The sequence below is a fragment of the Cyprinus carpio genome, chromosome B5, assembly GCF_018340385.1.
Source record: "Cyprinus carpio isolate SPL01 chromosome B5, ASM1834038v1, whole genome shotgun sequence".
NCBI classification, from domain to species: Eukaryota; Metazoa; Chordata; class Actinopteri; order Cypriniformes; family Cyprinidae; genus Cyprinus; species Cyprinus carpio.
The window spans coordinates 2946358-3090536 of record NC_056601.1 but is presented as its reverse complement, the minus strand read 5'-3'; the positions used below and the strand labels follow the sequence as shown (position 1 = coordinate 3090536).

Here is a 144179-nt window from a genome sequence, read left to right as displayed (position 1 = left end):
CCGCAACAAAGTATTATAGAACTGCTAATGAAAGTCAGGACACAAGCAAGTATCCTTGACTCTGCTGGAGGAAGAAGCTACCAGGGAAAGATCCCTGACAAAAACAAAAGAAGCACACCCAACTGAGAGAGAGAGAGAGAGAGAGAGAGAGAGAGAGAAAACAGGGTCATAAGGTTGTCTAGTAGTACCAGCAGGATAAAATGCCTTATTTCTGGTATGCATCTTCATTTTTCTTGTTCATTCAGGAATAAACTGTTCGCTTGATTTTTTTTATTTATGGAATGCATCTCTCCTGCAGAGTTTTCAGTGTTTAGCTCACGTTTAGGTTGTTCAAGCTGAAGTGGATTTGTTGAAGGTTAAAACAGAGACAGAATCTCAAGTCACTTTTATTTCTATAGTGCTACAATATGGATTGTGTCAGAGCAGCTTTACAGGGAATTGAGCAGAATCAGTTATGGAAACAACTATGGAGACAATTCTTATTCTGCTGTAAAGCAGCTTTATGAGGAGAAAACAAGTTCATCAGTTTGAAACTAGTTTAGTTCAGCCATAAGTGGTTCTCACCACAAGGGCATGTCATTATTCAGTTTGAGTCAGCTCAGTGTTGACGCGAGTCAGTGTTGACGTTGCAAGATGCAAATCAGCTGTAAAGCCACTCTAAAGACATTAAGACAAGTTAATTATTTTCAGACCCCAGCAGAGCAAGCCAGAAGGCAAAAGTGGCAACGCAAAATAACATTCATAGGAACAATCACAGAACACTTCCTGGAAGCAGCAATGCTATTTCTCCTGCTGTATAATTTATATAATTAGACCAGAAGAGCAAATGATCAAGTTTCAAGAATACTAATTAAACAGCCTACAGTTGGGAAAATGAACTTTGACCACTTTAAGTAACTGTATATTTTTAGATGGTTTTCAAAGCCCTGTACAAGTTCCATTAAGCAAGCATCAAATTAAGTCTTCCATATTGGTTGAGATAGTTGCCTAGCTGCAATTTTAATTACTTTCTATTTAAATGATTAACTTTTGAAGTCTAGAGCACATTCCAGTGTAATTGTTTTTCTTGCATTTAAGGTCCACTCAATCCATTTTTGATTTTCCAGCAGGGTTTTTCCCCTTCTACTCTACTAAAGCGTTATCGTCTGGCCATGACAGAGTCCAACTCAGTCTCCTCACCATCCGGGACTGCTGCTGAGGACCCATCAGAGGGTAAGGACATTTCAGCAGACGGGGATCCCAACTTCCCCATGTCTTCACTGGCAGAACTTCTGGACATTGATGATGGATCACAGCCAGCTCAGGATTCAGCTCGACCTGGACAACAGAATGATAACAAGCAGAACTCGCGAATAAGGTTCGCAGGGGCCTTTAAAAAGGGAGTTCCTAACCCCATGGACCTTCTTGAGTCCACCATGTCTGAGTATCCAGTGGCACCTGGGCCGAAGAAAGCACCTATGGACTCCCTGTTTGACTACGGCTCATGTAGGGAGGTCAACAACCATAAAAAACGCAGGAAGAAACTTCCGCGAGGGTGAGACACATAGCTTCTCATGTGATTTTGTTTTATATTTGGGCCACTTTTATTGATCCAGTAGTGGAAAGGGTACAGGAAATGATGAAAGAGGGGAATGAGATGAGGAAAATGTCAGAATCAAACTTGCATTGCCCAAACACATGCACTAACCGCTAAACCACATCCAAAATGCTTTTTAGTTGGTAAATAACCTCTTGCCCTCTCAGATAAGTTGCACCTTCTGCTGGTCATTTATATGATTAATACTCTTTAAACTTTTTAAAAGTTGCTGTTTTCCATATAATAAATCATGTTGATTGCTGGCTCCAGTTCAGTTTAGTGTGTTGAAAAATAAATAAATATAATAATTTTGGTATATTTGTAATACACTAAATGACATAATATAATATGTATTTCTAATATAACATACCATCTTTCTTTTACACTTCAAGAAATACAAGTTGTTAAAAGTTTCATTAACTAGGACAGCAAGTGAGCCAGGACTGCCACCGCCAAAACCAAAAAAATCATTCAAGTGTATACAGTTACCTTCTGGAATCTTAAAACAGAGAGGGACACATTGTTTACTGGGTGACAGAGTGCAGACTGTGGTTTGAGGACTGCTTATTATGAAATATACACTTGTTGTATCAGTTGAGAAATGTTTTACAACATTGCAATGTTTGAGGGTTGTTAATAGTCATAAATATTTATTTGTATAGCACCTTTCATACTGTACTTAAAATGCAGCTTAAAGTTCTTAAAAGGTCAGAATATAAAAAAGAATTGCTTTAATTGTGGTGAGACTGGTCAGATCTCCTCTGAATGCTTCACAGATAATGAAGTGTCACTTTTGCATGTATTATGCTCCATGCTAAGGACAGTCTACTCATGATTTTGCACTCTTGATCATGCACAGTGGGGCAAATGAATGTCTGTTGTTGTTTCCATGAAAGCTTTTGGGGTAATGTGTATGTTGAGGTCTGTAAGGCAGTCAGTTTTTCCCTTAGTACATAGACTTATTTGTGGAAGCTTTTTCATAGTCTATTAGGACTTGTCCAGGTAGGGTGGTTCCATTACACCTCAACATTTTTGTGAATGCCCTGAACAATTTTATATTTGTTAAATGTGCAACAAGTGTTGCAACAAGTATTGTTTCTTCAAAAAAAGTTTAATAGTGCTTTTTAGGGTGAAAATACTCATATGAGATGAAGACTCCTGTAAGTTAGGATAAGCCAGTCCCCTCATTAAGGAAGCAGATTTGCATCACAACCAGCCGTGTCTTGCAATTCAGTCAATGTCAGTTTGGGACAGTGAAACATAAAGATACTTGGTGCACTTTTAAATGGAGTCGTAATCTTTAAAGTTCCTCTAAAAGTGTTTGTTTCTCCTTGCAGGAAGGCTGAGATTGAGATGTCATGTGACGAGGGATCCCCGGACCCCCCTGTTCTTAAAGTCTTCAACCGCTGGCTGTTGTTTGAAGCCGTATCTCGAGCAGATAAAAGAGCTCTGGATGGTCTCCTGCAGTATCTTCAGTCAAATGAAAAGAGGCTGACAGATGAGGAGTTCAAAGGTGCATTCTGGGAATGGTTTAGTCTATGAACAAAAAGCACTGAGTGTAAATAGAAAATGATTGATCTACGATCTTCTTGACCGTTTTACTAGAGTAAAGACTATTATTATGACATTTTGCTTTCCTTAATAATGATCCCACTTTCTTATTAAAAAGACAAAGCAATATTACACATGAGAAATCAATAGGGTTGTGTCCCTAAATATCCCATATTATCACAACCCTAGGCTTTTGTTGTTGTGCCTTTTTCGCCTTGTGTGAAATTCTATTATATTAGCTGATGTTATCCTGCAAGCTGGGGTCGTATTTCGGCTTCCTGACCCTCAAAGGGTCAAGCAAACTTTTAACAGAGAGCAGTAAGAAATCACAGCAAACTGTCACAAATGGAATGTAGGATTCTATTTGAGGGGTTCAAACAGAAAACCCTGGCTAAAAATAAATAATGGAAAAAAAAAAATCAGGATTTAGGGGAAAATGTAATACCTTTATGAAAGAAAGGCAGCAAGCATTGCTATTACTTTCATACTTCAGATTAATTATTAAACTTTGATGTGTACATTTTTCTCTCTTGCTTTTCTAAGTAATCAGACCCAAAATTTGCACTTGCAGGATGTTAAAAAACAAACAAAACCACAAAGAAATCTGGTGAGCCTATATGTGACCCTGGACCACTTGTCTTAAGTCGCTGGGGTGTATTTGTAACAATAGCCAAAAATACATTGCATGGGTCAAAATTATGGATTTTTATTGTATGCCAAAAATCATTAGAATATTAAGTAAAGATCATGTTCTATGAAGATATTTTGTAAAATTCATACTGTAAATATATTAAAACTTAATTTTTGATTAGTGATATGCATTGCTAAGAACTTCATTTGGACAACTTTAAAGGCGATTTTCTCAATGTTTAGATTTTTTGCACCCTCAGATTCCAGATTGTAAATTAGTTGTATCTGTTCCGAATATTGTCCTATCCTAGCAAACCATGCATCAATGGAAAGCTTATTTATTAAGCTTTCAGATAAAACAAAAAACTAATGAAAACAAATAAAACACAAACTAAAAAATGTGCTATGAAAAATACACTTGCCTTGCCTTGCCTTTCATTGAAAGATGGAGACAAGCCATATCTAGGAGCCAAAATATCATACCGACTTGGGACAGACTCAAATTTTCTTAATAAAAAGTAAAACTCTAGTTGATAACAGATGTTCTTTCCTGTACTTTCTCTAGAACCTTCTACAGGGAAGACTTGCCTACCAAAAGCACTTCTGAACCTGCACAGTGGTCACAACGACACCATCCCCATGTTGATGGACATTGCCGAACAGACAGGAAACCTCAGAGAGTTCATTAACACGCCCTTCAGAGATGTGTATTATAGGGGTGAGTCCTCCAACCACTAAAGACTGACCAGATTCAACACAAAAATGTCAGACGTCAGAACCAGTTTTCAAGCATCATTTGTCTAAAATGTTTCCAAAATCTGTGGCGTGAGCTAACATTTGCTCTCAGAAGCTTCCAGGGCGGCCCTGAGCAGGTTCGTGAAATATGAGCAGGAAGGTGGAGTTTCATGTGTGCTTCTGACTGAGCTCAATGTTAGAGAAGTTACCCCAGAGTTAGCGTTGGGTTTCCTGAAGTCCCCACCCTGTTCAGTACAAAGAGTCCTCACAAGCACTGCTGAATTTAATGCTGTTCCTCTGTGCCCTGTTTAGGTTATTTGAATTTGCCAGTGCCACACCCGCTGCACTTCATAACTTTCCTTTCCCTCTGATACAAAAAAAGCATGAATGTTTTACATCACAGTTTTCAGTGCTGAAGCCTAGCAGCTAAAACACACTGAGGGTGACAAATTCAAATCCGGCTCATGTTATCTCTTCTTTTTCCTTTTCTTCCATGCCAATTAAAGTGTTAAATGGCCAAAATCTAAAAAATAATCAAATATATTAAAATATTTATATACACTGCTTTTCAAAAGTTTGTGGTTTTAAATAAATTGATTCTTTTGTTCAGTAAGTACACATGACAGCAAAGTCTTTTACATTGATTTACAAAAGATTTTTATTAGTGCTGTCAAACGATTCATCACGATTGCATCAAAATAATCGCATGCAAAATAAAAGTTTTTGTTTACATAATATATGTGTGTGTACTGTGTATATATTTATTATATAATAATTATGTATATATTTTGTATATATAAATACACATGCATGTGTATATCTAAGAAAAATGTTACATTTATTTATTAAATATTTTTATATATGATATAATTTATATAAATATATACATGTAAATATTTTCAAAATATATGTATATGTTGTATGTGTGTGTCTATATATATACACTGCACATAATAAATGTTCACAGTACACACACATATATTATGTAAACAAAAACTTTTATTTCGGATGCGATAAATCGCGATTAATTGTTTGACAGCACTAATTTATATATTTTAATATAAATGCAGTTTCCTTGAACTTTCTAACCACCAAAAATAAATAAATAAATAAATGAATAATTTCAGTTTTGCTTATTAGTATCAATGTTGAAAACTGCTGAATTTTAAAAAAATGTTTCTTGAGGACCAAAGTGATTTCTGAAGGATCATTTTACACTGGAGTAATGGCTGCTGAAAATTTAGCTTTGCCATCACAGAAATAAATGACATTTTAAAATATATTCAAATAGAAAGCAGTTATGTTAAATTGTAATAATATTTCACAATATGACTGTTTTTACTGTAGTTTTGATCAAATAAATGTGGCCTTGGTGAGCATAAGAGACTTCTTTCAGAAATGTTTGAAATTCTTACAGACTCCAAACTTTTGCATGGCAGCATATTATTAATATATTACATTAATTTCATTTGTATTTATGTGTTCTGGCAGTAGACTCCTATTTAAACCTAATTTTTATTTTCATTCTGTTGTAGCCTAATCTTTGACTTGTTGTACATCCCAGGTTTTTAATAGCAGCATTATTTATACTGGGAAGTTATAGTTCTCCAAATACATAATAATGTATTCACTGCAGACGTTGTGTAGTCTGCCTTTCATTTCCTCAGGAAACAATCACTCACACATTGGTTCGGTTTGTTTACTAGTGTTGGTCCCAGGCCTCCAGGCAGTAAAGTATATATGTCAGATAGGCTAATTCTGTCAGTCTGCAGATTTCAGTGCCAAAAAGCATACAAATACACTGAACTACTAACAGCAAGTCATCAAAGATGATTCCTTTCTTCTTAGTTCAGCCAAGTATGTGATAAAATGCTTCCTTAAACTTAGACTTTAAGTTTAGGCATCCTTTATTATTCTGTTAAATCTGTGGACAATAAAAAGAAATAAAGTTAATACGAGAGTTTTAGTCACAGACACTAGGATGAATGTTACTACCATGCACTCACTGGTGATGTATTCATTGTTGTTCATGCACACATTAAGATAGGAAACCTAATTGTTTTGTAAATATGGACACAGGGTGGCGGTCAATTCAAACTGATGACACATGGGTCACTGCTAAACATGGATGTTAATAGCTAAAGCAAATCAGAAGCTGAACAACAAAACAGGCAACCCAAATATTCTTAGTGTTTTCGTTAATCTAAAATAAATCTAAGAACAAAAGTAGTAGACGACATTAGCAGAGAGAGAAGAAGAAAACGTGTTTGTTATGTTCTTAGAGCTCTCACACAAACACTCGTTACAAAACTACAGGCTGTAGACAAAACGTGAGCCGGATTGCCTAATTTTCATACTGCAGTAGTTCCTCTTGTGTAAGATAAGTTGATAGTATCTAATAATATCATGCCAGTTCCTGCTGCTCTGTCTGATAAGATGTATCATAGATATCAGTTTTCCTGTAACGTTACAGTGCGCTATGGTTTGGATATTAAGGTTAGTTCATTATCATGTGGTTGATTCTTTACTGGCTTCTTCATTTGTAATATAAATGTGGTGTGTCCGTAGGTCAGACAGCACTGCATATTGCCATTGAACGACGATGCAAACAGTACGTGGAGCTTCTGGTGGAGAAGGGGGCTGATGTTCATGCTCAGGCCAGGGGCCGATTCTTCCAGCCCAGAGAGGAGGGTGGATACTTCTACTTTGGTGAGTTTGGTGATGCTAGTTTTGTAAAGGTTTAAACAATCTTTATTATGATGGATAAGGAATCCAACCTGTTCTTAATGTTTAATGTATTGAGAATATGAGTGGATTTTTTAGTGTATTGTGTAGGATATGAATCTGCTACGGTTGCAGTCATAAATCTTCATTCATATATTGAATGCTTTAATGCCTCATTACAACATGCCGGAGCATTTAACTCCCAAAGTTATGTGTGGGAAGCTCCATTTCCTGTTTTATCAGTCACTTTGGGGTCAGTAATTTTTTTTAAAGAAATAAATAATAATATTCTTTTATTTAGCAAGCATTAAATTGATCAAAAGTGACGAGTGTAAATACATGCATAATGTAAAAATATTATTTTTTCTTTTTTTTTTACTTTATTTATCAAAAGTTCTTTTAGAAAAAAGTATCACCGTTTCCATAAAAATTGTAAACAGTACAAGCATTTTTAACATTGATGATAGAAAATATTTCCTGAGAATCAAATTAGCATATTATCATGATTTCTCAAGGATCGAAAAAAAACAATGTCTGCTGAAAATTCAGCATTGACATTACTAAAATAATAAAATAGACAAAATATATTCAAACGAAAATATTATTTTAAATTGTAATAATATTGTAACTATATAATTTATAATAATATTGCTTTTGATTAGTTAGCATCCGCCATCTAACCTTTATTACTTTGCCAATGAATAAGCAATACATTTTAGCCCAGTGTTTACCATAGTAACATCAGGTGATTTTCCTTCATTTTTCCTAAAACCCTCTCTTTAGTTGGCAAATGTGAGGAGCATTACACAGTTTACATTCATTAAATGTTTAGCTGTGAGTAAAAAGGGTTCTGTAGCTTAGAGGAAAACCAGCAAGACATTATGTCACAAATGAAACAAGTGTTGGATGGAAGAGAGTGAATAGAGCCTTTGTGTTTGCAACGGAAAATACAGTAAAAGGGTCTTATATTTGGAGGCCTGATGATGGTCTGAAGTATTCTAGAATAGTTTCCTCTCATCTGCCTAAACACATTCTGCCCCCTGTTGACGAGAGTGTGTTACTACAGCTGTGCGAAAATTGGCTTTATTAAAGGGATAGTCCACCTTAAAATTGCTCACCCTCATGTTGTTGCAAACCCATATGCATTTCTTTCTTCTGTGGAACACAAAAACAGATATTCTGAAGACTGTTGGAAACTATACTGTTTTGTTTCCCTGTTGACTTCTGTTGTATTGACAAAAAAATACAATGGAAGTCAGTGAGTTTGGGTGAGTAAATAATGACATGGTTTTCTTTTTTGGGTGGACTATCCCTTGGATTCATGCTTCTACACGCTATAGTGCATGATTCGTTAGTGCAAGTTATTCCAAAGAAAAGTCTGTTTGTTTTTGTAATTTTTCATCAAAATGTAAGCTTTCCTTCTGAAGTGTCATCTTTGGATAATATGTGTAAGACCTGCCCCTACATTTTTTTTTTTGTCTTGTGAGATATTCTGATTAGTTTATCCCCACAGGACGTTAGCGCTTACAAAGCCGTGATTTTAAAATCAAGCTGAGAATTTGAATTCCCTATTCATGAGCCTCATTTACATCTCACAAATTTTAAACCCCAAAACAAGACGTCTGCTTTGGAACTGATTGAAAGATGCAAAACTATTTTAAAATAATCCAAGGATGACAGAATAGGATTATCTTTTCTGGTGCCCTGCCAGGAGTCTCCATCTCTCTTTTATTCACCTGTAAATTAGTTTCATTTGTATTAGACACGGCTGTCAGTGTTTAATCCCTCCTGATCTGAGCACGAAGGGAGTCATTCGCCGCGGAGCTTCCCGTGAACCTGTGAGCACTGACAGCTAATGTGATTTAGCAGTCACGCTAACCGCTCTCTGAGCGCGTGCAAATCAATGAGAGCGAAGCGTTTCTATAAGAAGTGACATGAAAATAATCTGTCACCCCTGGCAACAGCTCACTCTCAAGCCTCTCTGTTCGGTTTTCCTGTTTGAGATGGTTCTCGTGAGACGAGCACTAATTGAGTACTGGATACAAATAGTGACATTTAGATCAAAGCACATTTGTCATGAGAGCCCTGCAAAGGACTGATTGACTTTTAGTGGCTAATTGTGTTTCTTCAACGTGGTGTTTAGTAAAGGAAAATGATAGATAAAAGGGACATCTGGAGGATGGAGTCTAATGGCTGGGCAGAAATCCTACTGAAGATGGCAGGTGGTTGCAGTTTTTGTGTTTTGCATGCTGGTCCTCCTCAAGCTTTTTAACTAGCTTAACCAGAAAGACTGCCTTTCGCAACCAGAGTTATTGGACTATGATGGTCAATCAACAGCTGAACCTGCTCCAAACCAGCATAAACCACAATGATGGTCTAGATTTTTTTAAATTAAGATGTCACTGTCACTGTAGCTGTTTTCTATCTAAATATTTTTTAATTTCTTCCTTTGCTGGCAATGCTGACTTTTTAAAAGCCATTACTCCAGTCCTCAGTGTCACATGATCCTTTAGAAATCGTTTTAATATGCTGATTTGATGCTCAAGAAACATTTCTGATTAGTATCAATTTCTTATTAATATATAACATTATAACCACAAACAATATAAATACCTTAACTATCACTTTATTAATAAAAAAAATAAAATAAAACCACTAACACTAAAAAGAAATCTTTTGTAACATTCTAAATCCATTTACTGACACTTTTGATCAATTTATTGCGTCCTTGCTGATTTTAAGTAAATATTTTTTTAAACCCCAAACTTTTAAACGGTAGTGTATGTAAAAAAAAAAAATACTAAGGTGTCTTTGTTCCGCTAAGCCAAACCCTAACCATATAGTAAGTACACATAGTTAATTAATATTACTCAGTACTTAAATGTATAATTACACTGTAAAAATGACACCTTAAAATAAAGTGTAACCAAATGTTTGAATGATTTTTAATTTTTTTTACAATTTAAAAGTCTCTTTCTCATTGCACAGGTGAGCTGCCTCTCTCACTTGCAGCTTGTACCAACCAACCAGACATGGTGCATTACCTGACCGAGAACAGCCACAAGGCGGCAGATCTGCGGAGGCAGGACTCGAGGGGAAACACAGTCCTGCACGCCCTGGTCCGTATCGCTGACAACACTCGGGACAACACGCGTTTCGTCACTAAGATGTACGACTTGCTGCTCATTAAATGTGCCAAACTCTACCCAGACTGCAACTTGGAGAATGTACTCAACAATGATGGCATGTCCCCTCTCATGATGGCCGCCAAGCTGGGCAAAATCGGGGTAGGAGATTGCCTTATGTCAGCTTTAGAAACATGCATTGGGAAAGTGTGATAGGAAATGACGAAGCAAACTAGAATGAAATGTTTTTTTTTTTTATAGGTGTTCCAGCACATCATCCGGAGAGAGATAAAAGATGAGGAAGCTCGACATCTTTCCCGGAAATTTAAGGACTGGGCTTATGGACCCGTATACTCCAGCCTGTATGATCTGTCTTCACTGGAAACCTGCGGAGAGGAAGTCTCTGTTCTGGAGATACTCGTCTACAACAGCAGGATCGAGGTGAACTTGTGGATAGACAAAAGAAAGTGAGGGAGATAGACTGTGTACTGTATGGCACTCCATATTTTGTCAAATGAGATTAGAGGCCTTGCAGACCTGAACAGCGCAGGGTGAATGATTGAATGAATAAGCTGTTGTGAATGTATAGAAAAGCATTTATGGAAATGGTATTAAAAATACAGCCAAGAAACTCTCTTCATTATGTTGATGGTAGTTTCAGTGATTCTGACGTGTTTTATCATTGATGCCCTCAGAATCGCCATGAGATGCTGGCGGTGGAACCCATAAACGAGCTGCTGAGGGCCAAGTGGCAAAAGTTTGCCGCTGTGACCTTCTACATCAGTGTGTTTTCCTACCTTGCCACCATGATCATCTTCACCCTTGTGGCCTACTATCGCCCATCCACGGGTACAGTGAGTACAGTCTAAATCCCTTTAAGGCAAGTCAGTTTGCTCAGCAGCCATCTTTGCCTTGCCCCATAGTTTCCATTCAGACTAGTGCATCTTCCATCTGCTTGAATGGGGAGAGACTGAACTCTCTAAAACGGTTGGTGAAGATTTGGCGTTTGGCAGTATGTGTCAGTTCACCAATCAAATGACAAAAACAATGGTATTAGAATTCAATTCAGCTTCTTTAGCTCAAATCAGGCTAAAACATGCTACATATTTGTCCAGCGAGTACATCGAGCTTTCTCCTATTTATTTTTCAATGAAAAGTTTATGTTCTCCTTATATTGTTTCTGATGCAGTTCTGGTCAAAGGTTTTGGGTCAGTAAGATTTTTTTATACTACATACTGCACTGTATCTTACGTATTCACTGTATTTTACATAAAATCATTTTCTATTTTAACTGTTTTAAATTCATTTTAAATAAGTCAATTTTTAAATCATTTTCAAAGTTTTAAAATTGCTTGTTTTTTTTGTTTTTTAATTATTTTTCTTCATTATTATTTTACTTTCTTTTATGTAAAGCACTTTTTTCTATTTCAAATAAATGAGCAAGCGACACAATTGATGTAAATATTTCTTATTATCAGTGTTTCTTGAGCAGCAAATCAGCATATTAGAATAATTTCTGAAGGATCATGTGACACTGAAGACTGAAGTAATGATGCTAAAAATCCAGCTGCTTAATAAATTGCATTTAAAAAACAATAAAATAGATTTTTTTTTAATTGTAATATTATTTTACAATATTACTGTCTTATTTTATTTTTGATGGAATAAATGCAACCTTGGTGAGCATGAGACACTTTAAAAAGTCTTACAGACCCCAAACATTTGAACGATAGGGTACATGTGGGTGCTCATGTTTTTTGTTTTAAAACACAGAGTAATAGTTCCTCCTGCGTGAAAGAGAGGTCATGTGGTAGTAGAGATGCTTTCTGGGAATGAACAGGTCTGTAGTTGATTCCTAAATCTTATACCTCCACAGCCCCCTTACACCTACAACTCTACACAGGACAAGGTACGTTTGGCAGGCGAGATCATAACCGTGGCTTCTGGAGTCTTCTTCTTCACAACAAATGTAAGCTTTAATCATTTTGAATACTTTTTGAATGTGTAAGATTACACTTCCATCTCAGCTTGTCGAAAGACTGTATGTTTTGGTACACAAAATCACTCTTTCTTTCTCCTTAGCTGTCACTAAAAGCCTTTAGCAGCATTTTTTGCTTTTCCCCCTGATTTAGATTAAGGACCTTTTCCTGAAGAAGTGCCCGGGGGTGAATTCTTTATTTATTGATGGATCCTTTCAGCTTCTCTAGTAAGACACTCGGTCCCATTCTTTGTGTCTTCCTTTACTCTCCATCTCTTTCCCTAAGGCACATTTCTCCCTCTTTTTTAATTGAGCTGTCTAATTAATTCCAGAACCCTTTCTTGGCATGTTTTAATAGTTAATCTCCTTGCATAAAAACAGCCTGATCTAAGCAAAGATGACTGCGCTTCACCGATATGTTTATGTTAATTATAATTAATATATATGGCATTTCTAAACCAGTGAGGCATTTTGCATTTGAAAAGCAAATCTTACATATTGAAACTCGAAAGACGTTCTGTAACCTTCACAAGTACAAAATATGAAAATAGCCAGAGGCCACAGCATGTTAGGTTATCAATTTTGAGCTGACAATTAGTTGCCAGTAACCTAAAGCAAATGGGAACCTTAATAGTTGAAGTACGTTGATGACGAGTACATTACCTGTTGACCCATCCCTTGTGTTTCCATAGCTTCATCTACTCTGTGTTGGTGCTGGTGAGTGCAGCGCTGTATCTGTCAGGGATCGAGGCCTACGTGTCTGTGATGGTGTTTGCTCTAGCATTAGGTTGGATGAACACCCTCTATTTTACCAGAGGCCTTAAACTCACGGGGACTTACAGCATCATGATTCAGAAGGTATGAACAGAGCAGATTGAGGACCACGTGCAGCACATTCACTTTGATAGTGATATTGTTTTCTTTACTTTTTCTTCTCTTCACCTGCCTTTATGAATGATTTTACTGACTGTCTTGTCTCAGTGAAACAAATCATAGTTTAGTTAGCCCTTTTCCCCAAACGTGTAAAATAAAATATTACATATGCCACTGTTTTTAATGTTTTTGAGTCTTTTATGCTCACCAAGGCTTGATCAAAATTGTCTGTAAAATTGCAGTAATATTGTTTTTTATTACAAAACTGTTTTCTATTTTTAAATGTCATTTATTCCTGTGATGCAGAGCTGAATTTTCAACATCATTACTCCAGTCTTCAGTGTCACGTGATCCTTCAGAAATCATTTTAATGATTTAAAGTTGTTTCTGCTTAATATTTTAATAAAAACAGTCATAGGTTTTTTTAGGATTCTTTGATGAATAGAAAGTTCAAAAGAACATATACATACATAAACACACACACATACACTATATACTGTAAATAATGTGTTTATAATATATATAAGTGTATTTTAATGTTTAGTAAGGTCCATGTGTGGTTTTCTTTTTCTGGTCTAAATGTAGTAAAAAGTACAGACGGTGTAATACATTGATGAAACATTTACACATTTGTATATAGTTAATGCTTTATTATCATCCAACAATATTTTATTCAAGATGTAAATCCTGTTCTCTTGATTGTCCTGCTTGTTAAACAGCATGTCTTCATAGTTAAGTGTATAACAAGCTGCTGTTTCCACTTTCCAGTAATGACTACAATCCTAACAGTGTACACTGCTGCTAGAAACGACATAAAACCCTTCAAATAATTAGCATCCTTGCCGGTCTGCTTTCTTCTTATATTATCACTGTAATTAAGAGACCATTCCGTTTACCCATTGTGTCTTCAATTTGGATATTTCTTTCAGATCCTCATCAAAGATTTGTTCCGGTTCCTGCTGGTCTACGTGCTCTTCATGATCGGCTATGCATCAGGTATTCTAGTAATAATCATTCAATTATTGGTATTTTATGGAAACATTTGCCGGAATGAATGTCTCTGACTATTTCGTTTTTGTATTCTACACCAGCGTTAGTCTCACTGCTGAAAATCTGCCCTGAAAAGAATATATGTAATGGTACCTGCCCCAAATACCCAGAATGCCGAGATACAAACACCTTCAGCGAATTCCTGTTGGACTTGTTTAAGCTGACCATAGGCATTGGAGAGCTGGACGAGATGTTAAAAGGCGCACAGTATCCCGTCGTCTTCCTCATCCTCCTAGTCACCTACATTATTCTCACCTTCGTCCTGTTACTCAACATGTTAATTGCTTTGATGGGAGAGACAGTGGGACAGGTGTCCAAAGAGAGCAAGCAGATCTGGAAACTGCAGGTGAGGGGTATACAAAAGGTCAAATGTGGCAGTCTGTTATATAGAGATATAGTCTAAAGGTTAAGGTCATTTGACCAAAAAATTGAATTTCTTCTCATCATTTACTTTTCATGTCATTTCTGTGAAGCACGAGATGTAACGCAGAATGACAGAGATTTTATTTTCCATGTAGCAACAGTAAATGGCAATTCATACGGACATAAAAGTATCAACGCACCATAAAAGCACCATACGACTTTGTATTTTGTATCCTTAGTGTTGGGGAGTAACTAGTTACATGTAATGGAATTGCGTAAATTATTTACAAAATAAGTATAACTGTAATCTGTTACAGTTACTGAGAAAAATGTTATTTTAAGGTGTCCTTGTTACATGTACTTACTAATATAATAACAATGAATTATGCATAATTACATGCATGCAACCCTAAGACAAACCCTAAACCTAACCTTAACCGTATAGTAAAGAACATATAGTTAATTAATATTACTCAGTACTTAAATGTATAGTTACACTGTAACAAGGACACCTTAAAATAAAGTGCAACCAAATGTGAAATTAAATTACAGTTACTTATGAAAATGTTAAAGCTTACAAACGGGGTTACATCTGAATATTTTCACACATAAACAGATTTGATTGATTTCTTTCCTGAATTGCATTGACTGCTCTAGACACAAATGTTTCAGGAGTTTAGGATACAGAATATGACTTGCTTATTCGAGTTTTATTTCTTGCAAAGATTTGATTTCAAAAACAGCATCATAGCTAGTAAACTATATCTTGTTATGAGTTTAAATCTGTATTTAAGCTCAGAACGATCTCAAAGTAAAAAGAGGTGATAAGGTCTGATTTTGAATTTTTATAATCTTAATTCATAATGAAGGATTTGGAAAGTCTTGACAGTAATCAGTGTTGAGTAAAACCCTGCCTGCTTTAAATGTTTCAAACTGATTAACAGTTGAGAACATGTGTTAGAAATTTAGAAAAGTAATCAAATGTAATCAGCTAATAAAGCAATGGAAATAGTCGCACTGCTTATTACATTTTAAATAGGGTAACTTGTAATCTATAACACATTACATTTACAAAGTAATTTTATTCCAACACTTATGTTCATACATATTAGTTATGGAAGAATCTCCTTTTGTGTTTTCTTGGGGGGAAAAAAGGAGAGAAAAAACAGTTTGACAGTTTTTGGTTGAACCATTCCTTTACGTTTTTGTTTCAGTGGTTTATTTTGGTGCACATCAGACAGCAATCACTTCTAAATCACTGTCTAAAGCTTTTACCTCAGTATGTACTGGTTCCTCTCTAACATGTCATTTTCCTTTTGTTTGCATCAGTGGGCAACTACTATCCTGGACATCGAGCGGTCCTTCCCCGTGTGTCTGCGGAAGTCTTTCCGTGTTGGAGAGATGGTTACTGTGGGCAAGGGCTTGGATGGAACGCCAGACAAACGCTGGTGCTTCAGGTAGAACTACAAGATATCCACTACTCATTTATTCAGTTACAGCCTACCCCTTCAAATCTTTTACAACAGTTCTGGCCTTTCATTCTCTGCGTTATAGAGTGGACGAGGTCAAGTGGTCCCACTGGAATCAAAATCTAGGGATCATAAATGAGGATCCAGGCCAGAAGGACCTTTACGAGCAGACACAGGGCGGACGAGGACTTCGAAGAGGTTGGTAAATGAGCAGACATGATTTTTCACCGCCGCTGTGCTGCATAGATAAACCCCTAAACAAATCTTTTTTTTAGAATTAAAAAATGCTTTATGACTGTTGGGCATAAATTTTCCAAAATTACACTGAAAAAATTTGGTGCAACAACAATTATCACTATTCATAATTAATTTTGAAGAAATGGAAGGTCATGCATTAGATTAAACACAACATTTTGAAGAAGTAAGACTAAAATAGTATTTTCTTGTGAAACGTTCTCGAATAGTCTTTTTGTTTGCACAGTACTAGGACAAAATACTTACACATTAGGTATTTGCATCGGCATAAAAGTTAACGATGCGATGCATCGTTTTAAAAAAATCTCCATTGGGTACAAGTTGGCATTTGTATCGCAATGCATCGTTTCTAACATATTTGCGTAGGTTAAAAACCAATTTATTTATATATAATTATTAGTAGATGCACTACTAGTAGATGCATTGGCTATGCATTGAGATGCTTATAGCATCAGCCCCAGTTATGGAGATGCACATCCCTAATACACAGAAATGTATGTTTGAAAAATTGACTAACTAATATAATTTCCAACAGATCGCTGGTCCACTGTCGTCCCAAGAGCGGTTGAGCTGAACAGGGGCTCCAGAGACCATATGGTAGAGATGGAGCCTCTCACAAGCAGACACAGACACAAGTCTGAAAGCTAAAGCTGAACTCTAAGGACTTAAAAGAGGGTCAAGCCCTTGAAACTTTCATTACTGGGCAGACAGTTATGCATTTTATAAAAGCTGACAATAGTTGTAGAGTATTGGGAGAACAGCTTCATATATTATGACTTTTAAATGTATCTTGATTGTGTTTTACATGCATATTTGTACCCATGAGACACTCAGGAACATATTTGATGTGTAATATTGTAGTGTTTTTTCATGGAGTGTGCAATAGATTTTATGAACAAAAAAAAAATTTGTTCATTATTATTTTGAAAAAAAAAAAACACTCCACAAGGACTTGGATTTGAGTATCAGCGTCTGTCTGCTCTATTGATTCCTTCTGACATTTTTGTGGATTATGTGGAAAAGGTTATATTTTAATCAATAATCATGTCAGAGTACCTCAGTGTTTAATTAAGTACAGTCCTTTTTTTAATGAAAAATCATATTGTTATTCTTTTGTTATATTGCCAACCCATAATGGAAAGACGAAAAATGCTGCTCTGATTTGGCTTTTGGCTTTGTTTTGTAATAAAGGTCATGTAGAAAACAGATGTGGCACCCACACCAGGAGTGTGCACAACGCCAGACAGCAGCAGTTTGCTATTTTCACCTCAGTATGCTAGCAATAGTGTGACACTGAACTTAATTGGTGTGATAGTGGTAATGATTTTAAGCGATCCTTTCAGTTTAGAGCCGTCTAAACCCATGCCAAAAGACACAATGGCACATATTGTAGGGGAACTGTTTTATGCATTTTTTATATATTTTATATATGTTTTTAAAACAGAGTACAAAAGGCATTGTCTGTATGCTGTAGTACGTTTTTTTTTTTTTTTTTTGTAGTCCATGAAGTGTGATGTAGAGGACTGGAATAGGGGAACTGTGTTTTTGTTTACAGGCCTGATTTCCACACACTAGTCATTTCAAGTATCCTTTGTATTTTATTAGACACTAAGTATAGTTTATGTATCAAAGGAATGAACAGAAATAGATAGTAATATATTCTTGGTGGCAGATATTATCCTGCCAGTATGTTATGTTTGATGCTGCTGTCAATAAGCCTTATTTTATGCTCTGAACTGGATGACTATTCAGACAATCAGAGAGATTTGTTCCATCAATAATAAAGAGATTCTGGATCGCCCACTCTTGTGTTTTAATTTGTATGCTACTTATTGTACTCTGTTTCTTAATCACTGATCTGATTGCCTGAAGCATGTAAAGGAAAGAACTGAAATTGATTACCTTTCTTAAAGAATCTTCAGCAGTCCTATTTAACTTGCCATTATAAAAAAAAAATTGTTTCAGCAATTCTTTCACATCGTGGTGTAATGGCTATAAAACGCTCCAATAAAACTCATAAAACATATTGCTTTGTTTTAATAAGTATGATTGTAATTTCATGTGTCTCATTTCAGCTAATAAAAAAGTGATTTTAAACCTAGCCCTAAATATAATTTGCATTTATAGTGCTAAAATCATTCGTAACTCTTGTCTGAAAAAGTTTGTGCACTAATAAATAGCTATTTTAACTTTTTATTTTTATTTTGTATTTTGTATTTTTTTTTTTTAAACGCATGTGTTTATAAAACTGCCCATATAATAAAGTCATAAATATTTCCAGCTCATGCAGTTCCAGACGTACTCGGTTCATCTGCTTCTTGGCCCACTAACAAGTCCAAACGAGACTGTTCTTGGTTTAGTGAGTCAAAAAACCGTTCGAACTGAGTTCATTGCACAGATTCAAAGAACGACTCGTTCACCAATCTCAGAACGTTAGATAATGAACGAATTTTTAAGAAATTTATTTGTCATTACTGAGATAATCTTCTATGGAATGAGACCATTCAAAAACACATTTTTTGTAAAAAATTAAAAAAAAAAAAAAAATAGCATTTAATTTCATACAGGTTTAATTCTCCGTTCTATGTCGAGCTTCTGCAAAAGTCTTCAACTCAAGACTAGCCGACTGCTTCAAAGGCGTTTTTAGCGTTTGTTTTTCTGTTGACCACTAGATGGCCATAAAGTGCCGTATGTTTACTACTGCTGTCCCAACACACATCAACTGCAGCTTACAAAATTTACCTGTGTACACACAGATAATCAATACTGTATTTTAAGGTTTTATTTTTATGTGTATTTTAACTATTAATTGGTCATGTCTGAATAAAGCAATACAGAAATATGTATGCAACCATGCTGTCAAAAAATGCAAGCACCATAGTACTTTTTTTTACACCATTAGGGGAAACAGAATAAAAATGACACCTTCAGACCAGACCAGTAAAGTCACAATAGAAACAACACAGAATATACAACCGCCATGCACAAATATTCCCTTGAACCGAGACCATGCATGAACAGCCACGACTCCATGACACCTGCTAAAGATGCTCCAGTGCACCGTCCACTGAAAATCAAATCACTGCTGGAGTCACGATTTGCAAGAACACCTGCTACACCGCCCTCGTCTTCGCCATCATTTTCCACCACCTTGGTGACAGGCGACATTTTGACCTTGTGTCAACCTGCAAGATGTGACTTTTTTTTTTGTTGCATGCTCAGTAGCAATCTAGGAGCTCCCCCTCTCTCCCCTTCATCCTCTTCTGCCTCCACCGCTGAAGGACATGCTGGATCTATTGCCACCACTCCGAGGAGGCTAATCCTCTTTAGCTCCAACTTTAACTAGGCCATTAATCCCACAGGAGTTTATCTAAGCACTGAGCACCTCGCTCTGCTGACACTTTAGCCTACCCACCCTCCTTCTCTCTCTCACTCTCTGTAAGTAGGGCACGGTTTGGGCCGGCAAGTGTCACCGTCAGCACCTCTGTTACCGCAGCAGAACCTAAGCAGCTCAGCACCGACCGCACACTCATAACGACAGACCACAGGTGAGAGCTGCAGGAAGGAGAAAATGCGATAGAAAGACGCAGGAAGGAAATGAATAAGAAAAGAGATGGATGATATGAAGAAGAAAGATGAATGTTTGGCCTCAGAATCGAGAGGCAATAGCTCTGCATTGTTTGCCAGTGCTGGACTAACGTTGATTTAACGCTGCCCTCCAGGCCCGAGCAGATGGCTTATTTGCCAGAGCACTGATACTGTGAACACGAGTGTGAGTTTGTGCTCAGAACCCAAAGAAAATGGCCATTTTTCATCTGTGTGGGATAATGAACACTGAAAAAAAAGAAGAAAAAAAAAAGATTTTTTTTTTTTTGTCTTGGATTCCAGTAAAAATATATAAACATCCATCAGTTTATTGAGGTTTATGCTAATACCATTTTCTTTTTCAAGTGAAAAAAGGGCAAAATTATATTCAAGTCAAATTCCCCGAAAATTTTGGAATACATATAATGCATTTATAATCAGTTTTTCTGCATATTAAATTCTAACTTTAATCTTGTTTTAACCATCATGTTGTGCTGACTTTAGTGAGCTGACTTGGGTTTCAGATACGAAACGCAAGAAAACAAGACTTCCAGGAATGGTAACATAATGTTCATTCAAAGTTATCTGTTCTTTAATTATGTTCTGGAAACATTAGCACAATGTTCTTTTCTGTAAGCTTTTAGTTGGATGTTCATCTAAATGTTACTTCCAATAATGTTTGCAAAATGATAACATGAAACATTCCCTCAACATTTGCATAACCAAGGAAAAATGTTTTTTAACAAACAAACAAAAAAGTTCAAATAACAGTCAAAGATAACATTTCATAATGTAACAGGGATGTTAACAAAATGTTCTTAGATCATCAGAACACAGATAACCTCTGTGTTCACTTGTAAAACTTTTGTGATGGAAATGATAAGAAAAAATATGTATTTCAGTGCTTTTGCAAATGAAAAGTTTCTCGGGGGAATGTAATACTTTTATGAAAGAATACAAAACTTTTACAAGTGAACACAAAAGCATTGAAATATAATTTTCCTCATATTTTTCTCATCTCATTTTTTTCCACTACTGTACTCGCAGGCCCCAATGATCTACAGTGGAAAAAATATTCAAATTATTTTCCCTTCAAATTTTTTTCACAATTTCCTTGGACTAAACTGTGCGATTATAGGAGCCTTAAAGTTTTGCCATAAGCATAACATATTTTTTTCAGTGTTCATTCTGGGAAACAAAAAATTGCAGAATACTCCAATAAAAAGAATAAAAAAAAAAAAATGCATAAATTTGCAGAGTATATACCAGATGGAGAATGTTATGATCTGTAGCTGGTTGCATAAACTGCTTTGACTGGTCTTAAAAGTTAGTCAAATTTTTTTTTTTTTTTTCAAGACTGGTCATAACTTTTTAAGTCAGCTCCATAAAAACATAAATTGGTTTAATTTAACTCTGAACAGTAAGACTGACCACCACTGGGTTACCTGCTAGTTAGTCAAACTAGTTTTTAAGACAGTTTTAACAAGGTGACTATGATTATGCAACTGGCCCCAGCTGAAAATTCAGTGCATTTATCATATTTTATAGCTTCAAACCGATGTAGCATTTGGTAGCATACTGATTAAAAAGAGAATATTTTGCAATGAATGTGTGGGTTGCATTATAAAACACTGCACATTGGGATCTTTTTCCATCAAAATGAGCCATACAGTATCAGTCCAATTTAAAAGTCAAATCTAACTGCCCATGGGTGTATTATCGAATCCATGACGGCTCCAGCATATGGGCATATGGTTGTACTAATGGCTAACATCGGCTGGAGCCGGCCCTGCTGACCTAAAGCCGGCAGATAAATGAGGTTATGGTATTGACACTGTTTAACCCCTCTCTGTTCTTTATTGGTTCAGACATTCCTCTTCTCCCAAGTAAATTTGTCCTTACTTTGAAGAAGGAGGAAGGCATAGCTTTCAGACACAGCAGTGAGATTCATCGCCAACATGAGACATTGCTGAATGAATGAGATTTGCAATATGGGACAACAGAGGAGGGGGAGAAGTGGGATTTTCCTTGTTTGGAAGCAGATTTTTGTGTTCTTACATCATCTCACTGAAAACACTGATGCTTTCAAAGTCTTAATCTGCTTAATGCAAAATAAACTTTGTGTGTACTGGTTCAAAATCAACAATAAGGTTCACACAGCAATATCTATCATTTTATCATATTCTTTATTTCTTTTCTTTTCTTTTCTTTTCTTTTCTTTTCTAATTTAATTTCCATTCACCTATTCCATAAACCTATTCAATTTAATTTTAACCTTTCATCAACCATTTTTGACCAGAATTAAACCGGTTATTTTCAGCTAATGTTAACACATTTTTTTTCCTCCGCAACATAGATTTTAATGCAAAATAACTATCCAAAGTGACAACTGGGTGGCAATCATATTAAAGTCATTTGTCAATGTGGTAAAAACTAAACAAAAAATATCTGGATGACCCCCATGGAGCCATGGATGAGGCATTATCATATTTGTAAATGACAGAAAACAATACCATGTCAAATTTAACATATGGGTAGGTTAATATGACCAGACTGTACTCATATCAAACACATTTGATGCTTACAGAATGTGCTTTATTAAAGGTTAAGCTTTATTAAATGCATTACATACTCTGACAGTATGAAATTTCATACAGTGAATGGAGCTGAATTCGGAAACTTTTTATGCAATGTGCAGTTTTCTAAATTTAGTGTCATTTTCTTTCTTTATACCTTGGAAGAACTTTGTTTTCTATTAGTTAATTTTCATAGGACAATGGACAAGTTATTCTAAGAAAAATGTGACTCCTCATGATGCTTTTAAAACAACTAATATATGCCTACTAATACACCACATGAGACCAAGAAGTATTTATTTCATGTAGTAAATCTAACAAATACACATTTATTTAGTGTGCCAGTTTAGCCTTCATCTTGGAAATGTAGTTCAATTATTCATTTCTGACAGCCGTCGGTTTGCTAATTTGCTGCTGACTAAAAGGCAGGAAGATGCAGGTGAGTGAGTCTGGCTGATAAAAGGCTTCCTGCTCACTGAATTTGTTCTTCTGACTGATTAAGTCAGAAATCACTGCAGAGTTAATCAAACACACTCATGTGCAGCTGCACCTTCGCTCGCGAGCCTTAATGAAGTCAGACGCTGCTCGGTTTATGGGTGGAGTGCTGATGGCACAATTTTGGGTGCTTGAAGTTTGATTTGTGAGAAATTTCTGCACAGTTGAATTTTCATGCTGTTATTTTGCCACATTCATGGTTATTTGCATTTCTCTCTCCAAACCACACACACATACCCTCCTCCATCCCCCAAAAGCTTTTTCGCTCTCTCTCTCTTTTAATAGTCTTTTCACACACAGACTGATAAAACCCATTTATCTGTACACCCACCAGCACCAGGGAAGCTACTTTGAAACTGTAGCTAGCTAGTCTTAATTATAAGTATATTCTGATCAATATTTTAGCATGTAAGCATATTTACACTAAACACAACCAATAAACCTAGAAAAAAAAACTGTGATGAACTGTATTATTTAACAATACATAATTTTTAGAACTGTAGAATAAGTAGAACTGTCCAAACAGCTGATAAAAATAGCTGATCAAGCCATTGACAAGACTCCAGTCCATAAATCAACATCTTATGAAGTGAAAAGCTGCGTGTTTGTAAAAACAAATCCAGTTTTAACTTTGCTTCCGGCTAAAATATGTCAAATATGCACCAATCAAGCGTCATTTACAGTCCAAAACAGTTTCAATCAAATATGGCTGTTTTCACTTCGCAAAACATTAATTGGAGTGGTGTGGATCACTTGAGGATTATTGTGATGTTTTTATCAGCTGTTTGGACTCTCATTCTAACAGCGGCACCCATTCACTGCAGAGGATCCATTGGTGAGCAAGTGATGTAAAGAAAGCTATCTGTTTCGATGAAGAAACAGTCATCTACATTTTCGATGTCCTGAGATTAAGTAAATATTCAGCTAATTTTCATTTTTGGATGATTTATTCCTTTAAGTTAAGAGATTCACAAGCAAGAAAGCTTGTTTGTTTGTTTCTTGCTTGCTTGCAAAGAAAAAGCAAAATGATTTGACCTTCAGCTGATCAGAGCTAAAACTGGACCAGATTAGTCTGGAAGGATCTTTATACTGTTACTGTGACTCCATAACTGATTTAAATGGGATAATGCCTTTTACAAGCGCACAAAATGTAAAGGCCATCTCCATCTTTATTCTTCTCTTCCACCCACTCCATCCTCAACGTCCTTCACTATGATGCTGAATATGATGTTGAATCAGATCAGATGTTGAAGCTCTGAGGAGCTTTCTTAACTAGAAGCTCACAACGAATCATCCATAAGACCAACAGAATTCAGATAAAATGCTTGAGACACTCAAATGAAAACCTGACATATTACAGTTATGGCATTAGCCAGACACTTCCAGAGGAGAGTAAGCAATCAGCACAAGCATATCGTTCATGTTTACAAAAACTCTGGTACATCTCTTTCAAAAGATTTGTCAAGCATTAACTGCATTTCCAGATTCATTGTCTGAATTTCCAGATTCATTGTCTAAGCTTGAGATTGGTTCTCTCTCGCTGAAAACATTGCGGAACTGCTTCTGCTCAGTCACAGATGTATCCTCAGTGTGAGCCCGACAGAACAATACAGCAATTAATGGGAAATAAAACTGCTGAACTAATCTCCAGAATGTCTAGCGCTCTTCGTACATTAGACAGCAAGAGAAACAGCAGCGTTTTGAAATTTTTTCAAAGGGTGGGAAATTTGCCAAAAGTGCAGTGAAGTGTAGTTATGGTAACATTAAAAGGAAACTGCTCATCCCGTGGAGATTGTGTTCAGCGCGGCTGAATGCACTTTGTTCGGTTTCAGTATTAAAGCTCTTTGAGTGAGAGAGGCTTCTGAGCAGCGTTTAACTCCGCATACATTACTACAAATGATGCCAGCTAAATCTTTAATCCAATTTAGCGACAAATACAAAGCTCTTTCACCCTCTCTCTCGCTCTCTTTTCGGTGTCTCTTTCATCTGTGGCTCAGCTATCTTCAGTTTCACTGCAATTCCTCCGAGGAAAGGCCAGTGAAGTCCATGCAGAAATCTTCTGGCTTGCAACTTCTGTTCTTTTTGTCTTTTAGTTTTGCTGACTGTCTGACTAAAAAGAGATTGCGCCTTTCAGTGGCATTCCGTTAAAAAGATAGCAGTACAAGAAGGAAAAAGAGAGACTTTCATTGAACTTCATGACCGTCTGTAGGTGTAAATACATTCCTGCACGTACTGTATCTGCCATGTTGACATTGTCCTTTGACCCATGTGTTCAGAAATTTACAGTTTAACCACAAGGAACATCTTTCTTGATCCTCAGAATTACTGGGTGTTCATTCATACGACATTCGGCATACTTATGCGGGAAGAATGAACAAACAGCAGATATGATTATAATTAAAATGTGGCGACATGCACAACATGAGGGTAGGTAAACAAGCCTCTTCCGCAGCTCATACAGTACTTTCCTCTCACCAGTGAAGTGCATACTTCCAGTGCATACTATAAGTAGGCGTATTGGGATGCAGCCCAGTGAACTCCTGACAGAACATTAAAACATCGAAAAATGTTATACCATCAAAGGAGCGTTAGGTTCGGGTGGGCTGCGTTACCCGGGATGCATCGATCGGTTGGATGAACGTCAGGCTTGTATCTCTCTTTTATATGCGTAGTATGTGTGCTGGAGTGCAGCCAGATCAGAACTGAGTACATACATTCTGCACTAGAGGCAACGCTCCTTTAAAAGCAATGTTTTGGTTTACATGCACCTCACTGAGTTCGAATCACAATAGGGGCAAGACCTACAGTTTGTGTGCGTGCCATGCTCGAGACGCAGTGCCAGAGATCTGCGATGAGAGCAGCTGCCCTTATTTTTATTTCTGTTTTCTGAGCGAGATGGATAAGGAGGAAGCGAGAGGGATGGCTTTTATCAGCACGCCTTGTCTTTTGGCCTCGTATGGGCACGCACACCGCAGGGTTAGACCCTGCCATCAAGTGCACAGGGGAGAGACTCTCACTTGTGGTTTGAACCAGAGGGATTATGGGCTTTAGCTCTCGATCAAGCTCACTGTGTTGCCATATCTCTCCTCTGTTACTGGCTCCTGTCTCTCTCCCACAGGGCCTGTGCCCTTCAAATACTTGGCTGTGTAACAATGGCCTGCTGTGCACAACGCCACCAGTGTTGCCTAGATGTAGACAGGAATCTAGATCTAGATAACGTTGATATAGACAGACGGAGCAGAAATGCCACTCAATTCATTCCGATGAAAGAGAATTCTTTTGACACGTAGTTGTTAGCCATGCACATATGATTTCAACCGAGTCCCATTCACTGATAATATAAAGTAGAGGCCTTCAATTAAAGTTCCTGGAGGTCCAATCTCTACATCTCCTTCCCAGCAGGGACGCTCCAAACAATTGTAACTTGCATCGTTTCAGGAGCCAATATGGAGTATGACTACAAATGTAAACCAATTATAACTTGCAATTAATAAACTAAAAGTGGCCGTCAAGACATTTATAGTGTTGATGTGACACTGAAGACTGGAGTAATGATGTTGAAAATGCTGCTCTGCCATTACAGGAATAATTTACACATTCAATATATTACAATAGAAATGAGTTATTTGAAACTATAATAATATATTTCACAATATTACTGTATTTTTTATTAAATTAATGCAGCTTTGGTGAAAATTTAAAAATTTGTGCACATGGAATAGCGTGCAGGATTGTGGCTCATTGTAACACGGAGTCTGTGGTGGTTTATGTGGTTACTAATCTCTAAATTTAACAGAAATTATCTTAAATAAATTGTCCTCTTACAGGGACACTATGCATAACAGGCAAGGCTGAGAAAAAAAGATGATTCTGTCCAGGACCAGGATGCAATGGCACGCTAATCATCATGTGCAGGAAGTATTAAGGATACTTACATTTTTCTGCTACCAGGAATTTATTTTAAATATTTTTACACAGTGTGGAATTAGAAGAATGACAGCCTTGTTAAAAAGGTTAAAAAACTTGTTAAAAAAAAATCACTGTATTTGTGCACAGTTGCTATACTCACTAAAAAAATCACTAATTAATAATATTTTCTGACGAGTTTTGGTACCCTAATTGCACAGAATAGCCTTGAGGCAACAAAATAATTAACAAATATATTGATATGGAACTAAAATGTTTCTATAATGAGATGTGAGAAGAAAAAAAAAGAGAAATAAGAAAAATTAGATTTCATGTGAAAAATGATTAATGGCCCAGGTGGAACACAAACTGGGTTCAAATGTAGACTGCGGTACACTAATTGGATGTATAGAATGTATTTACTGGCCATACATCCTCTGAAATCATGTTTAGCTTATAAAGGCAGAGAGGAAGAGATCCATATGGTAAAGCCAGAGCGCTGAACCCAGAGCTTTTCCATCTGACAGCTGAACAGAACCAAAGATGAACTAATTAATGACTGTAGCACTGAACCAGCAGAGAAGAACAGGAGTGCTGCTTTAGCTATTTAAATTACAATGAGAGGGTGAGAGAGACCGAAAGAGAGTGACAGTGAGAGAGAATAAAGACCCCTAGAGAGAGAGAGAGGGTATTGAATGAAAGCCCACATATGGATCTGTTAATGGGATGCTCTGACCCGCTCCACCATTTCAACGGTTAAGTGACAACAAAATCCGCTCAAAGTAGCCGAGCATGTCAAGGTATGTGGGCATAAGAAGAAGCAGGAAAGACAAAAACTTCTACAGTGAATCCAAATGAAGCCAGAATGCAAAATCTGCCTCTCCAGTGAAGCCACCTCAATGTCAGCATAAAAAACGGCCTTCACAGCCCATTTTACTTTCGTAATGCCATGCACTTCATAGTATATTTCTGAATATTTATAAAAGTAGGCCAGGACTTGATTTTATTCATCTGGAATTGACTGGATCATGAAAATTGGGCCTTCCACACCAGAACCCACTTTTGAAGATGAAATGTGAAGGTTAAAGGTCAAGTTCACTCTCCAGAGCATCTCAGTGGTAGCGCTTCATTTGCATTTACAGTACATTCATGCATTTGGCAGACACTTTTATCCAAAGCGCCTGACAGTGTCTTTATGAGATCATGCAATCAAACTCATGAACTTAGCGTTGCATTACATGTTATTTGCAATTATCCCATGATCTTTATTATATTAACGTTAATTAAATGACTAAATGTTGATTATTGGCAAAAAAAAAAAAATAATAAAAATAAAAATAAACAAAAATAAACATAAATAAAATTATATAAATTAAAAATAAGAAGTAATAATAATAATTCTACAACAGGAGCCCAAAATGCTAAGATGCCTAAATAGCTATTTGGCTACTGGTTAAGACAAAGTTAATAATTTTTCCACTGAAGAAAGCAATATTATGAAAAGAGGACTTATTTTCACCAGAAGAAATAGCTTGACGTTAAAAACGTCTTAATGCATTTGGTTATTACAAAAATACCACTTTTCACAAGTCGTTAATTGATGGACTGGAGTCCTTTACATTATTTGTGGATTATTGTGAGGTTTTTATCAGCTGTTTGGACTCTCATTCTGACGGCACCCATTCACTGCAGAAGATCCATTGGTTAGCAAGTGATGTGATGCTAATATTCTCCAAATCTGTTCAAACTCACCTACATCTTGGATGGCCTAAGGGTGAGTACAGTTTAATTTTTGGGTGAACTATTCCTTTAAGAGCGTAAATAGGCTCTAATTTTGATTTCATGTCAACTTGAATAATGTCACAATGGTGTATTTTTATCAGTTTTATGATCCTCATTAAATGAATCTGATAAGTATGTCTAATAAGACAGGCCGGAGGTAGAGCTGTCTCACTCTCTCTCTTTGCAGAAGGGAATTGCAGTGGCCCGGTTCACGGCGCCTGAGGGGCCAATCTGCACACAGGGCCACAGAGGCCCACACTCAGAGACTGGAGACTAGAGCACTAGCAACGCTGCAATTATCCTGATTACCAACCAGGACGACTTCACGCTCCAGGGCTGCTCTGAACCCCCGCCTGCTCGGTCTCGGTTTCTTTCTCCAAAGCCTGCCTCCCTGTAACTCTGCGACAGCACATCTGAGCGCCAGTCAGTGCAAAGACTAATCCCTCAGAAAACAAGTGATCACTCAAAGAGATGGTGCTTCAAAGGACAGGTGCAGCTGCTGATGGTCCATATGTCTTCTTAAAGCCAAAGAAGATGAGAGGACTCGACTCGCCGAGATTCTATACGGGGTCTAATGCTATTATTCGTATGGACGCTAAGAGGCCTATTGTTCCTGACACCAATCTGTCTCTCTGTTTGCATTAGTGCTTGGGCCAGTTCAGCAAGATGCTAAGTAGAACTGGGTTACACCAAAACATGAATTCATTCACATTACATAATGCTTAATGGATCAGTAATTCATACTGTACATTCAAATACAAATGTAAATTCAAAACATATTTTGGTTGAAAAATGCAGAAATAACTATAAGCTTTTGTAGGTTGAGTTCCTGTCTCTCTGTGGAGCTTTCAAAACATTGTTCTGCTTGAGTGGTCCGACAGGTCAACATATGGCATGAGTTTGAGGCAGGACAAAGTATTTGTCCAGACAATGGAGCGGCTGGAAAACCTGTTTATTTTTGCTATTTTTATATTTAGTGCCACTAATTATGTCTGACACTAAAGTAATCTGTTTCATGACATTTCGACTATTGAACTACTGAATGTAGACTACATGAACTTTAAGCAAAACATAAAAGTAAACAAATTAAATAATTTTAATACAAGTCAGTTTATTTTACAGTTTAAAAAAAAGGCTGCCAGAATGTTGTTGGTAGCAACATTAAATTTTACAGATTAAAATTAAATTTACTGTTAAAAAAAAAAGAAAAAAAGCGAGACGTGAATAACCAAATAATGCAAACAATGTTAATAAATCAAATTACAAAAATACTTTTTGCTTTTATAATTTAATATATAATAATAACCACACGATGTTCATCACAAGTAGTTTTCACACAAAATAAGGTAAATATTAATACAGAAAACCCTAATGTATATAATTAATAAGAAAAATTATAAATTTAGTTAAGAAAACCCATCAAATGTGAGCTGTCACACAGAGAATGTGAATTTACATTTTTTCATTGTAAATCATAAGGTGATTTTTTCTTTTACTTCCAAACCCTGTACATTTAACACAATTTTACTGTAAACTTGAAAAAGTCCCATTAGATATTTCAGCATTTTTCACAGTATAGAGTAAGGGAACTTATGGTTAACAAATTAAAAGGTTTTTAGGATTTTTGTCTTTTACTATTCAAATTACAATATATATATACACAATTGACCAATCAGGATCAAGTATTCCAGAGCGTGGTGTGATGAACTACTGTTTTAAAAGTGTTCAAAAGGTCTGTTGGATGGCTCCAAAGGTTCTTGGCAATACATAATATCTAAGTCTTTCTGTACACCATTACGTAAAGAGAGAATGATGTAGTAGTTGCATAGCACCATCAGCATCCATTCTATTTCTAAATAAAACTAAAGGCTGCACTCTGAATTGTAGAGGGCAGAAGACGAGAAAAAGAAAGATTGAAAGAGAGCCCTTTGCTGCAGCGGACTCCTCAAATCCATTAACACCGCAGAGATAGAACATAAAGGATGACAGCAGCAGGGAGGCAGAGAGGAAAGCCCCCAGGGATGTGATCAGACGCACATCTTTCAAGCTGACAAAAACTACACACGGAAAAAAGACAGCATGCACTCCGAGATGCTTATAGACTGTTACAACTCTGGTTTCTCTAAACCAACATGAGCTCACATACTTCTGAGCGCATTTTATCTAGGATATCACCCCCTTATCTAGCACAAACACGGCACTGATGGACGGAAAAAGTTAAAAATCTGCTTGAAGACTAGCGTTGTGAAAGCAGAGTGTTGGCATGGCTGTCTTCAGGTGTGCTTCCTGTATTCCCTGCAGGTCCCCTTGTTTGTCTTCAAAGCAAGCGGTGCGCTATTATGAGCTCATCTACAGCAGATCAATACGGCACACTCCAAGCATGCTCAGCCTGACTAACACAATCACTTCTTACATGGCTTCTCTGCAGAGACACAGTGGATCTCTGTGGACATGCACTGTAGTGCTTTTGCTGTTTTCTGAGGAGAAACGTTGTAGCAAAGTATTTCAGCTACTCATGATGTCTTCGCTTTTGTGATTCAAACTGATAAAACATGGGAAGCTACATTTCTGACGTTATCAGTTGAAATACTTTTTGAGGACCGTGTTTTGGAACGTAATTACAGTCAGATGAACCACTGAGACAAGGTGAAGGATCGTCCATGCCATAAATACAAGACACAGGACATAAAACCCTTATGTGTTTAGTCAAGAAAAAACTAGGAAGAAATAGCTATTTCAGTGTGAGCTGTGACAGAGAATTTGGGGAATGTGAATTGAACTAAATTATAAGATGACTTGTTCTTTTCACTCAAAAACTGTGCATTTGATGGTATTTTAAAATGAACTACTGTAAATCTATTAACTAATTGATTTTATTCCAGCATTATCATAAATTCTCGAGAAAAATGAATAAAATAAAATACAAAATAAACAATAAATAAAAAATAAATAAATAAGACTGAACAGAACAGATTGTACACTTGTGCATTTACTTGTCATTTACTTACCCTCCTGTTCTTTCTTTTGTCTGTGAAACAAAAAGCAGATTATTTTGAAAAACATTGGGGTCCAAATAACAAAGTCATACAAGTGACATGAGGGTGAGTAAATGAGGAAAGTTTCCATTATTTTGGTCAACTATCTTTTTGTTTCACAAATATGTGGTTAGGATCACTTTTAGCTTTGTATCATCATCGTTATTATTATTATTATTATTGATTGCTGTGCCAAAAGATGTACACCATGAAACAATATGGTTCTAAAATGTCCCAGTAAGTGGTTTAGCAACAAACAATGATAATCCACGCTGCTTATCTTAAATATTCATGAACAAAACTCTCACATTTTGCATTTCCTATCAGTATTTGACAGATTTTTTTTTTTTACAGTGACAGCAAACTTGGAGTGATCGACAAGTAATTATTAAAACACATTGCATGCTGTACTTGTCAAATTATTGTTGTTAACCTCGTAATATGCAAATAACAACCTGCAAGGGTTTGCAGGGTGACGTCTCAAAACCTGACTACTCAAGACTGATTACTAACCCAGGGGAAAGTATAAGTTGTTGACTAGGATCAAGTCAAAAATGACTTTGGGTTAACCATTTCAAGTGTGAAAAACTCAGTTGTGCCTGTTTAGTAATTAGTATATCTCGGCAAGAACTCAGAAGAAATGAATTTTCCATCAGCCAAACAGCATCAGTGTGTGCATGAAAAATTTCGCTTTAGTAATGCAGACAAGGTCAAAGCAAAGACATGGATTTCTCAATAAATTCTTGAAATCATTTTATTTGAACCTCAAAACAAGACGGGAATGAGTATGTGGTACATTGGGAATGTAGACACAGCTGTACTTTTACATTTTTTTTTTTTTGGTGTAAGCTCAGAGAAAACAAAATTGTTAATACAGTCATAATAATTGCACTTCATAAATCTAGACTGTAGCCAGCTTTTTGCCTCCGCCAGAAACCCCCCGTCGACTCTCTCGAGTTTCTAAATTCAATTTACCGGTGAAATTTGACTGACAAAAGAAATGCTAATTTAATGCCAGGGACCGCTGTGCCCATCCAATTTTTCTTTATTTCCCTCTCTCTGTCCCACAAGGCATTAGTCTTCTCAGTAATCTAAGTGCAGTACATTCACAGGAAAGTCACAGTCGGAATAAATATTTCAGTGTTGAGACAAAGCTTACTAGCGGCCTCAACCCGGCTCGAAACCGCTAGCAAAGAGCTGAGAAAACCGCTCGGCCCCTCTCCTTCCACCTCCGTTTGAGAGAGGCAATGATTGTTTTTATCATTTCAAAAAGAGGAATGGTAAAGTGACACCTCTCTGGTCCTCCTTTAATGGAGTCACGTGCCTTCGAAGCTTTCGAAGCCGTGAGGGAAGAGTCGTTTGATCCCTAACCAATCGAGAACAAGATTTCCAACAACAGACGGCTCATTTTCAGAATTCATTTCGGCTGAATGTGTTTCTATGACTGAAACAGATCTGCTCGGCCTAATCTTGCTAATGAGGGCAGTCTCATTTCAGAGCTTTCCAACAACCAGTTACTTTAACATTTGCTTATGTGGAGATTTGATTCCAGTGTAGGTAAATAAATGAGCGTTCTGTTGTTTAGCTCTCGGTGGTGGTTACACCGTGAGAACAGCAGAAACTTATACTGCAGCCAAAGGAGAATAAAATCAAAATTAGAGACCCTTAACGAAACATTAAAAAACCTAAGCATTTTACACTCTTACTCCCTTAGCAGCCAATGCATATTATATACTACAAATATATATATATATATATAAAAAAAACAACAAAAATAGGTTCAAGTCTTCAAGTTCTTTAAATACATTATATTCGAATGTCTAATTTTCCTCAGACCTCCCAAGACTTTCACACATTTTTACAACCCAAGCAGTGCAATTTCTCTATAAAACAACTACCGCTAAGGTTTTCCATTTTATCCATTAGCGTCACCTAAAAGCACTGCTCTAGTTGCCTTTTTGGTCTTTGAAATGTTGTAATGCGTGCATACCGTTACCTCTTACAGTGTTTTGTGAGCACAGGTTCAACTGTATCTTTTACAGACAAGCGTGGTGCTTTAAGACCATCATCTTCATCGCGTTAATCCAAATGGTTACTTGGGGAGGAGAGGAGGCCATTTTTACTTCATTTAAACCATTGACTCTCACCAAAAATCAAAATATTAGTCTGATAAAATAATTCAAAAGGAAAAAAAGAGAAACAATTGGAAAACGACAACAAAAAAAAATCCCTCTTGGTAAAAAGAGAGAAAAGAATCACAGAATCCACATTTAGGAACATTCCAATTCCCAGCCAGCAATTCTCTCCCAGCTCTGAGCCGAGAGGCACCGATTGGCTTTCTAGCATTCACCCAGTCGTGTTCCGATCCAGATCTCCCCAGTCTGCTTTGAGCAGGATCACCAAACTCCACTGCAAATCTAGGCAATGGCAATAACTGCAGTTTGTGATTAAAGATTTTCCAGTCGCTCTTTATATCAGTCAGGCCTGTCTCTTCTTATCTGTAAACAGGGAGGCGGATGTGTGCATGCTGGTGGTCCAATAGTCTCGGCACAGACACAGTCTCGTATCCCTTCCCCAACATCTGCTCCTTGATGCAGGGAGGATGGATGTCACTGATCAGGTATTCCAGTGACTGCAGACTGCTGCTCAACACTGACGTATTACATAGACTCTTACTGGGCAAACTGCAGCACAGACCACCCGTGCTGTCTATGGGCGGGTGATGATGATGATGATGATGTTGATGGTGGTGGTGATTATGATGAGGGTGCTGGTGAGGGTGGGGGAATCCCAGCTCCCTGTGTCCCGTCACCGGTCCAGCTGTGGTCGTAGCTCCTGGAAGCTCCTGTGGGTTGTAGCAGTCGCTGTCCGGCGTCACCAGAATGCTGTTCCACGGCGGTGCAAAGTACTGACCGACAGAAAAGTTCCCATGCATCCCCACACAGTTCAAAGGGGAGGAGCTGACCTTGTCCAGCCCACCCCCACCACTCGTACTGGCCGTCATCGGGTAACCTCTGGAGGAGGACACCTGCGCCCCTCCGAGCATGATGGACCCTCCTGGGGCGCAGGTTTCGGGCGACTTGCTTACGGCGCCTCCGCCTCCGCTCCCTTCGCTGTACATCCTTAAAACAGCTTGCTGCTGCTGCTGCTGTTTCTGCCACAGGAGGTAGTCCATACCTTCGGAATACACCCCGGCCTTCAACACCTCTCCATTTTGCCCTGTCAGCACCGTCCCTGAATAGGCCATGTTTCCCTGTGGAGCCACACTAGTGACGAAGGTCCCCCCTGAGGAGATAGCGGTGCCCGGTTTGGACGGGCTGGGGTTCAGAGGTCCCGTTGACACCCCGTTCTGACACACCTGCTGCAGAGCCTGGGCCTGGCAGTGCTGGTTGATCTGGTAAATGATGCTCTGGATGGAGGGAAGATTCGACTGGGGAGGGAGGTTCAATCCTCGGCCCCCCGCAACAGGGATCACAGGGCCAGCCACAGTGACGTTAGGGGGGACCGCCAGAGCGGTGGCCTCTGGCGGTTTGGGAGGCCCTGTGTGGTACACAATCTGTCCGTGGCAATGACCTAAAGTGCTGCTGTTTGGAGGCGGATAAGGAGCCACTGCTATCTGCGCCGGAGACAACTTAGTCCTCCTGCCCTCTGAGTTTTTGAGGACGCCCTTTGTGGAGGGTATGAAACATGACGAGGAAGATGAGGATGATGATGATGAGAGCTTGACGATCGCTAACAGACCCTGGTAGCCCCCTGTGTGGAGGTGTGGGTAGGGGCTGTAGCGCTGTCCGGTGGTGTCGTATCCGTTCACAGTCCGGTTAAGGTGCTTGTGTTGGGGGACCCTGATGTTGGTGGGGAAGATCTTGATGGACAGAGGGCTGTTGGCAGTCTTCTGCGCGTAGGCATCCAGCTCTGCTGCGCTGGGGTAGCGCGGGGAAGGCATAGGGACAGTCAGCTCACCTGCAAGACAAAAAAATATGTAAGAATCAGAGTTACAGCCCACAACCTATTTGTCATTTGGAGCTTAAAGCTAGCGGTCACCATCTAATTAATCAGCGGCCAGCACATTCTTCTAAATAGACACTATTCTACATACAGTACTTGTGTGGACATCCCCATGCATTTTAACAGAGACAAGTGTGCTAAGCCTCAATGAGTCAGTCTGAATGACTAAGAAAATGTCTGCTAAGAATAAAAATTGAATGGCACAAACCATAGACACGTAATTCACAAATAATGTGAATATTGAAAGTTTTAAATTCACCATGTCTATAGAAACTCTATTTTATTCCTCACCCATTCCTCTCTCTCTCACTCTATATTCCAGTGGAGGTTTATCCCTGGATAAATAGCTCTGTTTTAACTCGAAATCAGGCACCTAAGGCATTATTAAACCAGCGCTTTGTGAAATTAATTTGGCCTCGCTATTGTTCAAAATTGGGTTACCCTTGGAGACGGAAAGGAGAGTGAGCAGGAAGTAAGGAGGATAAAAGACTTGTTTAATTGCACTGACACATTTGAGATTTATAAGTAGCACCAGTAGGTCTTAGCCTTGGCCAGGCCAATTTCTCAATTATTCAATCAGACCATCTCCAAATGAGGAGACAGACCTACATTACCCCTCCCATGAACCCCTGAAAACTCCGCCCACTGGGAATCCGTAACCGGGTTTTTCAGCCTGTACAGAGAAACTGTGAGACAAAACGTACTGCAAGAGCTTTGTCATAAAACATGATTGAGACATCCATTAAAAACTGCACTGCGAAACTGACTCACTCCTATTAAAACGCAAAGACCCACATGTTGGGCAGGGCAGGAAATGATAAAAAACCCAATAAGCCTTAATGTCTCCGACAGAAAGACAAAGTGTCCTTGTAGTTGGACTCTGTTTTGGCTTAATCAGGGTTTCGAATCAGGCCTTTTCAGAGAAACCCGGGGCTTTTGGGATTCTGAGAAAAACGAAATGGGGAAACAAGGAGAAAGAGCTGCGAGAGACAGCACAGAGGATGAGCGGAGGTGAAGGGCCGTGGTGAGATTGGATTTAAACGACATTATTCAGGCAATTTCATGGCTACTTAGTTCAGTGCTACAAAAAGGCAGAGGGGGAGCGGGCAAAGCACTCAATTTACAAGTGATAAATCAACTGCCACAAATGACTACCAACCCTCACAAAAATGATATTTTAAGGAAAGTGCGCATATTTTCTGCTTGTTTTTATCATTCAGACTAAAATTAAACTGCCTCAAATGACAGTGTCAGCAAATGTCAGAGTGGTTTTCCAGAACTCTGGGATCCAGCTGTGAGGAAGTTGTCACATTTCTGATTGTCACACATCCTTTCCTCTCTAGCTTCCATTAAGCTGACACAGGTCAATCACTCGAGCAGCTAAATCTACATCATCCATTGCTCTAAGCCTTTAAAGTCTAATAGCTCATGGTGAAAAAGATGTGATTGAAACGTTTAGCAATTAAACTTTTAGAAAAAAACACAACTTATAAATTCAAAACTAAAAAATCAAAATATAAATAATTAAACTTATAAATTAAAAAAATTTTCAAAAAAAATAAAATTCAAAAAAAAAAAAATCAAATAAGAAAACTGTTTCATTAAGATGAGGCACTATAAAATACTGTTTTTTACATTATAGTGTTTATCTTGAACAATTAAGCTTAAGGAAAAAGGATCTTAAAAGAAATGGGAAACAGAATGTCAAATAAACAATTTCTTTAGCTGCTGCACAACTTTTCCAGTGGATAGGACATATCTGACCCATTCCGCTATCCAAAACGGTTTCATTTCATGTATATTTATAGGATGTCTTGCTTGAGTGGCCTGCCTCAGACCACAGCATTTCAAATGGAATTGGAACCAGGACTCCAGAGAAGACCAAAAAATACAAAATTGCATCCGATTGTGCTGCTGCTGCTCCTGTTGTTGTTGATATACACCTCTGTTTGGGATCACTGTCATGTGGTGTGACCCCACATCTTTTGAGTTTTAGATCAGACAAGACTCTCTATAAATGTGTTCACAATACAACATAAAATATTTTTTGTTGCTTTTATTTGAGTGTCACTGTCTGAACTGATTGGCACTTGTTTTATTTAATTTATGACCACCTTTTTATGGATACAGATTTTTTTTTTTTTTGCATGTATCATCATTTTCCAGCTGTTTATTTCAGAATAAAAGTCAGGTCATATTTTAGGCCACATTCGTGCAGAAATCTAAACAAACCCCAAACATTCACAGTCTCAGACTAGCTCTTTTATGTCTAATAAGTCTTTTTAAAGCATTCCTGAGGCTACAGAGGTCTGCAGAGTGTTTAAGGCGCGTATGTTAGCTGGCATCTTCTTGGGCAGCGGATGAAAGGATGCTCGTCTCCGCACTGTCACAGTCTAATTGGAGGTGTTCTAAATGGGTCAGATGAAATGGGGGCTGTCGAGCATCTGTCCAGCCCATGCAGGGCCAGTGCAGGGGCTGACACTTTCAACCCCCTCGGTGACAGCAGCGCCACGGCGCTTTGATGTTTCCCCGACAGCCAGCACAGAAGGGTGGGTAGGGAGGGTGTGTGCCCCAGTATGTGTGTGTGTGTGTGATACAACTAAACTGACAGTTTCCTCACTGGGGTGGGGGGGGAGACAGTGGATTTCAAAGAGGCATCACTGGTCCGTATGCAAATAGACGTGCCAATTTTCTGATCTCCTTTATGTAAGGAGGGGGGTCGGATTGGGTGACTATCTTTGATCATCACATGGTTTAATTAAGGAGCCATGCTTTTCCATGTCACTCTCCCTTAGCCTTCTATCTCTCTCCTCCCTTCACCTCATCTCGCTTCACCAAAACGTGCTAATTATCATTAAAGCTCAGCTAATGCTGTTGCTGCCATGTGTTTTTGGGTGACAGGTCCATATTTTCCATTCCTAAACTGCTCTGTTGAATCCTTTCGTACAAAGGATAAAGCCGCTGTTGCAGACTTTCTCTCTGTGGCCTGCTCTTGTTTGTCAACAGGCAAAAGCCTCCAGCACCCGACCTGCCATCAAAGGGTTTCACACTTCACAGGCCACGGGGATTAGAGGCCTTTCAGACCCATAGAGAGCTGCTCCAACCCACATAGGCCTCTGGCTATTACAGCAGCTATGAGCACAACGGTGGAGAGAGAAAGAGAGGCGGACAAACAAGTTTGAGTTTGCAGCCATCACTGATTTTCTCTAATGATTCTTTACTAAACATTTCTAAATGATAATTAATACCATGTCAAGGTTATAAACAGGCACACACGGAATCTGCGCACACTGAATGGGAACATCTATCATTTACAGAAGTTATGCACATGCTACTTAGGTGTTTGTTTAATAAACCGTTTGGTCTATTAATTACTCTTGTAGCTAACCCATAAGTGTCTAGTACCCTTAGTTCCATTTAAAATCGGAAAATCAGAAAACAGAAAATCAGAAAAAGGCTGTAAATTCAGTCAGTGCTGGTTATAAGCATCAAATGTGAGTAAAATGACTCACTAGGCTGCAACTGCCACATTTTATCATTTAAACTGTATTTTAATTGATTTAACTGCGCAAAAGGAAGTGTGGCCCTCACTAACGTAAAGTGGTGATTCAAATCAAAAGAAATACAAACCATCTACTAAAGAAATTATCTGTTGCAACTAGCATGTTCTCTATATTTTTCCTGCATGTGGTGACACATCAAAATGAAAATGAGGATCAATGAGGAAAATCACAACACGCTTTTAAATGTATATATATATAAACGATCTGTCTGTCACCGACTGCGTGACTTCGCCTGTGGATTCCTTTATAAAATATTTCTGTGACTAATAAATTTTTGGTCGACCAAGCCTCTTCTGGTCGACTAACGATTAGTCAACTATTAGAGGGCAGCCCTAGAGATTTATTCATCATACAGTGTAGACAGCTTCATTGATTATAACGGGAGTGTTTTTTTTAAGTGCAGAGATTATGTTTGATAATGTAAATGTCCTTTGCTTGTTTTCTGTAGCTGCTGTTTGAATAACTGAGGAATCGTAAGCATTTTAATCAATAACTTACAATGTTTGTATTAAATTGTTATGTTAAATACAAATTCAGTAATATCAAAAATATTTTATGACATGACATCCATATACTAATTGACTTAAATGTGTAGTTTATAGATTACATTAACATTAGGCTGCTTTTAGAAATACTCTGGAGTAAATTCACTCTCAGACTATGAAACTAGTCTGAAACTATGAAATATATATATGCTTAGTTTCGGCAGATGGGTAGATGCTGAACTTTCAAACATTACTTGTTTGACTTGTTTCCTCACACTTCCCCCTGCCCAGATATTACACTAACATTATCTGTCACCTAGGCCATCTCCCGTGTGAGACAGAGTGTGAGATCTTTCATCAGCTCAGACCTGCGTGACTTATTGGTGCTCAATGTCTCTGATCACGCTTGCGAGCACAGCGCAGATGGTGTCCTGTGACAAACACAGATACTCACACCTAAACACACATGCACCCACACGATAAACTCAATAACAGATCCACACAAGAGACATGTTTGCAGCGTGAACACGGCACATACACAAACAAACCATACTCCAGTAAATAGGCAGACGTGAAACCACATACACTATCACACACACTGGCTCAGTGGAGTGAAGCATGTTGTGGTTGTTCCTGTTTGCAATATGTATGTGTGTGTTGTGTAAGCTAATGTGGGGCAGGAGTTCTAACAGGTGTCTGCATGGGCGACAGTCTGCAATGCCTCCTGGGCAAAATGCTTCACACTTGCTACATCTCGACATGCGACAGCCTTGTACGGATTAATTATTTCCCTTGAGGAAGGCAGCAATCCATTCCTCGCTCGCTCACAGAACAGGAGCTACCATGTGTGTGTGTGTGTGTGTGTGTGTGTGTGTGCGCTCAATCCCACAAACAGTGAGAGCAGGCAAACCAAATTACACCAGCCCTGTCCTGTCCATTTATTGCAGATTATTCCTCTTCGCTTTACAGAAATGATTCATCACATTCGCTGGCCGTTTTGATGCTGCACGTTTACCAGCAATCTAATATCCGTGCTGTCCTCAGCGAGCCTATTCAGTCATGCATTGTGCCTTTTTCCTCTTCTGGCATAAGGACAAATGATCCCGTCCTGCCAGGCACAAAGCGCTCACGGAGGACGGGAGGGGAAGATTGCGGGAAGCGGGATGGCAGGGGGATAATTAGCGGAATGACCTCTGTCCTTAATCACTCGCGGCTGGCACCAAGTGCCCGTGTGTCAGAGCGGCAGTTCTCTAAATGCCATCTTTCATTACCACCGACGCACACCAACCAGAGAGGCTCTGCGCACACACAAAAACACAAAAAGACAACAGGACCTGATCTCCGCAATCTCCCTGCCATCCTGCAGCAGTCTCGAATGGCAAACAGACACCTGCGGGCTGGAGTGGGTGGGTTGGGGCAAGCAGGGCTTGGAAAGGCCTGGGTCAGCCTGGGCTCAGGGTGCAGCGGAAGCCATACGGAGAGTGTGCGTCCTTCACGCTGCCTGGACCGCCCTTGAGCGAGCAGGCAGTGTGGAGGAGGCATAATCCTAAATACTCAATTAACACTACTATAATTAGCAGCAATGGCTTTGGGGGGGGGGCATCAGAGGGATGTGAGTGAATGCGAGTGGGAAGAAAATTGTAATTGGAGGTCCTAAAAAATGAGAATTGTCTGTGTAGGCCGTTTATTCACTCTTTAAAGCAATGCATCGAGGTAGAGAACGAGAGAAAAAGAGAGAGCGAGGGGCCAGATGTGTGCAAGCATCCTCAGGGAGGCGTCTGCAGGAAATGATGCAGAGATGAAAGAAAAATTTTGACACAAAATAACTGAATATTTTCAGCGTCGCATTTACAATTAACACTCTCAAAATATCAACTTCCCATGAAGAGTAGCTCTCTACAGAAGTACACACTTCAGCCCTGTGATGGTTGAGAGGTGACAGGATTAAAAAAAAAAACCTTTGAAATGTCCAGCAGCGTCGATCACGCCTGCTGAAGCGGGAGAGAAGGAGTTTAACAGCCGCTGAGTTTCAACAGAACAACAAACACACACAAAACCACATCAGACTTGGCTCAACAAATATGGGTTGTGGCAAGGCACAGATAAACAGGAACTGATTCTGAGAAAAACACACACATACGCTGTCACAAGCAATGCAACATCCAGCAGGTTCACAGCGTTTCCCCCCTCCTCTCAAAGCCTGACCTGTTAAAGCATATGAGCGGTCAGTACAAACGCTTAGACAAGAACAGCCATCATCTTTATGTGCCTGTGTGTGTGAGACATCTGAACCTGCCAGTTTTGGGCCAAGTCCAGTTTATTTTCCACTGTAGGTGCCTGGGCTTCTCATTGTGATTTTAGATAAACTGCACAGTTGAGCAACAGATGGGCTGAATTCAAATTTGCATACTTATGAGTGTAAAAAATATGTACTACAACAGAGATGTGACAGTATCTGTTTGAGTATGTAGCAAGAAGAAGGTATGTTAATACTAGGACAGACTGTAATTTCATAAAACTGCATTTCCACAATATATCAGAACTCTGAATTTGTATACTACTCCTAAATGCAACAATAACGTAATAGGTTTGTGGGAGTGAAAATATTTCAGATGCATCAACAGACTCAAGTTTATTGAACTTTTAACAAGCAAATTAGCTGTATTTATCAATATAAATCTACTTGATTTGGAAGTGACTTCTAAGTAAGCAATGGATCTAATTTCCCTGGAAAATTTTGCAGAATCCCAAAGGATTGTGGGCAACATCACCATAATGCATCGAAACCAGTCAATCAAAGGCAAATTTCGGTGGACTAGAATGCACTAATCCAAATATTGCATACCGTGTAGGAGAGATAATATGCAAAAGGGATTCAGATTTGGCCTGGTTAAACATACACAAAACAGTCAAAACACAACTCATGCATGCACTCCCCAACACAAGCAGGGTTTTATTTCACTCTGGCAGCAGAATGGTTTCATAAAAGTAAGACGGGGAGAGAGAGACATGAGGGGCTTCTGGTGTCGTTGTATTCTAAACAATACCTGCCTGTTGCTAATGGACGTGTCATCTGCTCTTCTCTCACACTGATTACTCAGCGATTACTAACCCAGGCCCCCAGTCACCGTAACAACCGTTGCCGACACAATGGAACCCTGAATGTGGCAGCTGTTTGAAGCTCTTCAATTAACCCAGCATGCCTCTGTGTGCCTCTCTGGCTCTAATTGAGTGGAGAGCTAAAAGAACGCGGCTGTCCTCCCCCAGACCTCCTGCACCGCAGGCTCGGGTTCAGATCTCGGCCCCTCTCAAACACACACTAATGACAATAATAGAGCAGGACTGTGGACCTGTCTGTCCAGACCAGGAGTCCTACAGAGAGACATCTGAATATGCATAGACTGGTAAAAATAGGTATGCTAATGATTCACAGTAATTGCTAAACAGATCGCACAAGTACGTTGGGAAAAACAAACAATACAAAGGTGGGATGAAGAGAAATTTGGACAATACTTTTATTATGGGCAACATATATGGGCAGATATAATCTGTCTGTCAATCAATCAGTTAATTAAAAAAATAAAAACCTGCCGCCTACTCGAGCTGTCCTCTATGCAATGACATAAAGAGGTACTAATACACCTACACTTATAAAAATAAATGTTCCAAAAGGGGGGTTTCGGAGTGATGTCATAGAAGAACCATTTTTAGTTCCCTAAAAAACCCTTTAGTCAAAAATTTTCTAAAATAATAATTTTTCTTAGCATGTAGAACATAATAATCTAAAAAACCTTTTTCCATTATAAAAACCTTTTTGCAATGGAAGGGTTTCAAGGATGTTAAAGGGATAGTTAATCCAAAAATGAAAATTCTGTCATTGATTACTCACCCTTATGTCGTTCCAAACCCATAAGACCTTCATTCATCTTTGGAACACAAATTGAGATATTTTCGAAACGAAATCCGAGAGCTTTCTGACCCTCCGTAGACAGCAACATAACTGACACATTCAAGGCCCAGAAAGGTAGTAAGGACGTCGTTAAAATAGTCCATGTGACATCAGTGCTTCAACCTTAATGTTATAAAGCTACAAGAATACTTTTTATGTGCAAAAAAAAAATCTTAATTTGTGTTCCGAAGGTGCAAGACACAATTTTCACTTTTGGGTGAACTAACCCTTTAAAGGTTCTTTATTGAAATATAGATGCCAATAAAAAAAAACTCATTACATTTCAGGATGTCCACAATGAACAGGCACGCATCCATGTCATAGAATGACAGAAATATGACTAGTCTGTTGACGTTAGGGATATAAACAATAAAAAGCAAGAAAAGCAAGTGTTAAGCAGACTGAAATGGAAAAACGGCCCAAAATTTAATCTAATATTTAGTTAAGGCCACACTTGGCTCCGAGCTTAATCGATTCATTTCCTGCTCCGCTCGGGGTGAACTGGCAAAACATATTCTGGTTACTTAGCTAATTCCCCACAGATACCAGTGAGTACCCAATCAAAGGTGAATCTCAGAGCTAATAAGCGCAGGGGCTCCGAGTCAAATTAAAATGCACATGAATAATACGCGTGATACTTGAGACCTTCTCAGAGGAAACAACATTTAAGGCAATATCCACCCGAAGACAGCGCATGTAGTTTTCATTTGCATTACTCTTCAGCGGGACACCATTTAAAAGCCAATTCCAACATTTTAATTCAATGAAATTACACACATTGGAGATACTCTCTGCTTGGTCTCTGTTTGGTTTCACTCTTACACAAACACACAATCCATGTCATTTGAAATGTCTGGAAATCTCTTTACTCACTCACCGCTATATAATCTCACTATGCCTTCCTTTACATTGTCCTTCCTCTCCTCTGCTCCTGCACTCTCATCTATCTCTCCATCTCTCTCTTTGAGTAAGCGAGTTTCATTGGGGGTGCTTGCTGACTGGAATCACCTCAGGGCGAACACTTTATTATCTGCGGTCAAAGCGTCACTACAAATACCATTCTACACACACAAGTGTCACTTTGCATTTGTCTGCTCTCTGCCTGCATAGGGCCAGCAGGACCAGGCTGCCTTTACACACACACACACACACACACACACACACACACACACACACACACAGAGCGTGAGAAAACAGCTTGTATACGCTCGTACACAGAAATAGAAAATATATAAATTTTCTATATATGTAATACAAAGTGCATATATATGTAATGTAAAGTGTTTGTGTGTGTTTATCTCTGTTTTTAACTATTTTCAAAAATCATGTTTTTTTCATTGTGTACATTAATTAATCTAAAACAAACTGCAGTTGGGTTATTTTTATATAAAGTAAAAATAACTAAAAAATACAGCTAACACAATACGCAAAAGCATTATAACATAATTAAAAATAGGTGACATCTGTTTTTGCAAATAAACTTCAGATACATACATACATACAAAAATATAAAATTAATATTTTAGGATATAATAGTGTTTACAACTGTACAAATGCAATGTTTAAACATGGATCTTTTTATTACATGTACAAGTTTTTTACTCTTTGTGTGTTTTTGTGGTGCTTGTGAGCTTTTTGTGTTGCTGTTTTTGTTATTCAGCACAGAACAGCTTTTCTCTGCCCTCCATACCGTGGCGGAGAGCATGAGGTACGAGAGATTATAAAGAAAGATGAATAAGAAATTCTCTGAGCTTGTAGCAGCGAGGGGAAGATAACAATTGCTCCACTCCCAGAGGAGAACCCCACACACCCCATCCACACACTCTCCTCCTAACGCCTCCAAGAGCCTCTCTTCATCATCCGCAACAGCAGTGACAGCATGCAGTGAGCGCTGTCCTCTCCGTGCCTGTGTGGAATGCTAACCGTCAGCAGACATGTCAGGGGCTTTGTGGGACGAGAACTGGGCGACTTTGTTTTCTCTCACACTTCATGCCACATGGCTCGCCGGTCGAATGAAAACGACACAGACAGAAACAGAGCTAACTGCAATGGAAAAGCTTGTACTGCACTTTTGCATTGTTTTAGTGTTTGTCAAAACCAAAGAAGTTATAATATAAACAGCTTCAGAAAGGAAAACTCGATAATCCACAAAACGTTTATACTTTATCATTTTCTCACTGCAAAATAAGCTCACATTATGAACTAGTGGTCAACCGATATTGGTTTTTTAACAGCCGATACCGATAACTTGGAAAGCAGGGTGGCCGATGGCCGATATAAAGCCGATATAATTTTATTTAATGTCACTGAAAAAAATTACACTACATTTTTTAAAGGTAAGTGGTTGCAAAGAATTTATTTTAGCTACATTTAATAATATTTTTTTTTTAAGTTAGTCAACTAAATGTGTTTATTTAAATGTAGCTAAAATAATCGCTTACCTTAAAAAAATAGTAAATTCAATGAATAATTTTTATTCATTGTATTTAAGACATTTGAAATCATTTGAAATGGGTAAAAAAAATGTGTAAAATAAAAATGCTTATACTTTAAGTGACAAAAGTATTTTTCACAAATAAACAAATATTTTATAAAAATATAAATAAAAAGTAAGTAAACACAGTAACCAACAGGGCACTCAGTATTCTGGGAAGTTTGTGTGCACTGGGAATCACATTTTTTTCAAATAAAGCCAAGGTAACACTCATTTTACATACAGCATACAGTGAAAATGACATGAATATGACATTGGGCAAAAGCATGAAGTTGGCAATAAGCAGTAACTTAATGAGTAGTTAATTTTGGTATTCTATATAATTTCTGATTTAATTATTCCATTTGCAATGCATCATGGGATGAATTTCTTCATTCAATCAAGGATAATAATATGATTTAAAAAACCACCATTACATCATTCAAAAAATATTATTTTTGCTACAAAATATAAATATATTGTAATTCATTCAGATTAAAATGACTATGAGAAAAAAAAATTGAACCAGTGCCATTTAAAAAATAATAGTGATTGCAGATCTATTCGTGATTTGTTTTGCAGGTATTTGTGTTAACATGTTTTATCTATGTGGCGAGACCTGGCTCAAGACAAATTCCTTGTATTTCAAACATCTTATGAAGTTCTTTTTTCCCATAGTCCTCCCTTTTCTCATGTCCTTATCCTGCCCGCCAACACACAACATGCCCCACTCCTCTCAGGATCTTCAAATGCAGTTTTGTAGGGGTTTCTCTATGCTGAGGTCTGATAGCCACCCACGAAGAAACAAAACATGAAGCGGCCCATTTCACTTTTATACAACAGACTCGTCTGACTTGAATAAATCCCTCATGTGCGTTAGCATTTCTGGGGTCACAAAGTCGACAGTGAGGACAAGCCACTGCTCGATCCAAACATCTTCCTGGGAGAACGAGAACGAAAGGAGAGTCACAGCAATTTGTAACGACAAGCGCCAAATAAAATATCCAGCTTCAGTGGTATTTCGACAAAATCATTTTGACGTACCTCATTTTTGTAAAAACAAACCAAATATGTACAATAATACACTAACACAAGAAGTCTAAGGATCAACTGATGTACAACTTGTATTTAATCCAGAATATTCTTTTCTTATTCATGCCGGCCGATATAAATGTTCTTTGGTTGAATTAAAAAGAACTGAAAGAACTGAGGAACATACACTAATAAAATCAAATAAAATCTTGGACAACATCACAAGCTGCTTGATAGAGCTAAAGATAATGAAGAGATAACTCATAATGTGAGCAAGGAAATGAAGAAAAAAAAGGTTCAATTTCGCTCGTCTCTGATAAGATGACCTCTTTTCGACTGCAAGATTCATATCAGGAAAACTTTTAGAAACAATCATTCATGCACACACACACACACACACACACACACACACACACACACACACACACACACACACACAAGATATGCTCACATATGCGCAATGTGTGATAGAGAGACAAATCAGAAAATTAGGCTGAGATTAGGAAGACGAACAAGATCTCAGAGGAACAGATAACAGAAAGACAGAACTAAGTGTGTACAGTATATGTGTGTGTGTGTGTGTGTGTGTGTGTGTGTGTGTCCCGACAGGCCGAGGGAGATCTCACAGTGCAAGTCTGCAGGTAAATAGAAAAAGAGGGCTGCCTGCAGCTAGCCTGGAGCAAGTCTCAACCCTTCTGCTCTCTCATTTAGGAAACAAGGTCTCCACTGCTTCAAAATGAATATTAAACACCCTACACACACAAGCGCTGGTAAAACCACATTAAGCCACTCACCACTGAACCATAAGTCAGCATGCTAGTAAAAATTTCACTAGATGGCCAAATAACTAAAGGGATTGCATTTGCACAAACAAGATGCAAACAAGATCTATTTTCAATTCCAACACTTGTTTATTTATATCTAAACATGTCTTTGTTTGCTTTTTGACAATGTGTCTGAGAATATTAGACCACAGAGACATGTAAGGACAGGAAACAAGAAACCCAATCAAGCACGCAGAGTCTTTCATACTAATGCTTCTGATACTAATTTGCAAGAGAGGCTGTTAGCGCACACACTCTCTTTACCCAGAGGACAGTGAGTGTGTCAGGCAGGCTATTCTAATTGATGTTAAAGGTCCCAAAGGAGCAACAATGTTAGTTTAGCACGTCATGTACTGTCTATCTTTCTCTCTCACACACACACGAACCATGTGAATATGATCTGTCCGTCTTTCTTCACTAATGTCCTCTTTCAGAACACATTCAATAAGAGATACAGATAAATGGATGGAGAGACAGACAGAGAAATGGACAAAATGCAGGGAGTCAGACAATGAGAAACATATAGAAAAGAGAGTTAGATGGTGGAAATATTTATAGAAAAGATAGAGGACATACATATATATATATACATATATATATACATACATATATATACATATATACACATATATATATATATACATATATATATATATATCTATATATATATATATATATATATATATAGATAGAGAGAGAGAGAGAGAGAGAGAGAGAGAGAGAGAGAGAGAGAGAGAAGAGAGAGAGAGAGAGAGAGAGAGAGAGAGAGAAATGCATATACAAAAGACAAACAGACGATAGATAGATAGACAGACAGACAGACAGACAGACAGACAGACAGACAAAGCTTGACAGACATAGATAGACAGAAAGATAGACATATGCCTATAGACAGAGAGTTACAGAGATACAGACAGACAGATATATATATATAGACAGATACAGACAGATGGAAAGAAAGATTGATAGAGATCAAGATATATAGAAAAATAGACAAACAGAAGGTCAGTCAGCCAGACAGAGAGTGATCGGACATACGGATGAATAAATATGAGATGGAGACAGGCAGATATCACAGTGTGTGCGCTCATGTTCTACATCTTCTAACCTGTCTCCCGGCCCCCAATGGAAGGTCAGTCTCCGAGTGTGATCTCATTTCCTCAGCTGCTCTAGGAGCCCTGGATCCCCTCCACCTTTTCCTCCTCCTCTCCTGCCCTCCCTCTGTACCTCCTTCCAACCTGTACATACACCTGGGAGGCCCACGCGCCAGCTTAAAGGGCATCTCGCTTACGTCTGCCAAAGCCACGGCAACAGCCGCTAGCATACCAGGCCCCCTTCCCCACCCTGCTCTGCCCTCTATGCCAGTGGCACCCAAAGCCCCAGGATGGGCACAGAATGAATGGAAAGGTTGCTGGGTTCCCAGCAGTGCCCGGAAATGAGCCTCTGGGTGTGTCTGCAGGCTGCTGGCAGGGTGATCGGACAATTGTAACCTTGGATAGCAAAGAATACTGCGGAATTGGATACAAACAACAATAATAAAAAAAAAAACTTTGATTGTCACTGCCTAGTCACTTACTGATATTAATATGAATGCTCATTGTGCATCTTGGGCAATGTAAAATAAACTAACATGCCTCAGACTCATGACACGGAGGAAAAATCTAAATCCTCACAGACACAGGGCCTGAGTGCAGCTGTCAATCAATGTAAAAAGGTGAAAAAGGGCAGAGTAGAAACTAAGGCTAAAGGATACCTTTTAGTTATGTTTAAATATCTTGTGGCAAATATGATTTGTTTTCTGTTTGGTGACCCCTGCTGAACTGGAGGAGCACTGCACTGCTGAAACAAAGACATTCTGGCAGGCATCAACATTTCATGACCCATCCACAAACCTTAGCCATTAATGTGAGAACTAAAGCTCAGTCCAATTCTGACGGCTTGTCAGTATGATACGGACTTCTGCTTCTCACATGGTTAAAATCTTTTCCATCAGGCCTTCAGAGGTGATAATCTGTCTCTACCGGATTGGATGTTGTGACCCTGGAAATGATGTCACAGTGCCATATGTGAACCTGATTGGCTGCCAATGCCTGCTGTGGCTCAGGGTAGAAGGAGAAGAGCGTTGTGATTGGACCTGAAGCACCTTACAGAGGTGAGTGTGTGTAACGCATCATGTGTAACATTAGCATGCAATCTACATGAAGGAGAAAAGGAAGAAATGAGGGAAGGAACAATTAAAATGCAAGAAAAAGAGGAAAAAATAAACTGGAGCAAAAGCGTGAAAAAGAGCAAGATTAGAAAGAGTAAAGAGAAAGCAAGAGATAAAAATGAAATAAGCAAAACAGTGAACAAAAAATTAAAGAGAGAGAAGAGAAAGAAAACAAAGAAAAGCAAAAGAGAAAGAACTAGAGTGAACAAGAGGGAAATTATGAAAAAGGAGAGAGTGAGAGAAAAGAAACTGAGCAAAAGAATGAAGTACAGAATTAGAAGATGAGAGTGTGAATGAAAAAACAAGGAAAAAAGAGTGGAAGAGAGAAAGAGTAAACAGAAAGAAAGAAAGAAAGAAAGAAAGAAAGAAAGAAAGAAAGAAAGAAAGAAAGAAAGAAAGAAAGAAAGAGAAAGACCAAAACAGCAACATAATTAAACAGCAGAAAATATACAAAATAAATTGAGTGTGAAAAAAGTGAAATAAAATGGAAGAAAAGAAAGTAAACAAAGCAAAAAAAGAAAGAAAGAAATTAAACAGCAGGAAAAATATGCTAAATAAATTGAAAGTGTGAAAAAAAGTTAAACAAAACAGAAGAAAAGAAAGTGAACAAAGTGAAAGAAAGAAAAAGAGAAAAAGAAAGAAAGGGCAGGAATTAATAAAGGAGGAGGAAATATTTAAAAGAACGTGAAAAAGAGAATGAAAGAGCAAAAGAAGGAGTGAAGGAAAGAACGAGCTACGAAAGCAAGAAATGCAAAAAAAAGCACCCAGAATGCATAGCAGAGGTCAGCATCGGAGCGGCTGTGATGTGTCCGGCCCCGGTGCTCCTGTCCCCAGGGTGCTCAGTGATGAAGGGGGATCTGCCCTCCGCTCAGACTTTCATGTCGCCATCTAAGCTACTGGCAGACAGACGCTGGCGGGGGCTGGACGACAGCTACAAATGTCACCCGACCAGGGAGATTTAATTAGGAACGACAAGCCCTGACGCGCAAGAGTGCCACCACATACTCCGAGAATTTAGGCATGCTGAAAGCGAGCGGCTGTGATTTATAATTTAACTAATGCCTGGCGTTTCTTTTTCATTTCTTGGCTAGAAGGGGGAAAACTCAAAAGGCCTCCTCACTGAAGCAAATCTAATACGATATTTTTAAGGGCAGGCGGTCAACGGCTTTTTAAAAAGCACGTCGCTCGCTCTCTTTCTCGGTTTCTCGCTACCTCCACTTTGCAACTCGCCTGATTTTCTCTCTCATTTTTTGAGCTCTCTTTCTGCTCAGACAGGGAAAGAGGTGTGATAATGAAAACAACCTCCTTTCCTATCTCCCGCCTCTCTCTCTTGCCCGCTAAGCTCCATGCACTCTGGGGAAATTGATTGTCTGGCGGGGCGATCTGAGCACTCGCAGCTGATGCTGGAGCCAGTTAAGTCCCTTTTTTTATTGAGGGTATGAGGCATTTTTTAATGGGAGTCGCATCAATGAACTGTGCAGGCACTCGGCATCTGCATGCAGAAGGGGACTTTTACTTTATAGTTATTTGAATACCCTCCCAAATCCTCTCTCTACTCATGCCAGATCTGAGGAGGCCAGGAAGCAGAAACCCGTCCACCTCCATCATCTCCAGACAAACTGGCCTCTCTCTTCGTCCAAAGCCTGACACCTGTCTGCAGCTCCAGACCAGACGGTGCGGTCCATATATACTGAAACCACAGCGCAGACACAGATACTCTATTCAATGACACGCACAAAGGTCTTTTACTTATTGTTATGAGCTTGTGCTCTACTGAGGCGATCTCTCAATCAAAAGCAAACGGACGCCAGGAAGAGTGAGTGAGTGAGTATGTGAGACAGATAGAAAAAGAAACTGTTCTTTTGCTATTGATTTCAGTCTCAGACCCCTACTGACTGCTTCTCAATAAGAAGTCTAGAAAGGAAGCGGCTAAATCCTGCTGAAATTGGAGGGAGGGAATCAATTTAAATCAAGCATGGCGGTCTCCATCTCTTTTCTCTTTTTTTTCTTTTCCATGCAAAATCATTGATCGTTGAAACTTCTTTATCCATACAACATTTATACCTCCACTTGGATTGCCCATTCATCCAGCCACCCCTTCTTCCATCCATTTGCAGCTTTGTTCAATCATCCATTCATTTATCTATTCACCTGCTCATTCTTTTATTCATTCATTCATTCATTTATTTTTTCACTTCTTCGCCCATCCATCCCATTTGTCTGATCATTCATTTTTAATCCATCCTTCATTCTGGCCCTTCAACTATTCATTCATCCATCTATTTTCTTCATCCATCCATCTATTCATCCATCTGCTCATTTCATTCATGCATTTATTATACATCTTATCCATCCATCCATCCATCCATCTATTCATTCATTCATTAATTCATTCATTCACTATTTTATGTATTCATGCATTGTCTGCTACGTATCCATCCATCCATCCATCCATCCATCCACTTATTCGATCTTTCAATCATCTATCCATCCACTCACTAATTCATTCAGTCATCCATTCTGCTCCTTCATGCATTCATTCAACTATCTATCCATCCATCCATCCATATGCTTATTCATCCATCTATCCACTCAATAACTCATCTATCTATCCATCCATCCATTTCTTCATCCATCCATCCATCCATTTCTTCATCCATCCATCCATCCATCCATCCATCCACTCATTCATTTATTCTGCTCCTTCATGTATTCATTCATCCATCAATATGCTTATTCATCCATCTATCTACTCATCCATCCATCTATCCATCCACTTATTCAATGATACATTTATTCATCCATCCTTTTGCGTCTCCATCCATCCATCCGGCTGTCCATACATGTAGGAATTCCCTCACTCATTTATTCATTTAGGTTGCGCCAGTCAAGTTCTTTCACTTCCTGTTCTCAAAATTCACTCTTTTACAAAACATACACGCACGCATTCTTAAAACCTCACAACAGAAACATCCCAGACAACGGCAGCAGGTGCCCATGGATGTCTTTTCCCAAAAAAGCTGTCCCTTTGACCTTTTCCTGTCTGTCAAGGTGAAAGCAGAACGATGCCACGCTGATCAGAGAGCAGCAGGAGGACGATGCCATCCTATTACCTTTAAGCTGCTCTGAGCTTAGAGCTGAACCTGAGGGATAGTGGTTAGAAGTTCCTCAGCTCTTCTGTCTGTCCTCATCATAATCAGCTTGTGCATGTGGAATACTGCCACGCCAACAAAACAGAACCGAAAACATATGGAATGTTCTAAAAGAAGGACATCCCCCTCTTCCTCTCTATTCTTTCCTTTCTTCTCTCCTCATTACAGGAAGAGCTTCCTCAGTTTAAGTCTAATCTGAAGCTTAAAGAAGAACCCTGGGATCTTCGGTCAAAAAAAAAAAACATTTCTTTAATCTCAGAGCCTGCCAGAAGGAGATTTGTCAGTCTGTAAAATTCCTACAAACCCTGAACAAACATGTACGTACACATGAAAATATACACAAATATACACTGTGGCGACTAGAGGACCTGTTCTACATGGGTTTCTCGTGCATATGTGTGAAACCAGCTTATGGAAAATGAGCAGATTTGTTTCAGCATGTGTTTATTTGCATACAGGTAAGTCGGTAAGGACATACACCAGTGCAAATGTTTAGCTAACCTTGAGCTAGAAGCCTTGAAGCCTTGGCAGGGAACCTCAGCAGTAAAGTCTTTAATTCTTGCTGATTCAATGGTTATTGAACAACTGATAATTGTTGATATTTTATTCTATTAAGAGCAAAAGCAACAGCAAAAAAGAAAAATCGGCATTTGAGAAGTAAATATTTTTCAGCTAATATTTGAACAATCTGTTTAGTACAATAAGAATATAAAAGCCAATTCTTCAATTATTCAAGGGGACGATTGTATTTTTGGATCCTTGGCATCAAAAACCCTTGCAGCAGAGTACACTACAGTAGGGTGGAGTATAAAATACTATAGAAGGGGAGAACAGATTCAAGCAAAAGGACAAAAGCCAGCAGCACTCCAATCAAGGCTGCGAAAAACAAGATGTTAACTACTTTTGTCTAAACAATGCCACTGTGAGTGGAGTGAAGCTTCTTGGGGCATGAAATGAATGTGATGTGAACATTTCAGGGGTCATGAATGTGCTTCATCACGCTGACATAAAAAAGCTTTGTTAATAGAACAGTGTGAAAGAAGAGTCTATTGTCAAAGTTCATTTAACTCATCCTCAATGCCGTCAGTGCCTAACTACACAGTCACATTTAATTATTCAGTCTGAGTGTTCGGTCCCATCAGAAGGAAGTTAATCTAATATGCTGTGCCAGCAATCAGCAAGACAGACCAGTTTGCTGTTGACCGTTTGTATTTGTCATTTATGATAAAATTTGTCTAAAACCAGAAATAAACAAGAAATCTAAACTCTGCTCACATTTGCGGTTGATGTGTTGCGTTGGCTCAAGACTCTTGCTGCTGCTGCTGCTGCAGACGGCCGTGGCGTGCTGGTGTGCAGGGTTCTGCCTCCTCTGCAGACAGGCCAGCATGACTGCGCAGACGCAGGTATGATTCTACAGACACTGGTTTGCCGAGGCCGACCTGCAAAATGAAGAAAAATGTAATTGTTAGTGATGTAGTCAGAATAAGCAAAACGTGCAGGAATTACACTGATTTAGATGGAAAAACAGTGTGATAAAAAGTCATTTGGGAACTGGAGGTTATAGCACATAAAATAATTTTTAAATTATAAAAAAAAATGTACAAAAAAAATATATTGAAAAGTATTAATAAAATTATAAATATTTATGCTTTTGAAATAAAAAAAAAGTGTAAATAAAAGTATTAATACAATTACAAATATTTATTTTTAAAAACAATTAAAAAATGTAATAAAAATATCTAAAAGTTCCTTTATCTCTCTGTATTTGTTTGCGAAATAAAAAAATAAATAAAGCAACAATAAAATTATATTTATATTTTAAACAGCATAAAAATAAAAGCATTAATAAATTTTAAATTACAAATAAAAAATATGTGTAAATAATAAAAGTAAAATTACACTTGTTTAAAAGCATAAATAAAAATTAAAGTTTAAATATTAAAACTAATCAATAACATTATAATAAAAAAGTATAAATAAAATAATAAATATTAAAAGTATTAATAAAATAATTATTTTCAAAAGTATAAATAAAAATAATTAAATAAAAGTGTAAAATAAAACTAAACTTAAATACGAAAAGGATCAGGACATGCCAGATTCAAACTTGCATGTGTCAGAGCACAAGAGCCAACCACTAGGCCACGGCTCCAATGTATTTTTTTATTCAGTTCTTCAACTCACACCTGTGAAGCACAGGAGGAGGACACACACACAGGGAAGTGTGTGAGGTGGAGGTTTAATGCTGCTCCAGCTGCCTCTCGGCTCCGTGGGCTGAATTACAAACACACACCTGCTGCATCACATGGAAATCCAGCAGCCCCGTCCTTCCTGGCCATTCCACAGCACCCATCCATCAACAGCCTATCACTTCCTTCAGTCACAAGAGGAATAAAGCACCCATCACTGCTCACAACACACACGGTAAAAACAAAACTCTGCGTTGACCTGCTGAAACACTTCCGAGGTGTTGTTTCTTTAAATGATGCAGATGTCAAAAGAGAAAAAGAGAGCCTGTCTCCAGTTCAGATGGTGACTGGGATGGTGCTTTGCCCAAAAAGGTCTGGAGGCAGTTTCCAGGAGTTTCTGCTTGGAGTGTAAATGTCCATATTGTGTGTGGGTGTATGTGTAACATGCTGATGAGTCGGGTGGGGGGGCAAATGCCAAGCACACATCAGGGCCAGTGACGGGCGTAATCAATCTCCCCCCGGGCCATAAATCTCTGGCTGCATTCCTGCTCTGCCTCCCTCCATCTTCAGCTCTTTCGCTCCAGAGGAAGAGGAGAAAACAGGGAGCACTGCCAGACAGTCGACACAGGAAACAGCAGCTCTCTTGGAGAACGCGTTATAGGACCATCTGACTGCCGCCCACCAGCCGACTCTCAGACTAGCAAAGACAGTCTAATGGGAAGTTAAAGGAACAATCTTGCTGGAGTAACTTAAGGAGAAGTGCCTTGTTCAAGGGCTCAATGGAGGGTTCAATCTTGCAACCTTTTGGGTACAAGCCCAGATGGAACTAGATCACGACTTTGATTTCAGCACAAATGTGCAAACGTATTGTACTTTGTTTTACAGCACATCTGATTGTCAATCGTTAAGCATTTACAATGATGTCCTAAACTTAACATAGACATCAAGGTTAATTTTATTATATATGTGATATTACAGCTAATGTTGTGTTTGCTCCTACATGACTTACTGTGTCCCAGGAAATGAAACTAAACTAAACTAAACTAAACTAAATAAAACCGAAAAAAAAAAAAAAAAAAAAAAAAAAAAAAAAAAAAACATTTCCTACAAAAACTAAATGAAAGCCATTTTTTCCTAAAATGGGGGGAACTGAAACTAAATTAATAAAATGGTTTCAGTACTCCAAAAAATAGCTAAGAAAGGCGACTATTTTAGGTTTAGTTTTTCTAAAACATGCTATATTACAAAACGTGAAAACTTCATGCAAAAATTGTAATTGAAACATTTAGTGCATTAACTTTGGCAGCCCTAAAATTCTAAAACCAAAATAAAAACTAAAACTTAATCTAGAAAACTATTAAAGAAAAAAACTACACTAAAACCATCAGTGACTGAGTGAAAACTAAGTAAAATAAAGACAGATAAAATGGAAATAAAATAGAAATGGACATTTCAAACTATAATAACCTCGGTGAAATGTTTAATATGGCTTGGCTAAGTAGGTAGGACATGTTCCTGGATCAATATCCTTGTTGTTCTGGAACAGCATTTCTTATCAACCAATCAGGTTTTAGGATTAGGCTTACAGTTGGGGTTAAGGGCTTGTACAACATTCTTACCCCATCATCTCCCTGATTGGTTGGGTTCTGGGTTCAACTAGGGCTATAATTTACAGCTATGTTATCCAGCACCAACAATAGATCTAGGAACATGTACTACTTGGCTAAATCAAGTCGTGCCAGAGGGCAACTGTGTAAATTACAGCTCTTCAGGTGGCGATGTGATTAAACTGAAGCAGAAACATCTTGAAGCTCAGCAAGAACGTCTGACAACCCTTTACCACCCATCTTGTCAGTCAGACTTTCAGAGGGAACAAATCCTAAACTGCAAACAACAACCGAAAACATGCAATCCAAGAGTGTGCTGAATCGCTCCGTTTTATTGACGTGAAATCTGTGTTATTTAAAGATCGCAGCTCATCGGTAAACACCTCTCTCTCGTTCTCCTCAATGGCTATCTGTCACAGCGGGGAAATGGATTAGCCCTTCCTGAGACTCTGTTTCCAAAAATCTGCATGTGAATGCAAGCAGATGATGAGGGACTGAGCAGAGAATGGGAGCGAGATCGACAAGCGACTCAGGTCTGTGTGTCTGCCTGTCGATATTTATTTATAGCAAACAGGCATGCGCTTTGAAATTGTGCAGCCATGTCAGCTAACATGTGCTTATCAATGCATTTGAATAAATCAACTGCAAAACCAATAAAATCTCCACCACTATATGTGCAATCCTCATCGTTCTCTGCCTTCTGCCAACAGCAAATGCTGGAAGATTTCCGCAATAGCGTGTGTGCTTCCTGATATATGAGCCACATTACATATTTGCAAATTCTCGGATCGCTGTTATTTCATAAAACTAGAGGCTTTATAAGCCATTCATAGGGAATGAACCTCACGCAAACAGTGCGACTGAACTCTTGCATGGCTAAAACCATGACAGCACGGATTTAGTTGGATGTTATTTAGCATATGATTTTCATCTTAAGCCTAATAGCCACACCGACTTCATAGACATCCCTCCTGAACATCCTGGAGTTAAATCCGTTGGTTAGGGTAAAGGCTCAGGTTGCACAATATGTGTTTAGAGAATTCCGACCTACTAACACAGAGCAGAAGGGCTCAGTGCAACATGATTTTAAAACTAAATACATCTCTATGAACCACATTACCTTTCACACAGTGGAATTTGTTTTAAACAGTGTTAAAAGATTTTAAAGTTTTATTTGGCACTAAAATCACATGTAGAGATGCATACATTATATCTTGTCGTAAAAAATTATAACTGAATTTAAAATGCATAGCGTAACAATGAATTGGTAAGTGTTATAATGCATTAACTGGTTACAATTATTGTACAATGCATTACAAGGCATAATTAATGGATTAAAACTACTTTTAGAATGTGTTATACATAAAAGCTTTAAGTAAAGTGTTACCATTACTTTTAACAGTGTTATTCATTTTATTGTACAAATCTATAAAAATTCAGATCTTTAAAAAAGTTTAGATCTTTGTGCTTAACTATTAAGTGAGTGTAAAGGTAATCTAAATGCAAAAATTGGATGAATAAGCATCTGCATTTAAAATATCCTATTAAAATATTACATGTTAAAATTAAGCACTATTGTGTCTAAAATTAAAATTAAAACCTTAAAAACGAGTCAATTATTTTAAATTTTAAAAGTTACTTAAGGCATGTATAGTGTGTAAAATGGATATTAATTTTAAGACCCTAAGACCATAAGACCCTAATAAATCTTTAAAAACCAATACAAAAATGATACCTGATATGGTACCAACAAACATGGCTAGATTCACAATGCACTTGCTGCAATGTTTTTCTTGTGGGGCTAACATCTTGTTTTACACAAATGCAAGTGTTCTGACTGACTGCGATTGGGTGGCTTTCACACTTTCAGTGTGAAGTGACAAAGTACAATACAACTTTTTAGGACAAAGACACTCTAAAAACTCTCCGACTGGGACATGCAGCTTAAGTCAATGTACCCTGTGCATAAATCAGCTTCCGTAATGAAAGTGCTTTTGAACCTGTAACAATATACAGTTTCAGGTAGACACGCACTTAGTTTGTCAGATGCATGCCGAGATCTCTGGCGAGCGAATTAACCTCACGCTGGCCTGAGCCCCCTGAATTCTCTGAAGTGCACTTCTGTGGGAGAGCTGAAAAGATCGATAGGCTGGAAAGTAAGGGGAAGGTGAGAACGAAAAGAGGTGTTAGTGAGGATAAAAGAACCTAAGACAAAAAGCACATGAACATACAGGCTCGGCCTGTAGGGAATGTATGTACACTGATGCAAAGGAGGGAGAAAGGAAAAAAGGTTTGCATTTATCTGCGAAAGACAAGGGGACGGAGAGGAGGGGGGCTTCTCTTCCTAATTGAATGGTGACCTGCCAGCTCGGTGTGAGTGTGTGTGTGTGTGTGTGTGTGTGTGTGTGTGTGTGTGTGTGTGTGTGAGTGTGTGTGTGTGTGTGTGTGAGACAGAGAGCCCCATGCAGTGCTTTTAAAAGGCCTGTGCGTCTCCCCTCTTAATAAGCCCAAACAAGTTAATCCAATCGACACACCCAGACCCTTTTCTTCGGCTTTAACAAGCAGCCACTACAGTCCCCCATAATCCCTCACACACACCACAGCGCTGAATGGAAAGCAATGAAAGAGCCCATTAGAGGGACAGACAGAGTCCCCGACCCCTTAACTTCGCTACACAGCGCACACACACAATCTTAGACACTCAACACTATTATATAAAAGCCGCACACACACGAACATGCTGAGTAGAAACAAAATCAGAATAACACACACACAAATAATGCAACAGGACAAGGACAAACGAGGATGCAAAACACACACAGACAAGCAAACAATCCTTCAGAGAGGGCAGGCATACACTTTGGGACATAAATCCAACGATTGTTAACAAGACACACACACACACTGGAGACCCAGCGCTTCCTAACAACACATGAATGCAGGAGAGGACGTAAAGCTCATGGAGCACAAACAGTCCTGCTGACAACAAACAAACAATATACGCACGCAGTGTTCCACTATACATACAGTTTCATTCAATAGCCAACAATATTCGCACACAATATCCACATCTGCTAAAGGGCCGCCTCCATTCCAGGGTCAGACACGGGTCAAACATTGTTGCAAGCATAAGCAGATGGAAGATGGTTTATTTTGCAGCACAAAGAATGAACATAAACATATTGGAGCGGCAGATTCTCCAAGTCAAAGCATGGCCTGTGAGCAGGAGTCGGATGATAATATGATGAAGTCTATCTCTGTCACAGCACACTAAACTGCACGCCTGTTATCTGGAATCACGCTACAGTAAGCCAGCATTTACGCTGTCACGTCGATGGCTGAAGCACCAGTTAATTGACCGCTGAGACGAAATGCTGAATGAATAGATAGTTAGTGCTGATGCATTCATAGTATACACCCAGGGATATTTTCTAATCGTAAAAATGGCATTTGGACATTTCCACACTATCCTTATCCAACCGATATTGCACTGATATTAAAATCTATTATTTTCAAGTAATAACATAAAAGACAGATAGTAAAATTCTATGCTACTTTGTCTAAATAAATTAAAACTAAATTATATGTACAGTTTATATATGTGTGTGTGTGTGTGTGTGTGTGTAGGGCTTATTTTCTTCTTACAAAGCATTTACATACAACCAATTGGAAAAGACAGATTGTACAGCCCAAGCGTAGAGAGGTCACACATCTAAATAAAGACACATCAGAGCAATTGATTGTTTTTTTTAAACTGTTACAATCCACAGAAAAGAGCAGCTAAACTAAAAAAAAAAAATGCACATTGCTGGCCATCACACTGTTCATCACACATCTGAACTCATTCACATAACACAAGGACCCCGTTTAGGATTAACACAAAATGAAAACAATGGCCTATTATATGCACAGCACCCCCACCCCCTGAAGGCATTCATTTGTTAGTGTGAATATTCAAGTGTCTTCTCTTGCTGTATTTTGTTCATTGTTTGTGCTGTTTGATCACAGCCTGAGGGGCTGAAGTCTGAAAGATGAGCCGTTGTCGGTCGAGGGTGTGAGAAAAAGACAAATACGGAAATCATACATGCTGACATTGAGTTATGAGTAAATAAAAACCTAACGTACCATCAATAATTCAAATCCATAGAAAATAAATGAAGCTAAAAAGTTTGAACCTCTATATACCATATGTGACTCTGGAGCACAAAACCAGTCTTAAGTCGCTGGGGTATATTTTTAGCAATAGGCTAAAAAACACTGTATGGGTCAAAATGATGGCTTTTTGTTTTATGCCAAAAATCATTAGTATATTAAGTAAAGATCATGTTCCATGAAGAGATTTTGTAAATTTCCTACCATTAATATATCAAAACCTAATTTTTGATTAGTAATATGCATTGCTAAGAACTTCATTTAGATAATTTAAAGGTGATTTTCTCAGTATTTAGATTTTTTTGCACCCTCAGATTCCAGATTTTTAAATAGTTGTATCTCGGCCAAATATTGTCCAATCCTAACAAACCATACATCAAAGGAAAGCTTATTTATTCAGCTTTCGGCTGATGTATATATCTCAATTATGAGAAATTTACCCTTAAGACTGGTGGTCCAGGGTCACATATCATTGTTCTCTGAGGACACTCGACAGTATCCCAGAATGCACTTGCAGGCATGCTGACCTCAATTCCAACTACCATTACCAATAGCTGCGTTTCCACTGTCGGGCCAAAAGTGCATGCTAGTGTGTGCCAGGGCCAGTCGCGTTTTGAGAGAAGAACAATCAATTGCTGGGAAAACTAAATTTTGCAAGCACACACAAAAAAAATACAATTGTACTAGAAATGAGTTGTTTTTGTTGAATTGGTCCTTACAATACCCATAAAATGAATACCTGTGATGGAAGAAATCTGCTGGAACATTTAAAATTATGGACTGGCCCCCTCAAAGTCCGGACCTCAACCCCATCGAGAAATTTTAATAAGAGAAATTAGTTAATAAATTAAACTGGACAGACCTATTGCACATTCAAAGGAAAGCCTTTGGCTTGAGCTGAAGAAGACATGGGATAACATTAGTGTTGAAGTTCTCAGGAAATATATTGACACTATGCCAGAGAGATGTGCTGCTGTAATTGCTGCAAAAGAAGGACACACCAAATATTATTTATTTGGCATATTGTGATGCTCAGAGGAACCATCTGCATGTTTCATGAACATTTTGAAATGAAATCATGTTTTGGAGGCAAAAAAAGTGCTATATTTTCTGATTCGTCAGGTGATTTAATAATTTTGGCCACCACTGTATATATCCCATTGAGATAATTAATTTTAAAAAAATAATTTCTTTTGCCAAGACACAATGTAGTTATGACCCAACCACTTTTCATTCACTCCCACTGAATCTTCTAAGCATAAACATGTGCAGGGATGTGCACACTCAAATATATATGCTTTATCAGACATTGTTTCCTCTGAGATTATCATTTTCCTGTCCAATAATCAGAGAGAAAGTGAGAGAGAGCGAATAACGGCCCTGTCCTGCCCCAGTGGCAGGAAATATCCGGCACATTCCATATCGCACAGCCGTCCTGATAAAGACCCGCGTTATCATTCCCCTTCCGATAAATATGAGGTACTGAAGGTGAGGTATGCGTGTAATTTACGTGCGCGTGAAGGTCACAAGAAAGGAAATTTGTGTGAAATGGCAATCTTTTGAGAAGTCTCTGATATGCGTACAGGAGTCTTCAAGGAAAGCTATCCCATTCATTGCTGCCGAGACAAAGCTGCTTTGCAAAATGACATACAAAGCAGGTCGCTTCCAAACACACACACACACACACACACACCGACTCTATCTGTCACACTCAAGCCATGTGACTCTCAAATCAATGTCATATTCTCCCAGAACATTAGAGGGTGAAGTCTGCTTTGCTAGTCTTGAAAAGCGTTTTAAATCGTCGCTGACAGCTTGACGATCATGAGGTCAAGTGAGGCTTGGGAGATTCATCTGAGACTGAGTTTCTGATCCGATGAGGCGGAGGAACTCCATTTATTCAAGAACACTGTTTATCCGGAGGATGATGTCATAAAATCCTAGCACAAAACAAACGGCAGGCCTGAAACCTCTCACGCAGGCACTCCAGAATAGGTGCAGTCATGCAAAACCCTGCTTATGATGAGACGTGCCCTCTGACCTTCTCTCTCTCTCCCCGCATGGCACACACACACACACACTCGTCCCTAAGCAGAGTTCAGCATCTTAAATTACTGCCTGCCCTTTCCCTCTGTGTGCTGCCCTCCTCTCCTGACCCCTCCGCTTCACTGACGGGGAACTGTTCATAATTAAATGTTAATCTAAAAAAAAACCTTTCCTTCTTCCTATCTCTCGCTTTCTCTCCCCCACATTTTTAGGAAGAGATCTTGTTAGAGATTGCATTAGCATGAAAAAGCAGGCTGGTAATTGTCTTCACCCAGCAGAGTGATCTGTAGCTCGGTGAGCGGAGAAATCTGAGGATTAGTTAAAAAAATAAAATAAAATAAAATAAAAAAGGCAGCAGCTCTATCTTTGCTCCGAGCACAGATGCTGCCCACATAGTCTCCGATTAAATTACACTACGAAGAGGATGTGGCCATTGACTTAAAAAATTAAATAAAATAGACCAGCGGGAGACTAAAGCTCGACCTCCGTTTTAACTGCCGAGCGAATCCACAAACCCTTCATCTCGCTAATCTATTAATATGCATTTCTGCTGAAAACGAGGGAAGGGATTGGGTTGGCGGTTAAACGTTGTTTCGAGATATGGCACGGTGTATTAAAGGGGTTAGATATCCCAAAATCATGCCTTTAGGCTCTACTGCCCTCCTTTAATCCCGGGTGTCACATTTTAGGTGTCTGCTCGCCGGATTCACACTTCAAACACACATACACCCAGAGGGGAAAAAATAGTGCTCAGGGATTGCTCTTTTAGAGCTCAGGAGACTTCATGTTCTCAGTTGTTTTGTTCAAAGAAATAGTTAATCCAAAAATGAAAATCATGCCCTCCAGCGGAACGCACAAATCTCATTTGCACATGCGCATATTTCAGACTTGGAGCATTAAGTTTGATGTAAATGATAACAAAAGTCATGTATGCTGAGACCCACCATGTTAATATGCAGAACTGCAAATGAGGTTTGAGCACTTATGTTATATTTTGGGACCACAAATTCTTCAAAATGTCTCCTTTTGTATTCTGTAGATGGGTAATTGATTAAAATTTTTGTGTGAGCTATTCCTTTGTCTCAGAAGTTTCTCTTAAAACACAAATGAGACATATATAATTATTAACATACAGTTAAAGAAGAGAGCTTTAAAAATCAATAGATCAGCACTTTTCATAATGAGTCACAATTGGATGCTAAGCAAGCACATGGAAACTGTGTAGAAAAAAATATTTTAAAAAAATATGCATCCATAAGCTATGTATTAAAATGAAATGTAATATGTCAGTATAGCATTAAGGAAAATAAAACAATTTTAAATGGGTTAAAATTGGGAAAAAATAAAATAATATAAAAATATTTTTTTTTAATTTATTAAAAAAATATAAACAGATTAAATGAAAAATATAATGATAAGAAAATGGGTTCTGAAAAACACAATAAAAATACAATACAATTAAATAAAAAATATTTCACAGTATAAATGAGTCTTTATGAAAATAAATAGCTGACTTTATATTTTCAGAAAGAGGGAACCTAACAACTGGATCATTATGTCTGGTTGGCCATACATTACCCCACACCTGACATATAGATAAAAGACCTAGATGTTGGATAAATTTGATTAATATTTGCGTTCATACTTAAAACAAGTATTTTTCTTGTAGTTCAGCTATTACAGAGATCTTCGTACTCACCATTCACTCATTTTGTCTTAATGCCACAAGCTACCAAATACATCTGCGACGAGAAAAGGCACTTCCACCTCCAAGGCAAAATTTCAGCTGGCCAATAATCTAATATTTCATAAGCTCCTTTATTACTCCTCGCAGACTTCCTTGAGATGAAACATTTGCCCTGCAAGCAGTGACTCGCTGTGGGATTAATGGCGGTGTCAGGCTGGAAGTTAAGGACCGGCAACTGACCTTCTCTTCTGCCCAGATCTCAACGCGCAATTAGCTACATCCACTGTACCGTGGAAGGCCACAACAGAGCGTCTCAGTTTACCGTTCACATAGGAAATAACAGGGCAAAAGGCCGATTCACACGTGTCTAGAACATTTGAAGACCTTGAGAAGCATTGCTCCTTTGAATTTACCATAAACAGACCACAAGAAAGGATCTGTTTGTATGGCAAGCACAGCATGTGTCCCGACGGTGGGGTAAGCAGAGCTGACGAGAGATTGACAGATTGAGTGTACAGGATATGGGTGAAGAGACTTTGTGTGGAGATATACGACTCCCTCTCTGATCGGCAGTCCCTGACCTTCCGATGCACGCTCCTTAACTTCCTCATTAAGCTGTCACACAGCCTGCCAAAAACAAACCAGAGCTCAAAACATATCTCCCTCCTATTCAACCACACAACCTTCCTCCTAAAAAAAAAAAAAAAAAAAGCAGAGACAATCGAACCAATGGAAGGCTGGATCGGTTTTCAGCATCTCTGCTTGCCCAGCCTGAGTAAATGCGCTCAATACTTGCAACGATTAAACTGGCCGTCCCATCTAGCCGTAGACAGTCTGCCTCTCTGTCCACAGCAATCATACCCTATTAGAATAATGATAAGATATCCCCGTCTCCTTTTCTTTCCCTTCCTCTGTGCCTTCCTGGTCGGGTCTCTGATAGACATTAATTCCAGTTTCATCTATAAAGCCAAGCTCATGCATATTTAACAGAATCTATTACTTTAGGATTAAATTATAAAAGACTGTCCCTCTTAAATTTTTTATAGTTTGCATAATTGGTTGCAGGGCCCAAACGGGACCTCAAAAACCCCAGTTTATTAAGAAAATAAAAATTAAACAGGCCAAGACACACAGAAATCAACTTGAAGGCCTTCAGAATCAGTATCAGTGTGGATACAAACTAACAAACAAACAAATAGTTCAGCCGCATTAAATCGACCTGACCCAACAGGAAGAGATTTTAATTGGTTTCCAGGGCTCAAGGGACCCCTCACAGCGAGAGGACACCTCCATAGAGGATGGACTAGATTTCTGACAGCCTTCAGTCTGAACTGAGATTTAGATGACAAGTGAGAAATTTAGCCTAAGAAATTATAAAAGCCTGCGAGCATGATGTTTCATCATGTCCACAACAGCATAAAATGCACTGACAGCGATTTGCAGTGACAAAGCCACCGAAAGTCATCCGTTTTTAGCGAGAGTTAGTGTTTTGCGGTGACTTGAGTGACAGCGAATGTGGCCAATGTGAAAAAGTTTAGAAAAGTTCCACTAAAAGTTCTGCTCATGCAAATGAACCATGTAGAAATAAACGACATTCAGAATTGAATTGAGACTATTAAATTCTAATTAAATTTTTCGGTTTGAAGAAAATTTGATTGAGGTACCAAAAATGGATGCAGAACGGCTATTTGAATGCAAGTAGAATTTCAATTTATTTTAAGTTTTGAAGTTTCAAAGTTTTGGAAAAAAAAATGTCTCAGTTTATAGGCGAGAAATTGAATCTTTGAACAGACAATAGATAGTAATATTAGTGATAGATAGATAGATAGATAGATAGATAGATAGATAGATAGATAGATAGATAGATAGATAGATAGATAGATAGATAGATGGTAGAATTTCTTCAAAATTACAATTCAGTAAATTTCTCTTCCTGTCATTCTAATTCCTAAATATAGGCCTGAAACTTGCGTGGGCAGGTGTTTATCAAGGGCATTTCCTAACAAAAAAGAGAGGGAACAAAAGAGAGAGAAACCTCTGGATGTCACGGTCTCCCAAATTAGACAGAAGGGACATTCCCTCAGCTCGTCCCCACCGCCTGCCAACGCTCGGGCGTATCTGCAACGGGGGAAATATTTCACAGCGTATAAATTATTAAGCGTGCTCGCGAGGCCGGTGTGCTAAGCAGTGCGCAGATAGGCCAGTTATTCACAGCTCTGCTGGGACAGCGGCGTCTGCAGCCTCCGCACGCTCCTATCAGATCGTTTGTCACCAGCGATAGACAATTTACTACACAAGCCTTTTTCAATTTATTCATTGTGCTGTCACTGCAGTTTTCTCCCCCGCACTGAACGCCGCCATACTCCCAAACCAACCCCGCCTGATGGAAACCGTGTCTGTTTGGACACACACACACACCTGCTGAGGCTCCCTCTTTAGTGTGGACAAAGACAAACACTGTCTGTTTAAATCTTCTTAATTGAGAGGAAAGGAGAAGAACCCAGGAAACACACAAGGCAGATGTCCCTTTCCGCTCGCTCTCTCCCTCCCTGCCAAACCTCGGCTACTAAAACAGTGTGATAAAAGCATGCGAGGTGGGAAGAGCACATAGAGACAGCAAACACCCATCTGCCTTGTCTCAAATTAGCTCTGGGCTGGCTTGAGGAGATAGCCAGTGAGTGCTTCCATTAAGAGCAAACGAAGCCTTCTGTGACCAGCACAACCCTCTCTACACCAATCTCACAGAGGCTCAAAGGTACCCAGGGCTCTTCTGGGAGCACCAGCAAGAAAGCAGGGCTAGTGCATCTGTAAAACACTGCCTTAAAGTCAACGCACAATCAAAAACACTATCACAGAGTTTGTCTCATTATAATATAGTGCAATAATTACTGTATAAGAACGTAATGAGAATCAAAAATAAGAATAATGGCATAATCCGGACACATTTAATGAAATGATATATAAATATAGCATACTACCAACTTGTAATATATTATAATTATTATTGATTAAACAATATTTTTCCATTTCTATATTTCATATTATATATTTAATTTATCATGTTTCATGTTGCTAGCAACAACAACAAAAAAGTCATGATAATAGCAATCATATTATTATTATTAAAAACAATCATATTTTTCATTGAGGAAAAAAAAATTTACTTTGTATAGTAGAAGTAAAATTATCTTAGCTGAAAGACTTAATTATATAAGTCTTATATAAATATAAAGATTTATAATAACAATAACAACAAAACAACAATTCCCAACAATCATAATAAACAATAATAATAATAATAATAATAATAATAATATTATTATTATTAAACAGTTACATATACATGCATGCATACACACACACACACACACACACACACACACACTTATTATAAATTATTACTATTATTGCATTACAATAATGATTGTTTTTGTTATAAGTAGCATTAGTAGTGTTATATCACAATAACATTATATTATTATTATTAAAAACAAAACTTTTGACCACAGCTAAAACATTTTTACAGCTAAAATAATCTTTGGCTGAAATCTCAACCCATAAAATGCTTTTTAGAGTCACCCATTTAGACTGTGAACCTGGTTGGGAATAAAGGCAAAGCAGGGTTAAAGTCCCTCTGGAACATTTCTCTTCAAGACACTTCAAGGACAAAAAAGTTTGGAGTGCTACAGAGATGCTGTCATGCTATTCGTTTGAAAGATTTCAGCATCTCTGAGTTTAGCACCGCATAACCTTGCTTCTGGATATGTGAGTCTCTTTGATTAGCGGCTTTAATGAGCCACACAATTAGATATGAGGCAATAAAGGGCTCGTTTAGGAGCGGTTTGGTCTCTGACAGCTGAACCAAAGTTAATTGAGATTTACGTGACAAGATGCTGCTGCAGCAGCTAACAGCCTTGGAGAACGGTCAGCCTAAACCGTGAGCTATTCGGCATCAAAGAAAGGACCAAGCAGATAGGAGAGCAGAAGATAAGCCTGCTGACACACGCTTGGCATAGTATTTTGTATTTTCTGTCAATTTGATAGTAACTTCAGGGAAGAAAAAAAACAGGCTTAGATCTGAGCACTTTGTTTTCATGGGTCTTTTAGCACTGAAAAAACTGCATCAGTGGCCATGAGGGAGCCAGAGCCAGAGAGGTTGGGGCCACTGTACATCCTTCATGTGAAGCCAATGCCACTAAATAACAGCAGAGAGAAGTCTCCCCAAGGACCACAGTCCTCGTCATAGTACACTGATCAAGGCAAAGCAGCTGTCACAACAGCCAAAGTTTTGGCACACATAATCACACAGATATATGCAGGTCTTAACAAAAACCTCTTCGGGAATACTAGTACCAACAAACTTTGGGGTCTGTAAGAATTGAATTAAAATGTTTTTGAAAGAATTCTCTCACATTCACCAAGGCTGCATTTATTTGATTGAAAATACAGTAAAAATCGTAATATTGTGAAATATTATTACAATTTAAAATAATATTTTAATATATTTTAAAACATATTACTTTATTTTATTTGTTATTAATTTATTCCAGTGCCAAAGCTGGATTTCCAGCATTATTACTCCAGTCTTCAGTGTCACATGATCCTTCAGAAATCCTTCTAATATGCTGCAATGGAAACATTTCTCATTGTTATCAATGTTAAAAGCAGTTGCGCTGCTTAATAATTTTGTGTAAACTGTGATAATTTTTTTTTCTGGATTCCCTGATGAATACAAAGTTTAAAACAACAGCATTCATAAAAAAAAAAAAAACTTTTTTTTGTAACATTATTAAATTACTTTACTGTCAGTTTTTATTTAATGCACCCTTTTTGAATAAAAGTATAAAACAAAATCCTAAACAAATATATGTAATGTGATGCAGCACTGAATTAAATAAAGAGAAAGCAGGAATAAAATCATGGTACTATTATCCAACATGTTTTGGCTTGCTATATAATATTATTATTATTTATGGTCTTATATAACCTAAAAATAGCCTCAAGCAAGAAGAGAGTTAAGAATCTAAAAGCAAACATAGCATAATGTGCTGTAAAATCGTACAAAATAAAATACATTTATTAAGAAACTAAACAGGGAAACCAATTCTGACTTTTTAACAGACCCACTGTGCCTTAAATGGCCTGCATAGTTTTTCACAATCCAAACACAAATACAGACTTCAGTGTCCTAAAAGGACAGTTTATGGAGATTTCAGCTGCACAGACAGATCCAGAGCTTCTCCAGTGTCTCGCAGGAAGAATGATGTCAACTGTGTAACCATCTCAGATGTCCCCTTTGAAAGCTCTGTTCCAGACTTTCTCTCTCAATAGAGGGAATCTGAAAAGGGCTGAGATGAGAGATAGATGTGCTCAGAGCCTGGGTGTCTGGCCTTCGTATATAAAACACAGCCCAAATATCCAGAGAGGGCACCGTTTGTGCGGGGGACAAGGTGACCCTGTCTCCCGGGAGCCTGTGAAATGACACAATAGACGCCTCTCATCTCACACACATATATCCACACACGCCAGCCAGCTATCACTGTGCCAAGGAAGGAGACGGCACAAAAGCGGAGGCTGGTGGGGGGACACCGCCCTTGAGCCCCCATTCAAGCAGAATCCGGTGACAAGCCCCCTGCATACACCCCACAGACGGTGCCGAATTCCAGCCTCCGCCCTGAGCCCCAGCCACAGTCCCGACAGATGGAGCGGCTATTGATTGAGCAGCTCACACCCTCCCCGCCCGCTGCATCCATCCCCTGAGGACACAAAGGGCTGGAGAAGTCAAGAGAGACGCCTGAATGCGGGGAGCAGGGTCGGGGCAGAGGGGGGCCGAAATGCTTCCACACAGCTGAGTTATGCAGCAAGTGTCCGGGGTATTTCAAAGCTTTGAATGCACTTTTATGATCCAGACTCGGAGGAGACAGGTTGTGTGGAGAGCACACAAGATCAGCGGCGGCTGTGTTTGCTCGGACATAATGGACAGTAAACACTGCCGGCGGAGATGATACAGTTACTGACGGACAGAGCATCATCAAAACAAACAGCTCTTTTTATCAGCAAGCTAGGAAACTTTACAAATATTTAGACGAATAAATTGTTTGGCTAAACTAAACGGAAGAACATGATATCGAGACAAAAAGAAAAGCCTTTAAATCTCTTTTAAAGGGATAGTTCACTCAAAAATGAAAATTCTGTCATCATTCTCATACCCTTTTCACATCTCTATTTTGAGAAATATCTCTGTGTTTTTTGTCAGTACAATGGAAATCGGTAGTTACTTACTGAGACTGTTTTGGTTACCAACATACTTCGAAACCAAGTACTTTTTTGTGTTCCACTGAAGAAATGACAGAATTTTTTCGGGAAGGGTAAAGTATTCCTTTAACCAATAAAAATGCTGGGATTTCCACAACAATGAATTTCTATGACTTTTGCAGCTGTTCATGATTACTGGGTACAAATTTGTAAAAATCATTCCAATAAAGATCATGTTTAAAAAAAAAGCTCTTTTTAGCTAATTATATTTCACTTAAGAAAAAGTTTGTAATTTTTATTTTATTTTTTTGCTAAAATTTGAAAATGTTCCCCAAAAAGAAAAACGTTGCAGATAAAACACAGGAATATTGATAAAATAATAGATTTTTTAAAAATAAATAAATAAAATAAGATACAAAAAAGTCCTGCCAACTCCTATATTATATATTTTGACTAGGAAATACATCCCATTAAGGAAGCTAAATGAGTTTTGATATCGTGTCATGTTGTCTTACACATTTTATATACCATATAAAAAGCTTACATAGCAGTAGATGTTCAGGAAGATCTATCTAGACTGATTTCACTTTTCTTCTCTCTAATTTAATACAGACTGACTGACAGTGAATCTGGGGTAAGCACCAACTCATGGATCCTCAACATGGGTAGTAAGTTCTGCATCAACTTATCTGCCTTGGTTGGGAGTCCTGCAAGGCAAAAACATGTTTTTCTGGAGAGGAAATTCATCCCTGAGCGGTCCCCGGGAGAAACCCCTATCGAGTAGCACTATTCTGTGCACCACTGCGCCCAGCCAACCCTGTCTGGAGCTCTCAGCCCGCTTGATCGAGTTTCCCCAGGTGGGGACCCGAACACCTCATCCTAATTGGGAGAAGGGGGCTGAGGGTATGAGAGGGCATCAGCATGAAACACAGGAAATCTATATAGGGGAGAAACCCATTACCATTTTGTCTTTGAATAAGATGCCTGACCTCTTGCTACTCTCCAGGGGGATTGTACTTGCAATCAGTGTACCATGAGTCACTTTGAATTAAAAGTGTATGCTAAATGCCAAATAAGCAATTAAAAGAAGCACGTTTCAACTAATATTAATCACACCATAAAAATGCTGTTTAGAGGATCTGAGCTGTTTTCCTCAACTCACTAGTTTTATAATTTTTAATTCCTACAAGGCGACACTTTATTAACAGCGAGAGTCTTTTCGGCAGAACTGCCTGCTGGTTTTGTGATAAAAATGAGTCTGTGGCCTTGCTTTAAAAGCTCGCATGAAAGGTTAGCATTGATTTCTCCACTGTCTGCTGTTTGACACGAAAAAAAAAAGAACAAAATTCTCTTCATAATTAGCAGTGTTTTTTACTATTCCTCATACTTGTGGTTAGGAGTTTGCTTAAACCAAGTGTTATGGACATGAGTTATACCACAAATCATGTGACTTGAGGAGAGACATGTTGTTAATTCTGTAAGCGATTACACTTATGATTTTCACCTGGTGGATGATTAAACAGATGGAAAAATTTCATAGGCCCACACTAAAGGAGGGATCGGTATGGAAGCCTGTTTCCAGCACTGAATAAAAAATAAAAAAGGTAATTGTGAGTATTTATCTTACAATTCTGACTTTTTTTCTCAGAACAGCGTAATACAAACTCACAACTCTGAATTTTTCCTCTCAGAATTGTGAATTTATATCTTAAATCTGTGAGTCTATATCATGCAATACTGAGGAAAAATCAGAACTGTGAGTTTATCTCACAATTCTGAGAAAAATGTCAATTGTGAGTTTGTGTCTATAGACGTAAACTCGCAATTGCAAGAAAAAAAGTCAGAATTGTGAGATGAAGTCACAATTTTTTTATTTTTTTATTCAGTGGCAGAAACTTAAATAGATCAGAGCCATATCTAGGGACCAAAATTTCAGAGATTTGGGGTGTAAAACTACTCAAAACACCCATCCAAAACACATTAGCAACTGCGTACGGCATAAAAAATAAACACTCTAAAAACTAATAGCAGGAAGTATTCCAGACAAGCATAAAAATCGAGCTTACTTATTCCTTTGCCTCGCAGGACTCACAGGATGTTAACTTTTGTAAGCAGCATGTTTTTTCTAATGCGCCTGTTTTTTTCCACTGCTGTTTTGCCCTTGAGCGAGGCAATGAACTCACATGATTTGCTCCAAGGGCGCTTGAACACAGCGATTCTGCATCTCCTGGCCTAAGCCCATGACCTCAGCACAACAACCTTTTCCAAAGAGCGGAGACCACCCAGTGACCTTCCGCTACTAAAATAAAGGTTAAAGCTAGTCACACTGACTTTTTCGACAAGAAAAACAAACCCCCGTGACACAGAACCGGCCAACGGGTTAGACGAGAGCGAATGAGCAGAGGGCCGGAGGGATATCAGGTAAAACCGGGCACAATCACCTCACCATCTGCATGTTCCTCATCTATCACTTGCTCTCTGATAGATTGGATTTCTAATATTGTGTGCATTCAGAAAGCTTCGGTTTCTCCTTCACAAAGAGAACGAGCCCGTTATGTTCCCCCCGTTCGCTCTTTTTCAGAGTGGTCTCCACAGAGCGCTCTCAGATTCCAGAACACAATGCTGCTCAGGTCTGGCTCGGATTTAAAAGATTAATAGCCCTCTGTCGTGACAGAAATGCAATCGTCTGAGTTTTCTGTGACAGCAGGGAGGGGGACGTGAAAAAAAAAAAAAAAACGAGTGTGAAAACCGAAAGAGAGAAACTATTGTCCGTGGTCACAAACGCAGCTGATGAGGACTGATTGCTATCGCTACTCTCTCAAGTTTGCCTGTCAATCAAAGCCGACGACATCAATGGGACGAATTTGAATGATAAAACGAAAAGTCACAAGCGGCAGCATTTCGCTTGTCATCGGGGTTAGCGAACGTGTCGACGTGAAGAGGAGGGGAGGGGAGAAGTTTGCACAGAATTCAGGTTTTGCCGCAAAGATGCCGTCTCTGCCCTTCAATCATAACACAAAGCTTTACCACCGAGCGTCTGCTTAACAATCCCCGTTTCAATACCCAGCACAAGTCTGTCACTCGCACGCGAGAGAGAGAACAGAATGGGCCTGGTGCTTCAAGACACGTCGTAAGTGACACTCAATGGGAGAGTTTCATGGCTCGTCTCTGCTCCATCAGTGCGGATCAATCAAGCCTTCCCCAAGAACCAGCAGCTGTCACCTCGTAGGAAACATCAATCAGATGTCGTTCAAAAATAAAGACGGTAATTAATTTGAGAAAAAACAAAACATACGAGACTTAGTAGATCCACACGGGACCAATCAAAAATATACTTTAAGCATACGATCGCAAGCATATGTCAGGAGAAATTCAAGAACTTAGAGGCTTCGAAGATCAAAAGCTCTTCAGAAACATCACTGGTCCAACATCTAGAGGAATTGATGTAAAAGTGTATGATAAATGTTTGATGTGCAGTGGATTTGAACCTAGAGACGGGGCCAAAGAAAGCGGGAAAGCGAGAAAGTACATTCTGAACAGCTGTTCTCACTACAGTCTCTTCCCAGGAGAAATTCTCCTCCGCTCTTCTTGGTCTTCCATTTGGGCCGAAGACCTGAAAGCCCTTCTCTTTACATCAGAAAACTGACTGCTTCAATGCGGATCCTTTCAGCTTGACTCTCCCATCTACTACCACCATGACTGGAAGGACGAGGAGAAAAGAGGGTGACAAGATGAACAAGAGAGGGAGGGTGGTAGGGAGGGAGTAGGAGAGTGAGATATCCCTGCAGGCTCTCGTCAGTTCCAGGCCATTAGCTCTCCCTCACTGGGACTTTGTTTACAGGCGGACATAAATAGAATTCTCCTCCTTTATCTGAAGTGCCATCCTGTGCCACTGATGAGGGATGGGACTTCAGAGTGGAGTCTCTCAGAGAAGCGGTCAAGTAAAAGGCGCTATGATCTAACAGCCAAGAGATAGTGCACGTTAAGAACTGGTCACACAGGGCTCGTCTTACCGTATTCACGTAACAGGGCAAAGTTAATGTCACACAACAGACCTGCACCAAAACTTGCAGATTGTGACTAACTTTAGGTGGAAACAAAAGATGAACAAAAATGGTTTAAAAAAAAATGACATCTTAGGAGAACTTGAAACGAGAAAGCTAAGCATTTTATTTATTGGTTCATTACGTTTTTGTTTTGTTTTTTTTTAATGGAAAGGGTTAAATATTATTGATTCATCACTCAGATAACATATTTTTTGAGTAGTGAACAATATTTTGTTGAATAAAAAAAAAAAACATGACACTAAAAACACTTAAATTCAGTGAACAGGTTAAAGAACACATTAATTGATTCACTACAAATAAGTCAGTTTTTTAGTAGTACTGAATGTTTTCTTCAATACTGGTATTGATTACTATGTTTTTAAATGAGTTATAGATAGTCAAATGTATTTTTCATGGACCAAAAATGCCTTTAACATCATTTGTTCAATATGAAAATGTTAATTAAAAAAAAACTACTTTTTATTTTAATTTCAGTTCAAATATGGTTTGATTTTTTTGTTAGTTTTTACAATGCTTTCAAATAAGTTTTATCAATTGCGTCTATAAAATGTTGTGCTATTTATAGCCCTACTATGTCACTCATTTCATAGTTTCAGTTTGACAAAATCATAAAAATGAACCGTTTCAAAAAACAAAACAAAAAAAACAAACAAAACAAAATTTGTTCGGGAATCGTACACCATTACAAAAAACCCTGTGGATCGCCCCACAGTTTTCAAACCACTTTCTATTAAAAACACTGAAAATGATATAAGCTGACAGTGACAGCACTACTTGGAAATCGGGATTAAACATGAAGAATCATACAGAGAAAAAATAAAAATTAGGAACCATCTGCTGCTCACATCTCTGCACATTATTGGTAAACAGGCACAGAGGGAATGTGTGTGCGCGCACATGTTTGGTATAAAAGCACAGAGCAATGCTCCGACACACTCTCATATTCCTCCGAGAGAGACAGACACACGCACAGACAGACTACTTCAGCTACACTTCCACAGTTACTGCCCACAGCACAATCTGATTGGCTGCGACAAGCTGACAGCTGGACAGATGTTCCAGAGGAGGCACACATGGGAGGTTAGAACGTGTGCGCTGTGTTTTCAGCATGTCTGCATTCTGACTCCATGAACAGGAGAGCTGTCACAGCCGGATCCCATGGAATCGGTGCGGAGCAGCTCGAGCGAGGGACAGGATGAGGAGACAGAACTCTAGAGCACATCCAAAATCACACCGTCATCTGCAATTTCATACGGTAGACATGCTGATTGTAATGTGAAATGCAAATCAAATGAGATGATGGCTTACTTTAAAACCAGGCCTGCATTTACATCTAATATGTTTCTTGATGGAACTAACAGAAATGAACTGTGAACCATGAAAGAGTTCAGAATGACATTTATCAATAATTAAGCCATATCCTCTAACCATTATCTATCAGTATAACAAATAACTCGTGCACATTCAAACCCTTGTAAACACCAGACAGATAATAGACTAGCAAATGTGCCCAACGTAACAAAGTAAACCATTACTTGTTCAAATTTCTGCAAGTGTGTTTCTAAGACTAACTAGACAAATGCTAGACCGAACTAAACCTAGAATGAGCCTAAGCAAACATAATAAAAAAAGTATATTAAAAAAAAAAATTAAAAATGAACATTTCCATAGGCCACTGAAAAAATATCTGCTTATTTGAGATGTTTCAAACTCCAATTAAGGTGTTTCCAAGCCTAAAAGAAGTCAAAAATGAAATGTCAAATTAAAAGCAAGCGATCCTTGATTTTAAACCTAGTCTAATTTGGGCTTTGAAGCTCTCGGGAACCTCCAAATTAATTTTCATCCCAACCTGGAGAAGCAAGAGGAAAGTCTTCAAAGCTGGAGAGATAATTGGCCGCACACAAATTACGCCTGAAACTCGGCGCAAGCTAAAAGAACATCAATGGCTTTCGCTAGGAAAAGGCAGTGTGTAAATTGGGGTCAGGCTCAAGAAGCACACACGCACGCGCAGTCAGGCATACAGCGGAGGTTGCAAATGTGGGATTTTATAAACAATAAAAACTCTTTTGAAAGCCTCTCTTGTCTACCTTCTCAGCAAGAGAGCTCTGGAGTTAAAACACTCGGCTTTGGGCCAACCGGATCTGCCAAACCTCTCATCTCCCTTAAGAGACGCAGGCAATTCATTAGTCCGGGGAGGGTCAGCAGTTCCACCAACTCAATCAAAATGTTAATGAAACTAAGAGTCCACAAAATGAACACAAGAAATGAGCCAATGAGGGCAGTATAGCGATGTCCTCATCACCCTGCAGCGGTTGTCATATCAAAGGCCAAAGTTCCCTGGGAAGACGTCGTCTGGGGTTGTAAGAGTAAGCATTAACTCATCAACCAGGCAAATAATGCAAAAGCATTTTAAAAAGATAACCACGTATGCATCTTAAACATACAAACTAGACAAATCAATTGTTTTGGAACCTGTTTGAAATGAAGCAATCAGATTAAATGACATGGCATTGCTAAAATGAATGATTCCCCAATGCTTTTCTTCAAATAGGGACTGTATTCTGTAATTTTTTTCAGTATTTTGGGAGGCTTGTAAATTAATTAGTTAAAAGTGGCAATGAACTGAATGGACGGTAGAGGTTAACTGCACATGATGATGGCCGAAATCAAACCTGTAGCACATGCGCCACATCTCAAACCAACCCCAACTCATTTTTGATTAGATTTGGAGCAAACGGGCAGTCCACGAATGCCTGGCTTCTCATATGCCTGCCCGATGAAAGAGCCATTAGGCGGGTTTCAAAGGATAAGAGCGGACTCATAATTATACATGACATCTTTGAGAGATAAAAGTGATTACTATGGATAAAGGGTTGGGGAGGGCAGCTAAAAATTGCTTAGCAACCAGTCATTATCCCTCCCCCCCGAGGACAGCGAGGTGACCGTCCATCCGTCTAACCCCCCTGCCCCCACCAGTCCAAATACAAACAGTGATAAAAAGTGGTGCAATCGCTCTTGACACACAAATAGGTTAACACAATAAAGCTGCCTATGCCCAGCTCACTCGAGGGAGGAAAGCAATTCCAGCAGCAGGCAGGAGGTAATAAAGCAGAGGTTTGGGCGTGTGTGTGTGTGTGTGTCCATCCAGTCTTCATCCTGGGCTCCTGTGCTTGAGCAGAGGAAGGCATGCAGAAAAGTAGACGCCCGAGGGCCTAATATCACTGTTGGTTTAGAACCTTTTGACAAGAGCAATAACACTGGCCAAGAATGGCAGAAACCCCAGCCTACAGCGGTGGAGCGCTGTGCAGAAATAATGGCGTTACATTAGAGCCGTGTGCTCGCTTTGCTGTTCGCCACTGTCTCCGAACAATAACATTAACATCGGGGAAAAGCCCTACGCAATGGCTTTTTCAATCATGAACCTATCGAAGGAGAGATTTATTGTATTCCAACCCATCAACAATTAAACATCTATGCTTGGCAATGTGCGAAATACAAATCTCCAGAGTCTTTAGTATTACGCGCTGCATTCCCAGCACACAGCGTGAAGTCGGCAGAGGGGGTGTGGGATTGCTAATCGCACACGGCCGAGGCCGGAGGCATTGTTTCCTGCATTCGGTGGAAATTTCATTACCTTTCGACAACACTACAAGTTGACTAACTGCCTTCATGAAACGCACGGCGTGTACGATATAGATTGCATGTTTCAAGAGATTCAGGGCCGTCTAAGTCACCACCAATGACACTTTTGTTCATTGTCACTAGCTTGATTTACACAACCGGCTTTGAATGTAAACAGAACCAACTTTTGTCTTTGCGTTCACGGTTAAGAGTGTAATTAAATGTGTTAAACTTTCAACCGCACCGCATGACAAAACCCATTTTCCCTGGCAGTAAACTAAACAGGATTTGTAAACAGGTCACAGTCTAAGGCTCTCACTGCATTTTAATAGCCTTAATACGCTGGAACAGAAACGCAAGCACGCAATTTTTCCCCCCACTTTAAAGGCTGCCCACCACAACGTTAATAAATAAGACTCAGAAGCACAGTGGGAGTATGATACTAGTCTCCCCCTCTGCCAGACAACCTTGCTCGTAAATAGAAGCGAAAATATGTCTACTGTATTCATCGTACCTCCACGAAATAATTCAACAGCTTGAATATGCTGTGTATATGTCTCTTTCAATAGCACTAAATGCAGAGGATATAGGCATGCTATTGGAAAGGCGACAGACAGACAGACGGATGATTGAGCTTTGACTTTCAGCGCAGCCTGTCTTACCCTCCTGGGGGATTAGGAGAACTTTCCACTCCGTGAGAACACCAGGCACTCTGTTTTGTGCTGCAGTAAGCCCATATCTCATGCATGTGTCATGTCCTATCAGTGAGCTCCATATGTTCAAACAATAACACCGTTCTGTATAATAACAGGGCTGACATAGTTTAAGGGTCAACAGGAGAGTTGCAATGATCCAAGATAAGCTACGGATTTCAAGTCGTGAGAGATGTAACACTTGTGTGAGACCAGGCTGCAAATAATAAAAAGCAGGAAACACAAATAGGCCTTAAAGGAATGATTCAAGCTAAAATCCTGGTGTCATTTATTCACCCTCATGTTGTTCCAAACTGAATGAGGTACCTGGAATACAAAATAAAATAGTTTGAACAATGTGAAGAAAAAACAAAGCATAGCAAGGCTGTCAAGTTTCAAAAAGGGCAGAAAGGCACCAAAAAATGGTTTATACAACTAATGCTTCTTACTTAAGTCGACTGAATTGACAATGACTTAATGAATTTGAATTAAGGTAGCAAACAGGATGCAGAATTGCAACTCAGATTTGATTTGAATGTTTTGAATCAAACTAAAAATGATAATCTTTATCTAGAAATTTTGTCGACTTTTGAATGCTAGACTTTTAAAATGTCACATTCATAAATTTGTAAAGTTTGTGGGCTTATGGGTGGAGAGAACATGTATGCTTACTTGCATGTAAAAGTGCAACACAATCGTTTCCTAAAACACTGTTTTTTTTGTTTCCTTTTGAACAACAACATAAAAAAAATTAACATATTTGCAACAACACAAGAGTGAGTAAATTCAGATTTTTTTTTGGGGGGGGGGGGGGGCTATTCCTTTAAGTAATGGTGAAAAATATAGTCTAAACACCACTGCCTTGGATTGCAACACTGGTTTCATTACAGCATGTCACAATGATGAAATGAACCATGGGAGGGTCTGGGAGTCAGGATATTGCCCAAATCTTTTTCGCAAAAATGGGGTAAAGAACAAGGATATCTGCAACGGCATATAACAGAGCTGCACTGAAAGCATTTCGCTGAGTTATGCTGGCAGAGAAACAATAGTGAAGGGAGTACAAAGTTACTAACTGAAAACACGAAGCCGTAACTCATGCAAATTGAACTGCTCCCTTTACAAGGAGGAACAGGATGCACTATGAATTCTCCAGAAAAGTTATTTAAAAAACACACTCCCGTAATTCTCAACGAGTGATGCCCGGGCGAACTTTTCAGTCCTTCAGGAGCAGCGTGCAGGGCTGCTTTCCCAGCATCCCCCACTGTCACCAGCAGGAAATCAACGTGCCCAGGAGGCCGATTACACAGCCATTTGTTTTTTAGGAAGAACAATTTGCCCTTCAAAAGGGTGCTCTTTGAATATGATTCCTGCTCGCTAGTGCGATTAGCTATGAAGCAGAGAGGATGTGAAGTTGAACACACACCATTTAATCTGCCAGTTTCCTCTGCACTCATAGCCATGAAATGACAAACATGTCCACAGGTCTCTCTTTCAGCCTGAAGGGGAAAAAAAATAGTCCCTCCAAATGCTCAAAGAGAGTTTAATTGCACTTTTAAGCGTTTCACTGTTGCTCTATCTTCAACAGCACATAAATACAAGGATTTTTTTCAACAGGCCAAACTATCCAAACCAATTTGCTAATTCCAAAGCATCGGGAACTACGGAGAAGGCAAAGCTCTTCAACAGGCTGTGAAAACATCATCTCCTAGAAGCTGCAGAGACGCCAGAGATTGGAAAGAGCCTGGAACGGCTAAATCAACAAGCCACAGCCCGGCGTCTCATCTGGATCAGGATAAAGCTGCTGAAATTGAAACCACAGCATAGCAAAGGTCAAGTAAACAACAACAACACTTTGTTATCCTGAAAAATTCCATTTAGAGCAGCGCATCTTGACACCATTTCCATGCTTGGGTTTTCTTCCCGACACTTTTAATCAATATCACCTACGAAAGCAACACGGGCTGAGCCTTTTATGTAGTAACAGGGGAGAAAGGAATGCCATAAAGAAGAAAATCAAACAGCCTCCACCGCAGGTGTTGCGCGTTAACAGATGTTGGGAACATTAGCATTGTACGAGCGGCTCAGGGAACGGAGTGGGGGAGAGAGGATAGGAATTGCGGATTACCAGGGGCACAGATATAATAGCTCTTCCGGAACAATGGCACCTCCTTACCACTCAATACTCGCAGGAGGAGCTCTGTAGGAGAGCAGCGAGACAGGAGCATTCACAATCCATTCACCGCACTTTCACAACTAACAAAGACATTTTCTTTTGACACTCTTTTCTATTCTATATTTCTCAGCAGCCGCGGTAAATTGGTCTATTCATTTTTCAAAGCACCAGTGATTTAAAAAAATGCACAAGATGAAGGAGACCCATTCTGCAGTTGAAGGTAAAAGCAGCCAGTAAGTTTAGACACTTTTCTGCATTCTACTGTGGACATCAGGGCTTTCATTTTGAACAATACCATGGGTGACAGCTGAATCTGGGACAAGGTCCATATGAGGTCCTGCCTCGCCCCACACCCACCCTAACTGTTGTTAAAATTTAACTGAACCTCAAAAGACGACAAACAAAGTGTTTAGATGGCAATGGCCTCTTGATCATTACCAGAAAATGGAATTAAACAACATACAAATCCCATAAACAAACCCAATATACTAAACATGCGCATGTTTCCTTCATACATTAACTTAGTATCGTCCTATCAAAAGGCAAACTAGCATATGAGAACAAGGCCGTGACCTAAGCCTTGAGAGATAGTGAGATGTTTGTACCTAATGACCCACTGTATGGACTGTTCAAGGACCATGTCCTGCCCCATCCATCCAACTAACTGCTCTACCAAGCCCACGCAGGAACAAAGGGAAAGGGGGTAAAGCGAAAGATGTGTTTCTTTAAAAGATTATTTATAAATACAGAACAGCTACTCTCTGTTATCCATTTCCAGAAAGAAAGATTTGATCATATGACCAGGGAACTACTAGGACTATACCAGCCAAGACAATACCTAAAACCAGATTAATATATAAAGCAGGAAATTAAAGTTCTACTAATATAACGATATTCATGAGCGAAGCCCTCGCTCTCACTGGTTTTAATAAGAAAGCGGTTGAGTGATTTCACCCCATGGCCATCAATCAATCAATCTACACAGTTATCTCTATATTCAAATGAACAGCGCACGCTTCTTTAATAATATCCTAGCGAAATTAAACTATCCATCAACATCTGCAGCAGAAACGGTGAAACGGGTACGAGTTCAACTTCATTCCTCTGGAAATTCGCTCTTGATTTAATCTCATTAAGATCTTTCCCTTTCAATACAGTCGGCAGAGGCTGAATTGCACCCAAACAGCGTTTCTCCATCAAGAGAGACCTTTCTGCTGACGGTGGCACAATAAACTGAGTTTCTTTTTGGATGGCTTTCAACTCATGAAGTCCTTCCAAATCATCTTGACATCAGTTTTCTGTTGTCAAACTCTTCGTAATTACCTCGTGTGGAAAAAATAGCTATGGCACACAAGGAAAAATGCAAGTTTGACTCTCGAAACTAATAAATGGGTGCAAAAGTGCCAACGTGATTGAGTCAGATGTGGAGAAAGTCAACAAAAACGAGAAAGTGACAAAAAGGAAAATTAAATAAGCTAAGAAAAATGAGAAACAATGCTAAGGCCATTCAGTGACCTAAATATTAGACCGTACCATATCACCACCAGCTATCTCCCCCACGCACGCTCGGCTCAGTTGAGATTAGCATTATGCCGGAAGCTCTATTTGTTTAGGTGAGATTGAGCCACAGAGCTAATACCGGGCCAATTTGCTCAGCGGGTCACGGATGTGCAGCAGGAGTAGGAAATGAGGCAACTCTGGCTCCCGGAGGTGAACCTTTCCACTCGTACATCACTGGATGTTTTATTCAATAGAGGGGTGAGCATACTCCTTGACAGGTGCTGTCTCCACGGGTGGAGGGAGTCGCAGCCCTCAGAGTGAGGGACTCTGCTGGGGTAATGAGGCTGCCAGGCCCTGAGGAAGCCCACATGCTGGAGCCGAGCTAAGAGCCAGAGCCCTAAGCCTCCGGAGTGATGACTTGCAGAGTGGAACGTCCAGCGGGGAGCAGGGGGCCAATCGCATTAGTCAGAGGAGCGGAGAAATGACGGGGGGCCTCGCGAGACTCAAATTGTTATATATGGGTGAAAAATAAAACTCTCTTTCCTGACAGACAATCAATATGCATGCTTGCGCTGGTCTAAATATATTTTTTTTCATCAGCTATTTATTTTGCAACTACTTTTAAGAATGAATTAATTATATGCCTAAGTTGAGGCTGTTTTACATCAGATATTGATTGTTCAAGAACTATACAGCAACATCTATAGATTTAAGGTGTGCCATAGGACCTTCCGGGTGGGCCAAGCTCATGATTAGGTTGGTCAAACCCACCCAGGGGCCTCCTGTGGAGCCAGCCCTGAGGGAAAAGTTGGGTAATGCTCTTAAAAATAAAGCTTCTTTATTAACAAACAGCGCCATGAAGAACCTTTATCATTCATGGAAGCTTTATAGTGGAATGTATTACAAAAATGATTCACGGAAAAGTTCTGAGTAACCCATAATGGTTCTTCTACCGCACCTCTACAAAAAAAAAAAAAAAAAAAAAAAAAAAAAAAAAAAAACATTTTGGAACTTTTATTTTTAAGAGTTTATATATATTTTTTAATCTCTGAAAGACTGTAAATAGCCGGTTAAAGTCTCTGGAAATAAATGAAAAAACAACATTTGTTTGGGCCAACTGACCTGCCTTAACATCTAAATAAACCCAGGCTGCACTTTAGCCAGTATCCAAGCATTCACTGATTAGATTTCATAGAGATAGGATATGCAAAACGTCAGTTCTTGGAAACTGCAAACGGTGCATGGAGAAGGAACAGCTGACATCCGAGTGCTGGGATAATAGCTTTACATAAAAAGCCTGCTGACAACCAAGCCCACCGTCCAAACGGGCCTTGAACACACAAAGCATTTAATCAATCAAACCTTTCACATCTTGCCATGAGCCACTCCTAAAACTACTTTGCTGAAGCTTTTACCCAAAACATCTTTCTTTTCATATGGGTCAATCCTCCTGAGGCAACCTGAGGTTAAGTGCCTTGCTCAAGGGCACAACTGAGATAGCTTGAACCTCCAACCCTTCACTCACCAGCCCAGCAGAGCTCCAGCCGCACTGCTAACTAAATTCAGTAGTTAGCGATTAAGTCATAAAGGAAATCATTGACACACACACAGTCCGTGCTGAAACTAAGACGAGGAGGTGCTGGCAAAGACTTTCGCACCATTTATTCAGATTCTCTCGCCTGCCACCGAGTTGTAACCAGATTTTATGCTTTGAGAGCATTCATCCTGTCAGAGCACTCTTTAAACACCCAGGGTGCACATCAAAGCGCGTCCTGGGGCCATTCAGCGCCCGACACCTCCATTTACTGCACTTCCTTTATTTATTACAGGTAAAACCGTGAAACAAAGGTTGCATGTTCTGTCAGGGACCCAAAAGACGCCACCCGATACCACTTCACACGATTTTATGGCGACAGAAGCGAAGCGTTATTCAAATGAAGCTAATCATGGCTGAAAATCACCATCCAAAGGCGATTCTGTTACCTTTCAGTCAAAGTTGCTATCACACATTTTGCATAATTCGGATTTCACTACACTTCTTTCATAATTTAACGCTCAAAGTGAGCGCAACAATGTAGCTACATTATCATAACAAAACAATCACTATGAAAACCACAGTAGTAACTTTGCTTATTGTTTGCGTGATAAAACTGTGGTAACCATAGCTGTTATTTATGGCCAATACAATATTTTATAACAATGCATTTCAAAAGAAAATTATTTTTATTTTAATTTACTGTATTGTAGCCTACTGATTGAAGTGTATAGGTCTCGAGGAGTGTTAAATTATGATGCGTACTCAATTATAGGAAAAACAAGCATGCATATTTTTTATTAAAAGATGAATTAAGGCTGAAATAATGAATGGGGAGAATATATTTACCATAAATCGCTCTGTGGTGCTGACTAGATTTCCATGCAGGTTGGCGATGACAGGACTGTGGGAACGTGAAGCGGCCGAAAGAACAGACGAGGGGAAAATGATGAGGGGAAAAAAAAATCAATATCTCATTCTGTCCTTAGATGAAATGGAAAAATGTATAATCCCTGGTATATTCAGTTGACTTATTATAAGTTGATTTTCTGCGTTCTTCACACGCGTAAAAAGTCATCCAAAACAGCTTCTTCTACAGAGGACCGTTGGGCAATTTTCCTTGCCTTTCTCTTAAGATTTCTTCTTTTTTTAATGAATCCGATCTGTTTTTCGTTTAATAGGAGACGGCGGATCAAAGTGAGGAGCTGTTTCCAAAAAAAAAATAAAAAAATAAAAAATGTGTCAATTGCGCTCCGTTAACTGCGTTTTGAACAAACGCTACCGTAAATGATTCCGTCGGTCAGGATTTTTACCCGTTTACTAACTGGAATAACCTCCGAGTAAGGCTTAGTATGAAATTGCAAACTCCAGTAAAAACGACAGCTTATTCTGCTGACACGAATCCGATTAATAAATAAGTGCTCTGCCAATTAAACGAACTGCGATTCGCAAATGTCCTTAAATCCAAAGAGCGCACAGACTTTGGCGTATACAATCAAGAGGAGTGTTTTATCCTCGGCATATACTGAATGTTTTATCATCGGCATATACTAGAAAGCCCTGGTTGTGTTTAAGGCGGTATTCCTTTAACAGGAGAGCAGGTGCAGGAATGTAATATACGCCGTTTAATCCTCGAGAAGAGAAATCACCGTTCACTTCCAGCGGTTCTCTTCATCCCCTTCTGTCGCGATTTCAACTCCGCTGTCCGTTTAATTATTCCTCTGAAGGACTCCAAAGGTTGCAGCTCTTGTTCATGCTAATATCAAGCAAGAATTAATCAACTTAAATCGATAAATTGTCTGTATTCCGCGTCTCTGTGATACGCTCACAGGCACTGTACCTCACCCTTGCGCCGGGTAGCCGAGACTGACAAAAACCCGGAACGGTGCAGCCTCTCGCGCCTCCAAAGACCGCCCACCAGCCAATCAGCGCACAGCGTGAATTTAAATATTCCCACGGGTCGGCCAATCATGGGTAATTGAGGGCTGTTACCACGGTGACGCTGTCAGCGTCCAAACGTCATATTAGAAAGCACGTTTATTATGAACGCTCAGGGACTGGACGTTGATCTTGTGTTACAGGCCCCGCAGCAGCCAATAACTAACAAATAAAAAGATGAACTATTTATTGGCATATATACACAGTGTTGGGAAGGTTACTTTGGAAATGTTATAGGTTACAGATTACAAGAGAATCTTCAAGAATCGACTAAAACACATCTCTTCCATCTTTATGTGACCCTCTAACTCTAACTAGCACTCTATTCTAATTCTATTCTTTAAAAAATCTTATCCCTTTTAGACTTGCACTCTATTCATTTACTGTTTGTTTTCTTAAAAAAAAAAAAAAACAACAACACACAAACACTAGCTTTTCTAATATTTTGTATTCTATTAGTTTTCTTTTTACATTTACATTTAGTCATTTAGCAGACGCTTTTATCCAAAGCGACTTACAAATGAGGACAATGGAAGCAATCAAAAACAACAAAAGAGCAATGATATATAAGTGTTATAACAAGTCTCAGTTAGCCTAAACACAGTATACGTAGCAAGGGCTTTTTAAATAAGTATAATAAATAAAAAGAAAAACAGATAGAATAGAAAAGAATAGAGCAAGCTAGTGATAGAGGTCTTTTTATAATTGTATAATAAATGAAAATAAAAATAGATAGGATACAAAAAGATTAGAAAGGTAGTTACATTTTTTTAAAATAGAATTAGAATAGTGAGGGAAAAAGTTAGAGGGTCAAATAAAGATGGAAGAGATGTGTTTTAAGCCGATTCTTGAAGATGGCAAACAACCCAGGACTGAGTTGGGCAGGTCATTCACCACCAGGAGGGAACATTTAATTTAAAAGTCCGTAAAAGTGACTTTGTGCTTCTTTGGGATGGCACAATCAAGCGATGGTCACTTGCAGAACGCAAGCTTCTAGAGGACCACATAAGTCTGAAGTAATGAATTTAGGTAAAGGGGTGCAGAGCCAGTGGTGGTTTTGTATGCAAACATCAATGCCCTGAATTTTATGCGAGCAGCTATTGGTAGCCAGTGCAAATTAATAAATAGAGGTGTGACGTGTATTCTTTTCGGCTCATTAAAAATTCATCTTGCTGCCGCGTTTTGGATTAATTGTAAAGGCTTGATAGAACTGGCTGGAAGACCTGCCAAGAGAGCGTTGCAATAGTCTAGCCTTGACAGAACAAGAGCTTGAACAAGGAGTTGTGCAGCATGTTCGGAAAGAAAGGGCCTGAGTCTTCTTTATGTTGAATAAAGCAAATCTGCAGGAACGGACAGTTTTAACAATGTGGTCTGAGAAAGTTAGCTGATCATCAATCATAAACTCCAAGGTTTCTGGCTGTTTTTGAAGGAGTTATGGTTGATGTGCCTAACTTGATGGTGAAATTGTGATGAAACGATGGGTTTGCTGGAACCACAAGCAGTTCTGTCTTGGCAAGGTTGAGTTGAAGGTGATGGTCCTTCATCCAGCAAGAAATGTCTGTTAGACAAGCTGACAGAGAAGAGAAGTGGTCCAAGAACTGAGCCCTGAGGCACCCCAGTAGTTAGATGTTGCGACTTGGACACCTCACCTCTCCAAGATACTTTGAAGGACCTATTTGATAGGTAAGACTCAAACCACTGGAGTGCGGTTCCTGAGATGGCCTTTGTCAGTAAGGTTGACAGGAGGATCTGGTGATTAACCGTGTCAAAAGCAGCAGATAGATCAAGCAAGATAAGTATTGAAGATTTGGAATCCGCTTTTGCCAGTCTTAGGGCTTCAACAACTGAGAGCAAGGCAGTCTCAGTTGAATGTCCACTTCTGAAGCCAGATTGGTTGCTGTCAAGGAGGTTGTTCTGTGTGAGAAAGGTAGAGACTTGGTTGAATACAGCTGGTTCAAGTGTTTTTGCAATAAAAGGAAGAAGGGAAACTGGTCTGTAGTTCTCTAAAAGAGATGGGTTGAGGGTGGGTTTCTTAAGGAGTGGAGTTATACGAGCCTGTCTAAATGATGAGGGGAAAACACCTGTATGAAGGGATGTGTTAATTATGTGAGTAAGTGCAGGTACAACTGCAGGAGAAATGACTTGAAGGAGTGGAGATGGAATAGGATCAAGTGGACAAGTAGTAGGATGATTAGAAAGGATGAGTTTTGAGACTTCTGCCTCAGAGAGTGAAGAGAAGGATGTGAATAAGTGTATGTTTGTTTGTGAGATGTGCTTGATGGATTGTGGTGTGGAAAATTGTGCACTGATGTTTGTAATTTTATTAATGAAAAACGTGGCAAAGTCGTCAGCTTTTAGTGATGAAGCAGGAGGGGGAGGAGGAGGACAAAGGAGTGAGGAAAATGTTTTAAAAAGCATGCGAGAGTTAGACGAATTGTTAATTTTGTTATGGTAGTAAGTCTTTTTAGCAGTGGAGACATTAGCAGAAAAGGAAGAGAGGAGTGACTGATACACATTAAGGTCAGTAGTATTTTTGGATTTGCGCCACAACCTTTCAGCAATTCTAAGCTTAGAACGGTGTTCGCGTAGAACATCAGATAACCAAGGGGCTGAAGGGGTGGTACGGGCTGGCCTGGAAGACAAGGGGCAAACAGTGTCTAAACAAGATGTAAGAGTGGAGCAGAAAGTATCAGTAGCACTGTTAGCATCAAAAGATGCTAACAGTTTAGGGGAAGGTTTTTTTTATTATACAATTAACAAAAGCAAAAAATTCCTTTAACACTAGCTTGCTCTATTCTTTTTCCATTCTATCTGTTTTCTTTTTATTTATTATATAATAATAGAAAAAACTGAGACTTGTCAAAGCACTTGCATATCATTGCTCTTTTGTTGATTTTGATTGCTTCCATTGTCCTCATTTGTAAGTCTCTTTGGATAAAAGCGTGTGCTTAATGACTAAATATAAATGTAATGTAATGCAAATCTAAAATGCAATAAGTAGTGTAACTATTTCAGTTACTTTATTAAAGTACTGTAGCTAAAACCTGTAACCAGACAGCGTTAACCTTACAGTAGTAGGCCTACTCAAAACTGATTACTGTCAGACTTTTAAAATCATTTATCCCTTAATTTAAGATTATAATAATTTCATTTTAAAGCACAACCACCACAAAATCAGACTTACTTTGAAATCATTCTGAGGTTAAATATAGGTTTAAAACCATAGCAAGAAATAGTTTAGTAGCTGCTGTTTTTGAAATTAAATCTAACTATGAAAAAACAGCTAAACTTAAAATCCTTAGACTCATATACCTTCAACCCATAAAGGTTGTATTATTTTATTCTTTATAGTTAGGCTTGTCGACCTTCCTTTTAATATTGTGAAGCTACTACTAATTATTTTTAAAAAAGTAATCAAATCACATAATAATATGGTGATTGGTTGCAAGTTTGGTCATTAGCTGAGTTGAATATGATTTATGCATTTTTCTGTGACTCTGTGACATACACGCTTGCGGCCTTTTCTCAGTTTAAAATGCTGCTTTTCCGCCAGTGGGAAATTATCCAGTGTAATATGACATTTGACACATTTGTTTTGTCTCGCGCATACATAATTCATCGCTTCTATGCGCGCTCATGCAGCCAGACTGCTCGCGTTCAATCTTTATTGCAAATTGCGTCCACTCCAATCAAACTTGAGCAAGCACATGCGGAATGTTAGTCGAGTCATCTGCTTATAAAATCAACAGATAAAATGCTCTCCCACATGCATGTCATAGCTGGAGTTCAATTGATTACCGATGGATTGTTCTCAGAGAGATGAGATTGCATGGTTACCAGATAGGAAAGTGTGGCATTGAAAGACAACATTAAACACACTGGTTTAGTTTTAATCATACACACTGAAAACTCAAAGAAGCTTTTCTATTCTATTCTATTCTATTCTATTCTATTCTATTCTATTTCATAAAAGAGTATGCCGTCTATCTCTTTCAAAGCAATTTAACCTCTTCTTAAGCTTCAGTAATTCTGACTGTTTGACACTGAAATCATCAGAGAAGGCTAGATCCTATAGGCTGATCTTATGGGGAGAAGCTGACGGCCTAAGGAAGAATTCTGACAGCAGCCTGCAGCTCTGACTAATGCCTTTCCATGCCTTTCACATCTCAAATCAGCCCAGCAGGCATCCGTGTCAGGTCAGTGTGAAAATCTTTTAGTTTTTAAATCAGCGAATAGTAATATTGATATGGGGGTTGTTAAAAGGTTGAGTTTTATCAAGAACATAAAAGCAAAGGGGTTTGTTTTCTTCAGTGAAGCTTCACTCTTGAAAACAACCAAAATGGTTAACAGCTGTTTATTTTCTAGCCTTTACAAAAACTAATTGTTGTGTCAGTTAAAATGCTTGAATGCACCCAAAGCTCATTGTTAGACAAATCATATGACTTGCAGTAATGGAGAATATTTGGGCTAGTTGTCAGAAGTTCATACAGTATATGGGGAAAGTTGTTTCATATTGTAATTTAATACAATTTATTGATTACTGATTTTTGTTTGGTTTGCTATTTTTGTACTGTACCATTTTCCATCTTTGATGTTTCAAGTTTAATGATTGTTTTGCTGTTTCAGTTTTGCTTAAAAAGCCTGTTTAAAGGAATAGCCCAATAAATGAAAAATTTGCTGAAAATGTAACTTTGTTTCTTCATCAAAACAGATTTGGAGAACTGTAGCATTACATCACTTGCTCACCAATGGATCCTCTGCAGTGAATGGGTGCCGTCAGAATGACATAAAACCATCACAACAATCTACAACATGACTCCAATACATCAATTAATGTCTAGTGAAGTGCAAAGCTGTGTTTTTTAATAAGCAAATCCATTATTAATATGTTTTTAACTTTAAATCGTCGCTTTAAAATATGAGTCTCCTATCTATAATATTGCTTTCTTCAGTGAAAAGGTCATCTGGTCAGGATCTGGAGAGAAATATGCACAGATCAACAAGTGAGAACAGTCCAAAAGAGTTCTAAATAAATGTTGGTGGATTTTCATGTGAGATGACAACAGGGGATAGACTTTTTTTTACTGGAGGAAGCATTATTATGGATAAAGTTTTAAAGTTAAAACACCTTAATAATAGATTCGTTTCTTACAAACACACAGGTTTTCCCTTCACAAGATGTCAGTCGATAGACTGGGACTCTTGTTCTGATGGCACCCATTTACTGCAGAGGATATATTGGTGAGCAAGTGATGTAATGCAGAATTTCTGCAAATCTGTTCTGATGAAGAAAGAAACTCATCTACATCTTGGATGGCCTGAGGGTGAGTAAATTTTAGCTAATTTTCATTTTTGGTGAACTTTTCCTTTACCAAGGTTGTGCTAAGACAACATGCCTCACTACTTGTCAATATGTGTTCTGTCTTTTTGCTTTCCAAACTAAAGCCTAAAATGTGTTTTAACGTCATTATTGATGAGGCTGTATGATCTTTGAACAATATTGATCTTTAAATGCAAGATATTTAAAGTGTACCTGATGTATATACTTGCAATAACTCCACATTAGCACAATCAAATATACTTCAGTATATCTTTAGTTGGACTTCAGCACTACTTCCACACAATAAAAGTGCAAAAAGCACAACATTAGTTGTTTCACTTTAGCAGACTTTAAGTATACCAGTTTAGTATACCAATAGTACAATTGCAGGGTATTTTTATAAATATGTAAATGTATTTGTAGTATAGTTTCACTGGAGAGTAAAGATCTAAACAGATTAAAAAGAGTGACAACTAGCCCTGGTCTCTTTTATTATCTATTAAAGATACTATATATGTGTATGGGTGAAATAAACCTACAACTCTCTGTTCTCTGATTGATGAGATTTTACTATACAGGAAGGCTGTCTCAGTAAATAGCATTTATATGACTCACCAGCTTCTGAGATGCACAATGGCAAAATGTCCCATCTGTGATTTGGAAAAACTGCTCATTCTGACAAAACTGTCACTTGACATTTCTGCTGCATTGAGGAATTAAATCTGAACAGAAGCAACCTTCTTTTACCCTCTTCCTTGATCTTTCCCTTCTCATCTTGTCCTCATCCTTATGTTAAAGTTTGTTCCTTTGGCGAAGTAAGGCAGTTTAATTGAGCGAGGTTCGAGTCTTCACAACCTGCAAGGTAACAGAGAGAAATCGATGGAAACAGAGGCATGGGAAAAAGAGATAACATTGATTTATCTGCCATCGATAGGGCTGGATCACTGAATTCCGCTGCCAGGTGAAACGTGTGCTGTCTGCCAAAAGGATCTGAAAAGGTGTCAGGTGGTCAGAGGACAGAGAAACAGAATGAGGGAGGGAGAGAAAAAGAGATAGAGAGGGGGAGGAAGAGAGATTGAGAGCGCGAGGGCAACGTGATGATGGAGAGCATGGAGGAGGGCAAGGACAAATAGATATCAAGCTGAAAAAAGAGCTGCTGATGTGATCTGATGAGATTGAGAAATAGTGAGTCGGGTTTAGGGTCACACACATACACACACTGCAGGTGGGCTGATGCCAATGTGTGGCCTCAGGCACAGCAGTAAAGGTCAAAGAGGGATGTATGTTTTCCATACAAGTCAGCAGCACAAGTGCTCTTAATTGAGGTGTTTTGTGAGCAATTGTTTATTTTGGCTAAAATTTGACTAGAAGTTATATTGACGGTGTATACAGGCTGTTGTCAATAGAAACAACTCATTTAAAAATGATCCAAGATATCACTTTTCATTTCAATTCATGTGTTGAATCACCATACCAAGCATGTTGCGGAATAGTTTTGAAATGCATGGACATATAAATAAAATTAAGTAACACTGAATTAAATTCATTTAACTAATTTAACAACAAGATATAGATAGATAGATAGATAGATAGATAGATAGATAGATAGATAGATAGATAGATAGATAGATAGATAGATAGATATTTAGATAGATAGATAGATAGAAATTTAACTTCCTGTGCCATGTGACCAATTAATTTTTAACTTCAAATAATACATTGAAATTTGGCCAATTCTACAGTACTGATTTGCCCTGCCCACAGCAAAATCTGATTGGTCCAAAAATTAAAATAGCTGCACATTAAACACGTTACCATTGGGAGTAAATGTGGCATGTTGTGTAAACACTTTGCCTTCTGAGAGAATAGAAAAAAGACATGTTGCAAGAAACCAGGTTTAACACTGTGCCCTTACCAGACCTTAACCATATGCGAACTGTTGACTAAATATCAAATATGTTCTAATGGGCTATTACTGTGCCATGTAGCATTTTTGCTTTCAGTGTGGACAGACAAATTACATGTCACTGCAAACTTTGCACCTGGATAGGACACGGTGTGAGGCACCATTGTACTCTTAATCTCTCACTATTTAAATAATGCCAGTGTCACTTTATAATCTTTTAACGTATTATTTTATCTTAATAACACCCTTTCATGAGAGAGGGAGAGTGTGTTATACAGAGCTCTGGTTAAGTATGAGTGAAATTTTACAATAGGTAAAGTTTGCATTTGAGATGCAAAATGGAGATATGGTGTTTTATTGGGATAATGACCATGTGTTTCCTGATAGTCTAACCGAAGAGCAGTCCTGTGGAGGATTTTGGCTTTGTGTGAGTGTTGGCTCCGGCAGGTCTGCTTACCTGAAGAATCTGTTAGAAGTCATTTACTCCCCCAGCTTTCCATTGCAGAACAAAGGGACAGGTGTGATCCAGGTAAGATAACAAAGGGTTACTGATGAGATAAGACCATCCTGTGAGGAAAGGTGAATTCAGCCTGGATGACCTGCGAATGCAAAGGGATATTCTGCCACTTGGGCTGAAAATAAAGCCGTTAAAATGTTTCTACTTTTAAAATGCAAAACAACTTCAAGGCACCACCTGGCCAGAGAACTGAACAAAAGATCACGACACCGAGTGCTGTGTCCTCCCACAGAAAAGACTCTTAGTGTCTGCGTTTTGACAGAAGCCACCAGTGAATTGCCAGTTTTCTCTGTAATCAACAGCTGATTTGGACAGTGCTGCCAGGAACAGGCCTTTTAGGCTTTTTTTTCCACTGTGCCATGTGTCAGCATCACGCTTGGCTTTTTTAAAGGCCTCTTAAGAGAGGACGGAGCATTAGTGTGCCTGACAACATGAGAGATCTCTGTGTCTGACAGCAGTCGTGGGGTAGTTAAGGTGGAATGGTTAACCTTATTGAGGATGATGAGGTCTACATTAGGGGTGTTGAAATTAATCGTTGCATTGCGATGCGGTAATCGATGCAGTAATAGACCATAATCGATTATAGCTTTCTGACGTTATTCGCATACGCGCTTGTCACACGAGTATTAAAAACTGCATTCTCTGTTTTAAAATCTGAGCTTAGCTTTTTCCCGCACATGGCACGTGTGCGCCCTAGAGACAATCGCGGCGGGCTTCATTGCACAGGATATGCACTGTGAGACACGTGTGTAAGCTATTGCTTGACTATGCTTCCATTCACTATTATTTTAGTCTTTTACTTTAGATGTGCTTTCATTTATGCCATATGCCTACATATTAGATGCACAAAACTCACGCACTGACAGACTTTCACGTGCACTTTGTGCTTGTCCTGAAGCTCACAGCTGCAGTTAAGTGCATTTGCATTCACCTTTATGATATGAAATTGATGTAAACAATTAGTTCTGTTTTCAGAACAGGACAAAACAACTGATATGTTTAAATAGATCTGTGCATTAGTGTGAATGCAGCCTATTAAAGCTGCCACTGTCTATGATCTCATCAGTAATAATCAAATGGCAAAAAAAAAAAAAATGGAAAAACTATGATTTTCCTATCTCAGCGCTTCTCAATTCCAGTCCTAGTGCCCCCCAGCTCTGCATATTTTGCATGTCTCTCTTCTCTGTTAACACACCTAATTCAGATAATCAGCTCGTTAGAAGTGAGCTCCGTGCATGAACTGTGTTCCCATTGACATGGTCCCTACACAGTGTTCATTGCCAGAGCAATCTGTTGGAAATCTGTTGAAGTTTACCTCACTTCGGAACATTCATTCACAGATTTGCACTGCGCAACGTCTTCACACACGGACAAGTGTGACACCATATACCTCGGTAAATAAATACAACTTAAATTCATGTTTTGCACATGTTCGCTTCGAACTGTATTCATCGTGGAATATCCTGTAATGTCAACTTTGCAGGGCACTTATGTTCGAATAGAACAAACATCTGAAGCCATAAGAGAAACATACAAAATTTGCAGAGCGGGGGTGCAAGGACTGGAATTGAGAACAGATGGCCTATCTGTAAACTTTCGGATAAAAAGTGCTCTTTGTTTATCCCTTGTATTTATGATTAATCTGTAATTAATATAAATCCTGTCATCATTTACTCACCCTCATGTCGTTTCAAACCTGTATGACTTTCCTTCTTCTGTGGAACATAAGAGAGGTTATTTTGAAGAATGTCAGTAAACAAGCTGTTACGGTTCCCGTTGATTTCCATTGTATAGACAAAAACAAAAATACAGTTGAAGTCATTTGGACTGGAAACTACTTACCAGGATTCTTCAGAATATATTCTTTTGTGTTCCAGAGAAAAAAAGAAAGTCTGTTTTCCATGGTCTTTCATTACATGGACAAAAAATACAATGGAAGTCAATGGAACCAAAACTGTTGGTAAGATTCTTCATAGTTATACTGATGAACTAAACAAGTGGTTGCTTTGTTAGGGCATCTCTCTAAACTTGTTGGTTTGCAGATGCCACTTGATTTTGTGCCAATAATTTTTGGGGAAACTACACGTATGGCTATTTTGACCAACATCTAGTATTTAATCATACTCGCCATTATGATCCACAATCAGGTGTTTTTAGGAGTGCAGTTCATCATTATTGTCCCTCGCTGAGGTCAGATAAAGGAAGACTGATCATGTGTGATTTTGGAGAACATTCTGCTCTGACCAATTTCACACCTCCTTTCTCACCTGATACAGCACCATTAATTCTGACAGGTCCTCTTAGCCATCTGGGATTTTAAGTGCCCTCTCTTGCTCTCTTCCTCTGCCTCTCTCTCAGAGCATCATCTTCTCTTTCCATCTCCCAGTCTTTAAAAAATGATAGGTGCAGGCTGAGACGGATACAATAGCAAAGGTGCCAAGTCCAAATGAGGATTGTTCTTGCTCCACTTCTGCTCCATTTGCAATGGGCATCCGATCACAGTCAGGAAGAAATTTTATTCAGGTTCCCATAATCAGACCCCTGCATCATCGCAGCAGGATTTCTGAACTTTTGTGCGGTTTAAAGTTCAACTAATTCACAGTTTGCCTTTGAGACTAAAATGAGATATTCATATGGTCATTGCATGCTTTAAAATGACCAATTGTGTGCCTGATTAGGGTCAAACGGCACTTTTATTAACGCCATTCATGAAACATCTTTCAGCAGAGCTTAAAAAAAGCAGCACCTGGGACCTCGTGACCTCAAAAATTATGCTTTATTAGAAGGCTTTTCTCAGAAAAGGCTTGCACCTGAATAAATCAAGAAATGTCACAGTCTCTGCGCTTTCAGCATGAAACACTTGGTCTGAAATATGTGCATTATTAACTACCTGCCCCAGATTGCGTCTGGGAATGGGGTTTATGGAGAAGAACAGGATTAGACGACTAGAAACAACAGAAAGAGAGAAAGAAGTAACATGCAATCAGCACTTGAGAGGGAGCCCAGCTGAAGGAAGTGCTGTGCAATTAGCAAAGTTACAGGATGGAGAGCAGTACAATTAAATAGTCCATATACCGTTCCAGGGACATAATTGATTCACAAAGTGGTTTTTATTGCTAGTCAGCTCCTGCTATGCCATAAAAAGTGCGAACTGAAAGAAGCTTTTAGATAAATAAGCTCCAGGTGCTCATTTCCATGCTTGCTCTTCCGCTGGCCCCCCTTTCCTGCAGTTCACTGTGTCACTGGGTGTTGGAGGGGTGTCTCTGCACACTGCTAATGCCCGTTAATATGCTTGCTTCTCTCTTTTGCTCCCTGTCTCATGCCTTCCATTCCTCTCAATGCAATTTTGATGTGTGCCACTCCAGTTGCCCTCTTACCTCCCACTTTCCTTCTCCTCATGGTGTGTACACGTTTTACCACTCTTCTTTCTTTCTGTCGCAGCTGCGGAGCAGTTCTGTATTCAATATTCACATCGGTGGAACAACTAGAATGCCAACCTGGGCCATTTGCATATGTACGGTAGGGAGTCAATATAAAAAGAAATAAAATGAAAATAAAAATTTGCCAGGAAAGAGATTTTGCTATTTTCACGGAACAAAGTTCACTTACATAACCTCAATGTGTTTTGAAAAATGGTGAGAATTAAATTAAACCATTCTAGAAGCAAGCTTTTGCCTTTGAGTGGAAGTTGTTTTAATAAATATCACACCATGTTCATTCATTTAGGCCAGAGGAAAAATGGTTCTCAGACTGAGCCTGGTTTCTCCCAAGAATTTCTGTCACCAATGGAGTTTGGCTTCCTTGCCACTGTCGCCTTTCGCTTGCTTAGCTGGGGTCTAAAAGACACCTAATATTCAGAAATGACATTGGGTGAGAACAAAACCTGAACTGAGATGAATAATGACACTATTAGCTTCTACTTTAAAGCTGAAATAAAATCTGTTCATGATTAATTTTGCAACATTGAAGCTGTTATTGAACAGAACTGAATCAACACTGAACTGACTGGAGATGAATCATGACCCCATTCTCTTGCTACAGCTGCTTTATAGCAGAATTTGGATTTGCCTAATTTTTGGTCATCAGTTCTGTTACTTTTCCATGTAATATTGCGAAGCTGCTTTGAAACAATGTCTATTGTATAAAGTGCAATGAAAAAGGTGACTTGACTTTAAAATAAAAATAATAAAATAAAATAAAAAACTATCCAATATTAGCACAAATATTTCAACTGGACAAAAAAATGCTAAAAAAAGCAGAATAGAATAAAATATAAAAATTATAACAAAAATCTCAATCGTACATGTTTGGTTCAACAAAGATGCAAATTAAACCAACTGCACAGACTGCTTGTACTTGTTTGAATTAAAAAGTTTCTGAACACATCACAAAACTTCATAGCTGGAGAAAGATTTTTTTTTTTTAATTATAATTAAAAAAAACACATTATTACACTCGTCCACGTCCATGACACCCACAATTTGCAAATCTCCCTGATGCAACACCTGCTCATTTCTGACCCCTGAAAATCTCGTATAACGCCTCCCGAAAGATCCTCTGTGCCTGAACCTGGCTCTGTCTATCTATTAATCTAACTCGTCTTTCTTTCTCCTCTGCTTTCTTAAAGGTTGGCTGCCTCTCCATCTGTCAGTCAGTCTTTGTGTGCAAATCCCCATCCTTTGCTCCAACCTTACTGTATTACTGCATTTAAACACCATTTGTTTCACAGCTGGCACGAGAAGCGTCCAGCTCCCCTCCTCACGAAGCACCGCTGCTGCTAATCATCCTTCCACCCACATCCCTGCACTTCCTCTGCCTCTCTTAATATCTCAGACCATGAGTTAGACCCCCGTCTCTTTCCTTCCCTTTTCTCAAGGAGGCGTTTAGGTGTTGCAGGCTGTTTAGCACCTGGAAATCAGTTTGTCTGGAGTCACGTCTCTCTCAATGCAGCTATTGTCATTCACTAATGCTGGGATGGGTCAAGATATCCTTCCCCCAACATGCTTTAATTGGGTTCTTGCTGTAAAACTCACACACACACACACACACACACACTCACACACACACACCTCTGAACGAAGGTGAGGAATGTCATTGTCATCATGCGACTGCAATTGGATGGGATCAGCAGCCAAAAACAGCACTTCCTCTCTGGCTGCCACTAAACAGCTGGGTGTGGGGAATCGTCGTGCAGCCAGGCTATAATATCAGACACTTCGAAATTCTCGCAATGTACAATCATGTGTCATTTTAATCTGCTGTGGCTCTCATCAGCGGCCGTTCCCCACCGAGAACAGGTCCGGCTGATTAGCGGCAAATCACTTGCCATCCGAGACTCGGCTCACTCTGACGACAAGACCAATGTAAGGCTCGCAGGATTTCAGGTCTTTTCTGTTTCCATCACAAATCCACTGAGAATTCCTACAGAGAAAAAAGCCAGAACTCTGCAGTCACATCAGATAAAATGAGATTACCTTTGGGTGACTTTATGCAGTGTTTTAATCTCTCAGTTTTTTTTAAAGCCATGCAATCAACTGCCATAGCAATTCCACCACTCTATTTCCCTTCTCTCTGGAGGCTCTGACAGGCGTAAGACCGTCTGGGCCTGTCTTTTACCCGATGCTAAAGGTTTTACCCTTTGCAGTTTGCAACTCTGATCCCACTGCAAACGGTGGCAATTCGTTTCCCAGGCAACACTCTTCCCTCCTGGCTAGTGTTATGTTAATTCAGCAGAGGGTGAAAAGTTAAGAGAACCAATCCATTCAAATCACTCATGTCTCGGAGAGAAATCTTTAATAACACAAAAGCTCTGTTCCACAACCCAGTGAGGATCTTATTGCTTCCAAGGCAGCATCCTGACTGAAATGTGCCCTCAGAAGTGACTGATCTGGAACATCCTACTCTGTACTTCATACAAACAGCAGTGGTCATGAAAATCGCAGGAAAAATTTTCAGTGGTGTTTTTGGTAACACTTTAGTACAGGGACCAAAACTTACTATTAACTAGTTGCTTATTAGCATGCTTATTAACATATTGGCTGTTTATTCATATTTATAAAGCACATATTCTGCATGGCCATAATCTACATCCCTAATCCTACCCAATACCTAAACTTAACAACTACCTTAATAACTATTGTTAAGCAGCAAAGTAGGGGTTTATTGAGACAAAGGTCGTAGTTAATGGTTTGTTAATAGCGAGAATTAAAATAAAGAAAATAAAGTGAGACCATGTTTTCCATGAGGGTAGACTAATGAAGTAACATAGTAACTCTATATTAAGCACTAAAAATACCCAAAATATGTGTGTAAAACAATGTGTTCCTGCATACGACAGCTGACCAGAAGTGATGCTTTATAGTTCAAATGTTTAAAATATTAGTATTTTTCTCAAACACATCCTTCAGAAAACATTTATTCATCAACTGGGGTTATGTGGATTTCTGTCATTGTGTGGTTTTTTGAAGTGTCAAATTTGCAGGCCCTAAATGATTTTTCTGACCATCTTGATTTTTGTTCTTGAAGAACAATAAAGACACAAAGTCATATACATTTGGGATGGCATGAGGGCTGAGTTAATGATAATGACCTTATGCCAGCGGTGGGAACCCATGGCTCTTGAGCCACACCTGGCTCTTTGACAAAAATCATGTGGCTCTCCAGATCTCTCACCCTTTACCAACAAATGATCTATTAGAAAAATTAAACATCAGCAATTCCTTTGTTGTAGAGCCTACATAAGGCTGATAAAAGTTTTAAAATAATAACAACTTTTTTGTACCGGCCAAAGTGCGTGTTCAGTGCTGGTCGCGAGAGTCACGACAGTAAACCACTGACGTGTCTATGGAAACGTACAGCTCCTGCACTCAGATTCGTAGCTTGTTTGTGGTAATACCGAAAAGAAAGATTTTTTGAACAGCAGAAAAAGTGTAAAAGTAGGTAAAAAATAAATAAATACATAGATGTGACAAGACGGAAACCTATACTTTGTTTTATTTATTTTATACTTTGAAACATTTCACCAGTTACTTTCACTTTTTCCACAAAGCTTTCAGCGGGTGGGACTGTTGGCATTATTACTAAAGGAACGTGAATGAATGAGACAGTAAAGAGCGGGACATTTTTGATATATTATAAAAAGACAGATAGTATTAAAAACTCCTAGCCACTTAACAGAACTCAGTACGCTTCTGGATGTTTTCTGCACATATATATATATATATATATGTATATATACTGTATATATATAGGTTTTCGACCCCTGCCTTATGCAGTGTTGCTTCTTATACTCAAAATGCAATCTTGGTCATGATATTTATTAATTTATCTTGTTTTAGGATTTTAGATATTTGACTGAAATAAGTCATTTTTGCAATGAAACATTTCTCAATGAAACATTGTCCGACTTCTTGAATTAATTTTCCATCACAAGCATTTGTCATTGCACATGATGCTGCATTAGAATTTGTTCTAAGGTATTTCTGAAGGATGCATATTATGCAGGAACAACAGGAATGCCTTTAAATGCTGTCTAGGTAGACAGTTGACTAGTCTGTCTCTCTCTTTCTCTCTCTTCCAGTTCCCTGTTTTGCAAACGCAGACAAAGCAGACAGTTTAATCCTGACCTACAATATACCTTATAGCCTGTGCACCATATTGTCAGAGCATGACAAAGGCTCAGTCTTTAAGAAAGAAAACAACATCATCAAAACAAAATATAGACGTTCTGTCCCTCAAAAGGAAAAGCGTGGTACTATACTAAAATAATTGGATTTGGAGTCCCTCTCTCTCTCTCTCTCTCAGGCGTGGAGTGCCCATGTCCTTAATAGGTAGTACCCGAACAGATGGAACACAAATTGCTCTTTCCCTGCACCTCTGGGTTCAAGGCAATTTTATCCCGTGTGCCTGTGAAGTTCTCAGATTGCCTTCCTGGCCTTTGAGCTGTGTGTGCTTCAAAGGGCTCCTTCTCTTGCGCAAAAATACACATGCACACAGACAGCATGTCATCTGGACATAAGTGTTTGTGCGTTCACCGAATGTATAAACCGAAAGAAAGCTTAGGTTGGCAGTTCACCGTCACTGTGTGGCTAAAGGTGGAAGGGGTGTGGCCTGATTGAGACATCAGTGTCTGTTTTTGTGGCTACACTAAGACCCTTCTATGCAAATACATGAACGCAGATGTGATAGTGATGGGTGATACACTTCTATCTTCTTCTATCCAACATCAAGTGTAACAATATAAAAAATAAAATCACCAATGTAAAAAAACACCAATATCAATACCAATAATTTGAGATTTTGGGTGATAAAATGGTTTATAGCCATTCAAATGTATACAATTTTGTTATTATTTTAACATTTCATTTGCCTAAACTGCAAATTATCAGATCCGTCAGCTCACATGCATGCATTTTCATGCTGAAATAATTAAAATTATAGAATAATATAATAAAAGAAATATTGTAAAATTATAATTAGAAGTAATTATATAGTTATATAATTAAATAATAATATTACTATTAAATATTAATAAATGTTATATCATTTAAAAAAGTTAAAATAATGTCTATATTAATTATCTAAACAATATTTTATCAGACATTTACAATACATTATGTATGAGCTATGGTCTAGTTGTAAAATCATGTGGTCTGCAGTGCTCATGCGGTTTATGTGAGATCAAATCTGGACATTTTCTGACCCTGTATCCATAAAAATTCTGTAAAACACATTTGTCCATCGCCCTTTTTGCTCAAATATAATAAGGATTTAGACTCAGCGATGGAGCCTTTCACGGGAAAATCCATGAAGGCGATTAAAAAAAAGACCCCAGTCCCATTGTTTACTGGCCCATTAACAAACAAACATCAAGCCCCATCTCTCTAAAAACTGCTGACAGAAAAGGCCACGATTAATCACCATGGCAACCAGCCTCTTGATTATAAACTGCTTGATGGGGCTTTGGGATGCAAGGGGACCAGCGGAGAACAGGAAGGAAAAAAAGAGGGGGAGGAAGTGAATTTAAAGAGCATTGTGTTAAATTAGAGGCCTTTATGAGCAGTAGCGACTAACGTGCAGCCTGATCTGCATACCAAGTGAAGGGTTAACCACGTCCCTGAGGTAATTTTGAACAATCAGAGCTCCCGTTAGCAATTAGTGAATTAACTGTAATGAGTCTGTGGTTGCCATAACAACAACGGTTTTTAAATGACACTTGTCAAAGTGAAGAACACTTGAACGTTGTGGAGATGAGCCCTTTTTATTAGAAAGGGAGGGGGTGTTCGTTTAGTCGAGGTCCATTTAATTATCTGAGAGATGATGAGCATTATTTGTTTGTCTGAATAAACGTAAAACATACCAACAAAACAATGTAATTAACCTGTGAAATCAGATCGAGAAGAGTGCACTGTAGAAAACTTTCAGCTTGGCTGGAAGCGCTTGCATGTGTTTCAGTGCGTTTCTGGTGCTCCATTCACAGGCAGGTGAGGGGAGCGTAATAAATGCGGGCAAACAGGGTTCAGTGATGTTTTGTGTGGGTTGGAACTATTATTTTATAGAGCAGAGACGGAAAGCGAAAATTCGGAGAGGTGTAAAATGGATAAATAGCTCTCTCTCTCTCGACTAAATGGAGGCTGAAACAAGATTTGTGAAAAATATGGATATATGTATGGATAGAGTGTGGAACAGTATAAATGACTGAAGGATGGAGACGGTGTGCGTGAGCGAGTGCGATAGCACAGCCGTCATGCTTTCTCAGTCTGTGTCAAACTGAGATGCTCCAGGTTTCTGACAGACAGTGTGGAGGAAGAGCACCTTAAACTGCCTTTAAACAACACTCAGGGTTTAGCACTTTGTCTTCCTTCAGCCCTTTCGCACACATTCAGCCTGCTTAATGAGAAAACTGTCTGAAATATGGGACCCAGACAGTCTCCTGACGCAAGCGGGACTGTCACGCAGACGACGTGATGGAAAAGCTCCTACAGCAGTAGTAAGTTGTAGAAAGTTACTAAACAACTAAATTGGTCACAGTTAAACTATTGCCAAGGCTAATGAGGAATGTGCATCTTTGCATAATGATTGCATATGTTCAAACTGCATGTTCTTAATGCGTCTGTATCTCTGTAAATACGCTGCTTCAGAGATATCAAAATTTGCATGCTTACATTGTTTTTTTTTTTGCAGTATATTCAGGCTGCCCATAGGGAATTGCTGTATTTCACCCGTATTATTAAAACCAGCATGTAGATGGTGGTGGTATTGTGTGCCACTCTGTGGGGTTAGTGTAAGATAAATCACCACTGTTGCTACATTTCTGCTGAGAAGCTTTTCATACACCACGGGCCTAGCTTGTTACATACTTTCATATGTGCACACATACACACATTGCCGAAGGGTTTTCAGATGGCTATATGTCATGCGGTTATTTGTGTTTATGCCATTAGTGTTGAAACATCACCGCTGTGCCCTGCAGAAACCACAACAATAGTAAAAACACACAGCACATATACAGAACCTGGTTTATTAGCATTGCCGTGAAATTTTATGTGAAAAATCATCAAAACTGGATTGAATAGAGAGAAAATTACAGCGTTCCTTAAAAAAAAAAAAATAACTGTAGCCTACCATGGTACGCTGATAGTATCAGATCAATTTTGTTATAATACAGATCCTGAATCATTACCATTAGGGATTGGAATGATACAAATCAGATAAAATGGAGTTCTCATTACAACAGTTCAGGGAGCTCTGGGTGGTGAGACCGAATCATTACATTAAAAACAACTCACACATGAGTCAGTACCCGATAGCAGCTTTAATGATTCCTCAACTAAATTTGTAAAGGAGCTCACTGTCTCTGACAGAGAATTTAAAAGAACAGTTATGCACATCTTATATTGGAGTTAGGTATAATTCAGCAGTTCTGAAGCACAGGAGCTACAATTCATATTTCACCCTTCATATCTGGCCCACTTTGCATTATTCAGGCTACAAACTACCTATTAAGGAAGGTGAGAGTCTGAAGACAAAGCAAAAAGATTGGTATGGAGAAAAATGCCTTTGTAATAATAATAGTAATAATGGTAATCATAATAAATCCGAAAACAATACAAATGTACTTTAATGACCTTGAACATCTATGATAGTTACTGACTATGATAGAAAATCAGAATATAATACCTAGAGGAAGCTATGTTAGCTATTATCCATCATCCATTAAATGAAAGACAGCAGACAGGGCAAATCTTCCATCAAAAATATCAATCAATCAGTCAATCTATCAGTCAATGAAATTGCCATTTAAGACAGCTATACATTATATAGTACCCATTTTCTACAAAATGAAATGCAGCAGAGAAGGATAAAAATACATTCCAAAAAGAGTGTTTTATGCATTTAAATTAAAAGTCTCAAAACAGTCAAATAAAATAAAATAAAAAATCCATTTGCTATTTTCCACTATCCATAACATGAAAGCTGGTAGACAAGTGAAAAAAAAAAATCCAAAAAGAATGTTTTATGTTTTTGAAAGTCTCAAAGCAAATAAACAATAAAAAGAAATAAAATAAATGTAATCTACTTATATCTACAATATGCATTATATGGTTTGTTAACTCTCTGTGGGTGGTCCATGGGTGGGCCGTCTGAGACTGTGCACGATACCACCCAAAAAACACTAAAAACATAATGCTGTATTTTCATGTCTATATATTCACTCTATATGAGAGATCACATTTTTATGGTAACAACACCAGTTTTTTTTTTTAGGTCTAAAGCAGAAAAAAACAGAGAGCATCATACAGTAAATAAGAATGTCAGCCACAACAGGAAATAAACCGATGACCCTCTAGATAGTGCTGTGTTTATCACCAAAACATTCACTGACTCAGTGCAAGGCCAAGCCATTTTTGACTGATGTCAGTATAAATCTCAATATTACACGTCACAAATGCTGTTTGAGAGAAACTGCCCTCTCAACAGGGGTGAGAAGAAGACATTTAGAACTTGCAAGAAGTCAAGGCCTAGAGTGAGTGAATAACAGATTCTGAAATGATAGTGTTGGGAAGTTACTTTAAAGGGGTACCGCAAGCAACTTGCACTTTTACAAGTAGTTTGAACTGAAATGTGTGTTGGCAGTGTGTGTATACAACCACCCTATAATGATAAAAATCCACCCAGTGCTTTATATTTAATCTACTAAAATCTTTACCCCTTTCTCAAATCGAGCCGATCTCAGATGCCTGTCTTTGTGATGTCACACAGACAGGCCCCTCCCACGATAGTTTGATTGACAGTACCGTTTCAGCACAGACTGGACTGGCGTCTTACCTTAGACCCGCCCTGAGTGAGCTGTCATCAGTTCCGCCATTGTTTCACCGCCAGAGCAGATTGAGCTGTTTTGTTGTTGGATGTAATAATGAACATAGCAGTCATCATTTACTCCCAACATCTGAGCCGCTGAAGACACAGTGGTTTACATTTGTTTCTGAAGGGAATGCTCCCCCGATCTACCTAAATGCGTCTATCTTCGCACGAATCATTCGTGATTCAGCTTCACCAACAGAAAAAGTGAGTATACGTTTTTTTTTAATGAATCTTTGCAAATTGCCTTTCCTAATAATGTACTAATTAGCAAGTTTTACGTTGAATGCAGCTAAAGTAAACAGTCTCTCTGAGAGCGGCTCGGAAGAGAGGGGCGGGGTCAGCAGAGCTCATTAACATTTAAAGGAAAATGCTACCAAACGGCTTGCTCTAAAAAAAATAGCTGTTATTGACAAAGTGAAAAAGGTGTTTTTTTACACTACCATTGACAAATTGTAACCAAACTATGACTTTTCATTAAGACCCTAAACAATCATTTCAACTTGTGGAAAATGAGCATCCGACGACCCCTTTAAAAGTGTAATGTGGCAAACTACCAAAATGAAGAGGGTGATATCTTTTTAAATATATAACTGTTCAATGACATTATTTAGAATTTTGCCACACCAATTTTTCAGAAAGAAAAACAATGAGTTTTTGAATTAATGAACCTTAATAAAGGTAACAAAAGCACTAAATATACAAAGTAAAACTAGAATCCATCTCATTGTTTATACAAATGAGATACATTTAAACAAATCTTCCGCTATAAGGTGATCTAACTGCTGCACAGAGACTCAAATCAGTGTATCGTTTTAAACCTCTTCATTTAAATGAACTGTCCAAGTGAACCAATTCACTAAAAAATGAGCCTATTACAGAAAAAAAAAACAGTATTTCGACAGCAGCTTAACAAAACTCAACAAACTGCAATACTACAGTATGAAAACATAATATCATGCATAAAGGGGCTGCATTCAAATCAGTGAATCATTTTGAATCAGTTCCTTTAAATGAACTGTCCAAATGAGTCAATTCACAAGAATAAATCAAACTCATGTTCAAAACTTTGGGAAAAATTCAGCTTTGCCATCACAGAAATAAATTACATTTGAATATATATTAAAAACAGAAAACTGTTATTTTATTACTGTTTTTATTGTATTTGTTGATCAAATTATTGGTGAGCATAAGAGATTCAAAAACATATTATAAAATCGTACCAACCCCAAACTTTTGAACATTAGTGTGTGAGAAGTATTAAGAGTGTGTTTGATTGTTCCTTCAGTTCACATGGCTACAAACATGCCTGCATTGTGACTGAACTTCACTGTGTATCATTGCATTTAGTCACTACATCACTACTCACTGCAACAAAGTAGCCTGTTACTGGAAAAGCTACACTATTTTGAAAGCAAGTGAACTACTGTCATGTTAAAGTTCCCACTACTTTTGGTTAGTTACTCCCCTTCACATTGTCTTCATAATCATTTAATAAGAGAAATGGACATTTCAAAATTAAATATTCCACTCTACGAGAGATTTTAAACAAGCACACAGCTGGAAGCACAGAGATACCAGCTGTTAGCCACAGAGACAGAGAGAGAGGGATTGTGGGAGATTTCGGAATTACCTGAGGGTACGGTAAAGCAAAAGCGAGTTAGAAAGACAGTAGATTAAAACCTCAGTCCATGGGACAGCCTGACTTATTTACACATAGATCCAATTCACTCCTGAGCTTCATACAATCTGACAGAACCAACCAAGAGGCCTGACCAAAAGCGTATGTGCACGTTTGCACGCTCACAGGTTGACCTAGTGAGTAGTGGCTCTGAATGCAGCAGTAATTAAAGTGAATTAGATATGTGCTGAACCTATTTTCACAGGGACTGGCTGGCAAATACTTTTATTATTGGGACAGATCAGACTGCCTTATACGGTTGGGGATTCAAGCCAACGGAGGAGAAAAGGGTGAAGATTTATTCAGAAAGAACCCCCACCCACCCCCAGAAATCTCAAGGCTCTCAAATGCAGGTGGTGGTGTGGAGAAAATCACTTTCTCTCTTTTTTCCCCTCCTTTATTCCAGAGGGACGGAGATGACAGCAGCAGGAAGAAGTGGAAGTACCAAGGTTCAGTGGAGGAGGAGAACGGGCGTACACATCAAAGACTCTCGGCTGGAGTGTGTCCACACCTTTCTTTTTCTCTCTTTCTTTCATTTACTCTAATGCAGATGTGCACACACCTCTCACAGACTCTTATTCGCCAGACAAACGGACGTTTTTAATTTGTGTGACTATATGTGTGGATGGCCCCTTATTTGCAAGGGGAAGCCTGGAGCTGCTCCCATTTGAATAAGCACACATCTGGGTTATCAGGGATCAGAAGCCTGTGGGCATAGACAAGCAGAGCGTGACGAGCTGGGCTTGGCCCTCGCCACTGGGGCATGGAACCACGCTGCACAGCGCAACACAACACAACAAAGCACAGCACAACAGCAGGGTTGTGTGCCGTTCAGAATTGAAGTGAGATTTCCTTTTATTTACTCCACTGAAATTTCTGAAAACAGAATGATAGAACTATCAGAACTATGATAGATAGATAGATAGATAGATAGATAGATAGATAGATAGATAGATATACAGCTAGACAGACAGACAGACAGAATTTAAAGCAACAGACATGCGTGCTTATAGAATAAGCTGGTGTGGACACTAATATTGTTATCTTTATAGTCATTGTTCTTGGTGTGAACAAGCCTTTAGAAGAGGACAGGAGATGAAAACAACAGAAATAACACAAAATAAAATAACTAAATAAAATAAAAAATGCCACAGAAACACACAAGCACAAAAAACACAAGTTTCCAGACTACGGAGGTCTGCGGGGTTCCACCTCCAGGCTTCCCAGTAAACCTCAAATTAAAGACTACACTAGGATGCTGCAGCACTTTCATAGAAAAAAAACACCACATTGGGCTTTTCCACCGTGTCGTCCTCATGTCTTATTCCCTCATGAGGTGGGGAGAAAAACCCGAGTGAACAAGTGAGCATTCTCCCAGAAAATATCATTTCCTCCCTCTGTCAGAACAGCTGAAGACACGTCTTGTTTGTGCTTTTTTCCCGTGTCAGCTGCAAGGCCCTCTTGGCGACAGCAGCCCGGGGAGAGAGCGAGAGAGAAAGCGGCTCCCCCGGGGGGAGGAGTTGCCTCGGGCCTCAGAAAGCCTATTTACGACAAGCTGTGCTTGTTACTTTCATCAAAATAGAGCACAGAGCTTTTCTTCTCCCCTTGTTTTCTTGTGCTTTTGGCAGGAGGTTGTTATTGTAAAGCACCAGGTTCCATTGTGCTTGACCGAGCAGTGACAGTAAAGGAAGGAGGACGGTCATTCTCAAAAAAATTTGACTTTATGACCTACTAAATGCTGAAATGTTAAATACAGTTCTCACCAAGAAGCCAATACTAAGTACATACTAATTTCTTGACATTACTACTAATCAAACAGGACAACTTCACTTTGTTCTTTACTTTATTTCACAAGCTCACATGCCTAGATACACAATAGATACACAAGGAGTCTGAGTTGTTCTGTTTTTCATGTCATTCCAGACAGACTGGATGATGATGAGATAAGATCTCTGTGTGGAGCACTGGCTGTTTTCAGACTCCTTGTGCAAACAAAAATCTCACTGGATTATTACAGTAAATGGCAAAATGAATGTTTGGAAATGTAAACTGATATTTCCTACTGACACACTACAACAAAAGATAGAAATAGCTGACTTAAAACCATTTTTAGCTGGTAAAAGTACTAGTGTTCTAATCATTTTGGCCACCACTGTATACTACACTGAGGAATAACCAGGGATAACTAAAAACGGGAACATAAAAAGAGGGAAAAAGACATTTTCTAGGTTTATAGCACCCCCCCCCCCAAAAAAAATAATTGTGCAAAACAACAAAATCAACCAGTTCTTATCTTTAGATAATAAGTTAAAGGTTTAATATGTGATTTTTAATATTGAAAATCCATTTCATGAAATCCTTTTCTGAAAAGTCATATTTTGAGAATGACCTGGAACTTTAGGGAGGGAAGGGCTGAAATAGAGGATTACACCTTTTTCTTCCCCGCCAGCCTTTCCTCTCCATGTGCGCCGTCGCTCTATCTCCACCAGAGGAGAACCTGTAATGTCACAGAGTGTGCGCAACCTTTGATCCTCAGCTGTACTCCATCAAGTTCAATTAGAGCCGCTGCTGTCCCTGGTGGCCCCGTTTGTCATCATCTATTGGCCCGCGCACATTCCACATATTGAAGGAGTGGACAGAAAATCAATAAATAGGATTGAGCTGCCGAGGCCTGCAGGGAGCCCCCCCCCCCCCACTCCCCTCTCTCTCTTTGTCTCTCGTCTCTCTGTCTCTCTCTCTCTCTGTTTCTTATGGAGTCTCCGCTAAAGCAATTTTCAGATCTGCTCCATCATGCCCACCGATTTTCACCCAACTCTACACTCTTCTCAATTTCATCAGCAGGCAAAAAGCTAGTTTTTAGGTTATTTCCTCACTTGGTTTGATTGCGTTAAGTGAAGCCAGTAAAATGTAATACCGTCTATCTTGTATATTGCATAGTTTGTACGTTTGAGTAGGAGCAAGCAAAGTTGCAAAACAATTTCAATAGCATTTTATTTTCACCAACTGTAAAATGCGCATAAAGTGTCATTTTTCACCCAACTTCAGCAAACCACTTGTACACCATCCAAACAAACTGATCTCTAGCATTAAATGCACTCGGTTCAACACCATAAGCTCTAGTGTGATTCTCTCCATCTCTCGTTCTCTAGTTCTTTCCCTCCCTTCTGTCGCTCTCGCAGACACTTACACTCACGGTCACCCACTGCGTTTCCACAATGTAATTGCTCAGTTTGACTTCCTCTCTGAAGTGCTTCCTAGAGCGCGACCTTTCACCCTGCACCCCTGCGTGACTGCCGGCCCACACTGAGAGAAGTCAGACATGAGACTGGAGGCGTTTTTTCACCTGAGAAAATAAGAAAATGTTGTTTGATTACAAATTTAATGGCACAGAAAGACAGTATTTGAGTAAATTGTAATGCATGTGAAACATCACACTACATGGTTGACATTATTAGAAGTTGTGCTTGTTTTTTAATACTTTTTAAAAAATTTGACACCATGATGAATAAAAAAAAATACAGAGGGTCTCTAAAGAAACAGGAAATGCTTAAGAAATGGTATTCAAGGGTGACACAGTGACGCTTTAAAATCTACCTGAAGGACACTTAACTCTTTTTAAAAGCAGCAAAGGAAATAAAAAGGTTTTTTTATTCACCTAAATGCTCTCGTTCTTTCTCTCTCTTTTACACATGTACAATCATTTCATCAGTGCAGGTGCACAAAATGCTCCCCCGAGGTCCCCCCGTATCCCCGCTGACAGAACTCTCTCCTCTTTCACCTGGAGGAAAAGTGACGAAGCCACTCAAGGTCAGCGACTCCTTGACAACCGCTCCATCTGCAAGGTATTATCATTTCATTACCTGCCTGCGTCAAAAGGCCCGGCTGTTTTCCCAGAGATTCCATCGCCATAGTAACTATTGATTTATTGTTTGTTAGAGGCCAGTCGTTCCTGGATGATTAGCTCTTGATAGTGCTGTATGACAAAAACATCCTCTCTTAGACACAGAGATTTTTTTTTCACAGTTTTTGTATATGCACACGTGTGTACACACAACACCAGACCAACCCACCCTGAAGGCTCACTTTGTCTGTTTTGATAGACAGAGAGCACGTGGCTAACTGGACCCGAGTGGAGACGGCTCGCGGTGACACGTCGAGCTCTCGGTGGACCTCTGTGGTACATACAGCCGACCAGTGGTTTATCAAGTAGAATTTGATAACTTTCGGTTTTCCTCCAGAAAGCTGCATAAACGGATAAGAAACCCCCTCCACCCTGCCACCCACCCTCCGAGGCAGCAGGATCTATAAACCCTCCATCAAAATCAGCTCACCTCCTTTACGAGAGCATTAATCACCGCTCTCTGCTCTTCAAAGCACCTTCACGATGCCACAGTGCTGTCTTCAGCCCCATGCTGCCCGGCCCAGCTCGACTGTTTATCTCTGGAGTGATGAAGATAGAGCGAAAGGACAGAAACTACTAGTCACATTAGCGAAATTTTGCAAGCAAAACTGTCCATTGTCTATTGTTAGTAGCGTAGTGATGTATGAAGCACAGCTCACACAGAAGTCACTGTAACTAAGTGTTTTTTTTGTTGGCCAACACAGCAAATTTGAGTGACCAAATTAAACCCGTTGAAAAATCTGTGGGGAATTTTTTTGTTATGATTTGAAATTCCAAATTGCGTGGATTCATGAAATTACCGGATTTCGCCTATGAAAACAATTGAACTGAATTTAACCTCTTTTTAGTGACAAGCAGTCATCTCAAGCAATTGTTTGTTGATAATTAATTTTTTGTTGTTGCATGAACAGGTAAAATAAACAAATAAACATGAAATTCCATCCAATCAGTCGTAGCTCATTTGAAGTCAGCCATCTAGTCAGACTTTTGTTAATGCATCTCAGTTTGAACAATCACATTATTATTATTATTATTATTATTTTTAATCATTCGTTGTGTGACAGGTTGTTACCTTGGGTGCTGCTTCATTCAAACTCTGCATATGTGAACAGACAGTAGTCTTTCACATTGTAATTAAAATGATATATTTAAATAAATGCAGTTTTTTGGGAGGTTAACTTTCTATTCTATTAAAAAAAGCACTACTGTGTTTAACTGTTTTTACTGTTTTTACTCTTTATAGCACCAAATCAGCATATTAGAATGATTTCTGAAGACTGTCGCATTTTAAAGTACATTAGAATATTGCAGACAACACTGTAAAAAAACTGCATATGCAACGTTTTAATGAAGCATATGCATTTTTTTTACAGTGTTGTCTGCAGTAAATTTGTTCAGAACTGGTTTACTGCTATTACAAAAAAAAACAAAAAAACAAACAATTAATGGCGAAAAACATCCCTTGCCAAAGTCTCACGCAAATGTGTAATGTTACCATGACAACTAATGTGGGCATGCTAGCAAAAGAGACTACAATTTGGACAGAAAAAAATAATAATTCCAGTCTTGCTAAAAGTCATTTTTTAAGACAGGGAAAGTATATTTAAGACTAAAGTATATATAAATATACATGCATACAAACACACACACACACAGTGTGGTTTGTAGAACATTTTTAAAACATTGTGCTGTGAAAGGACCTGATTGAAACCAAAATGAATATAATATTAAAAAATAATTGTGCAAAACAACAAAATCAACCTGTTCTTATCTTTTGATAATAAGTTAAAGGTTTAATATGTGATTTTTAATATTGAAAATCCATTTCATGAAATCCTTTTCTGAAAAGTCATATTTTGAGAATGACCTGGAACTTTAGGGTTACACACACACACATATATATACGTGTGTGTGTATTTATATTTATATTTCTGTTCATATTTATAGATTTTTTTTATACATTTTTATAAATGTTATATTAGTTTAGATACTAGAACCCAGTAACCTATAGAGAATGAAAAACCCTTACTGCACTAGACATGTATTGTTATCAGTGTCAGAAAGCCAGACTCTACTTTACTTTGTGCTTGTGCATGCTGTGAAGCAAAAACTGACCGAAGCCTGGCAGCTTTAAGAGTTTTCTAAAGCACAACCGGAGTTCCATTAAACTGTGACCAATCATTGCCTCTGCTCACCCTGCTCTGTTAAAGAGCTCCATTCACAGAATTTATGGTGCCTACTCTTTCGTTTTTAAAGGGGAGAGAAAGAAAGTGAGAGAGGGACACAGAAAGAGAGCTCTCTGGAAGACCCTGGCGAGTCCCAGCGCTGCCACTGACTTGCAGTAAATAAATTAGGCAGGCAAACGAGGCAGGTCGCGGGCTGGGAGCACAACCTCACTCAGGCTAATGACAGCCCTGGCTGCAGGCGCACCACCCTGGAGCTAACAGGTGGAACTGCTGATATTAATGACTCCAGGTGGACCTGCCAAGCAGGAGGGGAAACGAGAGAGATTGAGACAGAGAGAGGGAGAGAGAGAGAGAGAGAGAGAGAGAGAGATAGAGAGAGAGAGAGAGAGAGAGAGAGAGAGAGAGAGAGAGAGAGAGAGAGAGAGAGAGAGAGAGAGAGAGAGAGAGTATTAGAAAGCTGAGACCAATCCAAAAGCAATCTCTCATCCTCAGTCCTAAAGCCAATTTACAGATATGCGCATAAGAGAAAAGGCAACAAAGCAGTTGTAAATACTCAGACTAGTGGCTTTAGTCCTGTCAAACCAAGGCAGAAAGAGGGGTGTAATTTAGGACCGGGGCCATTCGAATGATCCTGCAGAGGAGACATGGGGTGTGTCTCATTTCACTCACTCAGTTCCCTGTGATGCTGGAAGATCTACTTAACACTGAGGCACTGATAACACATTTTAAAAAGCTTGTATTTAGCATCAACACATTATAAAAATAATCATTCTGGTACCATTTGAGGTATGTATTGTGCATCTATGCTGTAGCTAGTTGCTACAGTACAGTGACATTATGAAATATATAGAGTATAGATAAAATATACGTATAGAGGTATATGGGTCAAGTATGATAGATAAAACAACAGAATGATAGATAGATTTGGCCCTAGAAATGTCTGACACCCTGGGCAGTACACTTACTACTGAAGGGAGTGGATTGACACATAACCATGGAGAAACAACAGATGGAGGATAGCAAATAAATGTGATCCCCTCTGCAAAACCTGTGGCAACCTGCTCTTTTCTTTTTAACAGCCTGTCTTTCTTCCTTTCTGTCTTTTTGCAGATGTGAATGTAATCAGTGACAAGAGAGCAACGCACATCAAACGGCAGGAAACGGCTGGGGTCTGTGCCGCCACCTAATAAAAAGCAAACAAGCAATAAATAAAAGGGAATTTTATAGAGGGGCGTCTGCGGTGGGCTGGTGGAGGGCGGTAAGGGAGGCTGTGGAAACACACACACACACACACACACACACACATCAGAGGGATACAATGATTCTGTGTTTTAATGTAAAGCAAGGAGAAGGCTGGGAAAGGGATTGAAGGAAAGATAGAAAGAGAGGAGTGAGAGAAGCTTAGATATGACAGCAGGTAATGAGATCGTTTGATGTGGCAGATGAGGGAGAACTGAACGCCAGCCACGGGCCTCTGGAGAGGAGAGAGGTGAGGGAAGACCATGGCTTTGGTTACAGATCAAACACACATTCAAACTCCGCGTGCACACATGCACACATACATATACACACACACACACACACACACACACACACACACACACACACACACACACAAACAGTGATATGATATTGTGCCCCAAACAGCCATTCAATATGCAACAGATGTTTAATCAGAACTTAATGTCAACATGAAATGAAAATTTGAATCTATATTTTTGGTCTTACTGCAAATTAATAATATTCTAAACATTTAGATGATTAAACATTTAGAATATTTAGAACTATTATTATTATTATTATTAATGTTATTTTAGTCTCATTGATATACTACTGTTGTTTTTATTAACATTTTTAACCAGTTTTTATTTATCTATTTTTCATTTTTATTTAAATTTTAGTTAAAATTTTAGCAATTTTGTTGTGTTTTGGCATTTTTGTCTATACTTTATTTCTTCATTTTCTTTTCAGTTTTAGTTTTAGGTATTTTAGTAGTTTATCAGCTTTAAGTTAAAATAAGAAATTAAATTGAACTATTTATTTATGGTTTAATTTAGGTCCAGGGTTAGGGTTAGTTAGTTAACTGTAATTATCCATCAATTGATTATACATTTGTATAAAAATACTGTAAGATGTAACTATCTAAATAATATATACATATACACACACACACACACACACACACACACATATATATATATATATATATATATATACAGAGAGAGAGAGAGAGAGAGAGAGAGAGAGAGAGAGAGAGAGAGAGAGAGAGAGAGAGAGAGAGAGAGAGAGATTCCTAATTCTTCATTTGATTAAATTTTTTACTGAGAATGCTATATCAATAAAATAGGTTACAAATACTATTTCAGCAAGGAAGGGCTAATTTTCTCAAAGACTAGCGCATATATTAATTTTTTTTTAGCCAATATAGCATTCAAAAAGCAACATGCTGAGCGAACTGTCACATCTGACAGTGTTTATTGTGAATCCTTGTACTTTTGACACTTCTGTGAGATGGTCTTTGTTGAGGCTGACTTTGAAGGCCTCCGCAGAACAATAATCAAGGCCTGTCTTAAAGAACGCACGGGGATCAGAGGGAGCCGTGTTCACAGATCGAAAACAAATTGGTTTCACCTCTTCAGACAACCTCATGCAGAAGATAGAGTGGGAGTAGTTTTTGACATTTCTTGTTTTATTTTATTTTTTTAAATGGGATTTTGAACACAAGAACACAGTGATTCATCAAAGTTTGTTTTAGAAAAGAGCTTTGATTTATAAAGACACAAAAAGAGACATTTGACTTTTAGATCTCGAAACCTGATTAGTATACATGGGAAATTAGATTTTCAAGTCAACATGAAATCAAAAAGGACCTTATTTACTTTCTTAACGCATGTTCCAGGTCTTAAGAGTGCATGATTCAACAGTGCATGTTATTCCAAAAGAAAACATGTTTGTCTTCATTATCTTTGATCAAAGTGTTATAACTTGCTTCACCCCTGAAATTACTTTCGTTTTTGCCTTCCATCAAAGAGTAGTTTTTACCGTAGAGGACCATAGTGGGTTACCCTTGTTGACAAGAGGGCACCTTGTGTAACCAAAATCATTTTGTGCATGGAACGATTATGTGTCACAAAATTCAGCATTTCATGACAAAAATTGAGTTGCACTTCATTCTGTACACTCTAAACCAAAACCTGATTTAATGCACAAAATCAAACAAGTTTCTAACACTTTGTGCACATAGTTTTGGACAAAATGCACTCACCATCCCAAATGCATTTGAAATCCTTAACATTTTACTTACAAATTTGTACAAACTGACCAATGATATCACCCTACTTTTCATTTGAAAGGTTAGTGGCAGATTTACGCTTCTCTCTTGGAATCATGAAATACTGTGAGAGGTCTCTGTCGATAGAAAACAGCCCATATAAATCCATAATGACAAGCAGACCTCCACTTCCTGCGTGCAGACCTGTACCTCACACATAATTTCCTGTGTCTGTGTGTGTGTGTGTGTGTGTATGCTCGTTGGCCATTAAGTCAGATGGGGGTAAGTTTTCACCAGCCGCTACGTGTCATTTCCTTCTGTCACATGTCTGACTGAACAGGTTTCACCAACAAATCCATACTTGACAACAACAGCAGCAGCAGCAGCAAAGAATATTGTAGATATCACACAGAATATTCTATGACAAAACAGTCAACAAATTACAAACTTTTGACGGCTCATTTCCCTCATGTATGGACAAAGAAAAAAAGGATGTAATGCAGTTTCAGTAATGGATGAATTACCCTGTGTGTGTGTATGTATGTGTGTGTGTGTGTTGGATTTCATCTGATAAATGCATAAAGATATGTATAAATAATTTAAATATAAATAATGATAAAATTGAAAACGTTTTAATATTACATATATATATATATATATATATATATATATATATATATATATATATATATATATATATATATATATATATATATATATATATATATATATATATATAAAATATTAAAATTCCTCCAGCAAGAAAAATTAAGATTTTTTTTTCAAGTGTGTATAAAAGTGGATTTCATCTGCTAAATGTGTAAAGATAATAATAATGATAAAATTGAAAACACGTTTTATATATATATATATATATATATATATATATATATATATATATAAATATATATATATATATATATATATATATACATGATGATTTCATTTTTTAAGGAGGTATAAGTGATTTCTGGTAGCCAATGCTGATATTTTCAAATCACCAAAACAAACACCCCCCTACCCCAAAAGAGTCTCACTCCCCTATTTTGATATCTCTGCCCCACACATACGTACGCAACCCAGGCAACGATTATGGTGGAATAAAAATGATGTTACTTTTCGGACACACTTTGGGAGCTGACGCTTGAAACAGACAGTAGAGGAGGTTTAGACGCTCCAGGTATAAAGGGTGTGGAAATGAATGTGCCTTTATCATAGCTGAAGGGAACGACAATACGATTGCAGATGAACAAACAAGCGAACATGACACACAAGCATATTTGAGCAAAAGCCAGCATATATTAGTTCTGTGAAACAAAGCAACCTTGGTGTCTGATCGCAGCCCTTCCCGCTCCTTGAGTTCTCTCCAGCACTGGAAAGCTGATCTGAAATTTACACGGGTCCTACTTCTTGTCTTATTGTAAGCCTTCTTTTGTTCTGCAGACTTTTTCCTCTTTTGTTTTTTTTATCCGCCATCTCTATCTTTCAGTTGTCACTCGGCTCGGCTAATGTCCGTCCTGTGCACCGAGCGCTCTCTCATCCCCATCATGAGTAGACATGCCCCTTACTGCTGATTGGCTACAAGTTTGCTTTGGTACTCAGCCGGACTCTACAGCGTTTTCTAAAGCGTTTTTGAAAAAAATACATACCCCACCTTTAAGGGAAAAAAGCTGTCCAAACCTACCTGGCCCTACGTGAAAAATCAATTCCCCCCTCCTGTTAAATCATGAAAGAACTGTGATTAACCATTATTTTAGAAAGCTGAGTTAAATTTCACTAGCCACACACAGACCTGATTACTACCAGACCTGTTGAATCAAGAAATCACTTAAATAGAAGCTCTCTGACAAAGTGAAGTGTGCTTAAAGAGCAACACATCATGCCACGATCTAAAGAAATTCAAGAACAGATGAGAAACAAAATAATTGACATGTATCAGTCTGGAAAGCCATTTCTAAGCGAACCATAGACAGAGCCATTATCCACAAATGGAGAAAACTTGGAATGACGACTCATCCAGGAGGTCATAAAAGAAGCCAGAACAACGTCTAAAGAACTGCAGGCCTCATTTGCCTCAATTAAGGTCAGTGTTCATTACTCAACAATAAGAAAGAGACTGGGCAAAAAGGCATCCATGAGAGCGTTCCAAGGCAAAAGTCATTGTTGACCAAAAAGAACACAAAGGCTCGTCTTCCATTTGCCAAAAAAATATCTTGACTATCCCCAAGACTTTTGGTCAAATATTCTGTGGACTGATTAGACAAAAGTTGACGTTTTTGGAAGGTGTGTGTACCGTTACATCTGATGTAAAACCAGCACAGCATTTCATAAAAAAGAACATCATACCAGCAGTCAAATATGGTGGCGTTAGTGTGATGGTCAGGACCTGGACGACTGGTCATAATTGAGGGAACCATGAATTCTGCGCTCTATCAGAAAATCTTATAGGAGAATGTTCGACCGTCAGTCTGTGACCTCAAGCGCACTTGGGTTATGGAGCAGGACAATGATCCCAAACACACCAGCAAGTCCACCTCTGAATGGCTCAAGAAAAACAAAATTAAGGTTTTGGAGTGGCCAAGTCAAAGTCTGATTGATTTGCTGTGGCATGACTTTAAACATGCTTGAAAACTCTCTAATGTGGCAGAATTAAAACAATTCTGCAAAGAAGAGTTGGCCAAAATTCCTCCACAGCTATGTGAAAGACTCATTGCCAGTTATTGCAAACACTTGATTGCAGTTGTTGCTGCAAAGGGTGGCACAACCACTATATATATATACATATATATATATATATATATATATATATATATATATATATATATATACTGTATATATATATATATATATATATATATATATATATATATATATATATATATATATACTGTATATATATATATAATGCTTATATATTTTTTCCCATGTCCATAGTCTACACTAAAAGTAAACCAGTAATTTAGCCATTTAATATTGTTGACATTTTCCAGGCAATTTTCTTAATAGCATGTCTGTTAATATCAATGACATTTCATACAAGTTGTACGAAAATCTCATTTTAGTAAGAAGGTCATTCATCTTTTTAGCATCAGCGTTGTAATAGCTCGGCATCAATTCCCAAATTCACGAAGCATGAAACTTTAGCATGGCTCTACCTCTCTCTGCGGGACACCCCCAACTCTTAAGGATATAGAGTTGATACTGGTCCCTTCTGAATTTGATTTAATATCCCTAAATAGAAAGTACTTGCTGAGGCATTTGGTAATCAAAGCTAAAGGCAAGCCACAGGGGGGTTTCATTATGGGAAGAGCTGCTTTGGGCCCCATGGCTAATTGCTGAAACGCACAAATGGAGGGGAAATTCAATGTGACGTGAAGCGTAGTAAAGATAATACAGCCGCTTTCAAAGAGCAGCATGTGTGTATATGGCTCTTTGGCTGGGCCTGCCAAATATAGGGATTGAAGGTAAGATTGGAATAAACATACGCACACACACTCATAACCTCTCCTGTGTGCTATAGAACAAACACAGAGCATTTTCTTTGTTTGATCTGAAGCATGCTTTGACTGGCGGACTTTGTCATAACAGCAGAAGTACGGCGGTGAAGGGCAGAGCTTATCATGGCTAATTTACACCTGGCAAACCGACAGTGAATATAAAGCAGCCCGTAGCAGAACTAAACCGAGATCATCGCCAGCAGTTATGATATGGTGGAACAGAGATAGCGTGTGATGCACATACTGATAGAGCAACGGGGTCAGGTGGTGGAGTAGGAAAAATAAAAGTTTACTGCGTGATCACTGGGAGGCTTGTTGTTGTGTTGTTCTGTGTTTTCTCAGGTTTGGGGTTACATTCTATTATGACAACATGCTGGCTGATCTGAATCCATATTTCATGGCTGGGCATTTGGTACCGTGGCAACGGGCTGCAGGGGCCAATGAGGACGCAGCAGGGAGCTCCAGCTGTGCAGCTCAGTTTACCCATATGCCTCTGATGCTGCCGTCCACCATTTCACCGGGAACTTTACTTCCTGCCAGAGAGGAGCAGCGGGAGACAAAGACATGCTGAACCTGCAACCTGCCTAATATCTACAAATATAGAGCAGCAAACACAAAGATTTACTTTGCTATATCTACACAGACACATACCATCGATATATACAGATTTAATATAGATCTATACTAATGTTACCATACACCTTAAAGTAATAAATCACCCCTAAATGTAAGTTATCTCATTGTTTACTCACGCTCAAGTTGTCCCAAACCTATATGAATCCCTTTCTTCTGCTAAACCCAAAAGAGGATATTTTGAAGAAAGTGTGTAACCAAACAGTTGTTGGTACCCATAGACTTCCATAGTATTTTTTTCATACTGTGGAAGTCATATCACAATAACTGTGTGTGTGTTTGTGTGCGTGTGTGTGTGTATATATATATATATATATATATATATATATATATATATATATATATATATATATATATATATATATATATATATAATGCAATATTATTATTTACTTATGCAACATATTAATTTAATATTGTTTATTTTTTATTCACTCATTTATTATCTTATCATATCTTATCATATGTGTGTGTGTAAAAAGTGTCATAAATAAAAGACAATATTTGCATAAATAAATTATAATATTATATATATATATATATATATATATATATATAGATATATATATATATATATATATATATATATATATAATAAATATATATATAAATAGGCAGTATATATATATATTATTTTTATTTAATCATATGTGCGTGTATTATTATTATTATGCCAATATGAATTTCAGAACATATATATATATATATAATATATATATATATATATATATATATATATATATATATATATATATATATACTGTATATATATATATATATATCTATATCTATATATATATATATATAATATATATATACTATATATATATATATATATATATATATATATATATATATATAAACACAAAAACAAACAAAACAAAAAAAAAATATTAAAATTTTACAAAAAATAAATGATGACGAATGACATGACATTGAGTGAGCTATCCCTTTAAAAATACCCAACTGAAGAGCTTCCTTCCACTTCTGGTGGCTAATTTATGAGTAATGGCTACAGAATGAAGATGGAGTCACAGATGCTGACAGCTGGCCAGATGTATCTTTTAGAATCTAAGTGTCACTCACTCCAGATCCAATTATAGCCTGCAGCTGTGAACGGATAAACAAGTGACTCGAGTTTATTTCAGCTTCCAGTCAATCAATGTGTTTCATTGTCTACAGACCCTGATTCACCGCCTTTTACATCAAGGTGAAAAAAATACCAAAATATCCCAGCAGACTCCTCAATCAATGGCATCCGAATGGGCCACAACACCGACATTAGCTAAATATTCAGAAAGACTCGCTCATTGACTGAGAAGAAGAGCTTACACAATGGGATCTGACACTTTTTTGTCTTCCAGTTTGTTTAGATTAACCAATGACAAAGAATTTGATCAATCATTCCAAAGCTGATATCACAGAAAGCAGGACAGAGACAGAGAGGTCAGGAGGGTCACGAGAATGTAATCAATCAAGTCAATAAGCAGCTGATTTCAGCCTGAGAGCTCTGGAATTTAAATATCGCTACGGATCGGTGTTTCGCTTCATCTCCTCTGCGTGTCAGAATATGTTCAGATTGCTGTGGACTCAAAGCTCCAGGCCGAGATACTTTTGCACTTTTCTCTAATGGTGTGTCTAGAAGCCAACAAGGGTTATCGTTCTAACAAAATTATACTGAGTCTGTGAGTCTTATAACATTATTCTATTTAGACAAGTATAATCTCTCTGTCCATCTCTCTCAGGGTAAGGGATATCGCTCCCTCTGTTTTGCAGATGGAGGGCAGATGGCTGCTGCTTCACTGATGGCAAATTTCCATTTTCTTAAGGTCAACAGCTCACTGCCACAAAACAGGCAAAGGAGCTCCGATAAACACTCAGTATTTGCATTTAAAATAGGGTTGAAAAGGGTCAGACTGAACCGCATTGGCTGCCTTTCTGCTCGGGAGATCAGGAGGAGAATCCAAAACACAGCATAAACTGTCACTTTTAATCACGCGTTCATCCAAATGTGTGGTTTCTGATTTGTCAGGAGTCATTACTTTGGGTGCGGACATACAGTTTGAAAAATAGTTGGCAGTGTATGCTGACCTGTACTGTGGACTGTTTATGTTGGCTATATTTCAAAACTGACAATCAGTCACACTGGAATTTGAAAAACTTCTCTGGGGATAAAAGAAAGAATGTTCGAAAGTGTTTAATCTGCTTGGTTTTCTCATTATCTTTAAACTTGCAACTTAATTTAATTACTTAATTTGAACAAGAACAGGTCACATACAGTATGTGTGTGGAAAACTTAAAAAATGAAGTGAAGCTAGATATACTGATATATAGGTTTGATATACTATTTTTTCTTTTACTTCCTATCCATCAGTTACCACAACCGTGAACTTTTAGGAAGAACCTATGACATCTAAAGTAACAAAATTATGAAATCAGTGAAGAACTGAGGCAATTTAATACCACATCAGAAAGCCTACCAGACCACTGCAAAAACAAAAATAGATGATCAAATTATAGAATTGGTAACAGTAAAAATGTATACAATAGTAACAATTTAAAAAAGGATATAACAAACACACACACACACACACACACACACACACACACACACACACACACACACACACACACCACACAGTATATATATATATATATATTGTTCATTTGTTTTTATATATACCTCCTATGTAATAAGTTCGATTGTTTTTTTTTTTATATACAGCTAGTTAGTTTGCTGTAGCGTGTCAGTAGGAAATATCAGTTTACATTTCCAAACATTCATTTTGCCATTAACTGTAATAATCCAGTGACATTTTTGTCTGACAACAGCCAGTGCTCCACACAGAGATCTGATCTCATCATCAACATCCAGTCTTTCTGGAATAACAAGAAGAAACAGAACAAACTGAGACAGACTAAATCCAGAAGAACTGTGGCAACGTCTCCAAGATGCTTTTCATACTGATTTAGTTTTTTTTATGAGGATGCTCATACACTCGTGTTAATCGAGAAAAAGCATTCAAAAAAAAAAATGCATCCTTTAAAAACAACTCGTATGGCTGTGTTTTCAGAAATAATATTAAACCAACCCCAAACCCACTTTCACTTCTTAGAATTCAGCCCTGCGAAGCTGGCAAAGCTACAGTATGTCTACCCCGAGCCAGAAGGCTGGACGAATCAGTACAGAGAAATTCCCAAAGCAGAGATTTTTGAAATTTATATCAACTTTGACAAGACACTTTCACACAGGCAGTTTATCAGAGTAAAATCTGCCAGATATCAGACTTCTGCAATTGTTCTCCACATGTGCGTCATCTTCAATAAACAAAAAGTGGAGGTACTCTGTCTCCTGCGAGGACATTTTAGCCGTGGCTGTCTCGGAGTCATTGATTGTGACTAACGGTGGAGACAGTAATCCTGTGCAGGTACTAGATTGCAATGGCCCTGATCAATAGGCCCCGCACGGAAGGGAGGTAATGCCCACAGCGGCAGCAGCATTCATCAAAAGGATAACAGGAACAAAGTCAACACTGCCCACAGTCTGTCTGCAGCAACCCACTTGGAAGAACAAAGCATGCAAATACTTCATCTCCAAGCTGAAATTTAAGTCAAGTTTGTTCAGGATGAGCTTCAGTGTGACTGAGGAAAGAACCACACATGAGGCTGCAGAGTGCAAACACAGAGAAAAGAGCTGAATGGGGCAAATGTCTTTCCTGCCACATGAATTTATTTGACGTATAGGCACTCTCTATAAAGTCTCTCATATGTGATATCAAAGACAGAGTTGTCAAAACACAGTACATTTCTTATTTTCTCCCACTGCTTCTCCTGGTTGTCAGTGTTGAAACAGTTTGGTATTTCCCTAACTCTTCCAAATGTTATATTATGGCTAAAATTAAATCAAAAGCTCATTTGCTTGCCGTTCTCAATGATATTTAGAGCAGAGAGCGATAATTTTTTTGTCCCTGCACCAAACTGTGAACATTTTTCCAAGCGCAGCCAGATAAGATACCAATCAGTAGGCCAGATTGGGTTTCCAGTATCTGTGTGGAGATCAGAAGACGCATCAGTGAGATAATTTGCAAATGTTTCCTGTGACCTCCACACATTCAAATGGAGTTCTTGTTTCGGTGCTGTCTCGAGTGTCCGCAAGTTTACCCACAAACCCCGAGCTTCATGCAGATGGGGACATATTAATATTCACTGCAACCCAGCAGTCAATACCACTCCATATTTTATGCCGTGAAGCTCTAAAACAATCCAGCTTATAGATTGACAGGTGCTTCATTGATCCGAGAGGAAAAATCTGGCAATGATCTAGTTAATGTTTCATAAATCCCGCTGAGAATCATTCAAATCAAAGTGACACAGAGCAGAACTGTGACAAATAAAAATAACAAGACAGATAAAGAGACTATATTAAAAACAGACAGACACAAACATTCACCTTCAGCTGAGAGAAAATGTCACGGAGAAATGATTAATCCTTTAATGTTGAATAAAAGAAATCGCTGTCCTACTTCTTTGCTGTTATAAGAGATGCTAGAAAGACTCTTTGATTTCTCTTTTGGTCTGGTTTTCACTTGGTTTCCCGTTTTTCTTTTTTGTTTGTTTTGGTTTGTTTTTTTCTTTAATCTTTTTTAAATTATAAAGTATTGAACACAAAAAAGGCTCTTTTGATCTTAAAATTGTGCATTTTAAATACTATTAATTAAGGGATACCTAAACGTAATGAAGCAATGTCACAAAAGCAAGAATGCTGCTGTACCGAATATCATGATTGTGAGTGAGATATTGCTTTAATACAACAGTCCGACATAATAATATAATTAACAAAAATAAAAGATGCTTTATTGCATAACAGTATATAGCCTATTAGAGTTCTAATGCTTTCACAGAAACTTTCAAGCAGCTACTGAGTCATTTAGACATATTGATTGTCCTAAATACACTTATGTATGCTTCTTTCGTATGGGTATGAAAATGAATCGAAATTGCATTTGATTAAATGTGCGAATTCAATAATGCATCCATTAAGCCATCAAAAGGAAAGTTCGGGCACTTACAAATTACAGAGGGACTGCTAACTTTATGAAATGAAATAAAGGGACATTGAATTTCACCATGAAGACTTGACATTTAAATTTGATTGATGCTTTGTGAAGAAAATCATCAAACCATCACTTCTAAATGCCACAACAGACAGTTTAACAGATGAGCCTGGGTGCATTTTGAAAGGTTTAAATTACATAATGCTAATCCGACAGGCAAAATAAAACAGAAAACATTAAAATAAAAAATAAAAATCTCATACCTTACCTAATGCAATCACAACGTATCCCCCATCATATGTGGCCTTTTAGACTCTAAATATCAAGCAGTCGGTAGGACGCACTTAAAAATTGTTTGGTGAGATCAGAAAACAACTCCCAAAAAACTTCTTATAAAAAATTATTAAGCAGTCTTCTTTCTAACTAATGCAGGTGGGCTCTCTCTATGTGTTTGTGTGTGTCTGTATATTAGACAGACAGACAGAGGTTTAATAATAATGGACTGGAAAAATAACATTGTGATGACGACCATATCTAACACACCATAACTGCATAACTGGCCATAATTTTTCAGTAAGACAATAACAAATACTAAAGCATCCGTCACATCACAGGACAAACAAGCCTTTGATTTTGTTTTGATATTTATAAAGCTTTCAAACTGTTTACTGAAGCCTAACATGCACTTGGGACGCCATGTGGAAATAGCTTTTGGTGCACTGCACAGACGGGATACTAAGCCGAAGCTATAAATGATAAACGAGAGGAACGGCAGAATTTCAAGCGTCGCAGGGAGCAATTGGAGTGCTGATGTTCCTCTTTTTTGGAAGTACACACGGAGGTACAGGGCAAGGGCATTGAGAAATAGAGTAAAGGTGCCAGATAGGGCCATAAAGCGCACAATTCACATGAAAAAGAGGCTGTAAAAGCATTGATTGACTGCTGCTCCTGGTTTGAAGCCACGGGTGGAATTTATCAGATTGGATGGAACACGACAACAGCCGTACGAGTTTCCCTAGTCAGCAATACTATTTATCAAAGCCCATGTAGAATTCTTAATTTACTTTTCATACTCATTTCCTAACCTCCCTCACCCCATCAAAGCATTACTAAATCACTTTAAAACAGGGCACAGTACATACACACACACGCATCGCCAGGTGCTGCAGTGTGTGATTTAAAGCTTTGATTCTATTCAAACGACAGCAGAGGTTAGCCTGGAGCAGGCTCAGGCGATTCATCATTTCCTGCTTGATAAGAGAGGGATTAATACATTTAAAGCTTTGGTCGCCAGCAGTCATCCGTCTAAACGTGGCCTAATCCGTTCAGGCTGCAGCTCCCCAGAGAACGCCGCTAAACAGAGAAAACACCTGAAACTCAGATGTGAGAGTGGGCTGCTTACCTATTAAGGCGGGAAACAGGCGTGCTTAGAGGCAACACTGCATTAAAGAAGCCCACGCTAAGGAAATCTCACGCTGAGCTGATCTCTGCCCGATGGGGCATGAGTTCTAGAAAATGCCAGAATGCCACCCTGTGGCTTTGGGCACCTTCGCTTGAGCAGCAGGGCCAGATGGAGAGAAGACCAGAGGTAAAGTTTGACCTAAATGCTGGAAACAGAGAGAAAAAAAAAACAGAGCTTATGCCACCCTTACTGTACAAAGCCATAACCCCAACAACCCCATTTCCTTCCAAGTCCCTGGAGCGCTCGGGGGATTTTACGTCCGAAAGGCAGGCCGTAGGGGCTCCGAATGCGCTCCAGCATCAGAATTCACAATTAAGCGGCTGTGTTTTTAGGACACTCCTTTTCTTTGCCCTAATAGCTCATAATGCATTCATTCCACAATCAATTCAAAATCCATCCCCACTTCTCCCACACTTGCTCATGCACTCACTCTCTCTCCCCCCTTTTCAGCGTGTGCAAATGCGATGGCCAAGGAATGAAAGTGATCCATTATGCACATGTGTCTGAACAAGGCGACCTGTGTCACAGCTGGCTCTCTCTCGGCCTCTCTAATTTCAGTTTTATTGTGACCCCTGAATACACACTAAATACACACTTCCTGGACTGATGCTTCTACGAAGAGAAACCGTAGATCTCTAGAAAAAAAGGAGGCCGGATCCAACCTGCAATTACCACCTCACCCCCCACATAAAAACAAAACACCTCCAGCTACATAAAAAAAAATAACTAATTAACTAAAGAAAGAGCCTCTCTGAATCCTGCCGTAAAGCGTACCCTGACTTTCTCTTCCTATGTTTCTGAGCCCTCGGGGCCAGGCCGGCTCCAATTTGGAATGGAGCATTCGCATGCGCCCGAGCTCGGTCTCATCTGTGAGGGCTGCTACCACATGGCTATTGGCAAAATTTGGCAGAAATTGTGAATAAGAAATTGCACTGTAATTACTCTTACATTGTGAGGCTAAATTAGAGATGTGTTTCTTCACCACTGGTGCTAACGTTGCTACAGCAAAGATGGTACATTTTTAAAAAAGGGATATTAAAGCAGTACTTCACTCAAAAATTTAAATTCTGTCACCATTTACTCATCCTCATGTCGTTTCAAACCTGTATGAGTTTTGTTCTACTGTGGAACACAAAAGATGATATTTAAAAAAAGAATGGGAATTTTTAGACCCCATTGACTTTTATTGTATGGACAAAAAAATAAATCAAATCTTCTTTTGCGTTCCACACACAGAAGGTGTGTAAATAATTGCTATTTTATAATTATTTTATAGTACTTATTAATATTTTGAATTGGCTTTCATTTTTAAATATATTTTCAGTTTTCATTTTAATTTTAATTTTATGTTAAGTTTCAGTTATTTTGTTATGTGCACTTTTATCAGTAATTTTGTTTATTTTTTATTTTGTTATTTATTTTTAATTTATTTGGTATTTTAGTTTTAATTCTAGGAATATTAGTAATTCCAGAAAATAAATGTATTTTATTTTAGTTAGCTTCCAAGTCAACATTTCTAATTTTTGTTTAAGTTTCTTAAGTCCATCTAAAATATACATTTAATTATATTTCTGGTTTATTTCAATTAACGAAAACTGATTTTTAATAGTTTTAGATAACAACAACAACAACAATGCTAGAGAAAATGATGACAGAATTGTACTTTTTGGGTGAACCGTGCCTTTAAGAACAGCCAATGATTTAAGAAGAAAAGATGCATATTGTAAAATAACCATTGAAAACCTAATCAAAGGTTGCAAAAGAAACTCACAAAGATCAACACCAGTCCAAACAGTGAGAGACAGAGGATGAAAGGGCCCTTGATAAGTGACAGTGACTGTGATACTCATTGTCTGAGATGACAGGATGAATGAGTGAATGACAGCACGATGACAGGATGAATGAAGCAACAGAACTGACTGATTCAAATGGAGCCTGGCAGGCACGATGGGGAGTGACAGAGGAAAAGAAGGACCCCTCCTTGCTCCTTTCCGAACCCCCCCCCCCCCCCCGGGTATAAACAAAAGACTGTAAAACTGTAAAAAAATTATTGTGATTTTAACAGTAAAAGACTGTAAAATGCAAAAACCTGTTAATTGGTTAAGAGTAAGTTTTCATAAATGTAATTATATTTGATGTAATTTTACAGTAAAATACTGTTAAAAATCAGGTTTTTGGAAGTGAAAAAGAAAAACCCTAAATTGGCACTTCATATTTGATGTTTTTTTTTTGATGAAATAACCGTTTCTTCTTAGTTTCTTCTTGTCAGTTGTGTACATTAGGGTTTTATTTTACATCTAATGTTGTTAAATTAATGTATTTGCATTATTTCAGTACCATGTGTGTTACCATGATTGTTTAGTGTTTGTGGGAATGAGACTGTGCACCTCCTATATATAAATATTCTATGTATAAATTAATATTACGTCAGTTAATGAAATACGGTATTTTATTGTGAATGTAAGTTAAGTCTGTAAAACCTAAAATGTTGCAACCATATTTTTCATGGTGAAGTTCTTGCAAACACAGCTGCCGGTATTTTACCGTAAATGTCAATGATTTTTTTTTACAGTGTGGGCAAATTACAGTGGCACATTTTGGAAACTAACTGAATGTCAACTTTTTACATACAAATTTTTACTATTTATATATTCACACGTTTATATAGCTCATCCACATTCTGTATGAATTATATAGTCCCTGCTCATAAATTTCCATTGGTTCCCAGGAGACAGCGGCCATGCAATGCAGTAAATAGATTGTAGCCCCTTTCTTATAAGACCTGATTCAGCCACACACTTAGTTCCATCAGCCGCATCTGCTTGACCTGCGGTTCGCTCACACTGGGGAAACGGTGCTCAGTCATTTACACAGCAAATGTTCTGTGTCCTGACCTCCGCAGCACCGTCCATCTGACCAATCACTGACAACACATTTCATCACTGTCGGAAACCACACATGCTCTCAATTTACTTGAACAACTACCAACAGCGCTTGCTAATGCAATCATCATTATTGCTTATAATCTGGGGATTTGAACCAACACCTGATCCAAAATATTAAATGTCGGGGCATAGCGTCCCACATTGTCTGTGCTGTGAATACGTATGATACTTCAAATCATGTGATTTGCTGAAGTATTTCTTTTCATAAGCAATCACTTTGAACACCAAAACATTTGCGGCAACACTTTACTTTAAGCCTTTCTGTATAATGCACTATAAAGAGTTATTAAAGGGTCTAATGTATTAAGATGATTCATAATGTGCATTGTAATACATTATATCATGTCGTAAAATGCATAATTTATAGTGTTACAATGAACTGATAAGTGTTATAATTGTACAATGCATTATAAGGTGACTTACAAGGCATTATTAATGCATTAAAACTACTTTTATCATGTGTTATACATAAAAGCTTTAAGTAAAGTGTTACCAAATTTTCTTTTAAAATGAAGAAATTACATTTTATTTCAAAACGTTCTTTTAAACTTTCTATTCATCAAAGAATCCTGAATATTATTATTATTATTTTTTTTTACCATAGTAACCACAAAAATGCTAAGAAGCACAACATTGATTGTAATAAGAAATGTTTCTTGCTCACCAGATCAGCATATTAGAATGATTTCTGGATCATGTGACACTGAAGTAATGGCTGCCAAAAATTCAGCTTTGCCACCACAGGTACAAATTTTAAATCATAATACATTTAAAAGATATTCAAAACAGAAAATAGTTACTTTAAATTGTGATAATATTTCACAGTATTACCCTTTTTGCAGAATCTTCGCAAATAAATGCAGCTAAAATCTTGCATTAGAAACTTCTTTCAAAAACATTTTAAAATCTGACAAACTAATATTATAATTGCTGAACACAAAAAGCAAATCAAATTCAAGTTTTACAGTAATTTACCACAGTAAAGGGATGTTGTTTGGCACTGTGTGGCAAATTTCTGTCTGCACCATGAACAAGTGTAGTCACATCAAACAAAACCATCTTTGAAAGCAGAAATATGAAATCTGACTCGTGCAAAGAAAGCAAATGATGTTGATTTTCTTATTAGAGCAGCATTAATTTGACTGATATTTGGGAAAAAAACAAAGAAAAAATGTCTGAAAGTCTCTTTTATCCGACTAGAGGAACATCTGGATGATCTCTCTGTCTGAGAGCAGGACACTGACCCTCAGACTCAGGCCGGAGGAGACAGCGCTGTGGCAGACACTGAAGAGACGGTGCTCAGCAGGGGTCAGGAGGTCACACCAGCCTGTGAAAAGACTCTAGTGCTGTGGAACGCCCTCCACCGGTGTGAAAGACATACCAGGATACACATGGCCACACAGCTGAATGCTAAGAAGGCATGCAAGAGCATTTACAACAGAATAAAAAGAAGAAAGTCAAGTCAAGAAAAAGAGTTGAATACTGAAATGGAGACAAAGAGAGAGGCAGAGAAAGGCGATGTATTTGATCTACTTTGCAACATTATTGTGAAGGATTGTAGAACTGAACATGATTTAGTGCAAACTATGTATTCAATATCCACATATGCAACACAGAACATAAACAAACCCTTATGAAAATGTGAGCAAAGCCCAAAAATAAAATTCAGTCATTATATGCTCACCCACATGGTGTTCCATATGCTGTTATTTTTTAATAATCTCCACACATATCTTTCCCATGAAACAACAATATCAACCACATCAATAAGCTCTAAAAATGGGGGGGAGGGGGGTGGCACCATAAAAGTCCTTCAAATGACTGGTGCTGTATTCCAAATCTTCCAAATCTACATTATAGCTTTGCATGAGCTTGTAATTTCAGTATTAATGAAATCCACTATTGAGTCAGCGAGTTAAACGAATCGTGATTTTGAGCCAGTTCTTTTCAATAAGCCTGCTGATCTAGTAAACATATCAGAGTTAAAAACTAATAGAGGAGCAAAAACTGATGCAAATCTCTTTCTGTTCAAACTATTGTATGGCTTCAGAAGGCTTGGAGAAAGTGCACAAGTCATATGGACTTATGCCGATGCTGCTTTTTGGTTTATCTGTCAATACAAACAAAGAAGGGGAGATAGAGGAACTATTCCTTTAAAAATGTAATATTTAAATATTCATTATATTTAAGATATAAAAAAAAATCAGCTATTTTTAATAATTATCACATCCATTTACATCAAAAACTCACACAGAGCACTTCAATTCTCTGCGTGAACCACTTTATTAATGACATGCATTAAATTAAAGAATCATTTAATGACTCGTCTCCAAATAAGGCCCTAAAAATATCCATGCTGGGCTGCTAAAGGGCTCTGTTCTTTCATAATCCAGTGTTTCCTCACAGCAGCCCATCAGTTTGAGGATAATGATCCCAAAAATACTGCAGAGACAGAGGGAACGCAGCTATAATCCGGCCATACTACTCTTTAATCACACTCTGATACTGTCATCAGTTATGATTTCTGTGGCTCTCTAATCTCACAGAGAGACAATATAGTATTAGAGTGTTTGTTTGGGATAGAGGGGGGTGGAGAAACCAATTAGGATCTCCCATGAGGAAGATGCTCCCAGATTGTGGCACAATTTTTTAGGCGCACACATCTGTTCTGCAGTCCTGAGTGGGGAAGATTTAAAGTACAGAATGACTCTTACAGTATGCTGTAATTTTTCTATAGCTGAAGTGACATTGAATTAAATTTATATTTAGGCCTCAAAAAAGGTGAACTCGAACCTGAATCACTTATATAAGCAACACAGCTTAACATGTCAAGAGAATGCAGTAACCTCTGCACCACAGAAGCTCTTTTTGTGCTTCCTTTGCGCCTCTGTTTTGTTCTCATCTCTCTGATCCGTATGTAAATGACCCAGACAGTTTGACCTCTGGCCAGCCTACGTCCGTCCCTGCTGCTTGACCTTTAACACACTCACACAGCAGTCATGCACAAAGGGCTGCTTTCCTTACCAAACCAACATCAACGGGCGATCTGTCTTATCTGACATCTTACAGCCAGTTTACCAGAAGAAATTTCTCTGCACAAACTCTCCTTCTCTCTCTTCAGACAGAGCTGTGCTGTTTGGGGATATGCCTGAGCACAATTCCAGAGCGTCTTCGAGGTGGCAAAAACATTGTGAATGCCCCAGATTTTCCCCACCAATTCATTTCTATATTAATATTGGCAGCATATGTTGTTGTTGTCATTTCTGGTGTTTAATAGGGCTGAAGATCAGCTATAAACTGTGCTGAAGAAATTCACAATTTTGTTCATACCATAGTAGATAAATTTGTGAGGGATGCATAAAATCTTTTCAATAGTGATAAGCTGATAATAAATACATATTAACCATAATATTGACGTTATATAAATAAAATCTATATAAATATATATATATATATATATATATATATATATATATATATATATATATATATATACAAAAAAAAAAAAACGTTAACCAATAAATAGAAAATAATACAATTCTATACCATTTTGATTAAACAAAAATTATTCACCAAAAACTAGTTATGATAGAATTTAGGCATTATTTAGGCAGAATTTAGGTGAAGTTAGGCATAACATTATAATACACAGCCTTTGGATTAGCTAAATATTATTTTTTTTACTTTTTTTTTTTTGTAATATAGAACATTAGTGCTAAATATAAAACTAAATATAAAAACATCCGAAATTATCATGCACAAATAAATAAAAAAAAAAAAAAAAAAATACGGTACAGATACTTTATATCATGCATCCTTAAAATTTGTGTGTCTATCAACAGGCCAGAGTGTTTTATGTTATTTACACATGAAACATAAAGTAATGTAAAAATACTTGTGGAACATCCCACAAAAATACTGTGCAAAAATCACACTGTAAAAATCGCAGTTTCAAATATTAAAAATTTAATCTGCTGGATGGTGACAATAGGTAAAAGAACATGATTAATAAATACATTTTAAAAATAACTAATTTGTGATTCTGCTTTCATCATCATCATCTTCAAAAAAAATTAAAACCACCCACTCCTATAATATGTATTTATGGTAAGATATATCCCCTGCACTGGTAAACAAACCGCAGGATGTGTTAGGATTCTTGCATTACATGGGAACTGGGTCAGTATCTGGGCACGCTCAGATTCGCAAACGCTTTAGAAGCTTGTATTGATTTTCTGACTAAAGCAATGAATTCATTAATATCAGTATTAGTCGACCATCTGACAGAGCAAGCGGGAGGGAAGGGGGGGAGAGATCCTATTAGTTGATAACGTACCCGCAGACAGATCCGCTGAAGAACTTAATAAATCAAACGCACTGGTATTCAAAGCGTTCCTCAAGAGCAAGGCCAAGCTTAACTCCAATTCAGTTACATACATATTCAAAATTTAAACATACACAGACCAGTTCTTTTCTCAGCTTGATTTTAACCTGTTCTGTGAGAAATGAAAAAGAAAAAAAATCAACATATCACTTATCAGTGAGGTCAAAACCAACAGTAAAAACAAGATTATTTTCCCTTTAATCCTGAGACATAATCTTAACCAAAACAAAAGCCAAAGCACAAGATGCATAAACAGTGAGGAACAGAAACTAAAGGCACTCTCAGTCCAACAAAAGGAGCCTCTGGCTAGAAAACAATGAAAAAAAAAGGATAAGAGAAGCATGCAGGAAATGAAGGGTAAGAAGGATTTGAGATTTGTATTAAAATGCTCGATGCGTTTTACGAACATAAAAGGTAAGATGAGTGCTAAAGAACAGGTCTGAACTAGATTGACATCAGTGTAGGGTTTGGAATGCCATGAGGATAAGCAAGATCTTCTTTACTGGGTGAACTATTGCTTTCAGTCTGTCCAGCTAATGACAAAGTATTTCTATTCATGTTTATTTCTTATTACAGCACCTTTTATAGATGTAAATGCTTTTAGTGGCACTGAGTCCTCCAGCTCTCATGGAACGCCTTCTTTAGACAAAGAAGAAACATTGCACACATACAGTATATCCCATTCATAAATTACGTATGTGCATATGCAAACACATCTTTCCTAGAGCAGCTGGGATGCTGTAGCCCCTCTGTTAGCTGAGGTTGAATTTAAAACTAGCATTTGTCAGGATTAGGACTCTAATCCCTCTCTGGGTGCTGGAGAGGAAGAAACAGAGTGATTCAGCCCTGAACAAAACTTTGGGTGACCCATGAATCATGGCCTTCTGCGTCTGCATCTAAACTGTGTTTGAAAGACTGTTAAAGCTGGGTAATATATCAGATATTTACAATATATTTTCACCAATGTGCTAAGAATATAACAAAGCAATATTTTAATCATTTTCATATGCTTATTATGTGGCCATTTGTGGTCTCTCCATCTCACTGCTTGCAGATATGTAGATTTTTGACTAATGTCTATGATTTACACCTCACGGTATTAGATTCAAAGGTTTGGTTTATTTCCATGACTTGCTTCAAACTGTTTGTTGCAATAAACTTATTCAAAACTCAGATTTGTTTGTGGCATCACTAAAAATTCAATTTCCATGCATTAAAAAGAAAAAGAAAAACACACACTGTAAAAAAATAAATCTGTAAATAAAAAGGAAATGTACTGGTAGCTCATTACATGGGACATTAAGTATTTAAATATTAATGCTCATTCTTAAGTAGGAGATGATTATCTTAGTACATGAATTTAAATATTCTTCATTGTGATCATTTAGAGAGAAAAAACACCTAGTGGTAAACGTGCCTTCATTATTTATTTAATTTGATTTCACTATTCTTAAATATTTTGAATCTACTTTTCTACTCTTTGAACACTTTCTCTGACTGGACCAAAAATTATCCCCAATTCAGAAGAAAATACGTCAGTTTGAAGATAAATTTAATATTTACTTTGAATTTTAGCCATTAACCTTATTCAGTACTATTTACAATATTATTTAGAATATATAAATATAGAATTATGTATATAAACACATACTTTACTGTTCAAAGTCAGAAAGATTAAGAAATTTATTCAAAATACTATTTCAGATAAATGCTGGTCTTTTCAACTTTCTACTTAGCCAAGGCTCCTAAAAATATCAAGGTTTCCACTAAAATATTAAACAGTAAACTGTTTTTAGTGTTTTTTTTTTTTGGTCAATTAAAATCAGCCTTTGTGAGCACAAGAGACTTAAAAAAAAAACATCTTACTGATCCCAAATTTGTAACCATTAAAACCCTAATTGCTATTCAAGCTAAGCTGTAGAGTATCAGATTGTTTACCATCTCACCCCCCGCCCCACCACCCCACCCACCCCCCGTAAAATCCATGACCTCCCCCGCAGAACTCTTTTAAAACAAAACCGGTGCGACACCAGTCTATAAACATTATGGTGCAGCTGTACGATTTCTGTAGGGAAGCATTATGCCGGGTTAAACTTTCTGTCTTTACTCGCTACTGTAAAGTGAGAACGTCTCTTACCCCGGGGCAGAGATGCACTCGCCCACTTCCCCACTTTGCACAGCTCCTCCTCGGAGCTCGGGGGTGGTCCTCGGAGCTCGGCGCTATAAGGACAGTGCAGCCAAAAGCCCCAAAGCACCTCTGCAGGGCTCTCATGAATCAAACATGCTCTTCTGTCCGGTTCTCTCTGAGCACAGGGGTCAGCGAGAAGCATTAATACTCCCAGACTGCAGGCTGCCAGTCCTACCCTGCCCCGACCTGACCTTCCTCCCTCCTGCCCCCAGCAAGAGGCCAGAGTCTAGCACACAGCCAGGAAACCCAGGATAGGCCCACCTTCACCCCAGTCACATTGCATTACATTCACATATACGCACGCATAACAAGAGAGATGGATCGAGAGCGAGAGAGGCACAGAAACCCACTGAGATAAGGGAAACCGAGAATGAGAAATGGAAAGCAAAGGGGGGAGGACGGGGATTAAGGGAAAAATAGAAAGAAAGACAAAATACGCCTTAGTCCAGGGCTGAAGGCTCCAGTGAAAATCAATTTGTATACACAATCCCTCATGAAAGCCACCCATCTTCATCCAGCAGGCGAGAGGCTGAAATATGTGACTGTCTGCCCGTGTAAATTAGCTGCTCCAGCCCATTGTGTGGCAAAGCATGACGAGGCCGGACAGTGCACTAACTCAAGCGAGAGAAGAGCTTGGTGCACATACACACGTGCGCCCACACCGACACAGCAATCCATAAATCACAGGCGGGGGAAATGAATGGCTGGTCGTTGGTGCAGGACACACCAGCTGGCTGGGCCGCCCGGGGTACTGGTGAGCAGGGCGGCCGAGCGGCATTCTGCGTAGGTAGGGATGAAGAAAAACGAGGTCCTTCTTCTCTTTTCCTCGGCTGCCTTTCTCTCCTGGGCCAGCCGTTCACACACAACGAGACGTATCATGTGAAGAATTGACTTCCTTGCAGGTAGGAGGAAATTCTACTATGTTGCAGACGGAAACTAGGAAGGTAGGCACACATGAATAGAGATTGTACACACAAATAGCTTTAAATAACTCATGCTGGAGGTAGTTCTGCTAAAATATGGCACTGTTCTAAACCATATCAAGTTGAGAGTGTCATAGGCACAATCGCAATTTCAATGCTGTTCCAAACGGTAAGTGACACGATGATGCTTAAAGGTACAGTTCACACAAAAAATTTTATTTACTCACCCTCATGTTGTGCCAAACTTGACCTGAATTTCTTCTGTGGAATATATTCGGAAGAATGTTGGTGTCCAAGTAACACTGAACCCCACTGATATACTTAATCAACCCAAAAATTTAAATTAACAGTCAACAAAAAAAAGAAAATAATTACAAAAACTAATCACCCTCAAAACCTTCAAGACCTGTAAGACCTACGTTCATCTTCAGAACACAAGTAAAGATATTTTTGATGAAATCCGAGAGTATTCTGACCCTCCATAAACAGCAACACAACTGACACGTTCAAGGCCCAGAAAGGTGGTAATGACATTGTTAAAATAGTCCATGTGATATCAGTGCTTCAACCTTAATTTTATGAAGCTATGAGAATACTTTTTGTGCACAAGGAAAACAAAAATCAAAACAACTTTATTCAACAATTTCTTCTCTATTGTCATGAACACGTGTAAAGACTGGCACAGAAGAGACGATATTGTTGAATAAAGTCTTTTTTTTCTTTTCTTCAAGCACAAAAACTATTCTTGTAGCTTCCTTAAATTAAAGTTGAACCACTGATGTTATATGGACTATTTTACCGAAGTGCTTACTATGTTTCAGGGCCTTGACAGTGATAGTCTACACAGGGTCAGAAAGCTCTCGGATTTCATCAGAAACATCATAATTTGTGCTCTGAAGATGAACAAAAGTCTTACGGGTTTGAAACGACATGAGGGTGAATAATTAATGGCAGTTTTCATTTTTAGGTGACCTATCCCTTCAACCAGTGGAACCTTGGTGTAAAGTGTCACCGATTTTTGATAAATATATAGAAAAATTAAAATTGTCTTTATTTCATCTAATAAGCAATTTATTTGTTCTGCTAATTAAAGTATCACATGCTTTGTCCAGCAACATATGCTACACCAAACTCAGTTGTCTGTCCTTTGTGTAAAAAGCTATTTGTGTGATACATGTGAGCGGCTGTTTTGAGAGACTAAAGAGCGGCAAAGCGACTGCAACAAGTCATTCATTTTCATTGAGACTGCAAACAGTGGCCCACCAGTGGTGCCATGCAAGTGAGCCATGTAGAGTGGGTTTTACCTTAATGCAAATGTGAAGAATTTATCCTCATTGAGTGCAATTTCTCTGTTCTGTATGATTGTCTCTGCCCACATATGGAGATATTATACAAATGATGCATAAACATTCATCATGTTTGTGATATGAAATATTATGCACTGATGCAATATACATTTTCCCCTCCAGAATGTTCACTTTTGGCAGCAAGAAAACAGATTTCTTGTAAAAAATAGAATATTTTACCGTCATTACATCTTATTAACGACCAGATTTTCAAAACCTATGGCCAATTATGCAACCCACCAATAATGCTAGTGCCTCCAGACATAGGACTATAAGAAAATTGCAGCTCATGTCAAACGGTGTGTTATGAGATTCAGTTACTGTTGGGATGCTGCCTTAAAGGGACGGTTCACCCCCCCCACCCAAAAAAAAAACATTACATCATTACTTTCTCACCCTAATGTCGTTCCAAAGCTGTACACATTTCTTTATTCTGTGGAACAAAAGAGAAAAGCTGTTTGGACACCAAAGTTCTTCAAAAATATGCTTTTTTTTGTGTGTTCCACAGAAGAAAGAAAATCAGATGGGTTTGGATGCACATGACGATGAGTAAATGATGACAATTTTCATTTTTGGCTGTCTACGCTGACAGACAATGATGCTAAAATTTTGGAAAGGGGCCTGTGTCTGGAGCTGAAAAGAAAAGTTGCATATGATGAAGTTTGAGAGACTCTACTCATGGATTCATCAGCGTAATGACTCACTTTGAACCGCCATGAAATTCAGTCTCACAATCAGATGTAATTAAAGGACAATATGTTGATGAAAGCTCTTTTTGATGAGGATTTTGCTGAATTGTACATGGAGGGCTGCACTTTCCTGCTGACCAAGCTCTTTATGCAAACAGAGGTGGGCGTCTGGACTAACAAGCCTCTTAGACCAAAAGCGTACAAAACTAAAACAGAAAAAGTGCCAAATGATACAGAACTATCAACCCAGAGAGCAAGGAATTAATGACTGCGAGAAACAAACAATATGTACTTCAAATGTGATTATTTTGTAGAACAGCTTGTAAATACACTTCACCAGTGCTGTTAATAATGAAACAATATAAATATATATAGACCAGTTGAATGTGCAAGGCTTCCATTGTCACTGGCTTCCAGTTATTTTACCTGTACAAAAACAGTCCATTTAGCTGATATTTGTTATTATATTAATTCATTATCATAATTATCAGCAGAAATATTTTTTACTGTTTACAGCACTTTGTTATTCTTCTAGTTATTTAACAGCTAACGAATCAGAAATCTTGCAGACTCAAAGAAAATAGCTTATTTCTGTGCTGCAATGGATAAGGTCTGGTAAGGTGTATTCAGCGTATCTCTGTGTAGTTGGGCGATTGATTATTGGTAGAGATGCATCAATATTAAAAATGTAGCCAACACTGATAACACAATTATTTATTCATGTTGTGGATGATAATAGATAAATGGATTTAATAAATCTATACAACTTTGATTAAAATAAATAGATAACAATAGTAAACACACTAATTTTAATGTATATTTATGCATCACAACCTTATAATGTACTGTACAAAAAAAGATTAAATTGTCCTTCTGATATCTGCTAGAAAAATATTTACTGCTTGATGGTTAGATCCTGAAAAACTATAATAGAGCAATATGGTCATTAAATATTAAAAAGTAATACAAAATGCTTTAGCAAACACATGGTTAAGTCCAGACTTTTTGCGAAATTTTCACACTAATTAAACTTAATTAACACTTTATTGAACTGAATTATACAATAAAGGTTCCATTTGTTGACATAAGTCAACATCACCTAATAATACAAATACTTCTAAGCCTCTATTAATTTATCAATACATTATTAAAATCTAATTAGCTTGTAGTATTATTTAAATTGACATGTGCTATCATGAACTATAATGAACTGTATTTCTATTAACTAACATGAACAAAGATTAATAAATAATACAAATAGTATATTGCAAATTGTCATTAAATATTAATGCATTAATCATTAAAACTTTACTGTAAAATGTTACCAATCAAACATACATATATTATATGTAACAGTGTAACACCCATGGGCACTGCAGTGTATATGGCACCAAATGTCATTTAAAGTGTTACCAAGGCAAGTATATTGCACTCCACATTTTCACTATGGGAATAGCTACAATATTTTTTGCAGAGTGCTGTTGTGTTCTAGTCAGCCAGAAGGGCTGTAATGCCATCTATAATATTGTCTGGGGAAAACTGTGAAGCTTCAGTTGACAAAAACCACAAAACTGCGGTGGAGAAAAGGGGAAGCAAATGTCATTGGCTGTGTGAGTGACTGCAGAGGGGCTGGTCCCACTGACAGACAGGGGCAATTATCTGCTCTCCCCCCAACAGTTTTAACCTAATTTCTCAGCGACCAGAGACCCTCAACACAGTCTATCAGCGGCGAGGGAAAAAAGAATTATCTTCCGCTTTCTGCTCTCTCTTTGGAGAATGACTTTTCTGCTGTCATGTCTTTGTGATGGATGACAGGCAGAGGGAGGGAAAGTAAGAGAGAGAGAAGGCAGATCCAGCGTGCTTAAGACACCCCTAACCCCCCCGGCTTCTCATTTTTCTTTAGCGCTTCCCAATTCATCCCTCTTTCTGCACTCGTCTATTCTTCTCTACCCTTCTCTTCTCTACCCTTCACGTGACCCCGGAGGACTCCAGGTGCACAGAGATACACCTGCAGCCAGCTGCTGCCCGAGGACCTTCGGCTTTGACTGGGTGTCTGATTCAATCATCACATCTGGCAGAGTCCGAGCGTTGAGAGAGCCAGCCAACCCTCCACCCTGAACTGAGCATGCAGCCAGATTCACAGAGACAGGGTACATACACACCCCAGCAGCAGATGTGTTAATGCACTGTAGCTGTAGCTTTCAACAGGACAGACACACACAAGCAGAAAACAATCCTGCAGGACGGCAGGTCTGAAAAGAGCTGGCTTGATTCCGTTAATGACGGCAGCTTTCCGTAAAAACCTGTTTTTAAAAAAAAAAAAAAAAAACCTCACCAGCCTGTTAGCCAGCAGCTTCCAATCGTTGTAATTTAGTGCACTCTGCTCTCCTCTGCAGCTGTTGCCATCGCCCCCGCCTTACAAACGCAATAATGCTCTGATGCAAATGTGCCGCGGTGCACGACTCCTAAACATCATCTACAATGCTACAAACTAAACATTCTGGGAGGAAAGTGTTGTTTGTGCCAACAAAAAGTTCAATATCTTACATCAAATGTTTAGGCTAGTTATAAAAATTCACGCCAAGAGTGATTTGCAGTGACAAAGTGGTCAGGAAATATTCATTTTCAATCAGAGACGGCGATTTGAGTGAAAATTATCCAATGTCACCTTTGCAGCTCACTGAAATCAATGTTTTAGATATATTTTGTAAAAATGAAATAACAATAAAGCTATATAAAAATAAACATAATGACAAGCACAACAAAATCACTAAAACTTATCATATAAAAATAAGCAAAATAACAGAAAATTTATTAATAAATACCATAAAAATATGATCTAAGAATGCTTTGCTAATGTAGGCAGTAAATAAATATCAATTTTTTTAATGAAAGAATGTTGCTTTTGAATGTTTTCTAAACTTCAATTCATTCATTCAATGAACAATAAACAACATTGTTGTGCTTATGTTTTGGAAACATTATTAAAGACCAGATAACTATCAACATTACTGAAAAAAAAATTCATTAAATTTGGAATAAAAATACATAT

General features: G+C 38.4%; 2 protein-coding genes across 4 annotated transcripts in view; one reads left to right on the top strand and one right to left on the bottom strand.

The window, feature by feature from the left end:
• The window catches only part of LOC109090369 (transient receptor potential cation channel subfamily V member 4-like), a 22057-nt gene extending 3930 nt beyond the window's left edge, over nt 1–18127 (top strand). Inside the window, exons 3-17 of one of the 2 annotated variants that reach the window (XM_042723609.1) lie at nt 1110–1534; nt 2914–3089; nt 4323–4475; nt 7061–7201; nt 10205–10503; nt 10603–10782; nt 11037–11195; nt 12218–12310; nt 12474–12547; nt 13012–13177; nt 14122–14188; nt 14284–14588; nt 15935–16062; nt 16160–16272; nt 16865–18127. In XM_042723609.1, the coding sequence (XP_042579543.1) occupies nt 1110–1534; nt 2914–3089; nt 4323–4475; nt 7061–7201; nt 10205–10503; nt 10603–10782; nt 11037–11195; nt 12218–12310; nt 12474–12547; nt 13012–13177; nt 14122–14188; nt 14284–14588; nt 15935–16062; nt 16160–16272; nt 16865–16977 (2592 nt within the window). In that variant the 3' untranslated portion in view covers nt 16978–18127. Of the gene's footprint in view, nt 1–1106; nt 1535–2913; nt 3090–4322; nt 4476–7060; nt 7202–10204; nt 10504–10602; nt 10783–11036; nt 11196–12217; nt 12311–12473; nt 12548–13011; nt 13178–14121; nt 14189–14283; nt 14589–15934; nt 16063–16159; nt 16273–16864 lie in introns of both variants that reach the window. The other variant, XM_042723608.1, reaches the window with a different exon arrangement.
• A 14317-nt stretch (nt 18128–32444) lies between these two features.
• On the bottom strand, nt 32445–93059 carry LOC122134268 (protein FAM222A-like). Of its 2 annotated transcripts, none has more exons than XM_042723606.1 (3): nt 92932–93059; nt 54676–54839; nt 32445–35668 (listed from the first exon to the last, which is right to left on the bottom strand). In XM_042723606.1, the coding sequence occupies exons 2-3, from the start codon at nt 54785–54787 to the stop codon at nt 34203–34205; spliced, it is 1578 nt and encodes a 525-aa protein (XP_042579540.1). In that variant the 5' UTR covers nt 54788–54839; nt 92932–93059; the 3' UTR covers nt 32445–34202. The 2 variants fall into 2 exon arrangements, with proteins under 2 accessions (XP_042579540.1, XP_042579539.1); XM_042723605.1 differs by lacking the exon at nt 92932–93059 and adding an exon at nt 85776–86808.
• Between the last annotated feature and the right edge of the window lie 51120 nt (nt 93060–144179).

Excerpts from the sequence above, each read along its gene's own strand:
- LOC122134268 (XM_042723606.1), bottom strand. The coding sequence starts at position 54,787 with ATGCTGGCCTGTCTGCAGAGGAGGCAGAACCCTGCACACCAGCACGCC. Across the intron at positions 35,669-54,675 it reads GCAACACATCAACCGCAAAT|GTGAGCTGACTGTCCCTATG; the intron begins GTGAGCAGAGTT and ends TTTGTCTTGCAG.